This window comes from Amblyomma mixtum, chromosome 7, assembly GCF_055824585.1.
Source record: "Amblyomma mixtum isolate Tamu chromosome 7, ASM5582458v1, whole genome shotgun sequence".
NCBI lineage: Eukaryota > Metazoa > Arthropoda > Arachnida > Ixodida > Ixodidae > Amblyomma > Amblyomma mixtum.
In genome coordinates, this window is record NC_143018.1 from 114,957,944 (window position 1) to 115,102,122 (window position 144,179).

General features: G+C 47.6%; 1 protein-coding gene and 1 pseudogene across 1 annotated transcript; both read left to right on the forward strand.

Moving 5' to 3' along the window:
• The first annotated feature begins 15,540 nt into the window (after positions 1-15,540).
• LOC149337269 (putative sodium-dependent multivitamin transporter) lies at positions 15,541-79,950 on the forward strand. Its single transcript, XM_089554367.1, has 15 exons — positions 15,541-15,921; positions 20,306-20,371; positions 20,902-20,953; positions 26,405-26,472; positions 30,472-30,629; positions 45,732-45,872; positions 46,438-46,567; positions 49,372-49,460; positions 49,550-49,659; positions 63,074-63,141; positions 63,628-63,714; positions 65,609-65,826; positions 77,874-77,980; positions 78,411-78,505; positions 79,861-79,950. Exons 1-15 carry the CDS (start codon positions 15,541-15,543, stop codon positions 79,948-79,950), a joined length of 1,860 nt encoding a protein of 619 aa, XP_089410493.1.
• A 32,309-nt stretch (positions 79,951-112,259) lies between these two features.
• LOC149337270 (uncharacterized) lies at positions 112,260-116,264 on the forward strand (annotated as a pseudogene).
• The last annotated feature ends 27,915 nt before the right edge of the window (positions 116,265-144,179 follow it).

Sequence of the window (144,179 nt, forward strand, 5' to 3'; positions counted from 1 at the left end):
TTTGTTAGTTTGTTAGTCCGGTGACTGCCTCCTATATGAGCCTGTAGAGGCTTACAGTATTTCTAAATAAATAAAAATTATAACGCTCACAAAGACCCACTGAGAAAACTGATCTCTTCATCTCACAGCGACACAGATGGCTTGCTTATGCAGACATGGCCCCTCCTCTTGATGTAATATGGTTCTATTATTTCACCCTCTAATCTGTGTTTAGACCTTGCAATGAATTTAAAATTTTCAAAACCGGGACGGCATTTGCAGCTTTTGCATAGAATGGCCATGTTGCTGTCATAGCCATTTTTTATGGCAACCTTGCGCTGCCTCACTCTTTCAACCACCTGCCAGTCCTTGGTCATCCTCAGTCGTCCTAGTGAAAAAGAAGGATAGCTGTGATGTGTACACAGAATCGTCGGAGGATTTTTGGAAGACGGTGTGCCGACCGTGGTGCGTCGGAAAGCGGAGCGCCGCACGTGCCAGCCCCGGGTTGCACTTGTGCACGTGCGAATGGTGTGTGCGAGGCGGGCACGAGGAGCGGAGAGCTGACGGGTCACAAAACCGAGGTGTTAAGGAAGACAAAGCAGCGGAAGTTTGGTCATTCAAGCATGGAGGTGGCAGCGATCGGATGTTGGGTCCGTGCTGCAGGGAATTTCCCTTGGATCACCGACACAAGCCTCTTGCGTCCCTTTCAGATTTGGAAGTGGCAGCCGATGGATTGAGGGTTTGTGCTAGCGAGAGGCTTCCTTTGCTAGCCTGCATAAGTCTACGGCATTTACGGCATTTAGGGACGCCGTCGACGTGACTTGGCTATGGTGGTCCTGCTGCTGCTGCCAACATCTTGTAACGGCTGACAGGAGTTGATCAGCGTCTTCCCGTGTTCATCTCCACTCCTTACCAGCACGCTTCCTACGGCCGCTTCCTTCAACGCAACGCCATCGACGCGTAGCAATCGACGCGTAGCCTGCGTTCTTGCTGACAGCAAGGCATTCCCGCTGCACCTGGGGCGCTCTACATCCGGTGAACTCTTTCATTTATTCTGTAGTGTTGTACGTGTGTTGAGTGTGTGTCTTTCTTTGTGTTTTCGCTTTTTTTTATTAGCTCCCTTCCTTTAAATCATAAATACGGCTTCATTTTGTTTTGTTTTTTTTTGTTCGAACCTGCACGCGATAGCAGTCCTCTTCGGCAGTCGGGAATGCCTCACCCTTCCCGGACAATTTGGCGTCCGCATGAAAGGACGAAAGCGTGTTTTTTTTCTCCTTTCGTGGGTCCGTAAAAAGAAACGATGGCAACGCTAAAGGATTTTATTGAGTTTTGCAAAGAGTTGGGGCTCAGAGATGCTGAGCTGCATTTTTGGGGTGCCGCTGTGCAGGAGAAGCAACGTGCTGCACGTGCAGCTGAACGCGAGCACGCCAAGACCCAAGCAGAAGCCCAACGCGCTGCACGTGAAGGCGAACGCGAGCATGCAAACTCGCTAGCAGAGGCTGAAGACCGTAGATTGCAGCTCCAAATTAAGGCTCGCAGAGGCGGGGGGGGGGAGGGGGGGAGGTAATCAAGAACCTGCACTGGGGCCCTCAGCAGTGGTAAGCCCACGCAAATAGATCCCGCCTTTCGACGATTGCAGGAATAACTTCGATGCATACCTCAAATGTTTAGAGCGTGTCGCAGAAGGGCACAGCTGGCTTAAGGAAAAATGGGCTACAGCGCTCAGTATGTCTTTCACTGGCGAGGCTCTCCGTGTGCACGGTTGAGTGGTATGGTTCGGTGGTTTATTCGAGTTTAACGTCTCACAACGACTCTGACTATGAGGGACGCCGTAGTGAAGGGCTCCGCGAATTTCGACCACCTGGGTTCTTTTACATTCACTGACACCGCACAGTATACAGGCCTCTAGAATTTCGCCTCCATCGAAATTGTACCGCCACGGCCGGGACCGAACCCGCGTCTTTCGGGTCAGCAGCCGAGCACCGTAACCACTGAGCCACCACGGCGGCACCTTGGTCGACTGTCTCAAGCAGATTCAATAGATTATGATAAGGCAAAACTAGCCCTGCTCCAACATTTTCAGTTCACAGCAGAAGGTTATCGAGAATGTTTTCGTGAAAGGAAGCAGCTTGGCAAAGAAATAGGCAAGCAATACGTAGCACGATTGCTTAGTCCTTTTGACCCCGGGGCTAGATGTCTGGAACGGCCACAACATATAATGATTTACCTTACTTGGTGGTGGCCGAACAGTTGACGAGGAACTGCGATGGTCGTCTTGCGATTTTCGTTCGAGAAAAAGAATGCAAGACGCTGGACAAAATGGCTGAGGCAGCAGACAACTTTCTAGAGGTCCAGCAGCAAAGAAACTTGACTTCGTTCAAAGAATCGTTCGAGGCAGGCATTTCGAAAGAGAAAGATGTTCCACCAAATAGAGTCAAGAAGGTTCCTCGTTTGTAATCTGCAGAAACATAAGGCTGCCGACTCTCGCTAGCTCAAAGCCCAAGCAGCTAATTGCGTTTATTGCCGGAAAACAGGGCATGACGTAAGTTCCTGCTCAAGAAAGCACGAAAACCAGGAGCAGTCGACCTGTTGTGTTCAACCAGAGATCCTTGCGCCTGAAACGGCGTCCACAACCGCTGGTAGGCTTGAACCGGCTGGGGATAAGGTGGTGGTCGGACTTGTCCGAAAAAATCCTCCAGACGCACAGCACATGCCTGTCCTAGAGGGAGAGCGCCGAGGCACAACCGTGCGGGATTTACGGCGCATGGGGAGCAATACGGTGGTTGTGGAGAGGGCCCTAGTTCCTGACTCAGCTCCCACCGGCTCGAGATCTACTATGTTCCTTGTTGATGGCAGTACTCTGGACGTTCCCGAGGCAGAAGTCTATATCGCTTCCACTTATTTCACTGGCACCACACTGCTGAACTGCATGGAGACACCATTGTACGATGTCATAATTGGAAATATACAAGAGGTTCATGAGCTGTCAGATCGCGATATTAATTGAAAGAAATTGGAGGGCGTTGCTAATGTATGTCCTGGCATTGGCAATGACGACCTTGCCTGTGAAGATGGCGATGGTGAGGTCCCAAAATGGTGTTGGCTGGAAAGGAAGTCTCGGGACACAGTAGGAAAAATACTGCTTGAGCGTCGGTCCCATGCAGTTCACCAAGGAGGTGTTAGAAAAAAGGCAAAGAGAAGATGGCTCATTGAAGGCGTGTTGCTGAAAGTAGGAAAGGTGTTCCGTGGTAAGTGCGACATTCGCACTTGTATTCTGTTGAAAAAGGTTTGCTGTACCGTCTCTATCATCTCGCCTCTGGCAGAGAAGTTTCACAGGTGGTACTTCCAAAGTCTTGCAGATCGCAGGTGTTGAGGCTTGCCTATGATAACCTATTGGCGGGGCATCAGGGCATTAAAAGGACTGCAGATCGAGTTCTGGAAGAATTTCACTGGTCAGGAGCGCAGGAGGAGATTGACTGGTATGTCGGCTCGTGCGACACCTGCCAAAGGACGTGCCTGAAAGGCAAAGTAGAGAAAGCTCCATTGGGACGCAAGCCTCTTGTCGACACTCCATTGGATATTATCAGTCCGCTGTCGCCCACATCGGTGGAAGGGAATAGATATATTCTCACTCTCGTCGATTTTGCCACACGGTATTCCGACGCCGTGGCTCTGCCAAAGGTAGATTCAGCAAACGTGGCAGAAGGTTTAGTGGAGATGTTTTCACGAATACGTTTTCTGAGAGAGATCATCTGTGACCTGGGCACCCGTTTCAATTCGGAAATGATGAGAAATCTCGATGATCTCTTGGCGGAGAAATATCTCAGCATGAACCCTTACAATCCAATGTGCAAAGTGATGGTGGACAGGTTTAACGGCACAGTCAAACAGAGGCTTTGGAAGCTTAGTCAGGAGCGGCCTAAAACATCGCATCATTATATCGCTCCCCTTCTGTTAACATATAGATAGGTGCCGCAGGCTAGTCTGGGGTTTTTGTCCATTTGAATTGATATTCGGACGAAATGTGCGAGGACCGCTCGCAATCCTCGGAGAGCTCTGGACAAGGAAAGAGCTGGGTGGGGAGGGGTAGGTGGAAAACAGCTATTTAGGGCTATTTACAAGAGAGTGGGGACTGGCTTCAAGGGCCAGCCCCTTATAAATTCTAGGCAAGGTCTGTAGTCCGGGACCCCTGTGGATTCCGCGGCAGCTCGGACCCTAGCGACGAGGGCTCTTTGGCTCTCTAACGGAGAGCAGGCGAGCAGGGCAGCCTGCCAGCGCTCTCAGGTAGTTGAGAGAAAGGGGGTAAGCAGGGTTACAGGGGCATGTCCACACCATGTGGTACACGTCTGAGAACGCCTACCCACAATGCGGGCACTCCCCGGTAAAAGTCTAATTAAAATATTGCAGTACTGCCGGGCCTAGTACCGTGTTGGTATACAAGCGAAGGAGCCAGCGCTCCTCGCTTTAGGTTGGCGCTTTCGCGAGGGGATGAAAGCAGCTGAGCTGTTCTTGATAAAATTGAATAACTTGTTTGTACGCGATAGCAGAATTAGGTTCTCATACCTTAGGCGGCGAGTGTCGAGGTGATGCCCGATGATTGAGCGCGCGGGATGAAGAGTCTGCAGCCTCGTTTCCTTCTAGTCCCGCATGTTCCAGGGTCCACATGACGACGCGTGTATTCGGGCGTCCCGGTACTCGCATCTAAGTAAAATTTTGGCGGCGCGTTGGGATATGCGTCCTTGTTGAAGATTTCGACAGGCTTTCCAAGAATCGGTAATGGTAACCCGGTGTCTGGTTCTGCAGCGGCGAGTGCTATGGCGACCTTCTCCGCGTGTGTAATGTTGGGGGCACGCGAAGACACGAAGACGACATGTGGTTAAGTTCTTGCTCGAAGAGAAAGTCTCCAGCAAACTATAAGAGCGGCACATAAAAATTTGTTACGTTCCATAAAGTCTCAGAAGAGCTACTATGGCAAGAATAGCAAGACGCGGTATTTAAGGGTTGCAGGTCGTGGGCTTATTCTTTTGCCAAGCAGCCACAATAAACTCTTGATGCAGTGGAAAGGTCCATTCGTCGTTTTTTGGCAAAAATCATGCGTGCATTATTGGATCGACATGGGCCACGCGAAGAAGATATTGTACATCAATATGCTCAAACGGTACGACGAACATGCGTTCCAAGAGACCGTGCAGGTGTCATCTTTCGTCGTAATCAAAGGAGGTGACTCAGAAGAACAACTGCCTACCCTTAGCAAGGACTACGGTAAAGGAACTGAAACTGTCCAGATCTCCACGAAGCTCGACGACGACAAGCAACAGGAGATTCGGAGCTTACCTAACACCTATGCAGACATGTTTGGGATTCCCAAGACCAACCTAGTGGGGTGTCAATACAAGCTCTCGACTTCTGATGTCGTGAATACCCCGCAATATTACCTGTTGGCTTTTGCCGTGAAGGTCGTCGTCGAAAAGGAGATACATGAGATGATCAAATTAGGGATCATTGAGCGTTTATAGTCTCCATACAATTCCCACTCGTTCTCATTAAACACAAAGACAACACCTATCAGACTTGCATCGACTTTCAACGCATCAGTGATGTTCTTGTGTCTGATGCAGAGCCCAACCCAAGAAAAGATGTAATATTTATCGAGATTGTAACAAAGGATACAATTCGAAATTTGACCTTGCTAAAGGCTACTGGGAAAGTACCCTTCCAGGCAGCTTCGAGACCCAAAACAACGTTCTCTGCCGAATCAGATCCCTGTCAGTGTGTCTATATGCCCTTCGGCATTAAGACAGCATCGGCTATCTTTACGCACCTGATGCGCATTCTGTTACAAGGCTTAGACAATGTCGGTCATTACATAGACGATGTTCTCGTAGCGACCTCCACCTGCGAAGAATATCTTCGGACTTTAAACAGGCTATTTAAAAGGGTGCGAAAGGCCGGTCTTACGATGAAACCGCAGAAAAGTGAAGTCGGAGTCACTAACATCGCTTGCCTTGGACATCAGCTTTGAGAATGGACAATCCGGCCGTTCGAAACAGTAGTAGAAAAGCTTGTAAACGTGCCGCATCCCAAGACGAAGAATCAAATATGTTCCTTTTTGGGTTTGCCCAATACTACCGCGATTTCAACCCTCACAATGCCTACAATGTCTAATAGCTCTTGGAGATGACACGGAAGAATGAACGCACCTTGTCTCTTGGATACCACAGCGAGAAGCCGCTTTTGACGAGCTCTAAAGCACATTAAATTCCAGGCCCGTATTAAGAGCTCCAGTTCTCAGTAAGCAGTTTGTGGTTCGCACAGATGCTTCTGAGGTCAGCATAGGCGCCGTTCTCCTGCAGGAGCATGATGGAGTCCTCCACCCAGTATCGTATGCGAGCAGACAGTTTATTTTTAACAAAATGAAAACACTCGAACAACAGGGTTTTGCGTTGGAGCTTAACATTACAAAACATAGGGGGGCTCTGAAAACGTAGGCGCCGACTGCATGAGTCGTTTGTAAATTACCGGAAGGTGATGCTTAATGGTTTGGTTTATGGGGTTTAACGTCCCAAAGCGACTAAGGCTATGAGAGACGCCGTAGTGGAGGGCTCCGGTAATTTCGACCACCTGGGGTTCTTTAACGTGCACTGACATCGCACAGTACACGGGCCTCTAGAATTTCTCCTCCAAAGAAATTCCAGCCGCCGCGGCCGGGATCGAACCCGCGTCTTTCGGGTCAGCAGCCGAGCACCATAACCGCTGAGCCACCGCGGCGGCAAGGTGATGCTTAATGTACACTGCTACTATCCGGTGTTTGCAATGGTAGCCTGTGCAAATGCAGTGTGGTAGTGTTTGTAGATTGTTTTTCTTTCTACTTCCTTCGTGCTCTGGTTATGGATTGTTCCCTGTGTACATATTCACCTTTATGGTACAGATGTGTTTGAAGTTTGTTTCTGTTTCTGTGTGTGTTTCTGTTTGTTTGTTTCTCCTTCCCTCATACTTAAACAAATGTAGGTAGAAGTTTCTTTTTTTTCGGTTTTCTTTTTGTTACGAATTTTATATTTCTTTAGTCATTGTTTAGTTTTTATTGCAGTCATTCTCTTGTTGACATTTCATGGAATATTTCTATGCTATTTAGAACTGCCTTCATAGTAGATTTGTTTCATACATGCCTGTATTTATATTTATTTATATTCCTAACCACTGTACCAAGTCGCTTACCTTCTGTGAACTTCCATTTGTGTTCGTTTTCTTTCTTTTTTTTTCTTTTTTCTCTTTTTTTCTGAGAGCTGTGTACAATTACTTAGAACAATTTTCTCTTGCTGTATGCCATGCTGCCATGTAGAAAAGGGCCGTGGGCCTAGTCAAGCCCATAAAGAGGCTTTTTGTCCACGACCCTCAGCATTTTTGCGGTGCTGAAATAAAGATTTGATTTGATTTGATTTGATTTGATGTTTTGCATGGTTTTTATTTGCCGTTTTGACAGATGTACAATGTTTTACCCATGTTCGTTGTGTGTGCGTGTATATGTGCCTCCATGTGTAACTGTGTAAAGTGCCTTCGTTGACTTCCACGGCATGCAACTGGTCCGTTTACCGTATGAACATAAGCGTTTTGTGCACCAACGGTAGTTTGTCTGCGTGAAAAACACTTCCGAAGGGAGGGAGGCAGTTGTGAAGTGCACATGGAATCTTCGGGGGATTTTTGGAACGTTGGTGTGTCGACAGTGGCGTGTTAGACAGCAGAGCACCGCGCGTGCCAGCCCCACGTTGCGCATGTGCGCGTGCGAATAGTGTGTGCGATACGGGCACGAGGAGCGGTGAGCTGACATGTCAGAAAGCCGAGGTGTGAAGGAAGAAACAGCAACGGAAGTTTGGTCATTCAAGCGTGGGGGTGGCAGCCGTCGGTCTTTGGGTCCGTGGTTGGTAACAACTTTATTCATAGTCCTGCAGAGCTTTCGCCGACAGGGCCTCAGGTCTCCCACGTGGGGACGTCGAGGCGCTGCCTCGCCGTCGCCTCGCGGGCCTGCTGGACGGCCCAGAGTTGGTCCCCGAGGCTGGGGCTGCGCAAGGCAGCGGCCAACCGCGGCGGGAGGGTTCCGGAATTAGCACCGTGAAGGTTTTTCTTACAGTCCCAGAGCATGTGAGTTAAAGTGGCTACATTGGCGTTGCAGACCTTGCATATATTTGTCGGGTATGTACCGGGGTAAAGCCTGTGGTATAGTTCCGGGTTGGGGTACGTGAGCGTCTGCATTTGTCTGAGGGTAACCGCGTGCGCCCTGTCCAGCTTGTCGCTGGGCGGAGGGAAGGTTCGGCGGGCCAGGCAGAGGGCCTTGGTAATTTCGTTGTAGCTGGTAAAGCAGTCTTTGGTGCTATTCCACGGACGACGGTCTCCGGCGCGGTTCGCGAGCTCGCGCGCCTTGGCGTGTGCCGTCTCGTTGCGGTTGTGATACGTCCTCGATACTTCTCCCTTGTGCGCCGGGAACCATTGAATTCTGGTTTGGAATTCTACCTCCTGCTGGACTTGTCGGTTCCTCAGGACTTGGGCCGCTCTCTGTGAGATCCATCCTTTGGCGAAGTTTCTAACCGTCTGACGCGAGTCGCAGAGAACCACGGTGCACGTCGGATCCGTGAGGGCGAGTGCCACCGCCGCTTCCTCCGCCTCTTCTGCGCGTTCGCACGCTACACTTGACGTTATGCGCGTTTTGCCGCACGAATCGACGACCGCAACCGCGAATCGCGAGCGTTCTGCGTATTCCGCGGCGTCAACGAACCTTGTCCCCGTATCGTCTCCGTGGCTGCGCAGGAGAGCTCTGGCCCTGGCCACTCTTCTTCCCCGGTTGTGTTCCGGGTGGACGTTTCGTGGAATCGGATCGACTGTTAGCGTTTGTCTGATTGCGTTTGGAATGGCGACTTTCTGGCCTTGTTGTACGTGGTAACGGATGCCGAGACTTTCCATGATCTGGCGGCCTGCAGTCGTTCCCGTTAATCTTTCCGTGCTGCCGGGGAATTTCCTTGGATCACTGACGCAAGCGTCTTGCGTCTCTTTCAAGTTTTGAAGTAGCAGCCGATAGATTGGGGGTCTGTGCTGCTGAGAGGCTTGTTTGGATAACTTGCATGAACCTACGGCGTTTTGGGAGACCGTCGACGGGACTTGGCTACGGTTTTCCTGCTGCTGCTGCTGGCAAGTTCTTGGGGCGGCTGAGAGGAGTTAAGCAGCGTCTTCCCTAGTTCATCTCTGCTCATTACCACCTGGCTCTCTACCGCCGCTTCCTTCGACGCAACTCCAGCGACGCATCACAATTCATCAGCCCGCGTCCTTGTTGACAGCAAAGCATTCCAGCTTCACCTGGGGAGCTGTACATATGGAGAACGCTTTCTTTTAATCTGTAGTGTTGTACGCGTATTCAGTGTGTGTTTTTCTTGCTGTTTTTGTTTTTTTTATTGGCTCTTAGCTTTCCCGAAAATTGTAAATATGGCTTTGTTTTGTTTTATTTCATCTCTATGTATTCTTCTTCGCACCTGCACGCGATAGCCTTCCCCTTCGGCAGTCGGGGACGCGTTACCAATCCGCGACAGTGGCTCGATCCGGTTTTGCGTGGACTATTGCCAGCTTAACAAAAAACACACAAAGACGCCTACTCGCTATACCGTATTGACAGCGCCCTTGACTGCTTGCAAGGCGCCGAGTTCTTCTACTTTCTTGATCTCCGTTCCTGCTATTGGCAAGTCTGCATGTCAGAGTCCGAGAGTCGTAAAACGGCGTTCGTCACCACTGACAGCCTCTATACATTCTCCTTGATGCCATTCGTTCTCTGTAACGCTCCCGCCATGTTTAAACGGCTCATGGACGTCTTGCGCCGCCTCAAGTGGAACGTTTCTCTCTCCTATTTAGATGATGGCGTGTTTTCGCGTGATTTTCTGTCACATCTCACGCGCTTGCACCAGACATTGAGGTGCCTCACCAGTGCTGGCCTTCAACTTAACCTCAAGAAATGTATCTTTGGCGCCCGTCAACTGACAATACTTGGCCGCCTCGTCTCCAAAGGCGGCGTCCAACCTGATCCTGACAAACTCCGTGCTGTGGCTGACTTCCCTAAACCGACTTCTATAAAATAGGTGCGCAGATTTGTGGGTCTCTGCTCCTATTTTCGGCGCTTTCTCCCCAATTTCGCCTCTATCGTCGCGCACCGTTCAAAACTCCTGAATAGTCCCCCGACCTGCCTACTTGGGACTCGGCCTGCGATGAAGCTTTTGCTGCGCTCCGTCGTTGTCTAACTTCCCCACCCGTTCTTCACCACTCCGACCCTAATGCCCCTACTGAGGTGCACATCGACAGAAGCGGAATCAGCCTTTATCCCCACCTTCCCCCTTCCCCTACCCCTTCCCGAGAGGCATGGGAGACTGCCTTCCTCAAATGCTCCTCGCTTGAGTCCCAAAGGGCTCTGGTGAAATGGGCGAAAGACGGAGCCTCTTCATGCGGTGTCCCGGACTAGGGACGCCGACCATGCAGCGGGGCTCTCTGTGGCTCCCAAACTCTTATTTCATGAAATAAAAGTTTTCACCACCACCATCACCTCGGTGCTGTCCTTGCCCAGCGCAAGCCCGAATTTGCAGACTATGTCGTTGCGTATGCCAGCCGTGCTCTCACCAAAGCAGACTCGAACTACACCGCGACAGGAAAAGAGTGTCTCGCTTTAGTGTGGGCTCTCACAAAATTCCGCCCATACTTATATGGCCGCCCGTTGATCGCCTTTATTGATCACCACGCCTTGTGCTGGTTGGCTTCACTCAAAGATAACTCAGGACGCTTTGGCCGCTGGGCCCTCCGTCTTCAGGAATTCGGTATTAACGTAGTTTACTGGTCGGGCCGCAAGCACTCCGACGTACACCCCTTGTACTGCTCGCCACTCCCCTCCTGCGCGTTCTCCGCCAATATCTGATGTCCTTCCGTATGCTGAGAACGCTTCCCTTCCAGCGGGTACTGCTCGCGACGTCGCCTTCTTCCTTCTTCATTCTTTCGTCCTGTTAACAATAAAAGAGCGGGGGCTAGTTGGTGCTTCATACTGATCAATTCGCGCTAAAAGGCACATACACACGAAAACACAAACGGACGAAGCGCGTTTCGTCCGTTTGTGTTTTCGTGTGTATGTGCCCTTTAGCGCGAATTGATCAGTATTCTCCTCGAGAACTTCTCAGTGACTGCGGCCGTGTTTCTTGTCTGAAGTTGTACACGAGCTTCTCGATGCGTCCTACTCAGTCCACCGCAACAGTGCTGCTTACCACCCCCAAACCAAAGGCCTCATCGAACGATTAAACCGGACTCTCAGGGACATGATCTCCATGTACATTCGCTCCAACAGCTGTAATTGGGGCAGGTTCTTCCGTTCCTAACCTGTGCATACAAATGCGCATCTCAAGCGGCCACTAGAATTTGCCCATTCTTTCTTTTATTCGGGCGAGAGCCTTCCTGTCTGCTGGACACAGCCCTCCCCTAGAACCCTGGCACCTCGGAATACACTTCCCTTCCTGAAATCACCGCTATGCTGAGTAGTGCCGCCAGTTTGCTCGCTCCTTCACTGCAGAACATTACTGCCTCCGCTAAAATGAGTCTGATCAAGACACCCCCGCTGTCGACTTCTCCACTGCCTCATTGGCCTGGCTCTCTGTTCTTGCTGCGTCCAAATTTTCGGCCAAGCGTATCGGCCCTTACCGCATCATAGACCGCACGTCGCCTGTGAACTACTCGTACATCATCGAACCGGTGACACCTTCTTTGGACCATCGCCGCCGTGGCCACGACGTCGTTCACATCAGCCGCATGAGGCCATATTACAGCCCCTTCGTCATCTCCACGCCTTGAGTCGCCAGGATGGCTCCCTTTTTCCGCCGGGGCAGTTGGAATGAAGAAGACGACGAAGTGCTGGCGCCGCCCGTCGGATGCTCGTGCTGGAGAACTGCCGCTTGTGTTCCGCTCTCTCGCCCCGATGGTTCTTATGCTACTTGCGCTAGTGTCTTCATCGCCGGCGCTTTCAACGTGCCAATGAGCCACTCCTCAGCACAATTAAAGATCACGCATCTTTCTTAAACTTAGTTTATTGTGGTAGATTTAACAAGAGTAAAATTCATTGAAGCGTTTGGGTGAAAATGTGGGATATATGTTATAGAATAATTAACTGGACCAGCATTTGGCGGCATGCAGTTTTCACCTCTTCAAAGAAGCCCTTTGCGATAAGGCGATGTACCTCTGCAGATGTAAGCTCCATGAAACGCACTTGCGTTGTATAAAAGCCGTTCGGCACAACAAATATAGGCCCATGTAGAAAAACAGGTCCCGCCGACCATTGAAAGCAAGTGTTCCTAAATCATAAGCTTTAAAAGAAGAAAATAATCGCAACTCTTACCATCTGTGTGTCGGATGGGACAGCGGTGAATTGCGTGCATTCTGACCCATAAAAAATTCTGGGCAGCAGTGCGAACAAGTCTGGCGCTGCTGCAAAATTTAGTTGCAGACTTGACTATGACAATACTTGGGCTACAGTCACTCGCACAGAGGATAAACAGGTGCGCGGCTTATATTTTCCGCACCAGTCAAAAAAGAGATTTGTTATACTAACAGTTTTAGAAAAGAACAAAAATGTAGTGCAATGAACTACTGCGTCAGGGCATGGGTAGCATGTCTGTGCCCGCACTATATCTGTTTCTATTCAAGGCGGCAAGTGACGACTGGTGGTTGTGGCCACTTTGAATAGTACGCGTTAGCAAGGCACATCAGTAAGTATTGAACCTACGTATATACACGAGGTGTTCTTATAATGTATATTGGAAACATCAACTCTTTGTGCACCCACCCCTTTGTTGACTTTGCCTTCGTGCTTGTTTTTTCCGTGCTAGAATATTTCTCTCATCTGGCAAGGCAATCCGACCATCCACCACCAAAAAGACGATGCCTTTTTAGGCTACTTTTTCGCATAGCTGCGACCTTTCATCTGGCTTCCTAAGAGTAACTAGCTTCCAAATATCCGGCGCTCTATGTGTTTCAATTTCACTTAAACAGCATGTAATGTAAAGTGCGAGTGAAGCTCGCATTCATGCTGGTCCTATGTTTAAGTTGATACCTACTGCAGACGAGTTACATTAGTATATATACAGGAGCAGCCATTAGAAATGAGTTCAAACGAGCTGACAGGATCTCGGATTGTACGTATATTGCGTGATGCAAGTAACTCTCTTCAGCAGCCTTCAGCAAGCGGCTCATGGTACCCCACCTCTGGATCGCAGACCGAACTGGCAGCTTCCAACCGCAGTCCGCTCAGTCAGTACTCGTCTTGTTTGGTTTAGTTTACTGGGGTTCAACGTCCCAAAGAAACTCAGGCTATGAGAGACACCATAGTGAAGGGCTCCGGAAATTTCGACCACCTGGAGTTCTTTAACGTGCACTGACATCGCATAGTACACGGGCCTCAAGAATTTCGCCTTCATCGAAATTCAGCCGTCGCGGCCGGGATCGAACCCGCGTCTTTTGGGACAGCAGCCCAGCGCCGTAACCACTGAGCCACCGCGGCGGGCTACTACTCGTGTTGTGAACATAGGCTCGCTCCTTGGCGAGCCGTCTGGAAAGATGCCGACTTTGTTCCGCGTACGCTGTTCCGACTTTGTTCCGCGTACGTACCTGCGTTGCCTGTGTCGATAGCGTTTCTTTTAACTCCCTTTTGATGATGATGATGAGGTCCTCATGGTTAATTGTTTTAATGCACGTTTCATTGCTTTCTTCGTTTTTCGGCTAGCGTGGGTTTGACTGCCATGCTTATTACGTGGTATTTCTCGAATTTCAGTGCGCTTCCAACGAACACACGGCTCAGGAACTAACCGGTTGTCAAGAATTTAGAGCTGGTTCAGAGTTTTCAGCTGCAAGCGGTCGTATAACGCCGGGTCGATTTTGAGATGGTCCAGGACAGCATGTGGCGCAAGGCGATAGACTCGTAATGCATGTATGTATTAGTCGCAGACGATCGTTTTTTCGCCGCAAACGCTTCCTCGTCGCCCTCAGGCTATTCAAGCACTTCAGCAATTTAGGCGAGATAACACTTTCGTTCAGCTTTTGTGTAGAGACTCTCCATTATAAAGCTCTGCAGCCGCACAAACAGCTCTAATTTGGCGAATTTAAAAGTACGCGCAGATGGCCCGCTTCAGTCCGCTGCGTTCCTGCAATGACTCGACGTCCGGACATGCTCGCAGACGCTTAGTACATTCACACCTTGTCCTGCGGTCCATCCGACATCAGGTCCGCTCGTCTTAATCCACCATAAGCAGCAGATAAGGAACAGGAGGGAAAATTGTGTTCAGCGAGTTCTTTCTCGGTTTCCAGAAGTATACAATTTGTTTTGTTGTTTAATCTTTAGCATTGCAACTTGGTTTCATTAAGTATGTACGTTGCAATTATTTATCGATTTAATTGGGCTCCCGTATGCCTATATAAGGATTAAATCAATGATTTGCTGTTTTGGCTATCTTAAATACATACGACTTAACATACGAGACCCCTTCCTTAATGCATTAAATCATTAACACAATAAATTTAACAGCCGGATGTCACAGTCGCTGACTACGTGCCAAGAGGTCGACCCCACGACAAAGGCTTCTGCTTCATGTCTCAAGCTGTAATTGTTGCTGACCAACGCTTGAATTTCTTGAAGGCTCACTTTAGGAAGGTTCTTGATAATACGTTCCATTCTGATACCTTTTGAAGAACAATGAAAAGTTCTTATAATCAATACATTCTAGTTTATGTTCCTGGTGTTGGACTTTGGTATTTGTAACCTAAAATCAAAACATGTTCACTTGAAGTTTTGACCACTGTTCAGCGCCTACTAGTTTCATATGTTCATTGTTGAATAGTTTATATTAGTTTGGATTATTAAACAATTTCAAGAGGGAGGGGGGGGGGGGGGGGGCATTTGCCTCAGTGTTTTCGTACTGAGTGCCGAGCAACTAAATTCTCAATATCCAGCCAAAATTTGAACAGGTCTTACCGAAATGGACGCTGCAACACCGATAGCGTAGCCTGTTGTTTCTTATGGAGCGTGTTTCACTTATGATGTTCTGCAATTTGTGATATATGCTGTTTCAGTTGGAACAGCCCATTTTACGGCATATAATTGTAAGCAGTGAAGCCCATCAGAATACAGGTTAGACATGCTAAGCAGTAGGCTCATTACCTACCATCCAGTAAACTTTTAACTATTACTGCTAGTCTCCTTAAATAGTAAGAGACGTGTACTCCACAGTATATGTGCATATCGGTGTCTATATTTAAGAAACGTAGTTACCGTCAGCGCATCACCCTACAAATTTTGCCTGTTTCGACAATTTACTCACTCTAGAGAGGATGCTATAAATGCGAGCTTCAAAAAATCGAATTTATTTTGGTGCGATAGATTAAGGTGGAATTTTTCGGCTACCTCTGAGTTTGTCTTGCAGTATGCAAGCATGCAAACCTGGCTTCCCTTACAGAGCCCTTCACAGCCCAAAGTGGAGACGCGCTCGGAAACGCACAAGAGACTCGATGATGGCCCTGCACCTCGTCGACTATGCGGTCTTCTTTGTCTTCACGGCTTCAAGCGTAGCACTGGGACTTTACTACTCTTTGCGCAAGAGTGCCACCAGCAGGGGCAAGATTTGCGACAAAGAAGTTTCTTCTTCTGTGTCCCCTCAAGCACGGCAAGAGGAAGTGTTTCTGGGCAGCCGAAGCCTCCCCGCTTGGTCCCTCGCTGTGTCCATGCTGGCGTCGGGAGCCTCGGGAGTCGGCGTGGTGAGCCTGTCGGCCCATCAGTACGCCTATGGCATGCACTTCCTCTGGGACATCGTTGCCATAGCGATGACGACGCCATGCATCGTATTCTTCTTTCTGCCAGTACTCTACCGACTGAAGGTGACGTCAGTCTTCGAGGTACACATGTGCATCTCTTGGAAAACTGCGGATAGGCTCTAGAATCAGCAAAGTGGAGCTCTAAAAGCATGAAACTGAGAGCACTTTATTATGCATTAATATTGTACCTTTATGTTTTTTCACGCAGCGCTAGCCTCTGAGCAGAAATTGAATCAGTAAACGTTGTGATGCTTTTGCGTGAAATTGGAGAACTGCGCTATGCAGGATGACATGAAGCTCATTATGCCAACGAATGCTCGGATGTTTGATTTCGATGCTCTAGTAACGCTTCCGGGCGGATAGAGCAATGCGCCGAAACGACGAGTTCAGCGAATTACTTTTTTAAAGAAATATTGGCTACGGATTTGCGAAACGATGCTAGTTCGCAGTTGTGTTGTTCAATGAGCTGTTTTATGCCAGATCTTCCTCTGTCGCGAACGTATGCGTATTAGTTTAAATTCTGAAGCTTTGCCAATTCCTTAGTTTCGTTTGGTTGAGTGTTATGTCAGCGCACGTTAAGCGACCCTAGTTCGTCTAAATTAATCCAAAGGCTCGCACTACAGCATTACATGGCCGGGCTAGGAGGTTTATATCGCAAATCTAGATTTAGTAACTGATAATACGCTTACGTTTTCGCGCATAAGCTCTCTCTTTAACGTAATGTTTTTCACACAAATTGTGAAGGAGCTAGTTCACATGGAGAAATATTCATATGAAACAGTATGCAGGAATGTTACTAAAACAGGCTATATTACTGTACTTTGCATTGAACCTAGCACTTGTAAACAAATTCTCAGTTATAACACAAAGCGAGAAGAGTTGCGCGTAGAAAATAGCCGCCAACATTAAAGGGATCTCCAACTAACAAAACTTCACAATCGATATTAATGTTCTTCTCGCATAAGGCGCGATTCTTCGCAGAGGCTTGAACGGAGACAATAATTAGGTCCTACACAATTTTCTAATCCACTCACCTGATTGAAATTGTGAATAAAAGCTAAACAACTTAGGGTTTTCGCCTTCTTGCGATCACGGAAGTAACATTTGCGTAAGGAGTGCAGTTACGCAGGATATTAAGGCCACTTTCCGTCGGGAATGTGCGTCGCAGCGCCAACATAGTGTGCAGCGGCGTAAGCCATTTGAACACAAGAGCATCACGATATCGTCATATTAAAATATAGGTTATGAAGTCCGAACTGAGTGGCAAAGTTGTATTGGACAGCATCGGCTGTTATTTCGAGCTTGGTAAAGTTATAAATGTAAAGCTAACCCAAAGTGAAGCTAATGTTAATTATTGGAAGAATCAATAAATAGCGATGCACCAGCTATCTCGCGACCAAATCTGATACTGAAACATTGAAAAGAGCAAAAAATCATCTCGACTTGGTCTAGGGATCATTAAATATTTGACATATTTTTACTCATTCTTCGTTTTTAGACAGTTTTATAGACGGGCCTTAACTGCACATCTATATAGAGAATAAACTGCTATTTGGGGCGCGAAGTTTTGAACACAAGAAAATACCTAGGGCAGCCCATTCTTATGAAACCAAAGTTAAAAATAGTGCAGTAGAGACCAACCTTGTGGAAAAAAAGAGGTACTATCAGGTAAAACTACAACGCGGATAGCGAAAAGGGAAAAATTGAGGAGTGGGAATCACAATGCTAACGCAATATTTCATTTGGAAGGTCGAAGGCTGTCCTTTAAATGCATAAATCAATCGCTATTTCATTTGCTCTGCGAGAGCTCGTATGTTTGTGATTTTCTGTGGGCATTTTCATTCTCATGTTGAAGTTTAATTTTTTGCTGATAGTACACAGGATCATGCTGAGGGTTGAGAATGGTCTTCCACTGCACTCCGGTATGAAGTTGGTCCACTCCCTCACTTTTATTTTAACCAAATAGCCGCAGTTTTCACTCTCTTAGCCATAGAGCTGACACTACCGTAAAGAAAGTACCTTTTTGTGGCATGCGTAACTTTATGTATGTTGAGAAATAGGATGCCAACTGCTGCGTGTCATGTTAGCTGCAAATAACTGTCTAGATTGCCGATTTTGAAGTTAGAATGTAAACTGTCTTTTAAAGCGGCCCATTTGAGAAGCAAGCGGAAAAGAATGTGCTGGAAGGGTTCTTTTCAAGGCACACTTGAAAAAGCGTCAGCTGTGACAGATCAGCTCTTTTATAAACGTAAATAAATAATTATCTATAAATTCGCCGCAGCCTTTCCTGTGGTATTTTTTAGCGCGCTTTATTTTTGCATTTTGAAGCAAAATTATGAAGCTTGAATGCGCCATATAGTTTATTTTTCCTTATGTTTAATGCTGGGGTGATAGTCACGTGGAACAGAGTACGCCTGCTTCTTTCACTTGAAAAAGATACCCCCTGAGAAGGAACCAGTCAAATTTCTATTCTCTCAACGTACGTGCATATAGCCCCCCCCTCGTTCTTCCTTTTCTTCCCGCAAATATTTCTACAAAGCTTTTTTCTGAAGCGTTGCTTTCCACGCATGATTTTCAATGTTTGACTGGTATTCCTGCTTGAATTTCTCTGTTTCTAAGCCTTCAATTGTTTAGCGCACTTAAACGATATAAAAGTTGTCAGCATTGTTTTCTTAGAATCGTGCCTAGAATTTGATCCTTCAGGGACTGCTGCCTTTTTGTTAGTTTAAATCTGCTACCTACTTATGTAAAGCAAAATATTCCAACGAAATTGGAGGCGTGATGAAAGCCACTTTTTTTCACATATGTAAACTTACTATGTGAATTCTGCACGTATTTCTCGAAAGCTGCACAGCTCTACGGCACACATCCCGGTAAACAATACTCTGTGATTTTGTGTTAGTGCGAAAGCGAACAGAAACAGCGTCGGATGCAGCCGCCTTGCGCATTTTAAGGCAAAAAAGTGACTGTTACGCGCTTCCTACACCACAGTGCCAGTGTCTTGACGCTGCGTTGCAACCAAACAAAGGCGAAATCCAACGCATAGTTTTAGAGCGAAAAGCTCGACTCCTCCCATGCAGAGCCTGAAGGTCATCTGGCTCTTAGGTTTTACCTTTAACGGGAGCCATGCTGCACGTGGAAAATAGCGCGTGGCAGGAGCCTCGACCGTAATCTTCACCTAGGTCGCCATAGTTCCGCGCTTGGCGCGGTCCCGTCCGCTGCTGCGCTCGCTGCTGCTCGGCCAATCCTCCTCGCCAGCTGTGGTTTGTGATATGTCACGTGATTCGCTCTTGCGCTTGGCAGTCACGCCCGCCTTTACGGTGACCGCCGCTCTGGACGCAGGTTCTTTCACTTGTGGGACGTGATGCATCACGTGATTTACTCTTGCTGAAGTCTGGAAACAATCAATATGAACGAAAGCGAAACCGCGTCTAATTATGCTTAATGAAGGTTTCGCTCTGTATATCCTGGCTCAGGTGAATGAAGCAAAAGCCACTTTTTTGTCTAAGCTTTAGTAAAATCAAATGAATAACAGCAATGAAAACTACAGCCTAATACATTTTCGTACAGCCAGCGAGCATAATAGCAAATCAGTACCCAAAAGAGGTGGACTACAGCAAAGCCTGAAAAACAAAACAGAATGCAAGAGTGCATCGTATTATTAAACAAGGACCTACTCCCGGTAATTCTGAGACATCATATAAATGCCGCCATACTAAACCCCAGTTTGATTGGCGTTAGTTGTAGGAAGCTTTCTTATGAACTTCATGCGCAAACAGGAATTCTCTCAAGATCCTAAAAACTAAATATTAGAGTAAGCCACGAAACCAAACTATAATTAACGACTGGCATGGTTGCATAATGGAGCGCTGGGCCATCTGAGCGCAAGCTTAATGGTTTTGTCCGTGTGCTGCGAGAATAAAATGACTTCATGGACAAAAAAAAATACTTATGTTGAAGTTAGTTCAATGTTTAGGGCAAACAGCTTTAGTGGAATAGATTCGTAAAGGGGTTAGCACTGATGCAATAGCTCACGCCCAAACTCAGTCGTGCGCGTGCGGAGGAGCTGTAAATGGTACGACAAACTTCGTACATAGTTAAAAGTTTGTCTCGGTCCCGGCTTTGATCCTGCGATAGCCGTCTGTTCGCGCCAGTCGCTACCCCAACTCAGCTAACTGGGACAGCTAGTAGATGGTAGGGCGAGACTGAGTTGATCAACATCGACAAGTAAGAACAGTGTTAGTTCGTTGATTAGGGGAATCCCCCATTATGAAGTTGACTTATAATACGAGGACAGTCACTCAAAAACCTTCACTCAAGCACAACTAGAGGACAACATAGGAAGCCTAGAAGCTTTAGTGAAATCTACCTGGCTTTTCTCTGAAGCCATATGTAAGCGCTTAAGTGGAAGCTGATGAATAACTATACTTATGCACTTTCTCTCTCTGTTGAATTCCATATCCAGTACCTTCGGATGCGCTTCGGAAGCAGCGTGGGAGTGTCGGCCTGTGTGATCTATTTCTTCTCCAGTGTAAGTGGCCGGCATGCACGCGCTTAACGTTTGAAGACTCTTTAATGAAAATATAAAAACAAATCTAAAGAAGTGCGCACGTAGCGGTCCTTGCTTACCGTTCAAATGTCGCTGGTTTCAACTTGCATTTCACTGCCATAAAGGTGAGGTAAGTCTTATAGCACAAAACTTACCTATCAGGAACTCTCAGTTTCTTCATTTTCTCCAGCAGGGCCCATATGCGGCTTGAAGCATTTATAATTAATCTAAAAGTCTTTGTTTCGATGCTTTCAACTCTAGCGGTATACCTGCCCGTCTAGGGCTTCAAGTCCGATTATTCTTCAGAACCGAATAGTTAACTACCGACGTCATTAAGTTAGTGATATTGTCCGTATTTGTTAAATCTCCTTTTAATGGAGGAATTTCTGCTCGGACACTGACAACTTGAATGCTCTACTCGTCTAGCTTTCTTCAGGGTGATACTTATTTAGGATTTTTTCTTCTCACAGGATTACAAACATTTATTTTGGCCCTCTTTTTGCCATTTACAGCAAACATTAGGGGCAGTGAGCGTCTACAGTGCAGCAGTTGGTATGTCTACAAGTAAGTACCTTAATAGTGTGTATTTGAACACCAACAGCGGCGATTGATGGCCTAGCACTGGTGAGCATTTATTTCATCTGGACGAGCACAACGCGAATATCTACCGCGGTCTACGGCGTCTGCGGATTTGCACTGCGAAATGAGCTTCTATGCAAAAATCATGTTTTGTACCACTCTGTGGAGCGCTACGCATACACTAGTTCACGTTAAAAAAAAACGAAATGTTCTCAGCGCTCGATAAGGGTCTGGCATAGAGCGCAGGTGTAAAGGCACCCTGAAGTTTGGTACCACTATTCTGCTGAAAATTAGCATTGAACATATTCCTGTCATTTTGAATGTACGCTCTTTTTCGTCACTCCGCCTAATTTATTAAATTGTGTTGTACTTTTCAACGTCTGTAATATTATTTGCTTCAAAGATGCCGCAGCCGGAGGTCCATCAACAGTGGGCAACGAGTCATCAAAAAAACGAATGACGGCACAAGTCACACTCCGATATAAGATAACAAAACGCGATGTGCAATTTATCTTTCATGTGAACGCCACAATTATGAAGAGAGTAAATGGCACCGAAATGTTAGAAGCACACCATTGTTCCTGAGTAAGGGAAAGCACAGATGGAGTCAACCAGCTTTGCTTGGGACGCTTTCACCTTGGGTGTCATACGATAATAAGCAGATATAGAAGCTAACTACAGAGAGCTATCAATAGATGCGAACATAGTTATTTTAAACTTTTCGCCAGGTTCTGCGGTGATTACCGTCCCAAGCGACTCTTGCTATGAGGGGCGCCGTACTGGAGGACTCCGGATAATTTCAATCGCTTGGGGTGTTTACCCTGCATTGACATCGCACAGTACACGGGCCTGTAGCATTTCGCTACCATTGACATGCGATAGCCATGGCTGGGATCAAACCTGCGTCGTCCGTGTTGGCCGAGCAATATAGCCACAGGGGCACCACGGCGACGTCACATTTGAAAAGTATTTTTGTATCAAGCAGCTGCTTAGATATGACTATAAAGCTTGATTCACAATTGTGTATAACTGCGAGTTTATTTATTTTATTTATTTCTCTCAAAGACCTTCAGCGAAGGCATTATTACATAGGGCGAAACAATAACTTCTGCTCGTTTGGCCGAATGTACCCCAGGATATCAAAAATATAATGACACAACTAATAACAGATGAGCAAAAGCATGCACCAAAGGAGGACAATCGCGCTCCATGAATACGATGACACTAATGAAATGAGAGACACGTGCAAGAAAATTGTGCGCCATGTCACACATCAGATAAGAATTCACGGAATTCATTTTTCGTGCAACATTCAGTGACGCCGGCTGGCAGGCTGTTCCACTTATTGATCGTCCGTGGAAAGAACGAGGTTTTGTAAATATCTGTCCTACATTTAATCACTCGGATCTTCAACTGATGATCAAGTCACCTAAAAAAAAGTGAGGTTTAAGCAGGTACCGGTCATTGTCAATGCTCAACTTTGCCAAATAGAGGCGATGCATGATTTGCAATATGAAATGTTTCTCACAGTTAGCTAAAAATCCCCAACTAAGGTGGTTTTAAGAGACGTGACACTAGTTGAGAAGCAGTAATTATTGGACACAAATCTCGCAGCATTATTCTGGACGCGCTCGAGCATGTCAGCTAAGCAAGCAAACGGGGGGTCTTATACAGGGCCGGCATATTCAAGAATTCGTCATTTGTAAGTAAAAAAACAGGTGTTGTTTGACATTATACTGTGCTTTATAGAAATTTTGTTTTAAGAAATGAAGCATACTGCAGGCTCTGCCTCTGGACTCTTCCATGTTAGGTTAGATGTAAAACGAACGATGAGATACATATACTGCAGTAGGTTTTGCGGGGGAAAATTATGTAATGAGTAACTTTTTTGTGATGGCGAACTCTTTCGAGTGAAAGAGATAAATTGGCATTTTTCAGCGTTCAAAAACATTTGCCATTTTGCGCGCCACCACTGGATGGAATAAAAATTTAAGTTCTGACGCATCAGAGAAACTTTCCACAACATGGTAAACACCACAGGCTTCAGCATATAGCCTAACATTGCAGGCAAGATATAAAACAATATCATTGATATAAATCAGAAAAAAGGGAAGTCTAAGAACAGACCCCTGTGGTACACCGAAGGAAATATTTACATAATCTAGATGTGAAGAAACTAATAAAAACATGCTGTATGCGGCCCTGAAGATCCGAATGAAGCCAATCGATGACGGTGCAGTGCAGACCAAGACAACTTAAGCACTAATAGTAAATGAGGTACAGAGTGAAAGGCTTTTTTAAAATATAGAAATACGCAATCTATCTGAGAGCCAAGGGCGAAGGAAAAAAACAGATTATTACTAATCTCGAGCAATTGAGTAGTACAGGAAAACCTGACCTAAAGCGATGCTGAACTTGTGTCAAATCCTCATGAGAGTCAAGGTGCTTTATGACTGCGCTATATAATATGTGCTCCAACGTTTTACATCACACACTTGAGGAATCGCTCGATAATTAACAACAGAGCTTTTGGAACCACTTTTATGCATTGGTACCGCATTAGCATTTTTTCAGTCATTTGGAAGAGGCGCCAAGTTAAGAGATGCTCAGAACAAGATGACTAAGTAATTAGGGATTTCATTCGCTCATGACTTTAAAACAAAGTTAGCAGCACCATCAGGTACGCCGGCAGAAGATGAATTGATATCACTAAGCAATTTTAACACACCTTGGTGAGGAAAAACCACATCAGACATGGTTTCAGTGAGAGATTCACGAGTTAACAGAGGTTCTCGATCCACATTGGCACAAATGCAGACTGAAAAAAAAGCATTAAAGCAGCATGCCTTATCACCATCATTAGTAATAACTTCACCATCGAGGTCTCAACTCGTGATTCCGACTGGTTCAAGTCTATTTCCGTTGTGTTTCAAAAACATACACAATTCCTTGGGATTATTGCGCAGTGTTGATCGCATGTCATTAAAAGAGCTATCCTTAAGCGCTTAAATTTCAGTTCTTAGTGTGCTGCCTAAAGCACGAATCGACTGCAATACTGCAGGGCACAGTTTCTTTGTATGATTCTAGAAGGCGATGTTTCCCCTTCTAAGCCGTTTCGTCTGGCGCTTGATCCATGGTTTGTCGCTGCGGCGATTTCCAGAAAGACTTTTCGATGGCATATATTGATCAATTAGGATTCCAGTTTATTCTTCATTACTTCCCAAATCGAACTAAAATCTAAACTCCGGCTTATATTATTAAAGTCAGGAAGGAAAGACGCAAGTTCCTTCCTGATTGATGTATAGTCGCCCTTGTTAAAGAAGAAAACCTTTCGATGTCGACCTCTTGAAATTAAGGAAAATGCCAAACATTAGCGACAACACAACTGTGGTCACTTATTCCTGGTATGATCACAGTGTCACACACTACAGAAAGCCGGATGCAGAACAGTGAATCTAACACTGAAGATGAGTGGCTGAATGTTGTGCACGAGCAGCGGAGCGGGCAGTTGCCTCCTTTTTCGTCACTCTCTAAGCTCCACTACTATGTCATGTCTAAAAGCATAGAAGAACAATTTTTGTTGCCCAGTAGCTTATCAAATCGCAACTTGGAATGAAAACCCAGGTCACGCGCGTATTATGAAAGCCTGAAGCGTCTCTTTCTGACTGCGGACGTTAAGTCTTCGCGTATGGCCACCTTAGTGTCCTTCAGCTTAGTCGCGCACGAGGAGATATTGTCTTTGACTTTATAACTGCAAAATTTAACGACAATCGATCGGTGCTTGCCTTCGACAAAGCGACCTGTTCAATGAGCCCTTTCAATGCTTCCAGGCTCAACTTTTTCTTGAAGATGACACGAGAAGAATTCACGCACATTTTTTCCAGATTCAGACCAGCTGTCGGTTGTGGAGTAATTTAGAACAAGAATAAGCAAATTATTCCTACGGGACCTACTGCAAACATCTTCAAAACAGGCCTTAAGATGGGCAACGCCCCTGGTCAAGGTGTCGAGACACTATGATGAGTTCGAATCACCAGCCCTTGTGGCCAGCCGTGAGGAATGCATGTCGTTCTCGAGTGTAGAAATGCTGCCCAGTAAACTTTTCAAGGACGTACTTGTAGCCTCCTGCTGCTGTTTAAACCTATGCAGTTCCTGAGGGAACGTTGAATGGTGAAGTTCTAGTCGTTTTATTATGGCGTAAATGCCATTAATGGCTACGTTATCCGGATTCATCTCGTGTATATCAAAACCGGGACCGGGGTTGCTCTCAGCATCACCGCATAACAACAGTAAAATTTGATATAACAAACCATGACCATACTTCAACTTAGCAACAGGATATTTCGTAACACAAGGCAAGTTGTCGGGGCACGGCACCGCAGGAATACACCGATTAGGTCTACAACAGCATGCATCGGGAAACCGATAACTAGCCTGGGCGGAAAACAGTGGTAAGCGCAAGCCGATGCGATGTCGCGCCCCAGCTGGCCGGCTTGAAACTGGCGAATAAATATACGCCCCTCGGAGATATTGCTGCTAGTGCGTCCTTGTTGCCAGATCACCAGTGTGGTCGAAGCCAAACTGGGAGGCAGATGCGCAGGTAGTAAGCAGCAGCTTGTCGTCAGGGCATCGTCAGCACTAGTAGAACTTAAATTGAACTTGACAGGTGCATGCTTGGATGCTTTATCTTAGCGATGACATCCAAAGAAAAAAGGGCGTGGAACCGCATCTTGTCGAAAAACAGTGATAAGCCCATGACCCATGCGATGTCCCGCCCCCGAAACAATCACTTTAATCTTCGCCTGTGAAAAATATCAAACTTATATGATAATAAAAGCACAATCGACTACGCATCATGCCCCACACATCCTTTTTTTTTTCAACGAAACGGGCAACAAAGCTCCACAGAAGTTGCTGCGCCCAACCATCATCAAATTTCAAAACGTCCCCATTGACTTCTAATAACAATAAAGCGTGGAGACCCGACATATTTATGTAGTTATTAATATCGGACATGTCTGCCCCTGTTTGTATAGTTTTATTTAACCAGCTGGTTGATTTTAGGGAAACAAGTGGTGTTTTTAGGAGGGCTGTATATACTCGCAACGCTCGTCGTTATTATTAAATTTTTCAAATCCCAACCAACCAGTATTACCAATGGCCAACGAAAGACGCTCGTAAACACGAATCGCACGTGAGGCACCTTTCTCACTGTACTGTTTCCTGCATGTCACCTTTACTGGCTCCTGACTATTGCTGCCATGGCATCCACCATTCCAACCTTCCTGAATACGTGGCTCAAACAGAGTTTCGGCTAACGCATGATGTAGAGGCGTGCATCTAACATACGAAAGCAATGGACGAATAACGCCAGTGACACTTGTTGCCCGTTTAGAAGCTTTTTTTTAGGAAATTAATATTATTTTCTTTCTTTAGTGCTTGGAATTCCATTGCTTGCATCCACCCTGATGATCGGCGTTCTTGGAACTTCTTATACTGCTTTGGTACGTATTCGCGGCTGCTACTGTATCGCGACATCGACGACGCTGGGGACGTTTAGCATCTCCTCTTTAAATATGAATAGAATGAAAACAAGGCGGCTCCACCCCACGGTTTCTATTACACTCTACTGCATGTTGCGATTTTACGCTTATCTTCGTTCTAAGGACAAACACAGTTTTGGCTCGCTTTTTCCCCTGCAGTGGCAGTGGCATTTTCAGCATGATTGCGGCTCAGAGTTTCCCTGAGGCTACCTATAGGGCCCTCGAATTATTTCAATGCGATCACATTATAGCTGTTGCCACAAAAAACTGCGCGAAGACGAGGGACAAAAAGAGGCACAAAGACGCACACATAAAGCGCTGAACTTTGTGGGGTTCTAATTGGGGAGATAAATACGGTCTCCCCGTTTAACCGCGGCTGACTAAGTTCAAAAACCGCGTGGACCCCATCAGGTGGTCGCGTACGCTACCGAGCGCACTCCGACTCCGGCGGGCCTTGCTCTGAGGGAACAAAGGAACGACACACTGGCTGACACAGAAAAGGCATTCATTGCTAACGCAGCAACGCCAGCTAGAAGCAAAATACGCTGAAGAATCGAGGACGTCCGACTCACCAGCACGGTTACGAGGGAATGTTCGCCCATGGTAGGGCAGAGAAAAACTCCGAGGCCGGGCAGAAGGAGATGCGGGGTGAACGTTCCTGGGTGAAGGGAAAGTTAACCACATAGAACGATTTGAGGGTGCACTGCGGGAAAGCGAACCACAGGGGACGAGTGCGCCCCCACAACTTCACCGTGCTTTGTTTTGTCAGCAGAAAGATCCGGCATCCATATGACAATTACTTGGATTATTGTAGGAGGCAGGTCGCTTGACCTTGTGTCGTCTACGCATCTGGGGTGGCTGGTGGTTTGAACGAAATGACAAGTATTTGCGCGAAGTTTCACCAACTGCTTCAAGACAGAGGGTATTTCGAATTACCTACACCAAACATTGAGACACAAATGGTTATCAGGGCGAAAAATAAAAGTGCTGAACTGAAATTACCTACAAGCAGACATGTTAACGGAAAAGAGGTGCTGTTAGCACATAAACGACGGAAGCCAACAGCAAACGAAACGATGGAGCATAGAGGATGTTTTTTTTCAAATGTGGTTTTTTCAAATTTGAGAATAATAGTGCAATAAATTTTTTGCTTAAAGATAATTCATAAGGAAGCAGAAGAAAAAACAACCGGCAGCCGTCGGTGGGATCCTGACCATGGACCTTCAAATTTCGCGCACGGTGCAGTACCAATGAAGCTACGCTGACGGGTTTCCAATCTGCTTTCGGGAGTGCTTATGCGTAGTTTATGGTACCGCATATTCATATATTTCATTATACATGACATTGTACGAAGTCCAAAAAGGATCCGAGCGAAAGCGCAGCGCGTACGGTGTATTACTGATTGCAAAGGCATATAAAGAAACGTGTTAGGACTTCTACGATGGTAAAAGTATTTAAAGATGATTTCAATATACGCGAGGAAATGGGTTATTTTTATCTATATGGAAGAAAAGATGCAGGCGAAATCAGGAAAGTTTCTTAAAAGCAGTAAAAGTTTTTTGTAACAAATATTTTCGTGAGGGGCAGTGGCGTTACTATTCTGCAAAGTCTTTTGTCAACAAATTGAAAATAAAGCTTCTCCGTTAAACTAAAAATATTGATAGCAGGATTGTCCTTAAAGAATTAATAATGACAAAATATTATATTCACGTAAGAAAGGCATAACACAGAAAAAATGTCAACTGCTGCCAATGATGTGCATAACAAAATTTTCAATGTGCTGCATGAAGTGCAAATGAGAGTGATGCCCTCATGCGACAAAGCCGTAATCAAAGTCCGTGTGAAGAAATGCATAGTAAAGCAATGGCCTGCAGGTTGAAGAAAAAACAGAGAAGCTTTTATTAATACGCGGATTACAAATGCGGATTTTATCTTCAGCTGGCTGATACAGTGAGAAAAGTTTTGCTTAACATCTAGTTTAATATTAACGAATGTAGCGTTGTCAGCAGTGTAAATGAAAATACTTTTACGAAGAAGGCCGATAAAGGAGCAGCGGCGCGTACGGAGTAATCGCGCTACGTCCGTAGTCATGGCGCAGCTCTCATGCCAAGCCAGCCGCCATTAAAATCATTTTTTATCTGTCATCATGGGGAAAATCCGAATGTGCAGCCTGCTCTTGACCCGGCAGCGGATACGGGCGGTTGTAGTTTCGGAAACTAGGCTTTGTTCCGGTGCAACGCCAGCAGTGGGGATGGGACAGCCGGGACCCATACTCTGCGGATGCGAACCCCATGGCAGTGGCAGCGGCTCCCAGGCGACTGTGAGGGCCTGTCGCGCACGTGAGGTCCCATGTCTGAGTGGAGGCAGTCCTGGGTTTATACTTAGGTTGGACCCACGAAATCCTGAACGGAAGGCATGTCCAAAGTGAAAAGGTTTTCAAACACATGCTCCATCCTTCCGTGCGCGGGGACGTGCAAGTCTGGCTACCGACGAGCTGGTTTCTGGTTCCAGGAAAACCAGGTCCGTAACAGTGGTTATCAGTGGCCACGCTCCAATACGACGACTCGGGGAAGCGGCCTCACGGCTAGCCGCATGGATGTAGTGGCCATTGCAGGATACAGAGTAGGAGGGCGTACTACGACGTTGAAACGCCCACTGAAAATCGTCGATGTTGTGGAGTACCGGCGGAGTAGGCCCGGTTCATCTCACAATAAGCCATGTTCGTGGTTTATGGCCCGGTCAGCCCACCGTTGAACACACCCTCCTCAGTAGGAGAGGAGCAAGCTAGGGGAGAAAATAAGTGCATGGTTGGTTGGCTCGAAGCACAGGGTTGTCCCGCCCCCCGAAGGTGTTAGGCCATGGCGCCTAGGGCCGTTGGGCCGACAGGCTCACGACCTAAGCCTCTACTTGACGACTTCACGCATATTTCCGGTGTGTGAAAAGCAGCGAGAAGCACTTGACGGCTAATAGCTGGCAGGTCGAAAACAAACCCCGTCGAGGAGGGGCCCCAGGTAGCTGACCCCGAGATAGGTTATCCTGTCTCCGACGGTCAGAGCCCGTTACGTCTTGTGGGTAGGTGGGTGGGGCCGCACTTGTGGGTAGGTGGGTGGGGTCAGTGGGGCCACACTATTGGGTAATCTTGACCCCCTCCCTGCCCTGGCCAGGCAGGCCAGAAATGTAGTCGAGATAATTGAAGGATCAGATCAATTAACTCGCTGTTCCCATTCCCACCCTAATTCCCATAACTCATTTCCTGACAACCATTCATCCCATCCATTCTGCCCATCCTTTCCGCTACTTCCCAGGGAAGATCAGGGGAGTCTCCCCGAGCCCGCTCCCCCCGATGTTGGTGGCTATGCTAGCTTTCCCCGAATTTTTTCCCTTTTTTCCCACCTACGGGTGGAAAAATTATCATTACTCCTGGGCCTCTTCCATTTTCGAATTGGATTTTCTTTTTTCAAATTGGATTTTAGTTGCCCCAACCTAAGATATGTAATCTTGTCGTCCTTATATTTGGCTTCCCTCCAAGTATAGATATGACCATGCGATAATAAAGGGAAAAGATTTTTCAGTTTATGATGTTTTCTTTACAGATTTGATAATTCAGTGGTTATCATGGCCAATTCTGAGCGTGAAGTAGGGTGCCATTAATTGCACATTTAATTTACACACTTCTCAGAAGAGGGAATATTTGTGTCATCCGCACGTAATATGCAATAAGGAATATTAATAACATCAATTTAAAAATCGAAAGCCCGAGAATCAATATTTAGGGGAGACCTATGTCAGTTAGTTAAAATTCACAAAATGAACCTCCCCATGAACACAGTGCCTTCCTGTCAGGTAAATAACTTGATACCAAGGAGTGAATAGAGATTAAAACTTTAATGCCGACGTTTTTTTTTTGAACGAAGGGATGAATACAATTCCTGTGAAATCAGGAGACAATGGCTTTTACAGGGCGGCCTGCGAGGTGTCGTGTGGGCTGACTGCGTCCAGGGAGTGGTGCTGTTTGCGGCTCCGTTCATCATCATCGCCAAGATCATGTACGATGCGGCTCACCTGGAAGTCCCGCTAAGACCTCTAGGTGATTTCATCAGCCGGGACTACCTTTTAAGGTTAGTGTATGCTTGCAGTATTTTTTTATTTGGTATGTTTTAAGCAATCTCTTGGCGCCTCTACATTTTCAGTGAAAAGAAGCTTCGTTAATACTGACGACAGTAGTGGTGGCCTAATGGGTTCAGCATCCCCCTCGCATGCGGTAGTTGCGGGGCTCGATCCCCAGTGTCGCCAGGTACCCACCACTAATGCAATGAGTGCAAGCTTCCCCAGGCTCGGTTTGTTCAGAATGAAAAGCTTGAGAAACGGGTCTTCAACCCCATCTTCAGAAAACTAAATACTTTGCGCCATAGCGATCTTTGACCGCAGATGCCATTGCCATAAAAATTAATCTTCATCATCATCGCCAATAGCGTCAGCTTCGAAAACATAGTTGATTATCAAAGTAGTATGGTCAATTACGGAATGAGGTTAAACTGTTTCTCCAAGTAACTCACAAATGTTTGCCTGGCCTCGTGTCCTATTCTTACCTGTCTTCCTTCACCAGGTAGCAATACGCCTAAATATTGGACCCGTCATAACTTATCTGCTGGTTGTAAGAGCGAATTTGGCACAAATCTGAGGCCCTGCACTGAATGTGATATCAATTTTTCGCACCCGTTTTGGCTAGAGAATCTGATGTAAGACTCGAACTTCTGCTGAAAAATTCCCAAGTATGCACTTAATAAGAACGAGACAAAGTGTTCACATGCGGCATTCTTGTTTCGAACTTGCCAAGAGCAGAACCTGCACATAAAAGTTTTGAAACAAAAATACTAAAATGCAAAAAATTAGCACGGCATCCAGTGAAGGCTTGCCCTAACCCAAAGCGGAAATCATCAGTGGGCACTGCATAAGTGCGATACCAGGCAAGCAAAGGAAAGTCGGCGACCTTTGCGTTGGTGATGTCTCCAGCGGGTCACTGCGCACAGTACATTCCGGTCCCAAGCGCGTACTTATGTGTTCTTATTTATTTATGAAAAAAATTGGAGGCTTATCAAGGTTAAGCCCAGTGGATGCGAAGCATGTTAAGCAGCTGCCGATGGTGGCGCCGCCGCCGCGTCGCGCGCGACGGCGCGAACCGAAGCGTGGAGGCCTCCGCCGGGCGACATCCGACGGCGCGATATGAGGCCCCATCTGCAGCCGGTGTGACGTCATCACGTGACGTCACATCATGTGATCTCACTTCAAGGTGGAGGCGACCGACGGCGCAATATGAGGCCCCATCTGCAGCCGGTGTGACGTCATCACGTGACGTCACATCATGTGATCTCACTTCAAGGTGGAGGCGACCGACGGCGCGATATGAGGCCCCATCTGCAGCCGGTGTGACGTCATCACGTGACGTCATGTCACGTGACCTACTTGAAGGTCACTTGAAGGTCAATGGTGGCCACCGCCGGGAGGCGACCGACGGCGCGATATGAGGCCCCATCTGCAGCCGGTGTGACCTCATCACGTGACGTCATGTCACGTGACCCCACTTCAGGGTCAATGGTGGCCACCGCCGGGCGCCGCGCGAAGGCCCGGAACCTACGTTAATATTGTCATGGGCGCCGGTAGAACGTTCTATCCCTGGCGATCACACTGGGCGGAGCGCAGCCGGCCGACCCTAGCACCGAGCAGCAGAGGACGAAGTCCGGCGCGCGACAAAGGTCGAAGACAAACCGCACGGGGGCGCCGGTAGAGTGTGGCATTGCCCCTCCCCTCTGGAAAGGCATCGACTCGATGGCTGGGATTGAGGGGGAGCCACGTGAACGGAGTCCCAGGCACTCAACGTGGTGAGAGTTATTCTAGCGGGCATGGTATGGCTTGAGTCTTGCGACGTGCACAATTTCGGATGTCGGCGGGCGTCTTGTAGAACGAACACTCCCTTGCGGGCGCACTTCATACGTAACGTCGCTGAGTTTGCGGAGTACCTCGTAGGGGCCGAAATAACGGCGCAAAAGCTTCTCGGAGCGACCGCGCAGACGTATGGGGCTCCAAACCCACACTTGATCGCCAGGCTGGAAAATAACTTCGCGAGGACGAAGGTTATAGCGGTGAGCATCGACTTCTTGCCGCACGCAGGTTCGTTGCCGAGCCAGCCGGCGGGCAGCTTCTGCATGGCGAACGAATGCATCAGCGTCGGCAACGGATGGGTGCGCAATATCGGGCAACAACATCCTGTCCAACATAGTCACGACTTCACGACCGTGTACCAAACGAAATGGCGTGAACCCCGTCGTCTCTTGAAGGGCAGTGTTGTAGGCAAACGTGACGTACGGAAGTATTGCGTCCCAGTTCTTGTGGTCATCGTCGACGTACATAGAAACCATATCAGCAATAGTCTTATTGAGGCGCTCGGTTAGGCCGTTGGTTTGAGGATGGTAAGCTGTGGTCTTACGATGACTTGTGCCACTGAGCCGCATAACTTCCTGAGCCGCATAACTTGACACTCGCGGCAAGTGCGCACATAACGCTTGACAGCCGCAGAAAGCCTGGGCCAGTAATAACGGTGACGAACTCGTGCCATCGTTCGAGAAAATCCGAGGTGGCCGGAAGGAAGCTCGTCGTGGCACGCCTGCAAAACGTCAGTGCGGAGCGCCGTCGGGACCACGAGCAGGTAACCAGAGTCCGTCGGTCCGTAATTTTGTTTGTAGAGGACGCCATCCCGCAAGCAAAACGACGACAGGCCACGCGCGAATAGACGAGGTGGTAACGAGGCGGTGCCCTCGAGATAATCGATGAGTGGGCGCAATTCCGTGTCGTCTCTCTGTTGTTGAGCGAGGGCGGACGTGGTCAGAGCACCAATAAATAGAGGGTCATCTTCGAGGTCATCAGAGCTGGACGGAATAGGAGCACGGGACAAGCAGTCTGCATCGCTGTGTTTGTTGCCCGACTTGTAGACAACTGTAACGTCAAATTCTTGCAAGCGAAGGCTCCAACGAGCTAGCCGGCCCGAGGGGTCTTTAAGATTCGCGAGCCAACACAGTGAGTGGTGGTCACTCACGACCCGAAACGGGCGACCATACAAGTAGGGCCGGAACTTCGTTATCGCCCACACAACAGCTAGGCACTCCTTTTCAGTGGTTGAGTAATTTGCCTCGGACCGTGACAGCGTGCGGCTGCCGTAAGCAATCACGCGCTCAACACCATCTTGCCACTGGACGAGGACTGCACCGAGGCCAATGTTGCTGGCATCGGTGTGAAGTTCCGTGTCCGCCTCCTCGTCAAAATGGGCAAGAATGGGCGTTGTTTGTAGGCGTTCGCGGAGCTTTTTGAAGGCGTCCTGCTGTTCCTGTGCCCAGACGAAAGGCTGATCGTCTTTTGTCAGCCGTGTCAGAGGCTCAGCCAGCCTGGAGAAGTCTTGCACGAAGGGTCTGTAATATGCGCAGAGGCCAAGAAACCGGCGCACAGCTCGCTTATCAGTGGGAGTCGGGAACGCAGCTACAGCGGCCGTCTTGTCGGGGTCGGGGCTGACGCCCTCAGGTGTCACAACATGGCCCAAAAACTTCAGCCGTTGGTACGCGAAGTGGCATTTTTCGGGTTTTAGAGACAGACCGGCTGATCGGATTGCCGTCAATACTGCACTCAAGCGTTTGAGATGTTCTTCGTAGGTCGCAGCGAAAATAACCACATCATCAAGATAGACGAGACACGACTGCCATTTGAGGCCAACCAGGACAGTGTCCATCATTCTTTGAAAGGTGGCAGGAGCGGTACACAGGCCAAAGGGGAGCACCTTGAACTCGTACAAACCGTCGGGGGTTATGAACGCGGTCTTTTTACGGTCACGTTCATCGACTTCGATCTGCCAGTACCCACTGCGTAGATCAAGAGAGGAAAAGTACCGGGCATGACGCAGGCGGTCGAATGAGTCAATTCGGGGCAACGGATAAACGTCCTTTTTAGTAATCTTGTTGAGGCGACGATAGTCGACGCAGAATCGGAGAGTGCCATCCTTCTTGGCGACCAGCACAACGGGCGAAGCCCACGGGCTTGTTGACGGCTGGATAACCCCGTCGCGGAGCATTTCCTCAACCTGCCTCCGAATGACCTCCCGTTCTTTCGCAGACACTCGATAGGGGTGGTGTTGTATAGGCCTCTCGCCTTCATCAACTACAATGCGGTGTTTAGCGACCGATGTTTGCCGAACTTTAGAAGTGGTCGCAAAGCAGTCACGAAAAGAGTCGAGGATCATGTGGAGGCGGTGTTTCTGATCGGCGGTTAGGTCGGGGTTCACGTCAGTCAGAACGGGGGCGTCAGACGTCGATTCATGGGTATCGTTGAGGGCCAAGGCGCAGTGGGAGACTGAGTCACTAATTTCATCAAAATAGGCTATGGCTGTTGCTTGCGGCAAGTGGCGGTATTCGGCGCTAAAGTTGGTAACAAAAAGCTGCGTTCGCATTCCGCGGAGGGAAGTAACACCCCGCACAACGCAGACTTGTTGACTGAGCAGTAACGACAGGTTACCTTCCGCAATCCCGTGAGGCGTGCGTGGGTTGGAGCATTCCACCGTAATAAACAAACTGGAGCGTGGTGGTAGCGTGACATTGTCATCACACACGCGAAAAACAGGCCTGTCGGGCTCGCTGCTGCCGGCTATGGCACACTGAGGTGAGAACGTCACGACAAGTTCGCGGAGGTTGATGATCGCACCGTGTTCTCGAAGAAAATCAAACCCGAGGATGAGGTCCTTCGAGCAATGAGCCAACACAGCGAAGCAGGCAATGAAGGTTACACCGCGAATCTCCATTCTAGCGGTGCAGACACCAAGCGGTGTCACGAGATGGCCTCCAGCTGTCCGGATGTGCGTTCCAGGCCAAGGTGTCAGGACTTTCCTCAGGACAGTCGCCAGACCACGACTCATGACGGAGAAGTCGGCGCCGGTATCTACGAGAGCAGTCACGCGGCGGCCATCAACGATGATCGGGATTTCAGCCGAAGCTTGGTCACCTTCGGAAAAACGCTGTGTGGGGGAGGTCGGACTTGGGGATCGTTCTCGCGGTGGAGTTGGTGCGTCAAGCGGAGACGTCTCTGTTCGTCGAAAAGTCGTCGGACGTAGGGGTCGTTCACATTGTCCAATTGAAGCGTCAAGCGATGGCGTCTCTGGGCGTCGAAAGGTCGTAGCGGCGTGGGGTCGGAGGTCGGGTCGCATGCTAACGTCGGTGAGCGGAGGATGTTCGTCATTATGTCCAGTGACGGCGGCCCTACCTCCGGGGGTCGCCGTCCTCAGTTTTCCCGGCGCGGGCTGGAGGACTGCCGGACGTAGGACTGGCGGGCTGGTGAAGACAACCGTCGAGGCGACGGTGACCTGGACTGACGTTGGGCAGTGGGTGCAGGTGGGACGTTGGCCGCTAGGTACTGATCGATCTCGCGGGGTCGTTCACCATAGCGTGGCAGGGGTGTGTCTGGCGAAAAGCCACGCAGACCAATCCGGCGGTACGGGCAGTGACGACGGATGTGGCCTGCTTCGCCGCAGTGGAAGCACAAGGGCCTGTTGTTCGGCGTTCGCCACATGTTTGCCTTCGTGACGGGTGGGCGGTCGTCTGGCAGCGCTGCCGTATACGGGAATCGGCGGGACGGCGCGGTAGGGGCAGGAGAGTAGAACGCCGGTGGTGGTGGCGCAGAACTTCGCAATGCCTCGCTGTATGTCATCACATAGGGCGCTTGCGTTTGGGGAGGTGGAATGGGCTGCACCGTGCGGCGTATCTCGTCACGAACAGCATCTGAGATGGCGGTCACACTAGGAGGCTGCTCCACAGAGCGAAGCTTCTGCAGCTCTTCGCGAACGATGCTCCTGATGAGCTCTCGGAGGGAGGTGTTCTCATCCCCGGGCTTCGGCATGTGGCACTCCACAGCAGTGATGTTTGATGGACGGCCGTAGTGCGCAAACCGCTGTTGCAGGGCGCGCTCCATGCCTGCCGCTTCCTTTGCAAAATCGGCGACTGTAGCCGGAGGATCGCGCACGAGCCCAACGAACAATTGCTCCTTCACTCCCCGCATCAAATGGCGCACCTTCTTGGCTTCCGACATCGAAGGATCAGCGCGGTTGAAGAGCCGGGTCATGTCCTCCACGAACATCGCCACGCTCTCGTTTGGCTGCTGCGCTCTCGATTGCAAGGCCAATTCAGCACGCTCCCTCCGTTCGTTGCTGCTGAAGGTATCCAGCAACTGCCGCCGGAAATCTTGCCAGGTGTGGATGGCGGACTCGTGGTTTTCGAACCACGTCTTGGCGGCGTCCTGGAGAGCAAAGTAGACGTTCCGAAGCTTGCGGTCTTCGTCCCACAGATTAAATTCAGCGACCCTGTCATACCCGTCCAACCAGACCTCCACATCCTCAAACTTGTCACCATGAAACGACGCAGGCGTGCGAGGCGTATGAAGGAGTAGCGGTGGCGAACTCACAGATGGCTGGAAGGTCTGGCTGGCCACCGTAGAGGTCATCGTGCGAGATGGAGCGGTGAGGGTTTTGTACTCGGGGGCTAAGCCTTTCAAGCGGCGGCTTGACTTGTGGACAGGTGTCGTGTCCAGGGGGTGTGGCGGAGCGCTGGAGGTTCCTGGGACCTCTTCGTACATGGATCGTACCCAGCAGCTGCACCAAAATGTCACGGGCGCCGGTAGAACGTTCTATCCCTGGCGATCACACTGGGCGGAGCGCAGCCGGCCGACCCTAGCACCGAGCAGAAGAGGACGAAGTCCGGCGCGCGACAAAGGTCGAAGACAAACCGCACGGGGGCGCCGGTAGAGTGTGGCAATATGCTTCGCATAATAGAATTAGGTTTGGGTTCAGCTTCTATGCAGAAGGCACTCCTGTTTTAAACTACGGTGCACTAGAATGCTGAAATTTCGTATTTTCAGCTGGAATACCTTCCTTGAAGTACTGCCGACATGCCTTAAGGCTGCAGAGTGCACGAACTGGCTCGTCAGCCACGCCATCTCTTTTGAACTTAAAACTTCCTAACCTGGAAGTGAACTTTGCAGTTGGGAAAATACAAAAAAGACCGCGTTGTACTAGTCCGGAATTTCGAAATCAGCTGAATGCATATTGCAAATTACATGTTCCTAAATTTAGGATTCATAGTATTAATTGCAATAGAACGCGTAAACTTCCGCAGGTTAACACAGGGTTTTAAAATCTTACCCTCGTGAAATAGCAGTATCTGATCTCACGCTGCTGCATTTCTACACCCCCTTATGCGCTGGCGATTTGAACTGCAATCACAATATTGTGACGGCTTGACGTACAGGCCGACGGCGAGAACGGGTGAAGACAGCTAGGGAGCACAGAAAAACAGGGAGGTCCACCAGCAGCAACGGCGTCGTCGGCGCGCGGCAAACACTCCTCGTCTTTTTCTTCCACTCGCGACACTACCTCCCCCTATAAAGAAGCATCGTCCCGATGCTAACACGAAAACAAAGGCACAGGGCGGAAAACCGCACACGCGCACAAAAACTCCTGCTGGCCAGTGTAGAAGGAGGTGGCAAAATCAGTTCGGGGCAGACGATCATCGCGCGTAATACGGCTTAAGCCGCACTACGTGCAAAATTTCAGGGCGGGGTGAACGACGTGATGACGGTCGAGTGCCTTCGGGCAGCACCTCGTAGTTAAGTTCACCGATGCGGCGAAGAACTGTATACGGGCCAAAGTACCGCTTTATGAGTTTGTCGGAGAGACCTAGACGGCGTACTGGCGTCCACACCCAGACCTTGTCTCCAGGGTAAAAATGTACGTCGCGTCGACGGAGATCGTACCGACGAGCGTCGGCATGCTGGTGGTGTTGGATGCGGAGTCTAGCGAGTTGCCGAGCTTCTTCCGCGCGCTCGCATACTATTCGGGCACCATCGTCTACGTCGAAAGGCGCCTCGTGCGGTAGCATAGCGTCAAGCATCGTGGTGACCTGTCTGCCGTGGACCAGCTGGAACGGGGTCATACCGGTCGTCTCCTGGACAGCGGTATTATAAGCGAATGTAACGTAGGGCAGTACCGAGTCCCAACTGCGATGGGCGACATCCACGTACATGGCGATCATGTCGGCCATGGTCTTGTTCAGCCGCTCCGTCAGCCCATTCGTTTGCGGATGGTACGCAGTAGTTAGGCGGTGGCTGGTGCAGCTGAGACGGAGGATCTCCTGTGTGAGCTTGGCCAGAAACGCGGCACCACGGTCAGTGATCAAAACGGCAGGGGCACCGTGACGGAGCACAATGCACTCAATAAAAAATTTGGCTGCCTCAACAGCTGTCGCAGACGGAAGTGCTCGGGACTCCGCGTATCGCGTTAGGTAGTCCGTCGCTACAATAATGTACCTGTTGCCCGACTGCGACGTCGGAAATGGACCAAGAAAATCCATTCGGACGGTGTGGAACAGAACAAGCGGTGGTTCGAGTGGTTGGAGAAGACCAGCTGGTCGTATGGGTGGTGTTTTGCGCCTTTGACACTCTCGACAAGTTCTTACGTAGTGAAGCACGTACTTAAGAAGTGTCGGCCAGTAGTACCGTTCTCGAATACGTGAAAGCGTCCGTCTGTAGCCAAGGTGACCAGCTGTATGATCGTAGTGGCAAGCTTGGGCGACCTCGGAGCGCAGGTCCTCCGGCACAGCAAGGAGCCACGACCTCGGGCTGCTGTCGAAGTTCTGCTTGTACAATACGCCGTGCATTATCTTGAACGTCGGCAGCATTGGCTGGAAAACGCGAGGCACCGCAGCTTCGTGGCCTTCCAAGTGCGCCATCAGCTGACCAATCTGAGGATCACTGCGTTGCCGAGCAGCCATATCTGCCGTGTCCAATGCCCCAAGAAAGCCGTCCTCTTCGTCATTTTCGCCTCCCGGTGCCGGCTCCACAGGGGCTCGAGACAAGCAGTCAGGATCATGATGTTTGCGGCCGGACTTCTAGGTGATGGTGACGTCGTACTCCTGTAGCCGAAGGCTCCATCGAGCAAGGCGGCCTGCGGGATCCTTAATATTGGAGAGCCAGCACAGCGAATGGGGATCGGTGACGACACGAAAAGGGCGACCGTACAGATAGGGCCGGAATTTGGTGATGGCCCAGATGACAGCGAGGCACTCTTTTTCAGTTGTCGAGTAATTGCCCTCCGCCTGCGAAAGAGCTCGGCTGGCATACGCAATAACCCTCTCAGCGCCATCCTGGAATTGCACAAGCACTGCTCCTAGTCTTTTGTTGCTGGCGTCCGTGTGGAGTTCAGTGTCGGCGTCTTTAATTTTAATTGGCGGAATGCTGATTGTTGCTCCTCGTTCCACTCAAAGGCAACGCTATCCTTCGTAAGGCGGTAAAGTGGCGCCGCGATCTGGGCAAAGTTTTGAACGAAACGCCTGAAGTATGCGCAAAGACCGAGAAATCTTCTGACGGTCTTCTTGTCCGACGGTGGAGGGAAGGAAGCAACGGCAGCCGTTTTCTCGGGATCTGGCTTCACACCCACTTGGCTGACGATATGACCAAAGAACTTCAGTTCACTGTATGCGAAGCGGCACTTCGAGGGCTTGAGCGTAAGTCCGGCGTTCAGAAGAGCTTGAAGAACTGCTTCAAGACGCACCAGGTGGTCTCTGAAAGTGCTTGAGAAGATGAACAACGTCATCCAGATACACGAGACATGTCTGCCACTTCAGACCGGCTAGCACAGTATCCATGACTCGTTGAAATGTCGCGGGCGCTGTACACAGGCCAAACGGCGTCACCTTAAACTCGTAGAGGCCATCCGGGGTTATAAATGCGGTCTTCTCGCGGTCGCGCTCATCCACTTCAGGTAGTCTCTTCAAGGTAGTCTCTTCAAGTCGATGGTCGAAAAAAAGGGGGCATGACGAAGACGGTCGAGGGTGTCGTCGATGCGTGGGAGTGGATACACGTCCTTCTTGGTCACCTTATTGAGTCGCCGGTAGTCAACGCAAAATCGAAGGGTCCCGTCTTTTTTCTTGACCAGCACTAGAGGTGCGGACTACGGACTGTTGGATGGCTGGATGACGTCGTCGCGTATCATTTCGCGCACTTGCTCCTGGATGGTTTCCCTTTCCTTCAAGAAAACGCGGTACGGCGGTTGGCGAATCGGGTGCGTTGCGGTGTCGACAATAATTCGATGCTTGGCGACTGGCGTCTGTCGAACTCGGGATGTCGTCGCGAAACAGTCGCTGTACCGATGCAAAAGGGAGAGCAGTTCGCGTGTTTGGGAAGGCTCAAGTTTGGGATCGATATCCAGGGGCAACGTTGTAGGGTCTCGTGAGCTGGGCGCGGCCGCCTCCTTAGACAGCGCAACGGCTTCACGAACGTCGCTAAGCTCTTCCATTTGGGCTATTACTGACCCTTTCGTCAGTTGCTGCGGCTCGTTCCTGAAGTTGGTCACGAAGATGTTGGCTCGCCCTCGTTGAACATTTCGACCCCTCGCGCAACACCAATGCCGCGCGTAAGTAACATCTGGACACTGCCTTCCAGAACGCCTTCTCCACATGCTGTTGAATCGGCTCGGACCGGCAGGAAAACTGTCGACAACGGCGGCAAGTGGACATGGTCGCCATCAACTTTCATCGCAAAGCCTGTGGCCCGGGGCGGTACTGGCGATGAAGAACGTGCGCGGAGGGTCAACCTGTTCTGCCCTATGTCGATTACGGTGCCATATTCACGGAGAAAGTCCATGCCCAGAATAACATCTTTAGAGCAATTCTCCAATATTACGAAAGTGGCGGCGCACGTCTCACCGTGGATCTCGACGCGGGCAGTGTACTTGCCAACAGGGTTTACGATGTGGCCGCCCGCGGTACGTATGGGCGGTCCGTCCCACTGGGTGGTAACCTTGCGAAGACGCCGAGAGAAACTGCCGCTGAAGACCGAGTAATCAGCGCCGGTGTCCACAAGCGCCGTTACGTCGCGCCCGTCGATCAGAATGTTTACATTGCTAGAGGTTACAAAACGGTTTGCGTTTCCAAGGATACCATCGGTCGAGTCGGGACACACTAACGTAGACGGAGGTTCTTTGCTTCGTGCGACTCCGGCAACGCCACCTCCAGGCGTCGCCGTACTCAGTTTTCCCTAAGTGGTGAAAGGCTCTCACGGCGAGACCCGCGAGAAGGGGATGGTGGGCGGCGAGGTGGCGGCGACCGAGAGGTGCGAGGAGCAGCTGTAACCGGTGATGGAGAACGTCGAAGGTAGTCTTGTATGTCGCGGGGCTGCTCACCGTAGCGGGGACACGGATCGGCCCGGTGAAAACCCCTTAGGCCGAGTTCGCGGTATGGACAGGAGCGATACATGTGATCAGGCTCACCGCAGTGAAAACTCAGTGGGCGCCGGTCCGCAGTCCTCCAGATGTCGGTCTTCCTGCGTCTCGGTGGTCCCAGGCGTGCATCAGACGAGTGCAGGAACTCACGGCGTCGAAGGCCGGAATCGGGAGCGCTCTGGTCCTGGCGATGGGCGGGAGGAGGACGACGAACTGCAGCGGCGTAGCTCAGAGCTGGTGGGTCGGCTGCAGCTACAATTGGGACGTCTTCTGGCGCCAGCGCGTGTCGCAGTTCTTCGCGAACGGCCGACGCGATGGAGACAGAGGCGGGCTGCTCAGGAGTAGGGAAGAGCTTTTTCAGCTCCTCGCGGATGACGTCGCGAATTATTTCTCGAACATCGGCGAAACCAACTCCGCCCAGGTCAGACGAGGCAAGACTTGAGACGACAGGAAGGGCGATCAGTCTCTGAAAGTGACTGGTTCTTGTCGCCAATGCCTGCTCGATGTTGGTAGCTTCGGCGACGAATCCGGCCACTGTGGTCGGAGGATTGCGGATGAGGCCTCCAAAGATGTCATTCCGGACACCCCTCATCAACGCCCGTACCTTTTTCTCCTCAGTAGCCCGCGGGTCGGCGCGGGCACTCAGACGCAGCACGTCTTCGACGAAGCTCCGGACGCTTTCGGTAGGTCCCTGGATGCGAGCGTGGAGCAGATCTTCAGCTTGCTGTCGGCGGTGCTGGTTCGCGAACATGCGTACCAGTTCGCTCTTGCACGTCTCCCATGATGTTAACGAAGCCTCATGGTTCTCAAACCAATACTTCGCTGTGGCTTCCAGGGAGAAGTACAGGTTTTTGCAGCCATTGGTCTGGAGTCCACCCGTTATGTCGCGCTACTCTTTCATAGTTTTGGACCCAGTCTTCAACATCGTCAAGGCCATCGCCACGGAACGTCACGACAGATCTTGGAGTGAGAGGCACGTAGACGATCCTCGATGCAATCGCGGGGTCGGTTTGTTGTGACTGGGACGCCATGGTGACGTTGGCTCTCCTAGATGTCCGCGATCCCTCGGGCAAGAGTCCGAATTCCGGCGCTTGGCCTTCCTGGCGTCGGCTAGCGCGAGTCTCAGTTTCTGCCGAGGGCTCCTCCAAGAAAACTCGACGGCCAGGACTTAGAACGGGGCTCGAACTGCGAGGCGGGGTGCGCTGCATGAGATGCGTTACCCAGCACCTCCACCAAATGTCACGGCTTGACGTACAGGCCGGCGGCGAGAACGGTTGAAGACAGGGAGCACAGAAAAACAGCGAGGTCCACCAGCAGCAACGTCGTCGTCGGCGCGCGGCAAACACTCCTCGTCTTTTTCTTCCACTCGCGACAATATTTGTATCGTGCAGTTGTTTGGATTATTGACTAATGTTCCATTTGTAACGCTTGAGGTAAAATTTTACATCAAGAGTCTGGCGAAGCGTGTCGTATTGTGGAGATCCGGCCCAACTGGATTTTTTTCTCGCACACGGGGACGATTTGACATAGATAACTAGTTTCATCATTGCTGTTTCGATAAAATTAGAGGTTCTATATAATCATTTGGCATGCATGCAGTCAAAGGAGACTGTTTGAGCCCAAAAGAACGCATGGTTCATGAATAGTGTGCTTTCTAACGCACAACAGTAGTAATGAGAGACAGATGAAGTGCGGGAAAAATGCCGCGATAGCTAGGGAGAATGGGTAATCTGCTTCAACTTCGGCCTAAGAATTTAAACAGGAGTCTTCAACTCCGCTCTTCAGCTGCAAACAAATTACGTATTAGTGAAAAATCTTAGTGGCCATTTTGCAACGATATTCGACAAAAAACGGTCTCCTAGTTCAATGCAGAACTTTAAGGCATACTTAGGCAGCAGCAAGACTCCATCGGAGCTAATCACGTTGTAAGCGAAGGAAAAAAGCTGCATGTTTGACGCCTTCACACAGCGCACCTTGTGTAAAAAGTTTTGCTAATGCGCATGAGCATAGTAGCGTTACCTAAATCGAAAGCTTGAATCACGCATGCTTAAGAAAATTCCGGCCTCACTTCAATGGCTATGGGCTGCTTGTCTACTTATTTCCAAGCCTTCAGAGTAAAAGGAGTGTACGCGAGGAAATGTGGCCACGTCGCCGTCCTGTCCGAAGCAAAATATTTTAGGACCAAATGAAGAGAACTCTCACCGTAGCCATTGCGCGTTTCACTACTAGTGAGAAGCGTAGAATGTCTGTACTAACGTCCCGAAGTAGCAGACGGTGTACAAAGGGCGTTGTAGTGCGGGGCTGCGAATAAATTTATTCAACCTTGTGCTCAAAAAGTGCAATTAGAACGCAAAGCAGGGGGAGCCTTTGCGTTTTGCCTCCATCGAAATGCGGCATTCGTGGCCGGGTGCGCAAAAGTGCGCTGGTGACGGCCTGTCGGGTCCACCTCGGTGTAATCACGGTTATTTTTAGCGGCAAAACCTCCAAATTTTGTGTTTAAGGGCCGCAGGTAAGTGCACTATTATTGATGCAAACTGCCTTGGCGGTTATTATACGCTTCTCCTCGAAACTCCAGACAGGCGTCCTACAGTTAAGCGATCGGTCCTGTGCGGCTTGCGATGACTAATATCTCTGGGCGTTTAATTCCGCCAGATAATAATAATTAGCTTCCTTAACTAGTTAGTCTCGTCTGCACTGTTCTACCTGTGGTGCATGCGCGTTTTAAAAAAAAAAAACTTCCGGAAGTGTGCCAACCCAAAGTATTGTGATACCATCTTAGAGCACGTGGTCTTGCACAGGACCGTTTCAACCTGAGGCTCGATACATGTAGTTTTTGAAAGAGGATGCTCACTTCAAAGAAAACGCCAAAAAGTATCGCGAAGACCTTGGAGCAGCCGATGCAAGAAATAAAAACATGCAAAAAGTGCATCCCATTAAGCACGAAAATAAATCAATTATTGCAACACAGCGTCACAAAACACGAGCTTGCGAAAGTTTAATGCTCATCGTTAAACACAAAACTTTCTTTAGAAAACGCGCGGCACTTTGTACGACGGCGACAGGCGAGAACTTGTGCCAACTGTTACCCGCAAGAAAGAGAAAACTTTTCGAGTAAATTCTTCGGCATCGTGTTGTTTAAACATTGCATTCACGCTACTCGTTGATGTTCGACAGTATATCTCTGAAACGAACTTACACAACACTCTTTCAAGAAAAATAAATACTGCGAGGACGGTTGCCAATGTTTAACACTGTATCGAGCAAAAGATGTTGAAATTTTGGCGTCCCTCTTCATTCCACGGTTGCCAATCTCTGAGCTCTTCCAGTGTAAACCATACTACATTTGTGCATTCCTGCATTGTCGCAGTACCTTCTACGTTTTTCGGTAACCACACTGCGGATGGTTCCCACCATATCAATCTTCTAGTTAGGCACTGCGCTATTGGCATACTCTTTCTACTGTATCCGCCCTCCGGTGTTCCCCACCGTAACAACCTTTTGGTTACGCCCTTCGCTGTTGCTGAAAGCTCCTACCGTGTTAACCAAGTGGTTCCCGCGGCAACACCTCTTACGCTGATCCCATAGCCTGCAACTTCAACGCTTGCGACACTCGCCACAGTCGTTTACCACCCTTCTCATACTCGCTAAGCCTTTCTCCGGCCATGGTAAGCACCCTCTGCTTACGTATTTCACCTCTCGCTTCATGCCCTCGTACTTCCACGGTAAGCACCTCCTGCTGGTTTCCAACAGCCTCCCAGTTTTTATGCCGACTACTGCTATTATCACTGGTGAAACCCTGGAGCGGGCGCTTAACAGCGCTCTCCTTAAGAATACTTTCACTAATACGTTTCACTAGCTTAAGTTATGAAAGTCCGGTCACCGAATCTTTTTTTTTGTGTATTTTTGATCCCCGCTTCCGCAGACTAGACGCCGACTTGGGGGACGACGAGACAGTGTGGGCGCACGCCATCGCCACCGTGCCCTTCCACCTGGTGCGGGACGGCATGGACCAGATTGTCGTCCAGAGGTTTCTGGCGGCGAGAAATATCCACAGTGCACGAAGGTCAGCAATTGATTCACTCTTTGACAGACTAGTATAATAATTTATGTTTTGTATTTCTGCTAAAACAGACACTTGCCGTTATAGACGAAAGAACAGCACAAAAGCTGCACTTGAGCTCTGCCCTTTCAGTAGTTTTCAATATCAAATGAGTTTGTGAAGCATTGCTCCGGTTATCGAGCAATAAGGCCGACAATTTCAGCCTTGCAAACGAAGGCCGCCAAAAAAAGCTGTGTGATTTTTCCCCTCTCAAGCATTTGTCCGTCTTATGCTGCACTGAAACAATTTTCACATCATGGTAGCCATCCGTAAGAAAGAGGGCCCGTAACGACGTGCAGGAATGGAACAGAAGTTTCGTTCACAACGGTGCCGGAGGCTCGGCAGGATGCCTTTGGTATGTAAAGCAAAGAAAAAAAAAAGAACAGAGAGAGGTTTCATTACCACGATGTCCTGACGCCATGACGCAAGAAGTTCAGTGATCCAGGTTTTCGCGTGACTTCCATAGAGCCAAGCGACTATGCCCACTATTGCCACAGATATCTTAGCGTTCCCCACAAATTTTATGCAGGGTTGTTTGTGCGGGAGCAGCTATGACAATGTTCTTCATTTCGACAATATCACTGACGGCTTTGGCGCTGATCTACTGGTACCATGACTGCGACCCGATGTTGGCTGGCACTATCACACGCTTCGATCAGGTGAGATATCTGTATTCTGTTCGATGAAATACAATGCGATTAAAATGGCTTCGTAGCAATATTGTTATTTCGACTAAACTCTCACTCAAGTGTCTTGCTTGTACGATTGCTGTTTATTCCCTCAAGGGAGTGCGGTTACGCGCAAAGTACTAAAATACACTAAAATAAAGTACTAAAATAAAGTACTAAAACAAAATATTAATCTTATACACATATATTGAATAGTACTGCCTATGTCGTGGGAGAAACTTCCGTCAGGGATAAAGAAAACGGAATAGGTTCGCAGAGCAGTTTGATGGTCGCCGAGTACTGAAAAGACAATATTCACGGCTAAACAAGACTAATAGTGGAGCACTTTGAAAAATAAAAACAAAAAGCTGCAAACATCGCTTAGTAGTGACAAGCTGCTTATCAGAATGCCAAAAATGAAAATATAAAGAGACGTACGACTCATGTTGGCTGGATAGAAGGCATCTGAACAAAAAAGTAAAGACATTGTCGTCTCTTGTGTGAACAAACAGACAGGAGACGACATTGTGGCTGCAACGACAGTTGAGCTAAACTGCAGTCCGAAAGACGCCTTTTCGGAATTCTTCCAACAATGGCAGCACCGCTGGGAGAAGTGTGTGAAGTCCCAGGGAGACTACATTGATGGTGATTAGGTTTCCAACGCTCCAGTTTTGCCAGTTTCTTTCTTCGGCCAAAGGTCGGATACTGAGCCGCCGCGGTGGCTCAGTGGCTATGGGGCTCGGCTGCTGGCCCGAAAGACGTGGATTCGATCCCGGCCGCGGCGGCTGAATGTCTTTGGAGGAGAAATTCTAGAGACCCGTGTACTGTGCGATGTCAGTGCACGTTAAAGAACCCCAGGTGGTCGAAATTTCCGGAGCCCTCCACTACGGCGTCTCTCATAGCCTTAGTCGCTTTGGGACGTTAAACCCCATAAACCAAACCAAACCAAACCAAACCAAACTTTTCTAACAGACTTCGTAGGTAACCATTATGGTCACTACCGATGCAAAGGTCACATTTTGCTGTCTCGTACCAGAGCGTATAAGACCGTAGCCTACACTCACTACTATTGCTTTGGTAATTATGTAAGCAGATTGATAATATAAATTTAGCCCGTTCTAACACTATACGTGAATTGCAATTCGTCAGTTATCGTTTTTCCTCAAACCCGTCCATGCATTAGAGGAGCATTGCAGCTGCGTGTTCAAAACAACAAGGTTTGGTTTCGTCTATTCGGGTTAACGTGCCGAAGCAACTCAGGCTAGGAGGGACGCCGTAGTGAAGGGCTCCGGAAATTTCGACCACCTGGGGTTCTTTAACGTGCGCTAAGAGCGAACAACATGGTTGCGGGTACTACCGGCTGCTTGACATGTGAACTAAACCATTAACACCTACCGAAGGCTCATATTCCTACATCTACGTTTTCTTTGTCACCATAGCTATTTTCTCCCGGTACTACAAGAGGCGACAGTAGTTTCGGAAGAAATATTGACGCCAGCGCTCGTGACGAAATTGACGATATTGGCGTGACGTGACGTTGTATTGATCGGGATGATATTGACGAAAGCGCCAGTCAAGAAGAGGAAGAAGTGTGTTGTGGAAGTCTTGAGGAAGCCATTAAGCCTGAGGACATCATCATCATCTTGAGGACGCCCCACGTCCTAGACTACGCCGCTGTTGATCCTCGGCGGCTTAACACCAGCAAACAATATGTTTTAAAGCGTGTTTTTTCTGGCTTTATTGGCGTGGCAGTCACTTTTAAGACGGGGCCAAGAGACGGAAATAGTGAAGGTCTTGGAAAAAGTGAAAGCTCTTTGGAGTATCAGCAGTTCGCGAGAACAGCCATAGACAGGAACATGGGCAGCGACGCTGTCATTTAACTGTATGAGGACGAAACTTCTTAGGATCGGCTGCTGAGTCCTTTGCACGAAGGAGAGCAGGAGAGGTCAAAGGAGATGGGTAACTGTAGCAGGCGTGCTGGGGAGGGGAAAGAGCTAATTAACAGGGAGGCCTAATTAACAGGTTTAATTAATCGTGTTATAAGAGGAAGGGTAACTTGAGAGTGCTTTATTCCTTCCAAATACAGTATAGTTGAGCCGTAACCTTTGCTTCCGAACGAAAAAAAAAACCGTCGAAAGGCTTTAATATTCAGAACAAAACAAACAAGCGTACAGTAACTGCTTCTACCTCAAGGTATTTGACTTCCCCGAATGTCTGCTTCACAGACATGAATTGACGATATACTCTTATGCTAGAGATACACAAACACTGCCTCCAGAAGACTCAGCTTATGCCCACGGCGAACTAAAACAAGAGTAAAGGAATTAAAATGCTCATCCGAAGTATTTCTCAAGGCGTGATTTGAAAAACCCGTACACCTTTTTTTTGTCTTTTCAATAGGAGACGTGTTTCCCTGAACTCGTTTATAAGTACTTTGTTTTCGGTTTCTCGGCTACCATGTAAGCCACCAAACTCCCCTGCTCCTGCTGAGAACGTCCTTCACATTCGTGACAATGGTGCTGAATATTTTAATTCGGAAGGGCATCTTTGGCCTAAAGTGACATGACGAAATATGTTTTTCGTTTGCGCAAGAAGGAGTGAAAGACCTATTGCCTAAGCATTTCACCTCAACGAAGCGGACCATCAAGACCGGGAAAAGTTTGCGCAGAGTGGAAACCAGTTGATTTCCGGTGGCACTGGGGAACGATCCCCATACGCGGCGGATGCACAATCCAATAGGCAACTGCTTTGGTATCAGTGCTCACATTACATTCCTTCTTGGCTGGTTCTTGCAGGTGGTTCCTCTTTACATTGCACAAAACCTTGCAAATGTCATTGGTCTCCGGGGCTTGTTCCTTGCAGGACTACTGGGCGCCTCGTTCAGGTAGGATCGTTTGGAAGCATGTTGAATACTGGTCAGTGAAAGAAATAGGAATGAAATGAACCAAAACAGTGCTCTTTATTCCTTTCCAGCACTATTTCCTCCATTATCAATTCGCATGCTGCCATTTTCTATGTGGACATCGTGGCCCCCCATTTCAAGCTGAACGAACGCCAGGCGGGCAGTGTGACGCATTTCCTGGGTGAGCAGAGTTTAGCTGGCAGCTGCTGCGCGCAGCCGGTCGTAATGTGTCCGTGATCCTCCCTGCTCACAGGCGAAATCGCATGCCTTGGTCTGTACAATACATTTTATTTAAAAAAATAAATAAAATCTTAGGGCTCTTTGTCATATTCTGAAGGAATAATATGCGATAACATTTGGAAATAAGCTTGCCCTCAACATAATGCAAAGTATCCCTGAAAAGTTTGAAACTTTGCCAATCTCAGAAAATGGATTAGGTGGATTATTGGAGATAATGAATGAATTGATGTTGATTAACAAATTATAACATTGCGTAATGCCTACCAGTCTCTTATTCAGATTACTTTAGAAAGTTATAGTGGGTCTATATTAAAGAAAAAACTGAATAATCTCCCCCCTCCCCCCGTTAACTTTCAGCTAACTCTGTACACACATAGTTTTTTGAGTTTGTGTTTGTCTTCCTTTTTTTACCTGAAAGTGCATATTATGAAATATTTTTACTGTTAATTGTTATTTATTATTGTCTATCATTAACTATTTTCTACTTTCATAATGTTGCTCATCGTTTTTTTTTGTCCTTTCGGCCGCCGTTTTCATGATGCGTTAATCGGGGTGTAGGCCTTGTCCGGAGGCATGCTTGGTCTTCCTCCTTTATCCCCACCTCGAGGGAATATTGTGCATAATATGGCCAAATAAACATACTACTATTAGTGTGTGGAATAGTGTGGATCATTGGGTATATCGAGGTGGAAGAGTACGTCAAATTAGTACACTCCCAAAGGATAATTCAAGGAAGAAACTGGAACAATGAAGACCTCAGATTTTCAAATTTGTTGATGCTGATGATGTCCGTACCTCTTGAGAATCGGGGAATTTCTTTAAGTAGAAACGCGAGGGTTATTGGAGGACGACACGGAGATGCTGTTGCATCAAAAAGCACCGCTCGAAAGCAATAAATCCCCGACTCGGCTCCTTACTGGGTTTGTTGCCCCAGGGCTAAACTGTGCCTAAAGAGAGAGAGAGAGAGCGAGAAGAAACCTTTATTTTGCCGGACACTTATGAAGGGTTTGGTTACATTGCCATTTCCTAAAGAAAAATATCTTTTATTTGATTGCACGCACCCTCTATGTATTGCTGTGCCAATCTACTGTGATTTGCTGACAGCGTGGGTTAATAAAGGGTACAATAGCGGTGACCGCTCTTCTTTTTCGAGCAGTCGCTTCTGTCACCACAGACACGCTTCCTAATCCTGAAATGCAGCTCGGTGTAGCTCCCATTGCAGGGTACATAATTTTTTTTTCAAAGCAAATAACGGGAAGAATTTTATTTAAAGTCAAGAAGAGAATAGCTCCAGTGAGCAAGCGCTGAACAAGTCCTAAAGTCAATGCCGACAAACGGGGAGCGAAGGCATGGACGCCGAAAAAAAAACATCATTCAAAGCATAATCACTGAGGACAAGCCAAGTTATATTGGGTAATTCTAAAATTACACCACTTTGATTACGCCAATATAGCATCAAAAGCAGAATATTGCATCTTTCAAGCAGGTGTAGACAGACCGCAGTTCATACAGTGCAAATTACAGCACTATCCCCGTGAATCTCAAGAAGCAATCTGCGCCTGTCTTCAATCTGAGACGATAATTTAAAGGCGCATTGCTCCCAAATAACTCACAGCTAGACCTAGCACCTTAATTGAAAACATTCTGCCTTTGAACATGTGTACCTGGCAATAACTAATCTTTGAGGATAAGCATGTACCGTCCACAGCAGCAGCTGAGTGAGAACTTTTCAGGGCAGCGTTTACTGGCGATGATCTTCTGCTGTTTACATCGTGTGCCAATAATACCGATGCTATTTCGGGACGCTTCACATAAGCTCTTAATGATATATCAGTTTTGGCTATTCTTGGTTATATTTTTTTCTACCAAAGGTGATCTGAAATAAAAAAAGTTTTTCTTCTCTTTGTACGCTTTCTATTAGACCAGCAGAGCTTATTTTATTTCATTGCATATCCTGCTAATAACTTATGTCTAGATTAACAGAAGTATAAACTCGCGTTTTTACTCAGATACTTTCTATACTTGGCTCTGCTGTTCTCAGCATCATTTCTAGCCTTTATCTCTGTTGTGTATTTCAGCCCCGTAGGGTTATGCTATATATGGTAGGCTATACTACCATAGTCGACGCAACGTTCAGTCCATGCGGACGATATCTGTATCTGGGCAGCCGGAGTTACGTGGCCACAAGTTTGAGCGAGACTTCAAAAGGCGTCAAGTATTCTTGCGGCCTACTTTCACCTGCAAGGCCTACAGATTTCAACCGAAAACTGGTCGTGCTTTGCCTTTACACGGAACAAGAAGTCTCAATATAGCGTATGCATAAAAGGCACAAAGATATGCTACGTAAAGAGCCATCGGTTTCTGGGAGTAATCATCGACCGAAATCTGTAATGGACCTCCCCTAATTCGTACATGAAAAAGAGACTGACACCGATTTTCATGTTGTCGCTTTTCTTGGGGGAAAGCCGTGGGCAGTGTCAGTGCGGTCGATGAGGCAGCTATACAACGCCGTATTCATGGGATTTGTTCGCTACAGGCTCCATGCACTTAGAAGCATTCGAAAAACAAACACACGTACAAAGTCTGCAGAACGTTCAAGTTCAAGCTCCCCAGACTTGCCTAGGATTGCCGAAATGTGCCTCTACGGCGCATCTGTATTCATCGCCCAGGAGCATCCAGTCCCTACCTGAGCATCCAATCCCTACCAATCCCTAACAGTTGATGCACTGAGAGCACATTTCAGACAGATATCCCGGGTTCGCTCTCACCATCTTGCTAGTCTTCCTGTTAACAGGCCGCGAACATCGTCTATGAACACCGCACCATTCTGCCGTTCAAGTTTACACCAGCCTCTAGACCATCATCGCCACTTTGGAGCTTCCATAATCCCTGTGTGCTTGTTTCAATACCTGGCATCAGGAAGAAGACCGACTTATTGCAGATAGAACTAAAACAAGACACTCTGAATATTTCCATGAGCACCAGGCAAACCGGGTGCATGTCTACCCTTCAGTGAACTGTATCAGTTCTTTAGGCTCCGTGGTCTCTTCTCGGCGCTCTGTCTCGTCTTTCTTTCTTCTCCTGTGTGTGTGTGTGTGCGTATGGTTTGGCGCCTTTGAATTTAATTATGAATAACTACCAACTAGCCCAACAAGAAGTTCTACAATTTCTTAATCGGTACGGCTGATAGCCCTACATGGGCCATCTGCGGGTATGACGAGAGTATATCCCACATTCTTTGTGACTGCCCTCGCTCAGCCGTTCGCTAGAGCGTCTAAATCCATGGCCACTGACGTAAACGAAGATTCTCGGCCGCTGGCCGCGGCGATCGTCGGCGGTGAAGGCCTCCAAGGCACTGCTGCGCTTCTTGTGAACTTCTGGCCTGCATACTAGGTTGTGACTTTAACCAAAGTTAACCTTTCATGGTGACTTCAATTTTCTGCTACTCTCTTTTCTTTTTCCTTTTTTTATCCCCTCCCCCCAGTTCTCCCCGTGTAGGTCAGCAAACTGATAATTCTTCCGGTCAACCTCTCTACCTTTCCTCTTCTTCCTTCTCCTCTTTCCTGGTGCCTTTCTTTCTGAAGCATATGAGTAAACACCTCAGTGAATACCTTTCCTAGCATTGCCTACCCTGTGTATATTGTTACCTCTCTAAATTGTTTCTTTGTTGAATACTTTATTGATTTTACTATTTTATTGATTGTTAGTTATATCAATGACCTTTGCCTAGGCCGCCAATCAATCGCTGTTGTGCTACCCTTGAGATGCTTATGAAGCCAACGCCATCAGAAATTCAAAGATTGCTTAAGTATTCCTCCTTAATGCTTAGGCGTGCTTACCCCACAGTATGGCTCAAAATACTTCATGGCCTGCTTGCCATCATAGGAACGAGAATATTGTGCCTTCCGGCCTCTCTACCATTTATGCTTGGATTTCTTGCTTGTATTGCAGTACTAGGATCACCGATCTATTAATCAACACATATTATAGTGAATATGTCAGTTTTGTGCGCACACATGTATCGCAACCACCAACGCATTCAATACTGATACCTGAACATACGCGCTACACGTTTCCTGTAGAAGAGCCAAGATGTCTTACTAATAAGAAGAGCAGCTCATTTCTCTCTGATACAGCTTGGTCAAATGTTTAGGGAAATCCCCCAAGGTGGAGTATATTTGTAATAAGGAAGTAATTACTCACTGACGTCCACCTGAGCGCAGCCAAGCTGTACAGCTGTACAGCTTTCCTTTGTAGCGGAATGGCTGCTCTCAGGTGGACGTCAATGAGTAATTACTCCCTGATTACAAATCTACTCCACCTTGGGGGATTCCCGTAAACATTTGACCAACACAGTTCCCACTTCGAGTCATAGATCAATTCGCTCTCGCCCTACCATAAGCTTGCAGTCCCGGTTAGCACAGTTGGTAGAGTGACTGCTGCGGTGAAGCGGTGGTCGCAAGTTCGAACACCGGGCCAGGACGAATTTTTCTTTCACTACGAAGTTTGTGAGAAAGCTGTACAGCTTTCCTTTGTAGCCGTATGGCTGCGCTCGGGTGGGCGTCAATGAGTAATTACTCCCTTATTACTCTCTTATATAGCGATAAAAATCAAATGACGACTATAGATTAGTAGCACGAATGATTCGACGTTAGCTCCTATTGATCAGGAAATATTGCAGCCGTATAAGAGCTCATATACTGAGAATCTGACGTGCTTTCGGGCGAAATGAAAGATTCGGGAGGTTCTAGGTTTGAGTTTCTATGCTGGTAGGTTCGAGATGCATTTTTCAAGATGCGCGCATCTCTGAGCCCCCACCTGCAGGGTGCTCCAAGGTGCCCTGATGGTTACACTGATCACACCACCTAATCCATATACTTGAGAGACTTTCTAAGAACAGATAACTCTGTCACCCTGTGTCACTTGTGATTTTCGTGGCACAGAGGCTTGCAATTCAAACAGCAATCTTTTTCACGCCCCACCGTGTCATGATTTTATGCGGCACATCTCTAAATACTTGGTTCCAACTAGGCGTACTTGTTTATTGTTTGGACGTGATTTTATTTACAGTGGTGTGCTTAACACATCGAGAAAAACAAAGATTTTCATTTTAGACGTGCAGATGCCTTAAGCTGAGCGCTTGTGATTACCAGCCCTGAAGCACGGCATTAACCCATATTTTTCTGCGGTTTCATATTATGCTCAGCGTTTCCAACGCCAATCTCAAACATCAACAAAGTTTAGCGGGAAAAAAGGCCAAATGAAGAGTAGTTTTGTGCAATGTTATAAGTCGCAGCATTTTTCCGCTAACTAAGCGTTTTTTTGGTAAAACCACAACATATTCTTCGCAACCATCTACATATGAAGTGGTGTACAAGCTAAGCTTGATTGAAGCAACGGGGACCAAATAGGACCCGTGACGCGTCCTTGACGCGCAGCGATGCCCAGAAACACGAAGCTTGGGAGAGAAGACAAGCGAACCGATAGCAGGTTATTTGGTATTATTCGAGAAAAGGGTTGCTTTATCAGTATTTGTAACATTCTTGTTTCAAAAATAAGGAACGAAACTTAGGCGTACTGTGAAGAAGAAGATGGACCCCTTCGCTGGACGCCGATAAAGAAGAAGCGGTTGTGGGACGTGGGTATGTGCCATAGAGTTTCTTACTATTACCTAGAGGGAAAGCTGGCAAGCCGTCTATGGGAGTTTGCATGGAGACCCCACGTGATCACCTCAGCCACCATGGGCGCTCAAAGCATCATGGGGCGGTGAGCTACTTGTTGCGGAACTGCAACTTTTGGCCAAAAAATAATAGAAAAATAAAGCTGTTTGATAACTACAAACGTCCTAACATTCAATATCTGGTCTAATGATTGCAACAAACGAGCAGAAAAGCATTTAAGTGCAAACTTTGCCGAAAATAAGAGACGACTCGCCCTCCTATTGGCCAAGTAAAGAACGCTATAAAAACTAATATTTCGTTCTCAACAGGCGCGCTTTTAAAAGGAAATATGTTTTCAGAAAAAATGTTGTTGCTTAAACACTATAAGAGGTTTTTAATGGCATTTCAGAAAAGTGAAACCTTTTATTGGCGTCGTGTGTCGTCGCGTTTTCACTACTATGGGTTTTGCACACTGCGTTCGCGCGAAAGTTGTCTGCGCGCACACGAACTAGTGCACTGTACACGAACAGCGTTTTTGGAATGAAACATCTTAGTAATACCACTCTGTGTTCCCGAAAAACTACGACTGTGCCGCAACAAGTAGCTCACCGCCCCATGATGCTTTGAGCGTCCATGTTGGCTGAAGTGCAGCGCCGCCAGCTTTCCCTCTAGGTAGTAGTAAGAAACTCTATGGTATGTGCCATTTTTGTATGGTGAAGAAGAAGAATAATTGCCATCTCCGCCTTCCCGATTACACCCCTATTTATTTGGCCGAATTTCTAGCAGTAGTCTTAGCGTTGCGCAAATTAAACAGCTCCTTGTCTTCTGTCATAATTATGACAGATTCATTGTCGTTGTTTTCCTCCCTCACTGCGTCTACATCTCAGGCACTTCGGTTACTCAAATGCTTGGTTCCACCCCACGTGTGTTCATTACGTTTGGTCTGGGTGCCTGGGCACAGAGGAATCCATTTGAATGAGGTTGCCGATACCCTGGCGAAGGCATCTCTTCAAGGCCCAGTCGTATCTGTGCTTCCACCCAGCGCATATATTACGGCGGCCAGGTTTCGCAGGTATCTGCTCTTGAAAGAATTCGCAGCATCAGCTCTGACCTCCTCTCCCGAATTCTGGCATCTCCTTTACCCGTGGTGCAGTAAAGGATGGCGATCACGCAAGCTTGAGGTTTCCTTCACGCGTCTACGTTGTCGCGTGCCTCACTTAAACTTCTACCTTTATAGATCTGGTCTGGCGGTCTCCCCATTGTGCCCGTTCTGCGGAGAACCCGAAACGATAGATCATTTCTTGTTGACCTGCCGCCGTTTCTCCTCTTTACGGAGCCGCCTTCTGGAGCTTCCTTTACGACAGCTTGGTCTAAGTCTGTCTGCCGGGGTTGCTCTGTCTCTTGGGGCTTCCTCCCTTGGGCACAGCAACTGGAATGTGCTCTCCGCCATGCAAAACTTCCTTACAGACACTAAACGGCTGCCGTCTGAAGCTCTGCTCTTTCTCATGATCAATATTCCTCTGGAACGAAAGCTTTCTGAAACGTGGAATATTTAGCCCCGTTCTCTATTTCAGTCACCGATCTCACAGCATTTGTTTAGCCTATTTCAATTACACATCTGAGATCCTTTCATTTATTTCCTAATTGCTAATATTATCATAATTATTTTATTTTTCCCAACCATTATTTTCTTGTTTAACATTTTGTGCACCTATCAGTTGCCGCCTGTGTCTTGGCCAATCCCCTGCAGTGGGTACGCGCCATTACATAGAGGACAACAACAACAACAGCCATCGAGCAGATCGTGTTGGTCTTGGTCGCCCCGCTCCATCGCCGGCCTCGACGCCGTCCCCGAAGTCCTTCTTCTACATTTGGTGGAGGTGCTGCCTGGTCTCCTTGCCTCACGTATGCCAAGACGAGCTCGTATGGCTGAAGACGGACAACCCCCAGCCGCCCCGATGACCCAGCCGGTTGGCTGCTCTGGCTCCTTACGCCAGCGCGACCCTACGCTCTTTAGCGGCACCGACGACACAGACTGCGACGACTGGCTCGCTTCATACGAGCGAGTGAGTTCCTACAATAAGTGGGACGACGTCACTAAGTTAACAAATGTCATCTTTTATTTGACCGGAGTTGCCAACTTGTGGTATCGAAACCACGAAGCCGATATCACGACGTGGGATACATTCAAGGCTAACCTTACCACCGTGTTTGGTCGTCCTGCTGTACGCAAGCTCCGCGCCGAACAACGCCTGCACGATCGATCACAGCGGCTCGGCGAAACATTCACAAGTTACACTGAAGATGTGTTCCATCTCTGCAGTCGCGTCAACGCACAGATATCCGAAAAAGACAAGATCAAGCACATCCTGAAGGGCATCGAACATGACGCCTTTCAAATGTTAACGTCCCGGGATTTGACTACTGTTGCCCTAGTAGTCAACCTTTGCCAGAGCTACGATGAGTTGCGCAAGCAGCGCCTCATCACTCCACCACCTTCCGGCCCTGTGGAACCACTTTCTGGTCTCTCCTCTACATCTGGGAGCTCCACGCTGCTGCAGCAGCTCAAAGACTTCATCCGGGAGGAAGTTGCTCGCCAGATATCTTTACTTCCGACGAACTGCGAGCTGTCCGAAAATTTGGCGCCCCTTCGAAAGGTCATTGCCGACCGCGTGGCAGAGGCCTTTCCCTCTGTCGCTCCACGAGCTCCCATGCCTCAGCACGCACCAGCCGTTGAGCCCCTCGGATACGCCGACGTCCCTGCCGCTTCACCAATGACGCCCGCTCCTGTCGCACCACTGACGTACGCTGCCGTCGCTGCCCGACCACGGCTAGCTAGCTACCCTTTGGTCTACGCTACGCCTCCAGGACCTGTACAGGAATTTCTTCCGGCGCCACAGCCTTTTATTCCACCTCCTCCGCAGCGCCGCAATCCATGGCGAACAAGTTACAACCGTCCCATCTGTTATTCCTGTGGGTTTGCTGGCCATGTTGCCCGGTACTGCAGAAATCGCACTCACGACGATTTTGTACCGCGCCGAATGTCAGCTTCCTGGCAGCCGCCCCGAAATCAGTACGCAGCCGCCGATCCATCTGCAAGTTCCGACGCGAATGACCGTGGCTCCTTTTCTCCTCGCCGCTCAACCTCGCCGCGTCGCCGCTCCCTATCTCCGCTGCGACGGCGTCCCAATCTTGCGCAAGAGGAAAACTGATTGCCGCAGTTCCTGAGGCGAGAACTGCGCAACGAGCGAACTGTAAAAGGCCTCACGTATCTCCCGCGAATCTGCTTGAAGTTTCTGTTGAAGGCGTTATAGTACTGGCTCTGGTCGATACCGGCGCTGCTGTTTCTGCCATGGCTGCAAGTATTTGCCGTTCATTGCGCAAAGTAACGACACCTATTTCAGGATTCTCACTTTGCACGGCAAGTGCCCAGCCTGTCAACCATATAGCGGTGTGCACAGCACGAGTCGTCATTAAGGAAGTTGTGTACGCCATAGAGTTGGTCGTTTTGCCTTCCTGCTCTCATGATCTTATCTTGGGCTGGGATTTCCTGTCCCGCAATAATGCGGTGATCAACTGTGCTCGTGCCGAACTGGAGTTTTTTGGGCTTGACGTACCGTTGCCGAACGTTCCTCCTCCGAAAGTCGTTGCCGAAGATATTGACCTCCCTGCGTGCTCTTTCGTCCTTGTGCCCACCGCTTGTGCTTTTTCCCGCAGTACCGATGTCCTTTTCACACCCTCGGCCATCTTTCTAAACCGCAAAAGTCTTCTCCTGCCTTATGCCGTACTCTCTATATCAGCTGGCCTCACCGCACTCTGGATTTCTAATCCTTTCTCCTATCCCGTCTCCCTGCGTCGTGGCGAATGCCTCGGCACCGTACAGCTAATTGATTTCATTCTCACCGCTGACGCAACCACCGCTTCGCAGCCTGGTGACTTGGCTGCACTCACACCACCTGTTCTTGCACCGGACCAGTCGTCTCCTGACGTTTTCCTCCGCTCCATCGACGCCGATCTTCCTGGCCCTCAACGCACTGAACTTCTCGCACTGCTTCATCAATTCCGTTCTTCATTCGACTTTCACCAGCCTGCTTTGAGCTGCAAATCAACTGTCGCCCACCACATTGACACCGGTTCTCATGCTCCTCTGCGTCAGCGCCCCTATCGTGTCTCTGCCACCGAGCGCCGAGTTATTGAAGCCCAAGTTGACACTATGCTTCAGAATGGCATGATCGAGCCTTCTAACAGTCCGTGGGCCTCTCCTGTAGTCCTCGTGAAGAAGAAAGACGGTTCTATTCGCTTCTGCGTTGACTACCGTCGCCTAAATAAAATCACGCGGAAAGATGTGTACCCTCTACCGCGTATAGATGATGCATTGGACTGTTTGCAAGGCGCTGAACTCTTTTCTTCGCTCGATTTATGCTCCGGTTACTGGCAGCTACCCATGGCTGCGGAAGATCACCCTAAAACCGCATTCGTCACCCCCGATGGCCTCTTTGAATTTACAGTCATGCCTTTCGGTCTGTGTAATGCTCCTGCTACATTCGAGCGTATGATGGACACTATTCTGCGTGGCCTGAAGTGGAAGACGTGCCTGTGTTACCTTGACGACATCGTGGTGTTCTCGCCGGACTTTGCGACCCACCTCTCTCGCCTGAAGCAGGTCTTGACATGTCTTGCGAATGCCGGTCTGCAGCTCAACTTGAAGAAGTGCCGTTTCGCTGCTCGTGAGCTTACTATTTTAGGTCACGTTGTGTCCAAGGAGGGTATCCGCCCTGATACCGCCAAACTTCGAGCTGTGACTGCCTTCCCGAAACCTACTACCATTAAGCAACTCAGAAGCTTCTTGGGTTTGTGCTCATACTTTCGGCGTTTTATACGGAGCTTTGCATCCATTGTCGCGCCGCTGACTCAGCTCCTTGGCCATAACTCAGACTTTTCCCTGTGGTCACCAGCATGCGACGCTGCCTACAATACCTTGCGCCGCCTCCTCACAGCTCCGCCCATCCTGAGCCATTTTGACCCCCAGGCGCCCACCGAAGTGCACGCAGACGCCAGTGGTGTCGGCCTCGGCGCTGTGCTTGCTCAGCGCCCCTGTGGATTCGGCGAATACGTGGTCGCTTATGCCAGCCGTACTCTCACGAAAGCCGAAACTAACTACTCAGTAACGGAAAAGGAGTGCTTGGCCGTTGTCTGGGCACTCACAAAGTTTCGACCTTACCTTTACGGCCGTCCTTTCGATGTATCACTGACCATCATGCCCTCTGCTGGCTTTCATCGCTCAAAGATCCCTCCGGCCAGTTGGCACGATGGGCTCTTCGTCTCTAAGAATATAATATCCGTGTCGTTTACCGATCTGGTCGCAAGCATTCAGACGCCGACGCTTTGTCTCGCTCGCCGCTTCCAGCCGACCTTGCCCCCGTAGCGTTTACGCTCGACGTCAGCGACATGCCCGCCGAACAACGAAAGGACCCATGGATCGCCTCTCTTATTGACTACCTCTCCAACCATTCGCAAGTTACCCCTTCACGCGCCGTTTACGAGATTCGGGATCACCTCCTTTACCGGCGCAACTACAATTCAACTGGACGGAAATGGCTCCTCGTGATCCCGCGCCATCTACGGACCGAATTATGTACAGCTGTCCACGCCGATCCGCAGTGCGGTCACGCCGGAGTTTTCAAGACGTACACTCGAATTCGTCTTCGCTACTATTGGCGCGGTATGTACAACTCTGTTCTTCGGTACGTCCGATCGTGCCTGGCTTGCCAACGCCGCAAACCTGCCTCTCACCGTTCGGCTGGTGAGTTACAGCCTCTCATATGTCCGCTTAGACCCTTCGACCGCATTGGCATTGACTTCTACGGCCCTCTTCCGTACACAGCTTCTGGCAATCGCTGGGTCATTGTCGCGGTCGACCATCTCACGAGATATGCCGAAACTACCACGCTCCCAGCTGCCACAGCCCGTGATGTGGCCGGATTCTTATTGACGCACTTCATTCTCCGTCACGGTGCTCCTCGCGAATTGCTCAGCGACAGAGGCCGTGCTTTCTTATCTGACGTCGTTCAAGCCCTGCTCGCTCAGTGCAAAGTCATTCACCGCACTTGCACCGCCTACCATCCGCAAACAAACGGTCTTACTGAACGATTTAATCGCACCCTCGGTGGCATGTTCGCGAAGTACGTTGGATCCGATCACACCGATTGGGACATTGTGCTGCGTTATGTCACCTATGCATACAACACTGCTACGCTATCCACCACGGGTTTCTCTCCGTTCTTTTTGCTTCACGGTCGGCATCCATCTGCTCCCCTTGATACAGTGCTCCCCTACAAACCTGATGCCTCTGAATGTACCACCGTTACCGAAGCTGCACGGCACGCCGAAGAATGCCGCCAGTTTGCCCGATCGTTCACGACCGACTCTCAATGGCGCCAAAAACATCACCATGACACCACTCAGAAGAATGCACTACACTTCGAGCCCGGCTCGCTCGTATGGCTATGGGTTCCATCCAGCAGTCCCGGCCTCTCAACAAAACTGCTCTCCAAGTGCCATGGACCCTACCGTGTCGTCGAGCGCACTTCGCCAGTCAATTACATTGTTGAGCCTCTTACACCACCTTCAGATCTTCGGCGCCGTGGCCGTGAAACTGTACATGTGCAGCGCCTTAAGCCGTTTTACGACCCCATCGTATCTTCGTCCCCTTAAGTCGCCAGGATGGCTCCTTTTTCTCTGGGGGGCATTGTGAAGAAGAAGATGGACCCCTTCGCTGGACGCCGATAAAGAAGAAGAGGTTGTGGGATTGCCATCGCGCAGATCGTGTTGGTCTTGGTCGCCGCGCTCCATCGCCGACCTCGACGCCGTCCCCGAAGTCCTTCTTCTACAGTACATACATCTCAATCACATTTCCGTTTAAAACGCTCATCTGAGTAATCTCGAACATGTCCGCACTATCCGGGACTCTCAATCGAAAAATGTGAAATTCACTTCAACTTATAAAAAGAATCATGTCAGGTGTATATTCCACGAAAACAGTAACTTCACTGATCTGTTAACTTCATGGCTGAAATAGAATTTATATTAGTTCCCCATGCCGAGAAAGTAATGACATTTAGTTTCTGCGCAGAAATTTGCAAAGAGAAGTAATCATTTCAACACCTATCTTAAATGACATCCCGCAGAACGAAGGTGACGCACCAGGCAAACCATGGACCATAATTGAGCTCACAAACTTTTTTGGCGAAGATTTTGCCCTCAAACTACACCTACCGGTCTTTTTGTTTTCATCTACCTACTTTGTCTCATTTCTCTTTTGCCGCCATTTAATAATCCTTAAAGTTATGAACCATTTACGCAGGCAAAAGTATTACTTGAACATACCAACGTGAGTAGACTGGGAATCTCTTCTAACATATGATTGTAATTAGGCGTCGGAAGTATATTTCTTCGACAATGTTTAATGCACAAATGCATGCCCGCGGCTTCGTCTTCTTGAAATATATTGCCTTTTTCAACGAACAAATTATGGTCGCATTATTATTATACTGTAGCTTGGGTAATCTGCGCCTGCAGTATATTCAGTAAGTAAAGGTTGCTAATTATAAGTAAACCCAAAAATAAACAAACAGGCAGCAAGAATTGTCCTTTGCCATATTTTTCAATTTGTATCTGAATTTCCTTCATGCACAGAGATTACCAGCGGTGCGCTAATGACGGGCTTCGCTGTCCTGGTACCTCATCTGGGATCGGCGGCCAGGGTAAGGGTGAAAGCCGCGCACACTAGAGAAACAGTTAATCCTACGTCAACTTCGCTTTACTGAAAAAAACATTACGATCCTAGGGGGTTGTAGCGTTAATCAAAGGGACCAAAATACTCAGAAGATAACCGTAATGCGAGTAATCTATAGAATGTTACGCATTCTGTTGGTGATTCACTTCGCTTGCGAAATAAGTTGCGTCATCCAGGCTTTTATTTTCTCTGACGCACTCGTCAATTCCTCTGTCAACCTGCGCTTCAACCTTGACACTAGGCATTCTTCGACGACTCTAACAGAAATTTTAAAAACTGTAGTTCACTGGAGTAATTTGCGTTTCATCTTGGGCTGAAGAGAAGTATGGTAAATGCATCAGCTTCCGTACTTAGCTCTTCGAATAGGCACTGAGGAGTATCGCAAATAATTTTATTATGACGGAGCAGCAACGTGTGTTACACTACCTAACCAAAGTCGTTTTCTTTCGGACAGGTACTGATGGCCCTCTACAGCGCTGCGGCCGGGCCATTCGCCGGCATGGTGGCCGTGGCCATCTGTCTCCCCTGGGCGAACACCAGGGTGCGCCACTTAAGCGAACAGCATAAAAACGCGGAAGATTTACTAAACATACAACAGGAGATTGAACTTATGCACAAGCGACACCCAATTCAATGGTTTGCTAAAATAACTTCTTAAGGACTAGCAAGAAGGTTGAATTTGCACAGCCTTTTGAACCCTAGTGGAGCCCGCGCTAAATTTTATATATTTGATTTATCTACCTCGGTCAAGGCCAGGTAACTGAGCCATTTCGTTTTTTAATTTTCTTAGAATGAGACGCAGTACGCAAGCACGTGCTTGCAACACCATGCACCGGATCTATTATATCAAGTTTATTTTTATTCTTCATTGCTTGTGTGTTTTATGTTCTTCATTTAGCAGTTTTTGGTTGCAAAAAAGGTTGTCAGTTTTCACGTCCCCTCCTTGAACTATTGTTGAGCAAAACGCTACCCTAGAAGTCCTGGGAAACAAGCAAAACAGTTGGCCTTTCGAAATGCACCACGTCTTGCCGATATGGCGAAACCCAGCGGCGTTAAGTTCATGCCCCAGCTTTTACCTTTTCATTTTGATGAAGATGGAAAACCTTGTCAGATTCTTGCGATACACAGTTGCTTTCATAGCCACGTTTTCAATCCCGAAGTTGAAGCATCGTGGCTACTCTTTACCCTATTGACTAATGAGGGGAATACCCTGCTATTTCGCAGAAAAGCAGCTTTGATGACTTTTTTCTGCTCATTCTGTGTTTATGAAAGAAGTATTTTGTTTGTTACGCGTAGCTCAGCTCTTACTTACTAAGAATTAAGCTGTAAGAATATCTTCCTCCTTTAGCATTTGAGTGGGCCAACATTACAGCATTATCTCCAGCACAAAGCAATCACGCTAATGCATGCACCTTAATGCAAAAGCTGCGTCGCATGCAGTAGTTTAATACGTAATTGTTATCATGAGAAATAAAAAAAGTAATGTATGGAACTATTTAAAACTATTCAAAAGATAAACATGGCCTAGAATAGCCTCTCATGCTTACCTACAATATTGATGCCTTCATAGCTGATCATCGAATGCACGCATTGGATTGTGAAAGCAAATTTTTCTCCGCAGTGGTGTAGTGTATAAAAATTAAGCAAACTGCTATTATTCTCTTATTATAGCTATAAGGTGATTGCATGAGAGATCAAACTGCCTCAATATTCGAATTTGTTTTTTGTGGTATGCGAAAATCGTTCAGTAAGCCAATAGGGAACTTCTTCTAGTGAAAAATTGTATTTCGGGAGAAATAATGAACGACGTTCCGGCAGAGGAAGTTTCTCGCAAACCACTCTTCGTAACTTTGCAATTACGCACACTTCCACATACCCAAGCCGTCATGAATGCATTCCGTATGAGGAAAGTGAAGACGAGAATGAGTATGCCAAGCTTTTTTGCGCCGTTGTTAGGTAGGGGCCACAAGGCAAGTATATGCTGCTCGTCGATAGCACAGCTTCCAAGCGGCTGCCTTCAACTTTCATTGCCAATGTGTTTTGCCTCTTGAACCCAGCTTTTCGAGTCTTTTATAGAGCAAAAACACATTACCCTCTTGGATGCGAAATCTTAAAACACGAGAAATTCTGATGTACGGCAGTCCTTCCACTGAATTGCACTGAGCCATCGAAAGTATGAGTGAGCGCTGTGATTTCGTACTGGTGTGGTTCTAAACGCTGAGCATTTACGCCCAAGGTCGCAACATGTCTTTCCCGTTCGCTTTGCTGGCGAATGGGTAAAAAGTATGAGAATGCCGAAATGTCAGCGATTTTATGCGCACTTCTTTTCTGCATCGTGATGTCATGTTACGTCAATGACTGCATTCTTCTGACGTCGCTGCTTAAAAGTCGTTTGGCACACAAGAAATGCCAAAAAGTGTGGTACTTCCTCGCAGGGCACCGCAGTAGCAACGTCACTTGTCTTCGCACTTGTCCTCTGGCAGACCGTGGGCAGAACATTGTCCGCAGTGGAGCCACTCAGGATGAACACCACGCTCCTCCGATGCGCCCACAACACAACCGAAGCGTACTCAATCCCTAACGACGTTGGCGCATCTGACCAGGCCTGCGCCAACAATGGGACTTGTTCCACGCCTGTACCGTATGAAGTGTAGTGAGTACACCAGCAGTGTTTGCAAAAGTCACCCTCTTTGTGCTTACAAAGAGCTGAACAGGAACAAACACCGATGCTAATGAAAGCGAATTCCCTTACGCTTAAAAGAAGGCCACTTTTCTGATAGCCTCTCAGAACTTTGAAGATGCCGGACAGTGAGTTAAAAAAAAACGGGTCTGGATTGAAATGGAGAAAGAAGGTATTTTCTCCATTTTTCTACCATGATTTTTTCAGTGTTCATAGGTCATCGTATCCTGTAATGTACGAAACAGGTGTATGTTTGGAAAACTATCACAGAAATCGCTTTCACCAGAGAAAAGTTTCATGCACCAATCAGCCAGGTGGAGTGCCAACGAGACAGTGACAATTCATGCAACAAAGGCTATGCTTTTTCACAACGCTTGACACACATAACTAAACTCTTATGGCCAAGGTTGAATCCCATATAACGCACATAAAGTGACACCTTGCGCATCTGTGAGATGATGAGAAAAATTCAGGGGGCACTTTGACTGACTAAAGTGCGTAGAGGCGAAAGCGTTTTCCGAACCACTTTCGCTGCTTCTGTGGCACTGATGGCGTCACATATAATTGAGACTAATTACTAAGTGATGACAAATCACTAATTAATGGTTAATTACTGACTACTCATGAACGACTGCATACTAATTAACTGCTAATTAATGACGCTTAAGCTTCGCCTTTAGAAGTGGAACGCGACAGCGAGTTGTATCGCTGCCACGGAGTCCACGGAACGCCACCATCCGTTCGGCGCGATGCCTTGCCCTTTAAACGCAACGCTTTTTGAGGAAAGGAAATGGCGCAGTAATTCTCTGTCATATCGGTGTTCACCTGAACCGCACCGTAGAGGAAGGGAGGAAGTGGGAGTGAAAGAAGACAAAGAGGGCCCGTAATGCAGAAAATGAAAATTGTATTTCAGGAAAGAAGATTACGCAGTAACTGTCACCTATATCTCGGAACACCCCGTCAAAATTCAGGGGGGGGGGTACTTTTTTGACCTAAAGTGTGGTCACTGAAGTGCGGTTAAGATGTTAAGCTGACCTAAATTGTGGTCACTGATGTGTGGTTAAGATGCTAAGCTTCGCCTTCAAGCGTGGAACGCGACAGCATCTTGCAACACTGCCAGGGAGTCCATAGTACGCCATTGCCCATTCGGTTCTACGCCTCGCTCGTCGGTAAATAGGTTTTTGAGGAAAGGAAATATATCTGTCTCTCATATCTCGGTGGACACCTAAACCTCGCCGGAAGGGAAGGGAGGAGGATGGTTGTGAGCACAGACAACATATTCACTAGACGCGCCTTTGTCCATTCCAAACCATCGAGCTGGCATGGCGGAGTAGATAGCATGCTTGTCTCGCACGCCGAAGACCGGGGTTCGATTCCCGAGCTCGACCAATTTCCTACTCGGTTTTATTTATTTATATGGCCTGACTAGAGAAGTTAATTAGGCTAATTGGGTAATTAAGCAATTAACTAAGCTCAGCCCCACTTACTTGGAGCATCACTATACGATCCCTTCTATTGGTTGCATGGTTACTAGCCAAAGTACAATTGGCCCCGTTTGAAATTCGCGCACTGTTACGTCACAACCATTTCGACCAATTGAAAAGCGTGACATTCCTGTCGACAACTGCTGCTTACAACGATGAGACATATTAAAGGCTTTCGCCTTAATATACCAAACCAGGTGGTGCAAACGGTACGAAACTTTTAAAGGCGGAAGCCTTTAATGTCTCATCGTTGTAAGCAGCAGATGTCGACAGAAATGTCACGCTTTTCAATTGGTCGAAACGGTCGTGACGTCACAGTGCGCGAGTTTCAAACGGGGCCAATTGTACTTTGGCTAGTAACCATGCAACCAATTGAAGGGATCGTACAGTGATTCTCCAAGTAAGTGGGAGTGAGCTTAGTTAATTGCCTAATTACCCAATTGACCTAATTAACATTTCTAGTCAGGCCATATAAATAAATAAAACCGAGTAGGAAATTGGTCGAGCTCGGGAATCGAACCCCGGTCTTCGGCGTGCGAGACGAGCATGCTATCCACTTCGCCATGCAAGCTCAATGGTTTGGAGTGAACAAAGGCTCGTCTAGTGAATGCGGTGTCTTCGCGCACTCCCGTCCTCCTCCCTTCCCTTCCGTCCCTTCCGGCGAGGTGTAGGTGTCCACCGAGATATGAGAGACAGATACATTTCCTTTCCTCAGAAACCAATTTACCGACCATTTAGAACCGAATGGGCGATGGCGTTCTATGGACTCCCTGGCAGCGTTGCAAGACGCTGTCGCGTTCAACACTCAGAGGCGAAGCTTAACATCTTAATTACACATCAGTGACCACACTTTAGGTCAAAAAATTACGAGGAACTTTAGCGGCTAAAGTGGTGAAAGGCGAAAGCCTGAGTGCTGCATTCTGCTACGCGATTGTTCACTGCACATTTTGTTGGTGCATTAATTAACTGCCAATTAATGACGCTTAAGCTTCGCCTTTAGGAGTGGAACGCAACAGCGTTTTGTAGCGCTGCCACGGAGTCCACGGAACGCCACCATCCGTTCGGCGCGATGCGTTGCCCTTTGAACGCAACGCTTTTTAATGAAAGGAAATGGGGCTGTAATTCTCTGTCATCTTGGTGGACACCTGAGTCGCACCGTACAGGAAGGGAGGAAGTGGGAGTGAAAGAAGAGGGGCCGTAATGAAGAAAATGAAAATTGTATTTCAGGAAAGGAAATTACGCAGTAACTGTCGCACATATCTCAGTAGACACTAGTCGAAAATTGTATTTGTGGAAAGAAGTTGCGCAGTAACTGCCTCACATATTTCGTTGGACACCCGTCAAAATTCGCGCGCGGTGCCGTCACGACAATTTCGACCAATCTGAAACGCGGACAAATGCGTCTTGCTGATCGGTAAATTGGTTTTTGAGGAAAGGAAATGTATCTGTCTCTCGTATCTCGGTGGACACCTATAACTCGCCGTAACGGGAAAGGAGGAAGATGGGAGTGAACGAAGACACCGTATTCACTAGACGCACCTTTGTTCATTCCAAACAATTGAGCTGGCATGGCGGAGTGGTAGCGTGCTCGACTAGCACTCCGGAGACCGGGGTTCGATTCCCAAGCTCGGCCAATTTTCTACTCGGTTTTTATTTATCTGGTGTGACAAGAAAGGTTAATTAGACTAATTTGTTAAGTAAGCAATTAACTAAACTCTGTCAAACTTATTTGGAGCATCACTATACGATCCCTTTAATTGGTTGCATGGTTAGTAGCCAAGGTACAATTGGCCCGTTTGAAATTCGCGCACTCTGACGTCACGACCGTTTCGACCAATTGAAAAGCGTGACATTTCTGTCGACAGCTCCTGCTTACAACGATGAGGCATTAAAGGCTTCCGCCTTAAAAAGTGCCCTCCTGAATTTTCACGGGTGTCCACCGAGATATGTGAGACAGTTACTGCGCAATTTCCTTTCCTCAAATAAAATTTTAATTTTCTTCATTGCGAGCCCTCTTTGTTTTCTTTCACTCCCACTTCTCCCTTTCCTCTACGGTGAGTTCAGGTGTCCACCGAGGTGACAGAGAATTACTGCGCCATTTCCTTTCCTCAAAAAGCGTTGCGTTCAAAGGTGAAGGCATTCACCATTAATTAGTGATTTGAAATCACTTAGTAATTTGTACTCAATTATATGTGACGCCACCAGTGCCACAGAAGCAGCGAAAGTGGTGCGGAAAACGCTTCCGCCTCTACGCACTTTAGACAGTCAAAGTGACCCCTGAATTTTCTCAGCAACCTTTACCAGTGTATTCTCGAAGCGTCACGTGTTTCGAGGTTATGTTGGCGGAGGAAATATTTCACTCACGCGTTTAGGAGCGAGAGATTCGCTTTACAGGTCATCTACTCAGGCAGTCCGTCGGCTGGTGCTACCCGCTTGGTGCTCGACCTGTGAGCTGGTCAGATGCGCCTCTCACCCCTCGATCAACGGCTGACAAATGCAAACTAATTACTGGTTTACCTCACAAGCCCAGATCATACGATTAAATTTAAAGTATAGAAGCACCTGAAATTTTTTTATACCTGGCATCCTCCTCCTAACGAGCAGAAGTGGCAACCAAGGCTCCGCGTGTACAGAAGCACGGGGAATAAAAAGTCAGATTGCCCCAGCTCCTCCCGCACAGCTGGACTTTTACGTAACAGGCTTTTCTTTCCTAAGGAGTCTCAATAAATATAAGCTTTGGAGACTATGAACGTTGTTTGGTAGTTCGAAATTTTTATCCAATTAGTTTTTTGTAAGCGTTATCTTGCCCAGCCAAAAATTCCTACCGGGTTGGCAGGGTTTTTAGGAAACACTGCTTAGCACAAGAACGCGGAATAAGATCCCGGCTTTTGATGCGCCTTCTCGCCACCCCCTGGCAGCATCTCCCACGGCGTTTGAGGACGCAGAAATAAATACCGCGCACGCCGGACACGCTTCAGCGAAGGCCAAGTGCAAAGGGCACCAGTATGGCATCCGATTTCAGTGCACGCTAAACAACTTCAGGTTGTCAAAAGTAATTCTTGCCTCTGCTATGTCACGCTCCTTTCTCTCTTCTTTTTATCACTCTCTCCTTCTTACATTCGCCCACGGCGTGTTTGACGCACGTGTTTGAAAGTAGATAACTGCTATTTCCTTTGGCCATAACCAAGTCACGGGAACACGAACAGAAAAAGGCGCCCGAGTGCTGTTCATACTAGAGACACGCGTTCTGTGGGATTACTGGATAACGCCTATCGTCATAAAATATGCCTGGATCTGTATTCTTCACTGCAGAATACTGGTTGCGTTCTTACCTGAAGTGATTTTACCCGAAGGTCTCTTTTGTGGCTAAAAGTTTCTTGTTTTGAAATGCATAACTAGCTCAGGTGGTTGAATAATAAAGCGGGACTGTGTTGCATGCGCTGCATTAAGACTATTTCCAACTACTGATCAGCGCAAGGTGTAAATAAGGCTCAAGTGTCCACTGGGTAAACTCACCTAAATGTCTGTAAGTTCGTTGCCACCCTACTTGCGCTTCCCCCTTTTCCAGAAAACAATCACATATGGAAGTCTTGTTCTACTAACACGACACAGCCTCCACCAACAACATGCGAAATTTCTTTGGGTGTCGACATAGTACACGGACTCACAGGGAGTGTTAACAAGGCGTCATATTCCAAGCCGAACAAAATTTATCCATCGCATCTGTTCTATCGCGGCCAAGGAAAGCCACGAACGCACGCAGCCAGTACTGAAACGAAAGTGGTCTTTATTCACAGATGCCTCTTCTTATATAGCGCTTGTCAAGACAGTCGTACGTCTGGGTCGTGCACCTGAACTGATATCAGATATCACATTCTTCCCTTTTCAGTGATAAAGAAGTCATTATAATTTCTACTTTAGTTGGGCGTGTAGTTTTCTGCAGCGTATCTCTCGGGAGGGTTTCGCTCCCGGGTGCTTCGTCGCAGTAATGGGACTATTGACTGGTTGCCTGCAAGGTTAGTATCCTCATATGCTGTGAGGCTGGAACCGGCCTTGTTAAGTTCACAATTCTCTCTTACTGCAACTGGTGGTGGATCTCTTGGTGGTCTTGCTGATAGGGTCTTTGGGGTCTCCTCGTCACCGCACGCCCTTAGCTCTCGTGAGGGTACCCGAGCTGGATCTCTTCTTCGAGAAGAGAGGTTTTGCACCTCGCTTCCATGCTTCGGGAATCTGGAAAGGGCCTCTGAAGATGAGATGTTTTGAAAAAGGCGTTTCGGGACTTCTGAGCTTTCTAGACCAATCGCTTCTGTCCACACAGTAGTTTTTCTTGAGCCCTAATTATTTATTTGCCTGTGCTAACAACTTGCTCGACAGTACCTTCTTCCCATGACGCAGGCTCACCTCGTGTGTTCTTCACGTAGACTCCATCACCGACGGAGAAGGATTTTTCGGATCGTCTTTGTCCAGTACGTCGCTCCGTGTCTCGTGTCAGATCTTCCGGGATGTCTCCTGCAAAACTTGGTTCCAGAAGGGTCAGTGGAACTCAGGGCAGACGCTTAAGGAAAACTTCAGCAGGTGTCCGCGAAGTCATCGAGTGCGGGGTGTTTTTATAAAAAAAAAAGAAATTGTTTCAAAATGTTCTTGTATTGTACACTTCACTGCAGCATTTTCATCTCTCAGAACCTCTTTTAAGAGGGCTTCCTTGGTCGTTCTTGCAAGCCTTTCTGCGGTACCATTTGAAGCAGCATGATGCGAAGGTGTTCTTGTGTGTTTGACACTCTTCTGAGCCCTCGAAATTCATCCGAAAAGAATTGTGGGCCATTGTCAGTATCGACTTCTTCAGAGAAGCCGTAGGCTGCGAACACAGTCCAGCTTTTTTAGAGTTCTGGCCGTTGTCGTTGATCTCATAGCGATCACTTCGATCTACTTGGAGAACATGTCTCCCAAAACCTAGTAGGTTTACACCGTCTTTTACAGCATAGTCCGTGTGAACCCATTCCCAAACTTTTGTTGCATACCTCCAAGGTTGCAAAGGCCCGGCCGACTTTGCTGGACTCTGACAAACTTGACAATTCTAAACAGTTTCTTTTACTTCTTTGTCGAGGGAAGCCATGAGACGTATGACCTTGCCTGCATCTTCATACAAGTCATCCCTGGGTGAGCTTCATGCAGCAACGAGAGTTAATGAGCAAGCAAGGTTCACGGCACGATCGCACTGTTGCTCCCAGCAAAGCAGCCTTGTTCTGGAGACAAAAAATTGGCGATGATTACATTACTTCCTAATGCGAAATTTTAGCGCAGCTCATCAGCAGTTTCTGCTTGCTTAGAATTGGAGACAGCCATCATTTCGAACCTCCGCTGTGAACGCCATGCCTACGTGCGCCGCTTCGAAGGACCCTTTCATCGCTTCCGGCTCAATCATGTGGCTCACTGGTGCTAAGAGTAAGAAATCATCCATGTAACGAAAACACTTAGCAAACCCTCATAAGTCCTTGTTCGAGTGCTCTGTCTCCCAGATCCAAAACCACGTGTGAAATGATTGGCGCAATACACGAGCCTATAAAGCCCCTTTTGCCCTGAGTGTAAAGCACACCTTCATCTTCAACAGACACACTTCTAAAATACACCTGAAACAAGTCAATGAACACGGCTACTGAAGTCCCACAAGTATTCTGAAACCGGACGAGATCATATTTTTCGGTGCTGGCCTCAACCGTTTTTTGCACCGCACTATGGGGATATTTACAATACATACCCACTGCGTCAACTTAGATTGACGTCAGAGGATGCGCCGTCTTCAAAAATTTAATAACCTCAGAAGAGTCACTTATCTTGAACGGGTCGTCAATGGGAAGAACACCAAGATGTGTCTGCAAGAAGAATGCCAGCTCCCTTTGCCAGGAGCCTTTGTCCTCAACTATGGCCCTCATAGGATTGCCTTCTTTGTGCGTTTTTACTGTAAAAAGGGCCCTAAGTTAGAGCATACGGCTGGCCTGTCAGCGACGGCAAGTTTTTCCATAACATGCCACTCTATCCCACATACTCTGGGCTTGCCCTCGACACTCCCCTCCTCGAGGCTTGCAGTTCTCGAATTCAGACCAGTGGGAGGTCGCATTACTCAGGTCCAACTCGGACACACAGATCAGGGTTGTGACAGGAGCCCTAGAGGTCTCCCAATGCCACGGGCTCATGGCCACTGGATGGGGCTATAACCCCACAGTTTCTGCTACAGTTTGTCAGCGGAAATACAGTTTATCCTCCTCCTCCATTCCATGCGACAAGCATGCATTTGCCCCTTCAAGACGTCTCTTCATCTTCCCAAGTGTTTTCTCTACGTATATGATTTCTTACTCTCAGCACCAGTGAGCCACATGACAGCCGGAGGCGGTGATAAGGTCTTTCGAAGCGGCGCACGTAGGCATGGCTTTCAAGGCGGAGGTTCGAAAGCATGGCTGTCTCCAATTTTTAGACACTTGCATAAACCTGGTAGATGATCAGACGTACTGGTCTTATATGATTAGATGCAAGAGGCCATTCCTAAAGTTCTATTCAGGCCATTCCAAGGTTGTTAAAAGAGGCTTCACACAGGCATAATTACTGCAAGGTACAAGAAAGCTTGGAGAGACAGGCTGACAGGCTTTCGAACGTTGCTTCCGAGCACATGTTGTAAGATCGGTAGCGGAGGATTGTCGGAATAGGTTTAAGAGAAAGCAACCACGGGCCAAAGGGTGTGAACATTTAACGGTTAGGCCAGTCGTCATCCCATATGTGCATAAGATATCGGACCGCCTCAAAAAGATGGCAAGCAGGCACAGCGTTAAGCTGTTATTCTCTGCCCCGAAGAAAACTGAAGTCGTTGTGTCAGAAGGTCGACATGATCGAAGAGCAGAGCAGACGCAGTTCGTGTGCCCAACAACATAAGGAACCATTTGTGCGCTGCCGAATAGATATTATCTATAGCATTCCTCTCTCGTGGGGTGCAAGCTATATTGGGCAGACCGGCCGCTGTTTGAACATCAGATTGCAGGAGCACTCGAAAAACCTGGGCAGCATTAGCGGCCCAGGTGCAGATCACTGCTAAGTGATCACTGCTAAGCACATGTGCTAGTCACGCGCTCAGACAGAGTCAGCAGATACATAATTGAGGCTTTCCTTATAGCTAATTGTAGCGAAGGTTGGTTCAGCACGCATTCAATACTGCTATCGGCCAGGGAGATTGCTTTTTTTCGAAGACAGCTTATGCTGTTTACTCAAGATAACAATCAGACGCATGCTCCTTGATGGCTTCCTTTTTTCTTTATATATCTCATTTTGCACATTAAAATTCACATGATAGTTGCGCTTCGTCCAGTCCTGTATCGTCTTCCGTCTTCTTTTTTTTTTATACTCAGCGCATTTCTGTAACAGACCTAAAATGAAACACCAACTAACCCCACTTGTAGCATTGTTAGCGGTTTATCCATTCGTTTCTGTGAGGTCAGATACTTTTTCTTCCAGGTATAAAAATCAATGCTTAGCGGCTTTCCTGCACTATTACAGGTTTCCAAAATATTTTGTATACCTATGAAGAGTGGTGTCCAGATGACTAGCTGTTTCGACACTGCCGACTTCGCTAAAATCTCTGACCATGTCTACATTTGTACACATTGAAACTTACCGTCGGGTGTAGAAAGATACTGGCACCTACTGGTAAATAACATGTTCGACTACAGCAGTTCCCTCATTCGAGAATCCGCCACCATTATGAAGGCAGAATTAATGTTTCAGCTCAAGTCGTAATGTATAGAAAAGCCTTCACCAGGGCACCCGTCGCAGATAAAAACTTTATTCCAGTGTGTAATTGGGGTGTTGGACACGCTAGGTAAGAACTCCACGCCGTCTGAAAAGATGATGGGACAATTCAGAGCTAAATTCCTTGCATCTGGCACACATTAGAAAAGACAAAAGAAAGATGTTACTCGCGAAATAAGGCTCGTATGAACTTCCTTTCATATGGACTTATCTCCGTTATATTAATTTCAGTAAAGGCTTAAGATTTGATTATACCTCAGCGCTCTCGAAGCACACAGTGCCACGCATGTTGCAACACCTGGGTTGAATAGCTACGCTGCGTGCGTCAGAATTCTGCTCTACAGTGCAGCAATATGTGACAAAAGGTGGCGCAGCGTGCTTCTAGGAACACGCCCATAAGTGAATGGAAACTCTCCTAGTGTTCTTCGGTCAGGATGGCGGCTCATGCACAGACATGTCTTCTTTGCTTGATTTACCATCATCATTTGTGCGGAGTCCAACTTTTGTCTTTCGGTTTTGGCCGCCTCCAACACAAGCGAAGTTGTTTTATTTCTACGTTGCCACTCTGTACTTTGTTTTTTTTTTTTTGCCTTGACGCTGTTGCACAGCGAGAATGTAAGCACGTTTCACGGCAGCCTTTTGCAGGGCCTCAATTTTCTTAAATTCATCGTTCCTACTTCCTTTCCTGTCGCCAGAGATTTACAAAATATCTTTTTCACTCTATGAATTACAAATACCACTGCGCCAAATAAGCTACATTTATGCTGAGATACTCCTTGCGCAGTTTGTCACTCAATACCGATTTGATGCGGTAGAAAATTTTGAAATTATGAAAACTACTCTAATTTTGGCCTTCAGGGACTTTCCTGCGCCTTTCATGCATTTTACTTATATTTAGGTTGCATCATTCACTTGCGCAGACGGTCGTTTTAACATCCGCTACGCTGTTTTGAACTCTTTTCGGTTTGGTTTGGTTTGGTTTATGGGGTTTAACGTCCCAAAGCGACTCAGGCTATGAGAGACGCCGTAGTGAAGGGCTCCAGAAATTTCGACCACCTGGTGTTCTTTAACGTGCACTGACATCGCACAGTACACAGTCAATCACATGCTTTAGTCACCTCTTCTACCGTTTTTGATGGCATTTTTTATATCTCTGATATTACGAGAAAGAGCAGCTGCACAACATGGCTATTCGCGGCATTTTAGGCACTGTGGGGACCGGATCCTCTTCGAATTCCCCGCAAAAAAAGCAACTTGCATTAAAAATGTACAGATGCTTATGCAATGTTACGGCAAGCACATATGTGAAGTACAAAAACAAAAAATCTGCTATCCCTACAAAATCAGAAGCAATAACTAAGCCAAACGAAGGAGACCAGGCACATCGCGAGCAATCTTTAACCAGTGATCTCACCGGTTTAACTGATAGTGCTGTGTGTAGGCTGTTCAGATACCATTCTCAGGAGGAAGAAATGCACGGTCCGGGCTGACATGGTGGTATTCAGTAATACCAAAATACCAACAGGGACGTCAGCGAAACTTGCGGGGCCCTTTCAGATAGGGAATTCTGCTATTTTGACAATCGGCTGCACTCTGCTAGTGTTCAGCTTATTGTTTTATTGCCAGCGCGTTAATTTGTTCCCACGTGGCTTTGACGTGTGCAGTTTTGAGGTGGTGACCGTATATATAATCCTTTTTTTTTAATGAAGTTCAGTTGCGACTCAGAGCTAGTGGTGTCTTTCTACTTCTTTTTTGTGTTATGTCAGAGTGTGCGCTATTTTTGTCATGATGGTATTCAGAAGCATTGCTGTCGCTTGGAGCTGGGCTACTGCACGCGGCGCTGCTGAATCTGCCCGAACCTTTCCGCATGCGAACAGTAAAGATGATATAACCTTTGAAGAAGACAAGACAGACCATGTGCGATCTCCGGCTAATATTCTCGCCGTGACCCGTCACACAGTTCCGAAAGAGTAGCCCCGTAACCCCCTTTCTTCTCTTCCTAACCTTCTCTGTGGAGAGACGAGACCAGTTATTATTGCGAAAGCAATACTAGTCCCGTTACTAAAACAGCCGACGGCATTCATGTGTGCGTAGATTTGCACATGCAGCTGGTACAGATGATCCCAGCAATGGCGAGAAAAAAAGAGTGACATCATCAAGCGGCCGCATGACGCAGACAGCAAGTCGACCACCACCAGTTCGGACGATCCTCTACATGTCGTTTGCATATTTATACGCACGCCACTGGTTGACCTCCATGTGGCGCCGTTTTTTCACCATCTTCCCTACCGAAAGTGTGACGCAAACATTTGTTGTACAGCGTTGCGGGTGTTGTCACACGTGCGCGTGTTTGTGTGTGGGTAGTGTGTGTATGTATGGGTGGGTAATAATAGACCCAGGGACAGCAATACTTTCACATTCCCACACGTAAGCGCTCTTAGGAATCATTTTTCGTACCTCGACCGTACCTCTCTGCCTTTCTCCAAATAAACCTACCGCCTCTTTTCCCTGTTGGCTGCTTCCTTGATAGCCTGTGGTCTGTGGCATGCGTCGTGAACAGCATTGTGTGCAGTGTTCTCCCACCCAAGCTTTCCCTTTCTGGCTCTGGCATTCAAGCCGTAAAAAGGGCGCTGTTAATAAGGACCTTTGTTCCAGCAAAAAAAATAATGAGCGGAGAATAAAACGTTCCTAATCCGATGTCAGAGATTCAACTGCTTGCTTCTACAATGAAGTTTTTCTGCGCAGCGGTGAGAAGGATGTATTCCCGCTGTACCAGCTATCCTCGTACTGGTGCTCACTCATGGCCATGGCAGCCACCGTGGCACTCAGTCTCGTGCTGAGCCTTATCTTCGGTGAGCATGACGTCACACATTCATTCTCTGCAGCTTCCTGTGCTGACGCGCTTTAGGCTGTTGAGATCTTTAAAAAGAGCCTGCTTTATGAACGACCCACTTCCGATATGAAATATTGAGTCGTATTTCGTATGTCTTGGTGTGCAGCAGTACAGGGGTATGCGGAATTGACATCGTGTGGAGATTTTTTTGAGAAGGATCTGTAGTGTGTGAGTCAATAGCATCATGCGCAGATTTACTGCGGGTTTTTTATTACAGCGATAATGATCTCTAAAGGGTTCGAAATACGCCAGTTCGTTATTTAATTTTAAGCTTACGCAATGTCCACAGGTTTAAAACGCGGAGGGTGGTTTCTTTGTATTGAATAAAAAATGCGGATTTTTTAACAAAATCGTTTCGCTCATTCTTTTTTTGTGTCACCATCTCTCAGGAACAAAGCAAAGACTCGAAGGAAACCTGCGGCTTTTCAGTCCTGTTTTCATGCGCCTTTGGGTATGGCTTGGCCTCATCCCTGACAATACCAAGGTGGGCCACATTTACGCTTCGCAGCAGCAAGGGCCCAAGTCCCCGGATGTCGTAAAGCTAAGCCAGTGTTCCTGGTTGAGATCTGCTGCCAGGAAGTGTGATGGAGACAATCATATGGGGTGTTTGATTATGAAAAAATTGCATTTCATGGTAGCACAACTGGTTTTTGAATGCGCGGCGTACTTTTGAGGGATAATTCCTATTAGTACTAATGCGAAGGGTAAGAAAAATTATGCGGAGAAAGACGTTGCATGCAGACGCTCTTCATCTAAAACACGAAGATAAGTTCTTTTGTAGATGCACTTTGTAGACATGTACTTAGTTTCTGAGAATATTGAATGGCCCACCTGACATCACAAACTGTAACACACAACACCTTCTCAGCCTAGTTTTCTTATCTGTCCTTCTATGAACCTTTCCTGTAAGGGCAACAAAGGTAGCAAAAAATGCGATTAACTAGCAAATCAAGATTGTTAATACAGATTTTGCAGCGGCACTAATCTGCGCTTGTGTAATGTGTGAAACTTGCAAAGGCAGCTAAAAACATGCCAGCATATATGTGAGTGGCGTTCTCACACTAAATCCTCCGTATCGTTCGTCGATACCATAATGCCGAACGGGCAGTAGCTCATGTGCGGAGGGCTGCAGCGGTGGGTTGCAGCATTTCATGAACAAAACGCGCACGTGCATTAAATAAATTTGCAAGAATACCAGAGATGAGTGTAGTAAGCCTGGGAAGTAAAATTATGTTTGCTCTTTGAAAACTGAAATGTTCAGTTATACCGGTGCCTTTATTTTCGCATAGAAAGGAAGCGTCCACCAGGTGAGTAGGTCGCAGTGAAGTAAAAGATGATTACTATCGATTTCCCAAAGAATTCTCACTCACGATCCCTCAGATGAAGTAAACGTTCTTTTCCTAGTACGATTATCACAAAATTAAAGCCAGCACCTTGCTAAAGTCGGTAATGGACCACCTCCCGAACTGAAGAATGTGTCCATTCGCCAAGAGTGTTTTATTTTACACGTATGAATGCGAGAACTCTTACAGGACTCATAATTTTGCAGGTGAGAAGCATAATCGACACCACGTAGAGCAAAATGTTCCATTCAGTGGCCAGTACAAAATGGCTCGAAAGGTGCCTTTTCCTTTGAAAGCACAAAAATAATCAGCATAACAGATTCCTGGCTTCATAGGATTATTGCGGTGTGACTGTAAAATACTAGAAAATTAGAGCGGACGGAGATACACAGAGGCACGTATTAAACTTCTCGTACCTACCCGTATTTTTGTTATGTTTCACCTCACTTAACATTCGATGTGAGCATTCTCTCCGTAATGTTAAATTTTTCTGCAGGAGGCGTTGGATGCCGCCATGCCTGAATTCAGCAATGACTACACCGAGGAAGAATCTTCGATCTTAAAACTGAAAGAATTACATTGCTGAAACCCTTTGGCATTCAGTAAACATTCAGAGTTTGTACTGACAAGCGCAATGGCATGGATTACAAGCATGAACTACTTTTATATTTGCATCGTGCAGTTGTAGAAATATGTGTATTGCTAACAAGAAAGAACATTCACTGCTCAAATTTGAAAGCCAAGATTGCAGTTTGCCAGTATCGCTCAGGTCGAATGCACAGACTGTGAATGCTTTGTTAACGAACACAAGTCCAGAAAATCTGGACATGCGCTTCTAGTTTGCACGGTTACAGAGCGTGCCGCACACGCTGAGCATACTAAATAAACGTGGGTATTTCGAATCATAGTTCCAGTCCATTAACAATGTCGGTCGGAAGCCAGTCTGCGCTCCAGGGTCGAGGCCTTATACAGCGAATTCAGAGACAACCCTAGCGTACTCTACAGGGACGCCGCCAAGTACAAATACAAGCGCAAGACGGTCGCTGTAGCAACGCACGAAGGCGGGAGCAATTAGCGAGCGCAATGACAGCCAGCCTAACCACAGAATCCGCTGAAGAAGAAGCCATCGTTGTGAAAAACGCGCGCGAAAACGCAACAGGAGAAAATTATGTCTTAATCACTGACTCCAAACAAGTTTGCAGGAACTACATGAGAGGAATAATCGACAAGGCAACAATACGGATAATAAAAAAGCCAATAAGAAGCACAACCATCGACACACACAAAATCATGTGGGTTTCGGAACACGGGGGAATGAGACGCAGTTAGGTAGCGGAAGAGTTAGCTCGAGGATACGTCAACCAAGAAGACTCAGTAATCTGCACCACAGGCACTTTAAACCCTCTGACATCCTAAATCACTCTTAAGCCTCTGACATCCTAGATCATTACCGGAGCCAGCGGGAAAGCTACTCAGAGCTAGTAGATAGGAGAAGGCTGTAGACAGGCACCTACCAACGTTTAATAAACTGCACAAGATGGGCCCTACATAACAAACAGACGAATCTCCGCGATGCAAGGACTAACCGACATTCGTGCGCGTAACATCGACCTGCCCGCAGGCAGAGTTAGGTCCGAGAATAGAAAACCCAGATGTGATGCAGTGGGAGCACCTGATCGCCAGCGAGTAATAAGATGTAAAGAGGTTCGTCCTACGTCAAGCCACGACAGCAGCAACCAGGTGTGGCATCCTCGACCAAGGGTGAACCACAGCGCCTAGCGGCCCGTAACGACTGCGAAAACCTCTAAAAATGTGAAAATAAATGTTCTCTATCTCCTTGTCCATAGTGCGTGTGAGCACAGAAAGCATTTCACTGGTCAGGTTTTGCCGCTAAGAATAAAACTTGTCACGAAGTTTATCACCATCTTCGCGTCCAATCCCTCATGACTCCGTGGTGTTATAAAAATTAGAAGTTAAAAATATCCCGATTGATTGACGCGCTGTTCGCAAGTGGCGGTCAAAAGATAGTTGGTGATGGTGAAAAAAAGATGGCCATGTGCCGCAAAGGATAAAAACTAGAATGGCTGTTTTGAAAAAGTCAGAGGTTCTTTGTCGCCAGGCTAAAATTGTGAAAGACCACGTTAGCGCCGAAGTGCATTTATCCTGCGTCAACAGCCAAAATCACGACGGGATGTAACAGGAAACACACGCCCCCGGTGACTATCAACTAAATTTATGCAATACATTGTACACGCATGTATAAGGTGGGTCAACGGCTTCCTGCTACTGCCATGAAGCTCGGCAGCAGCTGTCGATAAATCCGGCCGCGATTAAGTCCTCTGGAGGGGATGTCAGACTAGCGTCAGACATCGCCGACGCAGACCTGTCGACGACAGCGACTGGTAGCCGGCCAGTCGCAAGACTGTCTGTGGAAAGCCAAGATATCATGCTAGGCTGACAAAGATACTTACACGACCTATGACCAGTGTTTTTTGTAACGTGGCATGCACTCCGCCGGCGACAAAACAAGCCTGGCGGCTGTCGGCGACCGCGGCTTCGCGACATCGGCCGCCCAGCTTGAACGCACAGCAAACACGAACCCGATTTTGCATATGTCATCCATGGAGAGTAAGTTTCAGTGCTCCAATAAAAAAAAATGCTGTAGTAAAAATTAAGAGTGGTTACGTGTGAGAAGGCTAAAGCAATACAGTGCTGAGTCTTGCAACACTGCTGAATCACTCTTAGTCATGAGTCACGGCTACGAGCCGTAGCTATACACACTTTGTACAAGCCATATAATCTTACATTCCCTTACTTGTAAAGTACTGAGACAGGCTACGTTCTTGCAGCGATGTATGAGACTACCAACACACACGCACGCGCGCACGACACCGCCTGGAACGCTCTACGACGAATGGTTGCTTCCGAATGGCGGTACGAAAGTGTGGCAAGGCATACAATTTAAGGCGCATATGTCATCGGTTAGAACACCCGTCGCAAGCTAGTCTCCAACTTGACTACCTTATGTAAGCTATATGCAATGGGAGATCGTACGACACCACCCGGAATGCTGTACAATGAACGGCTGGACCACAATTTTGGCGCGATAAGGATAACTGGCGCGGCATGGAGATGGGCAAGCGGTGGTATATATAGACGATCGACATGTATAGAATTTTCTGAAGTGGCGCTCCTCGGCTTGTTCTGTGTGTTGAAGGTCCGCTTGAGGATGTCACTGAATTTTTCTTGCCCATCACTGGGATTTTCTGTGCCATCTGCCAGTAAACAAACACACACCGTCGGCTTTTCTCGTATTAGGACTAATGCTTTAGCATTAAAAAGAAGTCAAGTTGTTGCACGGCACAAAATATCCATTGTCGACATTTGTAAGAAGTTGTATTCGAAGAGATATGCAAGGCATTCGAAGGCCGCAAATTTTAGGAGACAAAGCTCTGTAAAAAAAAAAAAGGAGCGACTCGGTACCTCGAAGCATATCTCAAGTGGAAAAGCATTGCAGAAAGCAGGAAAGCGGCGTTGAAGAAGCGACGAAAAGGCGATAATCAACTGTATCTGAAAATAAAAAAGGAAAGCTACCTGTATCGCCCTCTATCCTTCCCTATTTTTTCGTCAAAGAAGGGGAGAGCTGCAAGATCTTCCTCCACTTCAAAAGTGTGCTCATAGTCTGAAAATATTTCAGCTGCGAGAAAACTATGTGATGGGCTGCTTCATAGGGCAACTTTTAAGCTACGTGACGCATACCGCGAGGAATGTTTGCGATATATGTCAATGTATGTAAAGACTTGCGTGCACAAAGAGAGAACAGCCAACAAGCAGCCTTGCGTCGGGGCCTGTAAAAGATGACGCTTTACGTCACTGCACTGCATGGCGAGATCAAAATTATGAGATGCAAGCTCCCAGCAATCTTGAAAGAAGGCTCTGTCTACAGTTAGCGGTAAACGCCTATTGCCGTCGCGATTTGACAGTTCTGAAGGGGAACTTATCTGCAGAGAGCGTTATCTAGAGCTCTGAAGGGCATGAGGCAGCCTGTCCTCCCTGGTGCGGTGTATTCATCGTTAAAAGAAAGCACGCCAGAAAGGCTGGGTAATGCTATTGAGAAGTGTAAATATGGCTGTCAGATGATATATTCATTTTCTGAAATGCGATTTTCGAGATGCCAGTAGGCGCTTAACTAGCAATAACGGAACAAAACAATTCCGCCTGGGTGTTGTGGGTAAAGTTTTAGACTCTCTATCTGCATGTCCCTGTTCCGACTCCGCGCGAGAGTAAATATTTCTTTTACTATTCGTAATTAATTTTTGGGCTTAAAAATCTTCACCCCTACCCTCGTTTATCTGCGAGTGACTTTTTGAACGCTGCCGTTCCGACGAAGCCTTCAGCACACAGTCAGGGTTCATATTCATGATTATTCGGTAGTCGGTTCCTGCATTGCGGTATTTATTTAAAAGAATGAAAATAAAACATCCGGGACCAACAATTTAGCATAGAAATAAATAATAATAAAATGAAATTATACACGAAATGAACTACAGTGACAAAAGAAAGACAGTGAGAACAAGAGAGGGCCGAGTCCGTGGGAGGTTTCCAATGTTGTCTACTTAGTGTAACACCGGAGTTGACAGACCGCAGGCCGACAGCCGTCTTGCGAGCCACACGACGCCGACGGACGGCAAATGTTTCAAGTCGGCGCAGTAAGTAGACGCAGATATCCCGACGACACCACATTGATGGACCGAAAAGGAGTCGTGCTAGACTAGTGTGAGAGCTCCTTAACGGAACCTTCTGTGCCCCTACCAGCTGGGCTTCCCTGAGGGGCACAAGTGTCCATCCACAGGGCGCACGTCGGAGTTGCACACACTACTTACAATCTTGCTGTGGGAAAAACCAGACTGCCATGAAGGGGACTGCGTGATGCGCGCCATGATGCCTCGGATTTACCACAAAGTGTCCTGTTCGACGTAGGACAAAGGCGCGAGCCGGCGCATGAATCACCTTTTCATCGTCATCATCATCAGCCTGACTACACCCACTTCAGGGCAAAGGCCTCTCCTATGTCTCTCCAATTAACCTTGTCCTTTGTCAGTTGCCGCCACTGTATCCCCGGAAACTTCTTAATCTCATCCGCCCACCTAAATTTCTGCCGTCCCCTGCTACGTTTATTATTTATTTATTTATTTATTTATTTATTATTCCTCAAAGGTCCAGAAGGACATTACATGAGGGGTGGGCTGACAAAATTCTATTATTTTGGACACAGATGATCTTCGATGGCGGATTTGAAAAGGACTGGATTGATGACGGCCGCCACCTCGGATGGAAGGCCCTTCCAGTCGTTGGCTATTCTAAGAAACAAAGACTGCTGATATGTTACAGTACGAGATTTCTCGGGGTAGACAGCGTTTGTATGGGAGTTACGGGATATCCGATGAGCGTGTGTGATACGGGGGGATCGTGTTTAAAGGAAGACTGAGCTGGGATTTTAAGGCAGAAACGCTAGTGTGATAAGAGTAGTCAGACCAAATAAATCTGACAGCACGGTTCTGGACATATTCGAGCATAGTGATAAGGTTAGCATTGAAAGGATCATACGCTGCACATGCGAACTCAAGTTTAGGACGTATAAAAGTGAAGTAAGCAAGAAGTTTTATGGAACGGTGAGCTAATGATAAGTTACGCCGTAAGTACCCGAGAACTTGGTTTGCTGAATTAGTAACATGATGAATGTGATGGGACCAGGTTAAATCTTTACTTAAGTGTATGCCAAGGTACTTGTAGGAGTCAACTGATATGATAGGAATAGCCTTAATAATGTAAGTATTATCCTGGTGGTTGCGACGGCGATGGAAAGAAAGAAGGGACGTTTTAGTACTATTTAGTGGCATAAGCCGCGGCACCAATCCTCGATACGAACAAGATCTTCTTGAAGGATGGTGATGTCAGTGTGATCAATAATTGGGCGGTAGAGAACACAATCATCAGCAAATAATCGAACATTAGACCTGGTGTTAGACGGTAAATCAATTATGTAGATTAGAAATAGAAGTGGTCCTAATACGGTGCCCTGGGGAACGCCAGACAAGACAGAAGAGAGAGATGACAAGTGTGAATTAGCGTGGACGAATTGATAGCGGTCAGTTAAGAAAGCTCGAATCCAATCCAGAACCGAGGGATGCAGACTTAGGCGTGAGAGCTTATTTGTTAGGCGCATATGGGGGACTTTATCAAATGCTTTTTCAAAATCTAGGAATATGGAATCCGTGGGAATGTTACGATCGAGGCATGCACGTATATCATGAAGAAAGAGAACAAGTTGGGTTTCACAGGAGAGGCCTTTCTCTTGGAATCCACTCCGTTACCTTTAAGGACCAGCGGTTAGCTTGCATTCGCATTACATGCCCTGCCCAAGCCCATTTCTTCTTCTTGATTTCAACTAAGATGCCATTAACCCGTGTTTGTTTCCTCACCCACTCCGCCCTCTTCCGATCTCTCAACGATACACCTATCATTTTCCTTTCCATTGCTCGCTGCGTTGTTCTTAACTTAAGCTGAACCCTCTTTGTTAGCCTCCACATTTCTGCCCCATAGGTGATATTGCTAAGCATAGGATATTTCTAAGCTACCATTCATGATCTGAGAGAACCTGTCATATGCGCTGCACCCCATTCTTATTCTTCTGGTTATTTGGGCTTGGCGAAGCGAAATCAACCTTGATGATGACCAGACCTGTCCCTTTTGTTGTTCAGGTGCTTGTGCTTGGCGGTATCCTTGCTGGCCCTGCTGGTTGGGCACCGCCGCTGCTTCTCTTGGATTCAGCACCTTCACCGCAGCTATCTTCCTGCATGCCCGGATCATTCTACCAGTTTCATCGCTATCTTCCCGCCAATTTCAGCGAGTCGCTCCGATCAGTGACGTCATCCTCGGCGCAAGCTATAAAGTCTGTCCCCCGCCACCCGGACTTCAGTGGGCTTGGCGAAGCGAAATCAACCTTGATGATGACCAGACCTGTCCCTTTTGTTGTTCAGGTGCTTGTGCTTGGCGGTATCCTTGCTGGCCCTGCTGGTTCGGCACCGCTGCCGATTCTCCTGGATTCAGCACCTTCACCGCAGCTATCTTCCTGCATGCCTGGATCTTTCTACCAGTTTCATCGCTATCTTCTCGCCAATTTCAGCGAGTCGCTCCGATCAGTGACGTCATCCTCGGCGCAAGCTATAAAGTCTGTCCCCCGCCACCCGGACTTCAGTGTGCTTGGCGAAGCGAAATCAACCTTGATGATGACCAGACCTGTCCCTTTTGTTGTTGAGGTGCTTGTGCTTGGCGGTATCCTTGCTGACCCTGCTGGTTCGGCACCGCTGCCGATTCTCCTGGATTCAGCACCTTCACCGCAGCTATCTTCCTGCATGCCCGGATCTTTCTACCAGTTTCATCGCTATCTTCTCGCCAATTTCAGCGAGTCGCTCCGATCAGTGACGTCATCCTCGGCGCAAGCTATAAAGTCTGTCCCCCGCCACCCGGACTTCAGTGGGCTTGGCGAAGCGAAATCAACCTTGATGATGACCAGACCTGTCCCTTTTGTTGTTCAGGTGCTTGTGCTTGGCGGTATCCTTGCTGGCCCTCCTGGTTCGGTACCGCCGCCGATTCTCCTGGATTCAGCACCTTCACCGCAGCTATCTTCATGCATGCCCGGATCATTCTACCAGTTTCATCGCTATCTTCCCGCCAATTTCAGCGAGTCGCTCCGATCAGTGACGTCATCCTCGGCGCAAGCTATAAAGTCTGTCCCCCGCCACCCGGACTTCAGTGGGCTTGGCGAAGCGAAATCAACCTTGATGATGACCAGACCTGTCCCTTTTGTTGTTCAGGTGCTTGTGCTTGGCGGTATCCTTGCTGGCCCTCCTGGTTCGGTACCGCCGCCGATTCTCCTGGATTCAGCACCTTCACCGCAGCTATCTTCCTGCATGCCCGGATCATTCTACCAGTTTCATCGCTATCTTTCCGCCAATTTCAGCGAGTCGCTCCGATCAGTGACGTCATCCTCGGCGCAAGCTATAAAGTCTGTCTCCCGCCACCCGGACTTCAGTGGGCTTGGCGAAGCGAAATCAACCTTGATGATGACCGGACCTCTCCCTTTTGTTGTTCAGGTGCTTGTGCTTGGCGGTATCCTTGCTGGCCCTGCTGGTTCGGCACCGCCGCCGATTCTCCTGGATTCAGCACCTTCACCGCAGCTATCTTCCTGCATGCCCGGATCATTCTACCAGTTTCATCGCTATCTTCCCGCCAATTTCAGCGAGTCGCTCCGATCAGTGACGTCATCCTCGGCGCAAGCTATAAAGTCTGTCTCCCGCCACCCGGACTTCAGTGGGCTTGGCGAAGCGAAATCAACCTTGATGATGACCGGACCTCTCGCTTTTGTTGTTCAGGTGCTTGTGCTTGGCGGTATCCATGCTGGCCCTGCTGGTTCGGCACCGCCGCCGATTCTCCTGGATTCAGCACCTTCACCGCAGCTATCTTCCTGCATGCCCGGATCATTCTACCAGTTTCATCGCTATCTTCCCGCCAATTTCAGCGAGTCGCTCCGATCAGTGACGTCATCCTCGGCGCAAGCTATAAAGTCTGTCTCCCGCCACCCGGACTTCAGTGGGCTTGGCGAAGCGAAATCAACCTTGATGATGACCGGACCTCTCCCTTTTGTTGTTCAGGTGCTTGTGCTTGGCGGTATCCTTGCTGGCCCTGCTGGTTCGGCACCGCCGCCGATTCTCCTGGATTCAGCACCTTCACCGCAGCTATCTTCCTGCATGCCCGGATCATTCTACCAGTTTCATCGCTATCTTCCCGCCAATTTCAGCGAGTCGCTCCGATCAGTGACGTCATCCTCGGCGCAAGCTATAAAGTCTGTCTCCCGCCACCCGGACTTCAGTGGGCTTGGCGAAGCGAAATCAACCTTGATGATGACCGGACCTCTCCCTTTTGTTGTTCAGGTGCTTGTGCTTGGCGGTATCCTTGCTGGCCCTGCTGGTTCGGCACCGCCGCCGATTCTCCTGGATTCAGCACCTTCACCGCAGCTATCTTCCTGCATGCCCGGATCATTCTACCAGTTTCATCGCTATCTTCCCGCCAATTTCAGCGAGCCGCTCCGATCAGTGACGTCATCCTCGGCGCAAGCTATAAAGTCTGTCTCCCGCCACCCGGACTTCAGTGGGCTTGGCGAAGCGAAATCAACCTTGATGATGACCGGACCTCTCCCTTTTGTTGTTCAGGTGCTTGTGCTTGGCGGTATCCTTGCTGGACCTGCTGGTTCGGCACCGCCGCCGATTCTCCTGGATTCAGCACCTTCACCGCAGCTATCTTCCTGCATGCCCGGATCATTCTACCAGTTTCATCGCTATCTTCCCGCCAATTTCAGCGAGTCGCTCCGATCAGTGACGTCATCCTCGGCGCAAGCTATAAAGTCTGTCTCCCGCCACCCGGACTTCAGTGGGCTTGGCGAAGCGAAATCAACCTTGATGATGACCGGACCTCTCCCTTTTGTTGTTCAGGTGCTTGTGCTTGGCGGTATCCTTGCTGGCCCTGCTGGTTCGGCACCGCCGCCGATTCTCCTGGATTCAGCACCTTCACCGCAGCTATCTTCCTGCATGCCCGGATCATTCTAACAGTTTCATCGCTATCTTCCCGCCAATTTCAGCGAGTCGCTCCGATCAGTGACGTCATCCTCGGCGCAAGCTATAAAGTCTGTCTCCCGCCACCCGGACTTCAGTGGGCTTGGCGAAGCGAAATCAACCTTGATGATGACCGGACCTCTCCCTTTTGTTGTTCAGGTGCTTGTGCTTGGCGGTATTCTTGCTGGCCCTGCTGGTTCGGCACCGCCGCCGATTCTCCTGGATTCAGCACCTTCACCGCAGCTATCTTCCTGCATGCCCGGATCATTCTACCAGTTTCATCGCTATCTTCCCGCCAAATTCAGCGAGTCGCTCCGATCAGTGACGTCATCCTCGGCGCAAGCTATAAAGTCTGTCTCCCGCCACCCGGACTTCAGTGGGCTTGGCGAAGCGAAATCAACCTTGATGATGACCGGACCTCTCCCTTTTGTTGTTCAGGTGCTTGTGCTTGGCGGTATCCTTGCTGGCCCTGCTGGTTCGGCACCGCCGCCGATTCTCCTGGATTCAGCACCTTCACCGCAGCTATCTTCCTGCATGCCCGGATCATTCTACCAGTTTCATCGCTATCTTCCCGCCAATTTCAGCGAGTCGCTCCGATCAGTGACGTCATCCTCGGCGCAAGCTATAAAGTCTGTCCCCCGCCACCCGGACTTCAGTGGGCTTGGCGAAGCGAAATCAACCTTGATGATGACCAGACCTGTCCCTTTTGTTGTTCAGGTGCTTGTGCTTGGCGGTATCCTTGCTGGCCCTCCTGGTTCGGTACCGCCGCCGATTCTCCTGGATTCAGCACCTTCACCGCAGCTATCTTCCTGCATGCCCGGATCATTCTACCAGTTTCATCGCTATCTTCCCGCCAATTTCAGCGAGTCGCTCCGATCAGTGACGTCATCCTCGGCGCAAGCTATAAAGTCTGTCTCCCGCCACCCGGACTTCAGTGGGCTTGGCGAAGCGAAATCAACCTTGATGATGACCGGACCTCTCCCTTTTGTTGTTCAGGTGCTTGTGCTTGGCGGTATCCTTGCTGGCCCTGCTGGTTCGGCACCGCCGCCGATTCTCCTGGATTCAGCACCTTCACCGCAGCTATCTTCCTGCATGCCCGGATCATTCTACCAGTTTCATCGCTATCTTCCCGCCAATTTCAGCGAGGCGCTCCGATCAGTGACGTCATCCTCGGCGCAAGCTATAAAGTCTGTCTCCCGCCACCCGGACTTCAGTGGGCTTGGCGAAGCGAAATCAACCTTGATGATGACCGGACCTCTCCCTTTTGTTGTTCAGGTGCTTGTGCTTGGCGGTATCCTTGCTGGCCCTGCTGGTTCGGCACCGCCGCCGATTCTCCTGGATTCAGCACCTTCACCGCAGCTATCTTCCTGCATGCCCGGATCATTCTACCAGTTTCATCGCTATCTTCCCGCCAATTTCAGCGAGTCGCTCCGATCAGTGACGTCATCCTCGGCGGGCTATAAAGTCTGTCCCCCGCCACCCGGACTTCAGTGGGCTTGGCGAAGCGAAATCAACCTTGATGATGACCAGACCTGTCCCTTTTGTTGTTCAGGTTAGTTATGCCTATTCCGTTAAAGCTAGTAACAGATACCTTGTTATTTTGCCAAGCCCACACGCCCTTTTATGTATTATGCATGACTGCTTCCTTGTCTGCAAAATGTTGCTTTGTGGAGACGTTGAATCAAATCCTGGACCAAACACTGGTGATATGCTTAGAAGTATTGTTGAAGCACAGACAGAAATCCTCAAGGGTATTGGCGAATTGAAATTGTAGCTGTCTGTTTATGATAAAACTATAAATGCCCTCAATGCTAAAGTTTCACAGATAGATCAGCTTGTGCAGTCCATGAACTGCGCAACATCCAAAATTGATGGTCTAGATGGTTCTTTGCGTGAACTTCAGTGTTATGTAAAGCAACAATCTGAAAAAATTGTTGACGTTGAAGACCGCAGTCGCCGGTCCAATCTGGTGGTTTATGGCCTACCGGAACCAGAAAATGAATCGGTATCTCAGCTTAAGAGTAAAGTAATCAGTGACGTATTTGACAAAATGCTTGATGTGAAGTGCAAATCTGTTGGCCGAATTCACAGACTTGGTTGAAAAGGCGCAAATCGACCTGTGATTTTGTATCTTCAGGATTACAATGAAAAACAGGCTGTACTCATGAATGGAAAAAAGCTAAAGAACACCAACATTTTTATTGAAAATGACTATTCTCGCTGTACACTTCGTAGGCGGAGATTGCTGTGGCAAAGCGCCAAGGGCGATAAGGACAACGGGGAGCATGTTTTCTTGACAAATGATAAATTGCGAATCGAGAATGATACGTTTGTGTGGGACGATGTTAAAAATGCGCGAGTAAAAATTTCGCCCACATCTGCTTCACCGGTGAGCGCATGACAAAGCCCGAGGTCTGCACCGCAGTACCTGAGACTACTCAACATTAACGCAAGAAGTATCGTTAACAAGACTGCTGAAGTTGAAAGTATACTGTTATTTCACGATCCCCATGTGACTGTAGTGACTGAAACGTGGCTTCACGAAGAGATAAGTGACCAGGATTTGGTTCCAAATTCTTATAGTATTTACAGGCGAGACAGGCCTTCCCGTCGTGGCGGCGTTGCCGTTATTCTAAGTTCCGGTGTTCAAGCGTCTCTGCTAGAACAAGTCGTTGACCATGAAAGTCTTTGCCTACGAATAAACTACAATGGACACTCATTTATATTATTTGCAGTATACCGTCCGCCCTCTGCGTCCATAGATTTCCTGAACAAAATGCATGACCACCTCATTAAATATTGCAAAAGTAAGAGTTGCATAATAATAGCCGGAGACTTCAACCTACCAGACATTGTTTGGCCCGACATATCATCAAATTCTCTCCATGAAAGTATCCTCTCTGATATCATGCTGGCTTGTGACCTTACCCAAGCTGTTAATATTCCAACCAGAGTGCAGGGAACATCTGCATCTGTTTTAGACCTTATCTTTCATAACAGATCTCTCGACGATGTTAATGTTGCAGTTGACGACGGAATATCAGATCATAAGCTTGTAGTTTTCACATACAGAATACACGCATCTAATAACTCGTCTGCTCGAAACAGAAGCACAGTTAAAGATTTTAGTAGGGCTAACGATCAGTCAGTTCTTGATTACCTCGAAATGTCCTTAGAAACATTCACAGGAAATGATGTCAATAATCTATGGAATAAATTCAAATCTGCTTGCCATTTCTGTATTCAACACTTCATTCCGAGCAAAACTAAGAATGTGCGTTGTAAAAACCCATGGATCAGCCGCGAAATAATTCATTTATTACGCAGAATAAAAAGGCTCAGAAAGAACACGAAGAACAACCCTGCGCTTCGAAACTTAAGACCTTTACTTGGAGAAAAACTTCGCTCTAGTAAGCAGTTTTATTATTCTTCCACATTACCGCAGTTCACCAAGAGCGATCCTGCCAAATTCTGGCGCCACCTTACCTCTGATACACGCAAATCCATCGATCACATCAAGACCGGCAAAAAAACTGTTCGCGATAAGCCGCAGATAGCCACAGAATTTAATCTTTTCTTTCAGTCAGTTTTTTAGATTCCCGCCCCCGACCCTCTTGTTTTCACGGCACGAGCAGTGTCAGCCCGGAATTTATATCCTATGAGGACATCTTTTCTATGCTCCTAAATCTGAATCCTAAATCATCGAGCGGCCCTGATGGTATTCCAAACGCCTTCTTGCGCCGTTACGCTGAATCGCTTGCCCGGTTTCTTGTTGTCATTTTTCGTTTGTCTTTTTCTAGTGCCGATGTCCCGTCGGACTGGAGGCTCGCACGTGTCGTGCCTGTATTTAAGAAAGGTGACCGCTCTCAGTTAACCAACTACCGACCGATATCTCTCATCAGCACTTCATGCAAACTCATGGAACATATTATTTGCAACTACATCACTGATTTCCTCGATAGTAAAAACATACTCTCTCCTTTCCAGCACGGTTTCCGCAAAGGCCGGTCGACAACCACACAACTAGATTCCACAATTCATTCGTTTTCCTCCGTTCTCGATAGTTCCGGTCAGATTGACGTTATATTCCTGGACTTCAGCAAGGCATTCGATAAGGTTACTCATTCCGGTCTGCTATTCAAACTTGACGAGCTGGGTTTACCACGAACTGTAGTTGACTGGGTATCGTCATATCTTGATAAGCGCCAGCAATTTGTTGATTTCGAAGGGCACCATTCCGACGTCCTCTCTGTCAATTCTGGTGTCCCGCAAGGGCAGCGTCCTCGGCCCTCTTCTTTTCTTAATTTATGTGAATGACTTAACCTCCGTCATACATGAAAGCGTCAGTATTCGATTATTTGCGGATGACTGCTTGCTCTTCAAGGCTGTTAAAAATAGCAATGATCAGGCTGTGCTTAATGATATCTTAATGCTGTTTCCAGTTGGTGTGATCGCTGGGATATGAAGCTGAATCCAGATAAAACTGTTTTCATGCGTATCACAAACAAAAAGTCTCCTCTTGCTCACCAGTACACTATCAAGCAGATCCCCATAACTGAAACTGACTGTTTTAAATATTTGGGCGTAACGATTACAGAACATTTAAGCTGGTCCGCTCATGTTAACAATATCTGCTCCTCGGCACGCCGCAAACTCCGGCAGCTAAGACACAGGCTCAAATACTGCCCCTCCCATGTAAAGCTTCTGGCCTACAACACTCTGATCAAATCTAGATTGCTGTACGCATGCGAGGTTTGGGACCCTTTCACTAAAAAAGACATTAGAAAACTTGAACAGATTCAAAGATCAGCAGTTCGCTTCATTTATAACCGGTACCGTCGACATGACTCCCCATCTGAATTAATGAGAATCAACAACATCAAACCTTTAGTGTACTGGAGAAAGCTAGCAAGAATTAAATTCCTCTTTATGCTCTACCATTCTCAGTTCCGTCTTGACCCTTCATTGTATATGAAACCTTCAACAACTAGAGTAACAAGGCATTGTCATCCGCATAAATTATCTCCTTTGTTTGCCCGAACCAATAACTTTAAATATTCTTTCTTTCTTCGAACTATAGAAGATTGCAACAACCTACCCCCTCCTGTGTTTGTATCCGAAAATGTGCTTTCCGCCATTGAACAAGTACTTGACCGTTAAATATTGTCTGTTGTTTGTTGCGACTTGTTTTATTTTCATGCTCTACTACATCCCTTCTACTGAATTCTGCTGTTGGCGTCGTCTTCTTCTGGTCGTCGGAGTTCTCTGTATGTTTATCCCACTCCTGCTTGGGCCTTAACAGCCTGCAGTATTGTATAAATAAATAAAATAAAATAAATAAATAAATAAATTTCCCTCTCATGATCCGGATCTGCGGTCACTACCTGCCCTAAGTAGACATATTCTCTTACTACTTCCAGCACCTCGCTACCAATTGCGATCTGCTGTTCCCTTGCTAGGCTGTTGAACATCACTTTGGTTTTCTACATGTTAATTCTTAGCCCCACCGTTCTGCTCTGCCTGTCTAACTGATTGATCGTGCTTTGCAGTTCTTGTCCTGAGTGGCTGAGCAAGGCAATGTCATCAGCGAATCGCAAATTACTCAGGTATTCTCCATTAACTCTTATCCCCAACTGTTCCCATTCCAGTCCCCGGAATACCTCCTGTAAGCAGGCATTGAAGAGCATTGGCGAGATCATGTCTCCCTGCCTGACACCTTTCCGTATTGGAATTTTATTGCTGACTTTATGGAGAACTATCGTAGCGGAGAAATCGTTATAAATATCTTCCTATATTTTCACATACCACTCTTCCACAACATGATTCCGCAATGCCTGCATGACAGCTGAGGTTTCCACTGAGTGAAATGCTTTCTCGTAATCAATGAAGGCTACATATAGGGGTTGGTTATATTCTGCGCATTTCTCTATCACCTCATTGATAGTGCGAATGTGGTCTATTGTCGAGTATCCTTTACGAAAGCCTGCCTGATCATTTGGTTGGCTAAAGTTCAAGGTTGTCCTGACTATGTTAGCGATTACCTTAGTAAATACCTTGTAGGCAATGGACAATAAGCTGATTGGTCTGTAATTCTTCAAGTCCTTGACGACTCCTTTCTTATGAATTAAGATAATGTTAGCGTTCTTCCAAGCTTCTGGTACTCTCGAGGTCACAAGGCATTGCGTATACAGGGTAGCTAGTTTTTGTAGCAGAATCTCTCCTCCGTCCTTCAACAAATCTGCTGTTACCTGATCCTCACCAGCTGCTTTCCCTCTTTGCATTGCTTCTAAGGCTTTCTTTAATCTCCTTTTATGGGAGCGTATCGGAGTAAAACAAATCCCCGCAAAGAACACATAATCCCGGATATCCTCTGCCTACAAGACTCGATTACACCATCGAACTCCGCTGGCGCTAAATAAACGCTCCTATTCTTGTGGGCCTTTGAGCGCACCGGCGTCGACATCAGCATGCGGCTTCCCTCCCAACTTACTCTCCCAATAACTACGCCACAGAGCCATCCTACTTTCAAATAAAGTCTCTCAATGGGATCATTTGCTTTTCAGTCGAGGAGTGTCCGGGACTGCTTGCGGACTCGGATCCGGTAGTCGTTTTTCTCGGGCAGCCGAAAAGCTCCGCCCACCACTCAGAAAGCTGCCTCCATCGCCATAGGAGCTCGTTCATTTTTCGGCTATTGCAGTCCGCGGGCTACTTGGGGCTGCCGGGAAGGCAGCAAACGACAGCTGCGCGCCGCGCTGCCAACCATATTGAGTTAGACTCTGTGTGCATTTTGGGAACTTTTCGTGTTCCTGGAGGACAATATTGTGCGTTAAGTCTTCACATGAGCTCCGTAGCTGCTCTCTGAGCCATCGTAAGACTTTCTCCTTGCATCTTCATTCTATTTTCTTGAAATGCACCACACACAGACGCGCGTTGGGAGCTGCCAGCGCGTATTGTTTGCTCGTGTCGTCAAGAGGTTCTTGTTCGCTTGTTTTGTGGCACGTTGTGGGCGCACTTACCTGAAAGCATCGCAAGTGAACCACTCGTATACTGGAGCAGCTATAGCGCTTGTTGTCAACATTTTTGCGAAAGCTTTCGTCTATCTGCCTATCCGCACTGAGTTGGGCTACTTTTTGTGAACTTCGCCGCAAGCAGTAGCGGCGAGCATATCCCCGAAGCTACGTTTTGTAACGTCCTTATGCTAAGCTGACAGTGTAGTCTTCAAATCGACTCAATATCATGATCGATCGCACGGCGTTGCTTCGGCGTCGTGGAGGCCATGGGTTGCGTCGTCTGCTAGTACATGTCAGCGTCCTGGTTTGGTAACCAAGGGGAAGCCCGGCTCTGGCGGCGAGTCCGCAAGCTGCCTCTGACAATTAGGTCATGTGACCGGGACGCTGATTCCTGTCAGAACAGAAGCCGAGAACTTGTAGCAAGTAGTCCGGGACTGGAAATCAAATGCGCCCAATGTTCACCCGCAGGGGCGTGCAGCCGCCTGTGGCACTTGGCCTGCCGCTACGCCTGTCAGCGTCACGTTCGGGGAGCGCACTACGCGGGATGTTTCCGGTGCCGAAGAGCAAAACCAGACGCTGCTGCATCACCCTTTCCCTACGGTTGCTGCGCTGCTACTGCCAGCATGTACACCATGGAGTTTTTCCAGAAACTGCAGCGCCAGCCGGACGCGCATCGCCTTAGCTTTGCCTCCTTCTCGTTCTTGTGGGGCCATGGCCGAATTTGTCTCCACGTGGTCACGCGTGCGACTCGCTGTTTTAGTCCTCACAAGCGTGAGGGGATGTGCACCGCACCATCCCGGATTGTGGCCAATAGTATTTAAAGTGATAGATAAAAAAGACTGTGAAAAGGGGCATGGCCTCCGGGGGCGTATATCATTTGGTATTGAAGCCGGAGCATCGCGCCGTGGAACAGATAGAGAGCACCCGAGCAGGCAGCAACGCAGAAGCTTCGATAGAGGGCGCCGCAGCAAAGCTAACGCAGGGGCAGGCATATGGTTGGTTTATGGGGTTTTAACGTCGGTTGTAGCAGAGCATAAATAAAACCTACGCGCTGACCTGCCAGATTTCTCCGTAGTGTCGATAAGATAGGTCAATTGTGCAAGCAGCAGTGCTATGGATAAAGCGGAAAAATGCTATGTGGTACTACCTCACGCTTGTAACAGGGCGCGATGCGTAATTAGGAGGTAAGAGTGCATAATCTTCAACAAGTAAAATGTGGTCAAGGATCGTTATAGCACTACAAGCACTCGCAAATCAAGTCGAAACGCAACACACAAGGATATTCATGCAGTAAGCTTCACCCGACGCTCTGCGGAGACACGGGTTCGTTGCAAGGCGCTGGTTCGAAATGCGCTATCTTGTCGATGCCATCGTCGCACTTCTGGTATGGCAGCCTTCGTAGGAGAATCTGGGCTGCGCCGACGGCTCACCTCTGCCTCATCGACGTTTGGCAGCAGCCGAGGAGAGCCTCAGGCGTGTGTGTGATCCCACGGCACTTGCAAGAATGAATTAGGGGCGCGAAGATTGGGATTTGTGACAACAGATCAAAGGCGTCTCAGAGGTCACATAAGTATGTCACAGTTATGAGAACCAGTCAGGGTCGTCTGGGAAAGAGTTTGCGAGTGGTCACCGTGATCTTCTTGGAGCACCAGCGCTGAACAAGAATTCAGCTATATCAGTAGTGCTGTAAGAGATTGTTTTGTAAACGCAATCGCTACCAGACTTCCGGGCAAAATATGATACGCTTTGTGTATGGCTACCTCAATTCTTCAGAGAAATCTATATTCTACTCCAAATATCCTGTTTTAAAAGATCTCCTTTACCCACTCTCAAAGGTTTATCAAGTATTAAGCCATTTATTTTATTTTACCTTGAAGAATTCACGGCAGTGATGCCGCCGCAGAGGATTCAGCGCTTCCTCACTGCGCATTTGCCGGGTGTTTCAAAGTACCACTCGTTGTCATACACGCTTCAGAAGGCATTCACCCCGGAGAAGTCACTGCAGAGTTACCATAATTCATGCATGGCATAAATGCTTAGCAGAAAAAGGAAAGTTTTAGAAATTGGCTTCAGTTGAACAAATATGATCGTTAATAACATTAATCTCTTATCCTTTCTTTGGTATAAGGGGAGAAGGAGTCGTCTCAAGCATTCTAGTAAAATTTCTCTTGTGAACATTCATTCTGTCCAACATACCATGATTTGCGTGCACATTAAGAAGTTGACACGCATATTTTTAAGTTCTCGTGCATACTATTTTATTTTTGGGAAAATATATATGTGAAGCAAAGATATCAGCCACATAAACTTTACGAAGGATGAAAGAGAGCTCAAAATTGAAAATAAAGAGGCGCTGTGAAACCACTCAGTGCAAACGCTATCGTAAAATAGCAATTGTCGATTTTATCGAAGGGAAAAGTAATTGCGACATTTAAGCAATACAGTTCAGGTGAAGCACATGAATACGAACAACTAAATTCTTTTTTGACAGTCAGTCTCTTCTTTTACACGCGAAGCTATAGGACCGCTTTAGCTCGGAAATTACTGATATTCAGGAATTGGCATTGTAGTGAAATAAGATTCAGGATAAGCCCGAGAATCAGATATCAACGATGATTTCCAAATGAAAAATAACAGCCTCTTTGTTCTGATTACGCTGGACATGTCGCATTCCATGCTTTTATCACTTAGGTTAAACACAAAAAAATATGCAGAAAGAAACAATTTGCTGGCTGAATGCGAAAATCCCAGAAGGCTTAAGAAGTCTGTTTTGCTGCAGTCGTCTGCATGAAGTGTTATATGCGTGATTACTTTTGTTTCAGCCAACCATTGGCATACACGTCATTCCTTTCTTCGTCCTATAATGATAGAGGACATTCGCAGTTTTCAGATAAGTTCGTTGTGAATAAAAAAAACAACTTCCTTCTCCAGTTCTGCACCGCAGTGACTTTAGAAATATTTCATCTAATGGTCTTCTGTTCCTAATCTAATAAGGCCGCTAACAAATAAATAACATTCAGAAACTATAAAAATGACTGCGCCTCATTTGGTCCGAAAGAAACTGCCTATACAAAAATTCCATAAAGTGCACAATTTCTTGATAAGGGCGTGTATATAGCCCCTTAAGTCGTGAGTCTGCGATGTCCAGGGTGGTTACAGGCAAGTCTGTTCAGGCACCATGGCGCTGCCGTTGGGGCAGTTATATGCGTTCCCGAACTCCGGCAGTTCGCGCAGCGGCAGGTTGCAGCGCGCGTTGAGCGGCAGGGAACGCGTCACGTGGCGAGGGAGGACGATGCCGCACAGGTGGAAGCAGTAGGCGGCGAAGAAGAGCCGCTCCCTGTCGTGCACGCGCCCCGAGGCGCCGATGCCCAGGGGAGCGGCCTCCTTCTCTGAGCTACCACCGACGCCGGACGAGGACTGGTTCTGCGCACTCTTACGAAAGGCGGCGTACGCCATTCTGAGGCCGACGGCGTGCGCCAGTACCTGCACAAACATAATGAATCACTGATAGTTCTACAGGCACAAGGAGGATTCCTTTTTAAACACCTTGGAGGCTCGATTCGAGATCCTATCCGAAAGTCTGAAATCATGTGCGAATTTCGTTTGCTAACATTTTAGGCATTTTTTTCATTGCTCCTGTTTATTGCTTATTGTTGTGGTATAAGATGTTTTGTATTGATTTGTTACTTTGTTGTTTAATGTGTGCACTACATATGTTGAAGATTTAATGTTAATGTTTATTGCACTTGCCTGCATCAGTATTCATTTATCCTCTCTCCTTTAATAACACTTCGGCCGCGGAAGGTATTGATGAATAAATAAATCAACTCATGCTATGCCTTTCAACGTATTCAGGGCTAGGCGTTGCAAATTAAGCAAGAAATACAGATACAGAACGGTGCAAGGTACACTGCACTCGCTGCTTTGGTGCATCTATGCATTCAAGGTGCGGCGTTCAATGTCGATTACAAGCGGAGTGATAACTATTGCGGTATTTCTAACAGAATTTATCGAAAAAAGTAACGTATCAGTAAAAATCTTCTGCCAGCCATTCCATGGACGTGGTCACGCATTCTGGAGCCGCTAAGACGCGTGAGAACACGGCAGTGTCTTTGCATTTCGGTCTACCTCATAAATCAGAGGATCCCATCGGTAGTGGTCCTGTTCCGTGCACTCATTAAAAAGGGCATAAATTCAGCCATTAAATCAACATCAAATTTTTGCAATTGAAAGCGGCTGCCACGACGCAGGCGCACCTTAAAAGAAAGGACAGCCTACCACCTTTTTGGCAATAACTTGTAGACATGCTGGCTCCACGCGGCATCGACAAAATCCTCTTTCTTTGCGTAAAATAACCCAGTGGTCTCAAAATCGTGGCTCAGTCCTGCAGTTTTTAAAAATGCTTCGTGCAGGATGAACATTCGCCCTCTTAACTATAGGCGCAAGCGAGCCATCTCTAACCCTGTCTCCTACACACGCAGTACCACAGCAATATCTTCGCGTCCTCGAAAAGTAAGGTGAGCGTTAAGGTTAATTAAGCCGGCACTGCTTGCAGCATCTTGCACTAGACCAAATTAGGTGCAGCCCATAAAAGTGAAAATCTCTAGGATTCCACCAGAAAAAATTACCTCGTCACTTATCAACGATTCTCACTATATGATAGAGCACCCAAGATCGCCGTCGAACTATGTAGGCTTGTGTAAACGCTGAACTCGACTATCTGTTTTAGGGTACGTGCAGAGAGCAACCCTGTTCTCATGCGAGTACTACGGGAGAACGCTGAGCCGTAGCCTTATTTTGTACGCTGCTGTTTTGGGCAGCGGCAATGAAAGTGTGCACTTCGATTCATAAGAGCACATTGAAATCTCACGGGTCACCAAACTCTATTGGACCTAGTCAACTACCTCCGCTTCATTGCACAGAATAACAAATTACCCAAAAACGATACACGGAGAACTAAAGCATAAAGCTACAACTTAATTCATGCGTTGTTAAAAATCTCTCGAGTGGAATATGCAACTTTAAAGTAAGAATCTAGAAAAATGTTATGTTGATATGATCTTCTCCGCAATGTAATCCAACGTATGTCCATAGACATGCGCAGGAGATTACGGCCGGTGCAACAGCGGCGCTCACCTCGGAAGCGTCTTTGTCGGTGACGTTGATTCCTTCGTAAGAAGCCTGCTTCAGGCCCATGCAGTGCAGCTGTTCAAGATACGTCGCTTCGCTCTTCTCCGAGTACCACGTCCGCCCGTAGCGAACGCCCAGAAGATCGTAGACGCCGGTGACGGAGTCCAAGTGGCGAGCAAGAAGGGAGCCAACGATGGAACCGAGAGCAGCGTGGTTGACCACATCGGAATGCGGTGCGTTATCCCCAGTGGAAATCGGTGGGAAGAGAAGCGCCGGGGACGCAAGCAACTCATGTCGCATGGAGTCTAGTACTGCCGTTGGTGCCACGTCCAAGAACTGCGGTGCAGATGTATACTACTTTGAGCAGTTATTGACTGCAGTCAGTTCGAGGTCTGCTGAGTACAGTTTCATCATCACCATAATCAGCCTGATTGCGCCCACTGATGCATTAACGACGACCGATAGGAAGCGACCACACGAAGGGACGAGAAGAGCGCTGACTGGCCAATGCTTTTCTGTTACAAGTACCCCGATAGGTTCACTGATGCGGCACGCCTTGCAATACAGTATTGACTGGTTATTGATCGTTTATTTTAAGCGGCAAATAAAACAAAAACATCAGCTTGAGAGTATTTCTTGCTTTGTAGTGTCATCTGCTTAAAAATTAGGCGCCCGTGCCTAGCCGCTTCCGCACGCACAGTTCAGCGACAGGGCATTGCCACTAAAAGACGGAAGCTTGGTACAATATTTTATGCCATGCGCTTCTTGTGTACAATAGCCAAATGTTGTATCATTGAACTGTTGAGCATAATCATAGCTTTAATTTAACAGCTAGCACTCACGCCGTCCATTCTTTTTTTTTATTACTTATCCAGCATATAAAGGGTGTTTCACCTGAGACTTTACAAAATTTCACAAACGGCTTTTTACTGGAGCTCTTTTTTCGGCATAGCATTGCCAGCGTTTTAGTACATCAGATTACAGCTAAGACATGTTAACTACCAAGCTGGTTATTTGTTATTAAACAGTCAACTTTTTAACTATTACTGTCAGGCTCCTTAATTATTGCGAAGCGCATACCCAACTCTAAGTAATATCTATATCAGTTTTAGAATTTGGAAAACGCGGTTACCCTTTATGCTGTGGCCAAATAAATTTTAGTTACATCGCGCAAAAATGCATGCGCCTTCGAGAAGCTTGCAGGATATGAATCCTTCGCAGTGCACGTAACTCACCGATGTAGCCAATTTCGTGGGTAGAAGCACCGAGGGCGACCGCGTTTTGAAATTTCTAAAAGGTGTATATAACATTGGTTACGGCGAGTTACGCGCCGCTCAATAATTCAGTAGCCTAAGAGTAACAGTTAAAAGTTAACTATTCAGTACTAGTTAACCAGCCTGCAAGTTAGCACGTCTTAGCTGTTTTCAGATGTACTGTACCGGTGATAATGCTATGCCGAAAACAGCGTTTTCTAACTCAAAAGCCTTCATTTAGAACTTGTGTAGAGCCTTGATGAAACACCCTGCATAAGAGAATACGCAGTAAATCCCGAAGATGAGTTGTAACCAATCGGTGTTTGCCGGCACTGCTTGTTAGACTAGAAATTACGGAACTTTCAGGACACTTTAGACGTAACTGTTGTGCAAAAAGCACGGCTCAGTGGTTAGCGCGCTCAGTTACTGCGGCGGAGTTCAATCCCGGCCGAGGTGGCCGCGTTTCGATGGAGCCAAAACGCTAAGGCGCCCGCGTGCTGTGCGATATTAGTGCACTTTGAAGTTCCGCAGGGGGTAAAAATTATTTCGAAGCCCTCCACTACGGCACCTCTTTCTCTTTCTTCTTCAACTCGCAGCTTCTTCCATTTCCTATCGCCGCGGTTCGGGTGACCAGCGAGATGTCAGGCAACTCCTCAGTCATTTTCTTTCTTCAAAATTCAAAACTGATTTTTTTTTCACCAGGAGCTCACGCGCGGACGAAGGTCACACTGGAAACACTCTTGACTAATTTGTTGCAACAAGAGGTGGTTAAATAAATAGCCGGGTTGCATATGCGTGGAGTGAGCATATAGACACGTGTCACAAACAGTACTAGGTCGGACACACGCTTGAAAACCTAAAGTGTCTAAAGTATGAAACAAATCCAGCCAGAAGCCTATTCGTAAACGTTTCTTTTAGTACTTTCGATATTGGTTTCGTCATTTTTAAGTTTTTATACAGCGTTCAGGTGCTCTAATAGCAAAAAAAAAACTTGCTTCAACACACTGCTGCGGCAGGCCAGAGGGCGCTGAAAATAAAAAGCGTGCCGTGTGCAGCACAGGCAGCTGCCGAGTGAGGATAATTGAGGAGGAAAGCGCAGCCCCGATGAGTGTGTCGCTACTTTGAAATTATCAAGGGGATTTGGTCTACGCAAAGCCATGGCGCCTTCAACGCTTTTATCGGTGAACCAGTCAGCGAGAAGTGATGGTGAGGGGGAGGTAAGTAGGAGTAGGCCCGAAATGGCCGCGATGCCGCAGTAAAGCGGACGCGGCACCTTCTGCATTCGCTCCGCGGGCCACCGGTTGAGAAGAGGAGGGGGGGGCATCGGACGGTAGATGCTTGCCTGTTCGATCCTTACAACCTCGTCCTCGACCAAATGCTGAGCGCTGCGGAACCTGGGTACTTTACTTAGCAGTTAAGCCGTTGCTGAGAAAAAAATATCATGATCTCATTCAGGCAGTGTCACACACGGAATGCAAATTTTACATCCTGCTGTACAAGTACATATATACCCACCATCAGGGCTAAGAGAAATTTTCAGGGAGGCTGAGAACAACTACATGTAAATTTCGTTGCCAGTAAAAATTGACTGCGCTGTTCTTTCCGGCTACCGTGGAGTTTATTCGGCAGCAAATACGCATCGCTGGCTGTTAAATTTCTAGAAACGGAACATGTCTTTCCAGCCATTCGAATAAAACTTAGTGTGGCCGAAACAGAAACGGGCTCTGATCGCCAGAAGGAAACGGGTGTTGGTTATCCTTACCTCAGACATCGGCGCGCAAAAACTTTCTTCATGTCACCGCAGCTTGCTTTCGAGAGTCAACGCTGGCTGCATAGCCTGAGTTTTTTTCTCTTCTACTTCTAGCTTATAAATGCTCTGTTTTCTTTGAAAGTGGCATATTTGCTATTCAGGCGAGGAAGGGCTACTACTACAGTCCAGCTTCAGTTTGCCATCATTCTCTCCACAAGCTCAACTGCTGAATTCTATACTGCCGCGCATATACTGACCGGTTCAGGCTCTCGCGCCACTTTGGACGAGGAGTCGCTGTCCATCAGTTCCGCACTGCGAGAACGCAGATCGCGGGCCCTCTGTTCCAGCAGCCAGGTGGTGAACGACGAGGAATCGCCGAAGGGCTCCAGGTGCCTATGGCGGCGCCGCACATCGGCGCTCTGGAACAGCGTGGGCAGAGGGCCCAGCACGATGCGGAGCCGCCGCAGACGCCCGTTGGCACGATCCTGTGTCTCGGCATCCATCCACGAGTAGTGCGTCATTGCTGACTCCAGGATGGCGCGAACCACCGCGTCAGGGGATTTATACCTGAGCCGGCGAGCCGCCAAAGCACGAATAAAGAACGAATCCGGTTACATCGAGAAACTGAGGGAAATAAAAAAGAAACGTCTAATAAAGATTTCTCTCCCTTATAAGTCGTTTAGTTAGTAGCACGTGCAAAAATGTTGTCTTCTAAGAATGTGGTTACTGTTTATGAGGGTTTAACGTCCCAAAGCAAATAGAACATAGCCATGCATGAGCATTAGTGTGCATGCTTATGCACATGCATAAGCATGCTATAACGCGCCCTAATAAATTGAATTTAGATTTATATTTTTCCCAACATTTGAGCGGTTCTTTATATGGAAAAGAATTCCGAATGAAGGCCGTGTACGAGGTCTTTTTCTTCGCTATGCGCGCACGTCCCTACCCGAGCCGCTGTTTTCTTGTTTCGCCAAGGTGGCACAGTTTACACGGCGTTTGCTGAAGAAGTGCTATACTCCTGCACGTTTCTTTCGAAACTCTCGTTTGTTGCGACAGGCTTCAATCGGCGTCCATAAGCGCCTCCGGAAGCTTGCGCAAAGGCACATGAATACGTTAGCTACATACCCCACGGTAACGTATCCACAGCGTCAGTATTGAGGTCTTGCTGCTAAAATCTTCTGCATCTCTCTCAAGGCGTGGTCCTCATAAGGGCAATGGCCTCGCCAATTTAGCATAAATACGCTGTGTCCTACGCTGGCCACGGCTACCCCCATGAACACTGCTATATTTGAATGTTTAAGGTTGAAACGGGAGTGCCTCTCGCTTCAATCTCGTGCGATAGGTGGGGACTAGGTCACTCATAAAGCTTATTCCCATCCCGAGCACCTGTGTTACACATGTCCGTATTTTTATGCTTGCTTACATATATCGGAACATGCGTTTGTGTGCTTAACATAATGAAAAAAAATCCCCACTCCTATGGAAAACTGCGCCGAAGAACGCTGGTGGCATCTGAGCAATCTGGGAACACGGTGAGTAGGGCAGGCAAGGTGTAAGAAAATGGACTCTGAAAGAGGCACATTGTGTGGGACTGATTTTTTATTCCGGTCCATTAAGAACAAACAACATAAAACCGACAGATAAGCTATGGCGGGACGTGAAGGTCGGTAATGCATTTGGCAAGCCCAACAGGACAGGCAATTCTGCGGATGTGTTTAGCTTGTCATGTTATAAATCAAAGGAACGATACTTACAAAAAAAGACTCTGACGAGGACGAGCGCAACTTCCATAATGTCCTAGCCGCATCAACTGGTCTGATCTGCCACCCTTGAGAACATTGTTTAGTTTACAGTAATTCCACAAAGCACTCATGACTCTACAATGCAGACGCGTCGCACGCATATACGTATTCTAGGACCTCGGCTACCGTCAGCCTCTGCGAAGCTGTTGGCGGCGAAATGAAGTACCTAAGGGTCTAGGGCGGGCGACTTGGTTCGAAATAACGGCATCACCGTAAGGAAAAAGCGTACCGCGTTCCAGAGGCAAATTTACAAGGCAAAAAAAAACGGAAGTGCAGAATAAAATATGCGAGTTATTAATACCCCATCCGAAGTCAAGGAAAGAAATTGAAATTTGGCCGGCCGTGTAGTGCCTGAAAAAGATGAGGAGATATCGTTTGCAATAACAGAGTAGATAATAGGGTTCAGCCGGTGAACACACAGAGAGGAACAGAGAAGAAAATGGGCACACGAGTGACCCACTTGTAATCTTTGAAGCTTATTGTAGTCGTGGACGCCAATATAACACAACCAGGTTAGTATCCTCAAGTAGAAAGCCGACAGCCTATGGGCAGACTTGTTGGGACACGGTGCTCGCTGCTGGCGCAAGAGACGAAAAGTGTAAGCTCATTTTAGAGGCCCTTAGCCTAAGGTGGACTCATCCTGGCTGATAATGATTATGTCAGGAAGGAATGCGCAGAAGCTGCACGCTGTGTGACCGCATCATAGTAGAATGCCCTCGAGTGTCCGAAGGTGGGGCACCTCTGCTCGAGACGTTGCTGGTAGAAGAGATGCTCCCAGGCGCGCGGCATCACACCGATGGACTCCCTGGCGCAGGCGTCAGCGCGCACGTAGAACGCCGCGCGTTGGTCGATGCCGTAGACGTCCGCCAGGTTGCCAGAGGAGACCGGCAAAACGCTCTCGATGACCAGGTAGCGGACCAAGCGGAACAGCGCGGCTGGCTTCGCAGCGGCCACGAACTTGGAAAATGCGGCGATGACTGTCGGCGTAGAGGTCACCATTTCATCGTCTGGCCGGAAGTACTGCACCAATTCGGAAGCGACATCCACACGGAAGTGCAAGCTGTTATCCGCTTGCCACCAACAAAGCAGGTGTCCTTTGTCCGCCCCCCAGTCATTCTCATACTTCCTTTACCGACGATACAGACTCTGGAATCGTTTCATCAAACTGCTGAATTGTTTGTTGTTTGCCTTCAGGACCCAGAGTGTTTTGGCCGGTGGCGCTGAAGCTCTGAGCTGTCAAAATGCTACTAAGGTGCTTACATCAGCGCCAGTTAAGACATCACAAAGCCGGCCGTAATCGAAGTAAGATCACCACCTTAACTGTTGTGAAATTACGTACCGTAAGGGACAAAAGTCTCCGGACCACGTGTTCCTGAAACGAAGCTTATAGCTCTACTATCAGAAAGCGGCTGGAGACCACACTTGTGGAGCTGAAAGAACAAAAATTGTTTTACCTCCGCAAGTGCGGTCTCCAGCCGCCGGCTAATAGCAGAGCTATCGGCTTCATTAGAGGAACGCATGGTGCGGAGACTTTTGTCCCCTTCTGTACAGATAATGGGAGACCAAAAATTCGAAAGAGAAAATAAATGGTCCTTAAAAATGTCGTCGAACGATTTACCGAAGCAAGGCCTGCAAAGCCCGCAATGACAGGATGTCCTTATTGACAGTTCACCGTTTAGCATGGCTGACCCTAAATTGTACTATTTTTCCGTCCTGTCTGCAACCTGCGGAGAAACGGGCAGGCATTCATCAAGCTCAGTGGCAAACCATTTTATAGGTGGGAAAGTTTAATGGCATTTTTGTGACCTAAATTGTGACCGTTTTATAAACGTTTTCTAAACCGAACAGGAAGGTACCGCTGCTGCTCATAAAACCTTAAGGCCAAGTTGTATTTTGTCCTTGCTCCTTCAGAGCTCCAAACGTTCATAGGACCCCTTAGCGGCAAGCTAGACACACCCTGGCGAACTTAATTGATCGGCTGCTTTTGATAAACATTCTCTTTATTTCGGTTCGTTAAGGGAGCACGAAGTACTATTATTTCCATATTCTTCTGTCGCTTTCAATCGTTGGCCACCTCTGGCCTCACAATACGGTGTTACGATGACCTTTGCGCCAAAACGCGTATTCTATGAGTCTCCACTCTGTGAACACCCCTCAATTCTGAGGGCTGATAATGGCGTGTACACATTCTCAAAGAATCAACGAACGGTATCCGCCACCATATTCGACCTCGTTTGCTGCATAGAAGCTCTCACCGGGTTGAACCCCAACAACCTTCTGGTTAGCGTTGCCAATAATTTAGTATCATAAGTATTGATCCCTCCAGTCTTGTGATACTAAAGTTGATACGGTGATCATTAATGCAATAGCAAGTACGTTTCAACTGAGTTGAAGAGCTAAGATGAATCAATTGTCGTCAAACAATTGTCACACCCACCTTCCAACTTGCAAAACAGTGATTGTGGACTGAACTGGTCACGAGCTGTTCTGAACACTTGCAGAATACCGTCCCAGAAAGCATTCTGAGAGCATCGGCAAAAATGAAACAAGAAATAAAACAAAACTCTGGCATCACCCATAGTGGATTTCTTTTGTCTCACACACTACGTTACGCTGAACGTGCTCCCGTAGCTCCCTGCTCAAGAACAGTGTCGAGAGGGGATGTCTAGGTCACAGAGTTTGTACCTTCAGCAAAAGGTACTGCGGTACTCCTTTTAGGTTTAGTTTAGTGGAGTTCCTCCATAGGAAACGGCCGTATGATGCCTTTTCCGCCTTTTCTAATTTGAAGTCCTAGTGATGTGTAGTGAAAGCTTGCTCTTCTTGGTGTGTGCACTTACAGTGTAGTGCGTATATTAATGTTTTCAGACACATTAACCCTTTGTGTGAAATATTCCGCATCCATACAAAATTTATCGGCTGGTACACACCGCTGCTACCTGACCCATTGTCCTTCTTGATCTGTGAATTGCTATTTTAGGGCAAAAATATTTATTTTCGATGAAAACAAAAAAATATGGCGCTGAAAGGGTTGTGTATATATAGCATCTTGTGCTGGAATGCGCTGGGAATCAAGGCACCACTCACGTCTTCCTTTTTCGACCCGTGCAGAGCTGCGTTCGTCATCTTAAGAAACGGCGTTGGTTCCACGAACGACAGGAGCTCCTCCTGAACCTGCGAAAATTTGATGTACGCCAGGCCGCCTTCCCAGTGCGGCGCCACGTTCAGGTGTGATATCAGCGCCCTCAAGTGCCTCATCGTGCTCAGCGCTGATCGCCTGAAGCGGCTGACGCCGGTGCTGTTGTGTCCGACCAGCCGCAGGGACTCTTCGATTGCCGAGAGAGTCCGCTCACCGGCACCCGCCGGGAACCGCGGCATCCTGAACTCCAGGCCCAGCGCCAGTCGGTTGTCGGCAGTCTCCTTCAGCGACGGGCAGAGGCTGGCGTGGAGCAGGACGGGCACCCCGTACTTGAGGGACAGCCGGAGCACGATGCCCAACGTGTCCTGGTGCGAGTGGGTGGGCGCTCTCTGGGTCCAGTGGATTCCGGAGGATCGCAAGAGCAGGCGCAGTGGTACCAAGCTGTCGTAGTTGCGCCTGCAGAAAACGAAGATGAGAGAAGTGCGATTAAAGCAACCGATATTTCTGAGTCTAGTGTATTTGCGGAAAAATGTTTGAGTGGGACCCCAGCGTGCATGATTGGGGCGCGCCGCTGGGCTTTGCAAAGGTTGATATCAGGCTGGAGGAAGACTTAATAGTCCTGAAGAAAGTGCACGGGAAGAAATCCTCAAAATCCTTGCATGCGCGCGTACGCAGTTCCTGTAGTGTTCTACCTGCGCGGAAATGCCACTGTACCATATGGCTGCGTGAGTCCAAATGCTCGCATTCACGGCTTTAAAACAATGCTTCGCATCAGGTGTTTCTTGGAGCTCATCGATTTAATTCTTTTTCAGGTGACCTGGACATCCTTCCTTTAGCTTTTCGGTGCAGAGAAAAAATAGCCATCGTCTTTACTGGCGTCAGAGTGAACAGTTTCATTTATTTAACATGTTGGAAGCAATACCGTACAGAACTCACGTTGAGCACAGCACAACACAATTGCAAAGAAATATTGCGATACGATATATACAGCGAATTTGGTCTCTACAATACAAGTACTCTTGAAAAGTATCGCTTCAAATTACCTCGTTTTAATATCCTCTGCATGTCAAAAATCATTACAAGTCTTAATGAATAGAAAGGTATTTAAAGTGTTATCAGTAGGAATCGTTTGGAGCACGACTTATTCATTACAGTGCACGTAACTTCACTGCGTCATGCATTGGCACCGGGAGTCTCAGTTTTTCTGTATTGCTAGTCTAATAATAGCTAAGCTCGGAAGATCTGTTCATAAGTGAAACATTGACCTATGATGGTGACTAGAGCAACAAGAAAAACTCAATTAAGCGTTCCATGAAATAACCCGCGTTTGAAGTTGTGGAGAAGAAGTGGTGCACAGACATAACTATATCTTCCTGATACCACTACAGCCGAAGCAGAGATGCAAAACACGAGCGTATGACGTCTGCTGCCAGCTGCCGCCACTGCGTTTCAACAGCAGAGGCTGCGTTTCGACACTGAAAATCCAGAAAAACTACTACTAAAAATGTGCTTGCACGTCAAATAAACAGAAGTAACAACTAACGTAGAGAGTTTCGAAATATATAATTACATGAATCAGTGGGGTCACGACTGCCCAGGAGCAATAATACTTTTCTTGCATCTATTGGAGTCCAGCAATAGCAGCTGCACCTGCTTCCCTACTTTTCTGCAGAACAATAGATGTGTTGATAACAAAAAAAATTAATTTAGGCGTTAGATCACCTGCCCTGTCTGTGCTTTTTTTTTTCTTTTGTCAGCAGTGGGAATGTTTTTCTCACTGACAGTTACGTGACATTGTCGCGAAAGTAATGACGCCTCGTCCATGCCCTTCAATTCTCCTTCTCACTCACTCACACTCTACTCTTACTAGTTTGCTGACAGCCCTCTCGGTTCCATTTTGCTCGCTCCATCTGTCACCTGGAGTTTGAAATCATATTTGCTAGCGCTTAGTAAACACACGGAACAAGAACACAAATACACAGGAGAGACGCTAGTCTCCAACTGCCGTTTATTCGAAAAACAATCAATATATGACATCTCAAAAATAGCTGAACTCACACATGCGCAGTTGCAACACCACGCCTCAGGAACATGATTTCTTTTTTTGACAGATTAACAGATGGGGTGCTGACGCATTTTGAACCTTCACTATCAATGCAGATAGCTTCAAAAATTTCACGTTCCGCTTGTGTTTCCATTGTACCTAGAATGATTGTTTCTAGAAAGATTGGTGTGCAAGGTACAGGGTCAGGGTCGCCAGGGTACCGTACGATAAAACAGCGTTTGCAGTGCGCAGCGAGATCCCCCCCCCCCCCCCCCCGCCAATATGGATTCCGTTGCCAAGCGGTGCTCTCTCAGTCGTTCATTTATGCATCTTCCTGATTGCCCAATATACGCCTTGCCACAAGTGAGCGGTATTTTGTAGACAACAGCGACTTTGCATCGAACGAACATCTTTTGAAGGTACGTAGTGCCCACTGGCTTTCTTTCCTCGCCGTTCACGAGCGGGCACAAAGCGCACAAGTTTCCTCGGGTCAGTCAATACAAGATCGACGCCACACTTCTTCGCCACCTTTTTTAGACGGTGCGACATATTCTGCACATACGGCATAGCCACAAGTTGAGTGCGTGGTTGCAATCTTCACGGTTTTGTTGCCTCTGAGATCTCATTTCCTTTAGCAGCTTTTCTGCAACAGATGTCAGAGTTTCATCCGAAAACCCTGCGTCCTCTAGGCGAACCTTTTGCAGTGTCACACTTTCAGTGATGCAATGCTCGCACGACTTATGGAGAGCAGCGCGGAAGGCATTCATGAAGATGCATAATCAGGAAGATGCATAAATTAACGACTGAGAGAGCACCGCTTGGCAACGGAATCCATATCGGCGGGGGGGAATCTCGCTGCGCACTTCAAACGCTGTTTTATTGAACGGTACCCTGGCGACCCTGACCCTGTACCTTGCACACCAATCTTTCCAGAAACAATAATTCTAGGTACGATGAAAACTCAAGCGGAACGTGAAATTTTTGAAGCTATGTGCATTGATAGTGAAGGTTCAAAATGCGTCAGAACCCCGTCTGTTAATCTCGGTGGCTCGGTGGCTGTGCCACTACACTGCCAGCTAACCCTACAGTTTTCGCCATGCAGGTGACCATCGCCGCAGTCACTTGCATGTTGCCCGCTCTGCTGACTTCGCACTGGCGTGTGCCATCGAGGCATGCGCCGGAGTGGAAACAAAGCGAACTGGACATCGGCATCATGACTGTCATCGCCGCTGCAACACGTGCGCAAGCACCAACAGTGGATGCCAGGGAACTCGACCGACATTTGGCGTCCCAAGCGGCAGGGACAGCAATCAATCAGCAGCATATAAAAGGACAGCGACCTTCAGCAGCACTCTGTGGGCTCGGTGGCTGTGCCACTACACTGCCCGCTAACCCTATGGTTTTCGCCATGCAGGTTAATAAAACAGAATACCTTTCTAAAAAATCTAGCAATTACGCTTTGATACAGCTACCGAGCTCTCAGATGTGCCTAGCCATTGTAACTGAATGTGTATCCGTGATTCGATCATTGCTGTTGTTGTCGGGGGACATTGAAACCAACCCCGGACCTAACGATAATGCCGCCGTACTAAGTGAACTACAAAAATTAAATGCCGGTCAGGACACTCTAATCGCGGAAATACAAGATCTGAAGCACCAACTCCTAGCTACAGACAAGAAAATACTTGATCTGATCCAAAGGATGGCTCAAGTAGAGAGTCAGCACGAAAACCTAAAGGCTCTGCAAACAGGAATTGACAGCGTCAAAGGTGAAACAGTACAAACTAACCAGCTCATATGCAGTTTAAAAACCCGCATTGATGATTTAGAAAACCGATCCCGAAGAAACAACCTGATATTTTACGGCATACGCGACACAAGCCCATCTGAAACCTCTGCGCAATCGGAACAACTAATAATTGATGAATGCAATACCCTTTTAAATATAAATTTAGACACAAAAGAAATCGAACGTGCTCATTGCATCGGCCGCCATTCTGACAGCACAGACCGTCCAATCATAGTAAAGCTCAAATGCCACAAAACTAAAAAGCTCATCTTGGGTAATGGACCTAAGTTGAAGGGTACTGATATTAGTATCGGCGAAGATTTTTCACGGCCTGTGAGAACTGCTCGCAAACACCTTGTTGCGTTTGCAAAAAAGAAAAAAGTAGCTTTCGCCCTTCCTTTCAAAACCCTTTTCATTGGCCCGAAGCGCTATTACTACGATGCATCATCAGAAACAGTCAAAGAAATATCATAGCTATCATCTCGCGATACCAGGGTGAGAAACTGTTCCCATCCTACGCCCCAGCACAAGCTTTCATTTTCCGTTATCTTCACCAACATTCGTAGCTTTGTTCCGAAACGCGATACCGTATTCAACCTCATGCAATCATCTGATAGTAACCTGCTCATCCTAACAGAAACCTGGTTGACCAACGATGTTAGCGACCATGAAATACAGACAGACTTTCCCGGTTTTGACATTTATCGCAAAGATCGTAAATAAACACGAAAGGGGGGGGGGGGTTTAATAGCAGCAAGCCAGCAGTTGTCATATACGCCAATCAACCTTGTCTCAGATCTGGAAATTCTTTGGCTTCTCATTCGAGCCTCGCCCCAAACAGTATTGCTGGGTGTCTGCTACCGCCCTCCAAACAGCAATGCTGATTTCTGCACAAAATTAAAAAAAATTCTGTGTGACGTTGCTACATCACACCCTAATGCACATATCCTACTATTCGGTGACTTTAACTTTCCAAATATTGATTGGCGTACCCAAACGGCTGGTAACACTGAATCAAATTATTTTCTTGACGTATGTTTTAATTCTAACCTTACGAAACTCATTTCGGAGCCGACACGTGTAGCAGAAAACTCCGTCACTATTCTAGACCTGATACTAACAAACCACCCGGAAAGCCTAACGTCTATTTGTTTCCTACCAGAGATCAGTGATCACAAGGTAATCCATGCCACATTTTCCTTTGCTCCCACACCACGTGTCACTCACAAAAAAACTATCGCCCTGTACGATAAAGGGAACTATGAGGCCATAAATAATGAACTAACTGCCTTCCTTCCATCCTTTGAAGCATCATTTCATAACAGATCTCCGGAAGACAACTGGACTATATTTAAAACTAAGGTACACGAACTAACAAAACAATTCATTCCGAAATCCACTTTTCATGAAAATCGCCACAAACCATGGTTCACAAGGTCCATAAAACGAATCGAAAATAAGAAAAAAAGACTTTTCCGCGCAGCCAAACTTAGACCGAGCACTTCAGCATGGAATAAATACTACGCGGCCGAAAAAGATTATCTAGCAGCTATCCGCGACGCAAAGCACTCTTTTTTCCAAAATGATTTGCCTAACATCCTACGTCACAGCCCAGAAAAATTTTGGAAGATAATAAACCCCCAACAGCCCCGTGAAGTTATTCTCACTAACGAATGTGATGAAATAATCACAGATGCTGACAGTGCAGACATGTTTAATCACGCATTTGCATCTGTATTTAGCAAGGATATCGGCCTACTTTCCGCGTCTACCCTTCGCAGAAACATAACGAATAACATGCCGGCCACAACGTTCTCGGTTGATGGTGTCGCTTCCAAAATTCAAAACATTAAACTCTCATCATCAGCCGGCATCGACGAAATCAACTCGAAAGTGTTAAAAAATACCAAACATACCTCTGCAAAATTTTTGTGCCTCATATTTTCGCAGTCATTGTCTACAGGTATTTTGCCTCACGACTGGAAGGTGGGAAAGGTCGTTCCCGTCTACAAATCAGGTAATAAAAATTCCCCTTTGAATTATCGTCCCATCTCACTAACCAGCGCGCCGTGCAAGATCATGGAACATGTCATATACTCGCAAATCATGAACTTCTTACATACTAGCAACTTCTTTCACTCTTCAAAACATGGATTTAGGAAAGGATTTTCATGTGGAACACAGTTGGCACTTTTTCTACATGACCTGCATGCAAATCTTGACTGTAACATCCAGACTGACGCTGTATTTTTAGATTACGCTAAAGCATTCGATAAAGTATCCCAACGACGCTTGCTGCTAAAACTTTCCCTCTTAAATTTACACCCACATGTCTTAAGATGGTTAGAAGAGTTTCTTACTAATCGTACTCAATCCGTGCTCATAAACAGCCAGTCGTCTAGCCCCCTACCCGTAACCTTAGGCGTCCCACAAGGGTCCGTCCTTGGTCCTCTTCTTTTCTTAATATACATTAACGATTTACCCTTGCATGTGTCTTCCTCAATCCGCTTAATTCCTGACTGCGTTATTTATCGTACAGTAACTAACATCTCCGACAAAAACGCTCTTCAGACTGACCTTAACAGTGTACAAGAATGGTGCGACCAGTGGTTAATGACTCTTAACCCTAACAAATGTAAGCTCATGTCATTCACCCGAAGTCTTAGACCTTGCCGTTCTGCTTACACGATAGACAACCTACCAATAGAATCTGTGCAAACATTTAAGTACCTAGGCGTCACACTATCAACTAACCTATCCTGGAATGCGCATATTGTGAACATTTCATCGGCCAACAAAAAACTAGGTTTCCTCAAACGCCACATACGCCATGCACCAAAAGACTTAAAATTACTAGCATATCAGTCACTGATAAGACCTAAACTTGAATGCGGATCAGCCATCTGGGATCCCCATCAAAATTATCTGAAGGCTAACCTTGAACAAGTTCAAAATCGCGCTGTTAGATTCATTCATTCCGCATACTCATACGACATCAGTGTATCGTCTTTAAAAGCTGAAATTAACTTGTCAGTTCTTTCCCATCGTCGGCGCATTGCTAGTCTCTGCCTTTTTCATAAATTCTTCAACATTTCATTGCACGAAGCACCCTACATCGTACGCCGCATGCACATATCCCAGCGCACTGGTCATCCGCTTCAAGCTGTTCGTCTACGCTCCCGTACCACTGCATTCTCGGCCTCGTGTTTTGCCCGAGCAACATCCGACTGGAACGGCCTTTCCCATCAAGTCGCATCTATTACCTGTCCATCAAGATTCCACCAAGAGTTAACGCAGCTGATGTTAGATTAAACCAAACCTCATGTTATATCTGTAGCCCCACCCCTTATGTAATACCCCTGAATAGGGGTCTTTAAGGAAATAAACTGAACTGAACTGAACTGAAAAAAAAAAATAAATCATGTTCCTGAGGCGTGGTGTTGCAACTGCGCATGTGTGAGTTCAGCTATTTTTGAGATGTCATACATTGATTGTTTTTCGAATAAACGGCAGTTGAAGACTAGCGTCTGTCCTGTGTATTTGTGTTCTTGTCCCGTGTGTTTACTAAGCGCTAGCAAATATGATTTCAAACGCTTTCCAACTAGCCCAAGTTTCCGACTTAATAAGTGTCACCTGGATTGTCTTTATGCTATCAGTAAATGAGCCACTGGTGTGGTAAGTACGGCCCCACGCGTCACCTAAGGATGGGCATGTACACCCCGCCTACACACCGGCCCTCCCATTCAAGTCGCATGCCTGGTTGCTGCATCAGCCTACTCCAACACTATCAGAAAAAGACTTTCATTAGACTTTCCCATGGCGCCCAAGCGATTGTAAGAACACACGCGCAATACACGTCTCACACCCATACAAAACGTTGGTAATCACTCCGTGTAGCCTCAGCATTTTGCACCTACGCAGCAATCCTGCAAGTCAGCTTAACCGCAGGAGGATGTGTAGAGTGTTTTTTCTCCGTCAACACGTGTCCTTCCCTGTCCGTGAAAAGGGCCCTGCATCACTGATTCTTTCCCCTGTGTAAGGAGCTTGCATGCTTTGGCAGGCATTCTTTTTGCGTGCGCACCTGTACTCTTCGACGCATTTGCGGAAGGCGACGATGACGTTGCGCCCCACTTCGTCACCGGCTTCGACGGGGTGCTCGTCCAACACGTGGTCGCGGAACACCGACAGCTTCGACTCCAGCAGCGCCAAGAAGCTGGACCGACTCGGGTACAGATCTGGGAATTTGCTGCACACGTAGCTGCATCGGGATAACAAAATATAGAGAAATAATGGCAAACTTTGTACTGAAATGAAACTAGGTTTATTGATTCTGCACACAGGATGAGTAGCGTGAAACAGCTCAAGGTTTCACAGTGTGCACGTCTGCATCGTGAGGCCATAAATCTAGCATGCAGAATGATACAGTTAAATCAGCACGTTCAGTCAATCCAGAATGGTATAAGGGTAGTTATTTGCAAGGTATAAACAATGTAGGCGAAAAAAAAATGAGATAGAACTGGTATATACCGGAGGACGACTTTCAGTAGTATTTAGAAATTAATAAGCGATGCCAGGGCACATTTCTTTGAGAGAAAAGTGTTAGTGTTAGCTGAAACTGGGAACGCAATTTTCCTTAAGCAGACCTTGAAATGATTTTTTGGGGGATATTCTAGCGCAACAGATCTATAGAGACGGTATTTATGTGCATTCCAGTAAGATTTGAGAGCCCTGCGTGGACCGTATGATTCAGAAATAATTTTTTAAAATCGGTGCTCGCAGTCCCTCGAAATCGATTAGGGCGACACACCTCACCACGCGTTCCCTACCCCTGGTGTCATGGGCTGAAGGTGCGAGCTTGAGGGCTGTCTGTTCTGCCCACTGACGACATCGGGGAGGGGAACGTGCGGTGAGGTGTGTCGCTCTAATCGATTGCAAACTGTTGCCAGCAGCGACTTTTAAAATTTATTTTTATACTTTACGGTCCATGCAGAGCTTTGAAGTTTGACTCGGATACGCACAAAGACTATCTCTGTGGTTCTGTTGCACAAGAATATGCCCAACCAAATCATTGCAAAGTCCCTTTAATTATTACAAACCAGCAGCAGTAAACAAATCTCTTTTGTATGAAGCCTCTTTGGTCATGAACCTTCACTTAGTCATAGTAGTTTACTACTGATACGTTTAAGGATGCTTGATACCAGAATTATAGCGAAATATTTTATGTGCAAATAACTTCGTAGTTTGAGGAGGAAAGTCATGAAACGTTTGAACAGTGTTTTTACTGTCGAAATTCATTAGCTAAACCCGCTTATGGCGCACTAGAAGCCTCAATGCCTAATGAGGAAACGTGAACGATTGCGTACCTGACTCTGAAGCAAAATATCGCGCGTTACACGTCATTCCAGTTCGCCAAATACAGGAGAAATTTCTCTAAGGCTAAACAAGCGAACTGGTGATATAATATAAGGATAACACTAAGAATACACGTACGATAGGAGAGGAAGCACAGATGTCAATGTCTTTCCCGCTGTTCCCCGCGGGAAAGACTTACGTTACCTACTTACTTTCCTCTCACGAAGATCTTACTTTCCTCTCACGCACAGGTTTCGCTCACGTATTTATACTGTTCTGTCTCTCTAGTGTGTTTAACGTGCACTTTCACTAAACCTATATTAAGTAACTTTAAAACCGATTTGCGACTTGCAGTTATATCTAAAATCAGTTCCATACGTATGGTTACTACGTTACGTAGAAAGCACCAGCAACTAGGACGGCCAGCCGGTCGCGATCACTGTCGCGGTAGTTTTAAACTTCTTTTCTTCGGGATAATATGCAACTGAAGAATTTATAGTGGCCACCACCCAGCATTTTTGCACTTTAATCAAGCTTGCCTAACAGCAAATATTCTACAGGAGTAGACTAATAAAAGCTAATCCCTATATATCTTTTTTATGGTAATCATCGAAATTCTTATGACTGTGACGTCCTTGTTAATTCCCCAAATCCCTATTTGCAATAGAACATTCCCAATAATCCAGACCAGTCATGAGCCTCCAAAGTATGTATCTACGTTTGCAAAGGCACTCGCGTTTTTGATGATAGGAGATGTGGCCACAAACGCCAGGAATGAACAATGTTATAAAGCATGTCACGCTGTCGCGAATTCTACAGGCACACACGCGACTTCGCTTGCTTTTTTCGATTTTTAACATTTGATGAACTGTACAACGAAAACTGCTATCTGCTTAACATTGTCGGCACAGCTGAAGCCTTATAAACAGCGTGCCGGTAGTAATAGCTCCGCAAGCGCGACCACGGCTACAGTTGGGTTCGAAGCACTGACTCATATTGTAAACAATGAGTGGTTTGCAGAGCCTGTTGTGCTCGTAGCCAAATCCTAGTCAAATCTTTTAGCCATATCTCGTTGAGTTTTAACTGAAGGTTAATAGTTGCAACGTGTTTACCTTGTTGATAATCTCTTTCCTAGTGTGACAGTTGCGCATCGAAGCAGTGCAACGCAGGCTCCTTCAATTGCGCGGGGGTGGGTAAGGCTGCATCCATATTTTTCTGCCTCTTCCAATGCTCTCTAAACCATTCAATCTTCCGGAGTTTAGAGGTCGAATGCTAGGCAAGACATTTCTCTCTTCGCGCACTCCGTAACCTAATAAGGGCTGCAAGGGCAGAATCAGGGCGCGCCATGCGCACACCCTAAGTGTGCAAATGCCCCACTAGCCTAAGCAGCCAAAATGTATGAATCTCTTGCATCTACCTTAGCCGTGGGAGCTCTATCAGAAACTTATAGAAGCTCGATAAGAGCGTTTGAAACTACCGTAAATATATATTTGCCCCAAAGTGAAACTGCGGGCTCCCATCCTGGCTGCGGGCTCCCATTCTCTCTCTGTACCTGTGGAAGTCGCTGCAGGGGTCTCCCTCTTGTGGGTCGGAAGCGGTCAGCGTCATCTCGCGGCCGTAATCGAAGCAGCGCGGGTCGTGCCAGGAGCAGCCCGGCTCCAGAGCCATGATTGCAATAGGCGCAGACAGTGACAGACCCGTGAATATTATGGTAGCCAGAACCACGACGGTCTGGTTCATCGGCGACAGCAACTCCTCCGGCTCGATGATGGCGCCTCCCAGCTGAGCATAATTCCGGCCTCCGACTCCCGTCGCCTGAGTATGTGCCGCCTCGGCTGCATTGAATGTGGAGCATGAGCTCGAGCATCAGTTGTAATCGTGGCGCCATGAGACAGAGTAATATTGATCGCTCCAAGGCAAAGGCCGCTGTCATTGACCCCAGCTTTGTCCTCTTCCTCTCTTGAACCAGCCTCGGCCCCTTTATTGTCGATGTCTTTCTTACCGCGTACCATTTTCAGACTGCGTAACCCTCAGTTACGGTTTTTCTTTTCGTGGAATCCCAGTAGAGGCTTTAATTAGGCGACTTTCCCAATATCCTTCCGGGTTCTGTAGCTATTCACCGAATTTTTGCCAAAACAGGTTTGGTCTCCGCTTATCAAATAATAAACAAACACTAGGTCTAGTAACGTGTATTAGATCGTCCCGATGGCGTTTTGAAGTCTGGGTGAAGTCTCATAACGCTATGAGATTAGTCGTTAGGCCGCCACTACATTTCAGGAGGAATGTACAGTGACGGGATTGGGTACAGTAAAAGTCGAGCGTTATGAAAACATAGCACAATGTGTAACAGCACGAGGGATGTTGATTACCTTCTTCAACGGGATTCTTACATTTGATGCTCCTGCCTGAAACGACCATATAAAAGCAGAATTGTGTCCACGAGAGCACCAGTGCAGCTGATTGATCAGTCATAGAGATAATATCATAGTCCTTAAAAAGTAGCGACTAAGGCTACGCACAAAATGCACACCAGGAGTAAATGAAAAAAAAAACAAGTGCAAGAGGTTTGAGACAAAAAGAGAAACAGGAAGTTCATGGCGGATGTCAACGTCCCTGGTCTCCTTCTCTCCTTTCAGTGTTGCGCTAAGATCTATACTCTCTAGGTCCAACTCGTTCGTCAGCTTTTACTTGGGGACGCTATCTTTTTAACGGGCAGCCGCTTCTTTAATCTGCATTGAGCCCAGGCCGAATTTTAGAACCACGAATTATAAAGTAATGCTGTCTGGTTGAGAAAATCACAGAACGTACTGCGTAGAAGGTAATGTAATAAGCAACGTTAATTAATACATTTTACCATGTTATACGTAACACTGCCACATCAACAATCGCACAATGATGCTGCAGGTAGTAAAATTAGGCGAAGGCAAAAAATAGCGAGCATCATTATGATGCTACTCTTCAATACGAGTTCGAAGGGAAAAAGTGCACCCGCATAATTTTGTCACAGAAATAAATTTTTTACAGGACAGAAGCTCTCACTCATCGGGTTTAGCCTTCGTTCTCTTAATTCTATTCAGAATCAGTCTAAGCCTCCGTTGCCAATCCGCCACACCCAAATTGGTCCCGTAGCATAGTCTTTCAGCTTCTCGAGCCTAGTGCCGCTGACACTAAGCAGGCTCAGCTTCTGATGACAGAGCCTTCGCTCTTATTCTGATTTTCAGGTGCTCCCGTGCAGACGTTGGATCAGAATTTGTTGAGTGACTTCTCGTAGGGAAAGCTGAACCAGACAAGCAGAAACGCATTTCGTGGTGCATGCAAACGGCCACTACTGCGCATGCGCCGTTACCAAGGCAACCAGTAGCATGGTAATCATGGCGCCACTCGAGCTGCCAATCATAAGAGACGAAAATTGGGCTCTAGGTCTGAATCGAACCCGGGCAACTGGCGTGCGAGACGGGGACGCTGTCACTCTGCCACGAACTTCGACGATTGAAGCTGAATAAAGGTGCGTATAGTCAATGCACAGTTCTTAAAAGATATCTTCGAGATGTTTATTAATAAGGCACACATGAGATGCAGAAACCAAGCAAGTACCAAACCTCACCCGTTTCCAGTAAATTTCCTGCGTGCTTGGCGTGCAGTAGAAGCGCCATCATGAGGCACCCACAGAAAAACCCTCTCGCAATGTACGGCGCTGGCTCAGGAGAAGAATGCCTCGCGAAGAAGACACCGCCAAGCTGCTGAATGACAACGACGGCGTGTCACTACCAAAATGTGAGTAGTCGAAACTGCTTTCGCTACATATATACTGGCCTAGCGGAGCTAAACAACTGCGATTTTTTTCGTCCCTCCCTCAAACGTTACATCAGCTTTTGTCGAGTGGCCTTTTTTCGCCCCTCCCTCGCAGCGCTTGCGCTTGCGTCGGCTCGCTGTCCTTTATATTAGACCAATTTTCTCACTTATCTTCGGTTCTCAAGCAAGATTTGATAAAAGGAGGAGGGTAGCTAAGAGTCCCCCTGAAAAGGCAAGAACATCATCCTGTTGCTTAATTAACGATAGAGATTTCAGCATTATTCCAAGTATTTGAAGTTCAGAAGATACGTAAGGTCTCAAAGTATGATCATAGCCCCGGGAAAGATTAGGTTAGACGGTTCGGAGTTTTGTTCTCATAGCTGAACAGATAGCGATTCATAAGCGGGAATTTCTCGTTGTTCTTTTTTTAATAAAGCGCTTTAAGTTTCGTCTAAACCTGAGACGTGCTGTCATTTTAAACTGTAATATTCTTATATCCTTCCGCCCATACCAGTGTCGCCGAGAAGCTTCTTTTTCTATAGAATAACCCTTACCACGTGGTGCGCATGCGATCTTCGTCAATTAATAAACACCTCTGTGTGCTGGTCATCGTCCATGCTTCCCGCCACTGGTATCGTCCATGTCCGCTGCCTTAAACGCTACCCTGATGCTCATACGTCGTCCGCTAAGTGCCGAGACGGCGCCTCAAAAGCCAAGTTGTTAACCAAAGGTCAGACAACGATGATGATCTCAGTGCGCTTCATGAGTATAAGCGAGACGGAGGTGATGACGATGCTGTTTGATTTTAATGGTTGCTGGCGGCAATGTCAAATGACGCTATTCTTGTCCGTAGTAGATATCAGTACCTATTATTCTTTCCACGACAGTACCTTTGTTAGCTGTTCCATGCAATTTTTGTGCTTGCTCTGATGTTTATACGATTATTAGGAGTTATTTCAAAAAGATTTGCATCGCGGCATAGTGTGATGAAAATATGCATTTTTCGATGTTCATTAAATACCTTCTTATTTACACTTCCTCGGCTTCTCATTGTACTACAACGTATTCAGTGTTTCTATTTTATTTCTGTCTTTTTTTCTCAACAACTAAAGGACAAACTTCCTGGTTCGAGTTATTTACAGAACTTGAAAAGTTGAATTTCATTTAATGTAGTCTTCAACACGAGGTTCACTGCTTGCTGAGTAGGACAATTATAGGTGCGCATATAATTGCACTTTTTTTTGCTCCTGTGATACACCACATACTCCTGTGATACACCACCGCAGAAAGATAAGACACCCGGCATAATCGTGCGCTTCACACGACAGGCGATCAGGGAATCGTGGTTGAGTAAGAAGAACAACCTAAAAGACAGTAAGCCAAAAATCTTCATCCAAGAAAACCTAACCAGGCACAACCGCGAACTGCTTCTAGCAACAAAAAATTGGGCGAAAGAGGCTGAGTTCAAATATGTATGGTACACCCATGGAAAGGTTCTTGTGCGGATGATGGATGGGGCAAACGCAATTCATATTAAATGCCTCAAGGATCTTGATCGCCTTAAGCCAGAATGAAGTATGCACTGAATGCTATACTTAAGTGAAAAGGGCAAAGATGTATGAGCACAACTTTTACTCGGCAGATGAGCTGAACATTACGGTTTCTAATTTTAGGTCTTCCACACTGAAATGTGTACACCTAAATGCAAGATCTGTCCGCAACAAAACTTTTTCTTTGGAAGAATTCTTCAGTAAATTTTCTTTTAGTTTTTCTGTTATTATGTTCAGCGAAACATGGAGCACGAACGAGAGTGACGTTTTCAGAATGAAGGGCTACAATACGTACTATGTCAACCGCCCTTGTGGTCGCGGAGGTGGCATTGCAATCCTCACTTTGGAACAAATGGACTGTGAACTGCTTGATTCATTTAGCATAGTGACTCCAGACTATGAAGTGTTAACTTTAATTGCAGATAAGGTAATATATTCGGTCTGTTATCGACCACCAAATGGTCATATTTCATCATTTTTTGATTTTTATGAAGGCTTTCTTTCATTTGTTGTAGAGAACAAGTATAAGCTGATCGCCGCGGGTGATTATAATATTGATATGGGCGTTAACACTCCTATTAGTACAAATTTTAGCAACCTTCTTATTTCATATGGGTTTGACAACGTTATTAATGTACCCACCAGAATAACAACTGAATGTGAGTCAGTGCTAGACATATTTATAACAAACCTTTCATCGCAAGATATAAAAGCTGGTGCCCTATCGTGTTCCATCAGTGATCATCTTCCCGTGTTCCTTTGTTTACGAGTTGCCCGCACTCTAAACTGTTCGTCGGCTGACAGTCTTTACCAGCCAGTAACTGATTCGGCTCTCAATGCGTTTAGAAGTGAGCTGCTGCAAATAGACTGGCGCGAAGTTCTGAATATACATGATGCTAACAACGCCTACAATGTTTTTTTAGATACCTTCAAAAGATTGTACAATGCTCATTTTCCTGTTAAGCGACGCAAAAAGAGTAGAAAAATTCGAAAGCCATGGGTTACACATGAACTGTACCAAGAAATGAGAGCAAAAGATAAGCTCTACAGACAGTTTTTAAACACCCGCAACGCTGATGATTTGACCGTCTTTAAAAGGTATCGGAACCAGCTAACGAAAAAGCTGCGCACTGCACGTAAAGAGTACTTCTCGCGTTTTTTGGACGACAAAAATGTGCCGAGTGAGTTGCTTTGGGACAAATTAAACACGCTACTGCGTCGCGATAACCAACGTAGCTGCATTTCTAAACTAACAATTAATGGCAAAGTTTTGCATGAGGAGGAACTGGCTGATGCTTTCAATAAATTTCTTACAAGTATGAGTACTCCACGCAGTTCCTCAAATGCATGTCGGTATATCAGCACGCGGAATGAAAAATCAATATTTCTACAGCCAGTGAACGAACAGGAAGTAATTTCAACAATAAAAAATTTAAAAAACAGCACCAGTAGGGATATCGACGAAATTCAAATAAAACCAGTAAAGTATGTCGCAGATGTCATAGCACCAGTTCTAACGCATATCTTTAATAAATGTCTGACGACATCGACATTTCCGGTGAAAATGCAAACTGCAAAAGTAGTAATGCTTTTTAAAAAGGGAAGCCGAAATGAATTGGGCAATTACCGTCCGGTGTCTATCTTACCTATATTTTCTAAGCCTCTTGAAAAAATAATTCACTGTAGGCTTGTAAGTTTTGCTGACCACTGCGAATTAATAACAAAACACCAGTTTGGCTTTAGAAAGAATATGTCTACTGAATTAGCTCTGCTTCACCAGAAAGAGTATATTTTAACGCAGTTTGAAAGCAAGGCAATAGTAGTCGGCCTATTTGTCGATTTTTCCAAGGCATTCGACTTGGTGAACCATGATGTTCTGCTGCAGAAGTTGGACTTTTACGGTATACGAGGGTGTGGATTACAGTTATTACAATCATATTTATCCCATCGATGTCAAGTAGTCCAAATAAACAACTCGCGATCACCAGTCCTGCCACTGCTTTGTGGTGTCCCACAGGGCAGCATATTGGGCCCCTTGCTATTTAACCTGTATATTAATGACATTGTTAACATTAACCGGAACGCCAAATTTATTATATATGCAGATGATACTAGCATATTTTTTTCTGGTAATCACATCGATAAACTCATCACTGATTGTAATGACACCATAGTCCAACTGCAGCAATGGTCCTCATCCAATTACATGAAGATTAACGAAAATAAAACAAAAGCAGTTGTCTTCCGGCCGAAAAATAAACCTGTTCCTCCTCATGCTGATATTGTTTTAAACTCTCATCCTGTTGACATTGTTGACCATTTCAAATGTCTTGGTGTGATATTCACTGCCAATATGTCCTGGGAATCTCATGTGAATTTTGTATTAGTGAAACTTGCTCGAATAACCGGTGTAGTTGGTCGTCTCCGATATATGCTTTCTACTAAAACAAAAATATTGGTCTATAATTCTCTTTTCTGTTCACACGTCAACTACTGCCAGCTTGTGTGGGGCACAACTACATTCTCTAACACACAAAAAATATTCCATATGCAAAAACGATATCTACGTCACGTGTACAATGCTGGCTACAATGCAACTACTGCAGAATTTTTTCACAGTGCTCATGTTATCACAGCCCACAAGCTATACCGTTACCGTTTGAGTGCTCGGTTTAAATATGAAGTGAAAAAAAATATTCACAGCCTGGATGCCTTGGCACATTTAGAAGGAAATGCTAAATGTTATCAGACTAGACATGGAGAAAACTGGAAGGTTGCTGTACCACGCTTGAATTCTGGTATGGAGCGATTGTGTTATTCTTTGCCATCTTTGTTAAACTACTATCAGTCACTGAATTTTGATTTATTTAGTTGTTCCACTCTTAAACTTAGAGACATGTTTGCCGATTGACTAACCTGATTTTATCTATTCTGATGTTTGTTTTACCTAGCTCAGGACTTTTTTCCTTTGTTCTGCACTGATGAAGTGTCTTGATTTGTTTATTGTTTTTTTCATTATCTGGTGCTGTCTACACGCTGCCTTACATTTGGGGCTGCGGACTCGTCAAGTTGCCAAGTGGCAGCTTTTTTTCCGTAGCCCTCCATCTGTAGCACCGATGGAAATAAAGATTTGATTTGATTTGATCTTGTTAATCTCTTAAAGTAGATCCGCTTAAAACATATTACGCTGCACATTTCAAGAAAGCGCAGTTTTCTCACCATGTTTGAAAAACTATGCGACAAAACAGCGTGATCCTGCCCCTGCCCCTGTGTGTGTACGTATATATATACACACACACAGATAAACGGCGTAGGTGCGAAAGGCACGCATTGCATAGATAGCATAGATGGCACTATCAACACCAACGTGCGATAAAAACGAAACCAAAGTGCTCTTGTGCCACAGATCAACATGTGTCACATCATCACAACGAGATGTAAAGAGTGCTAACACTGACACCCTTTTTCTTCCCGATAAAATACGCCTCCATAATCTCTCGAGTGCGCTGATCACAATGCCGGTACAGAACAACTGCATCTGAAAAAAGCTTTGCCCATTTTTTTAATCTCCTTGTTTCACTCTGCAAAGATAGGAAAAAAAGATATGATTTTTAGACGCCTCATGATGAGACACGTGTTTTATCTGCGGCGCAAGTGTACTTCGGTTCGTAGCCTCCGCGGTGGCTCAGTTGTTATGGTGCTCGGCTGCTGACCCGAAACACGCGGGTTCGATCCCGGCCGCGGCGGCTGAATTTCTTTGGAGGAGAAATTCTAGAGGCCCGTGTACTGTGCGATGTCAGTGCACGTAAAAGAACCCCAGGTGGTAGAAATTTCCGGAGCCCTCCACTACGGCGTCTCTCATAGCCTTAGCCGCTTTGGGACGTTAAACCCCATAAACCAAACCAACATCGGTTTGTTTTTTATTGCATGTTAGAGTTGATGGTGCCCTCTATACTATATATGCACTGCATGCATTTAGCACGTACGCCGTTTATCGATATGTATATAATGCGTTCCTCTGCAAAAAAATTTAGCTGCGAGACAGCGCTTGATTTTTCGCCCTTCCCGCGCCTTTCATCCTTCCGAGCTGACTTTTCCGCCAAAATGAGTTTCGAACACCTTAAATGGCATAATGCGTACTAAAAACACAAGTACATTGGTGTTCTCACAGTTTGCCTACTTCGACTGCAGTCGCCCCGCTCAGTACGCGATCTCACGACCTTTCTGTTGAGCAGCTGAACACCGCATCTAATTAGCCACCGCTGGGCGTGATTTATTCAGAACACGTGATGTGGTTCTACCATGCATGTGACTGCACTTTCGTTCAGTCCCCAAAAGGAAAGAAAGGATACGCTACCTGCGGAACCACCTGGAGCTTCCATTGGGAGAGCAGTCTTTAAGGAATGCGCTGTAGTCGGCCAGTGCTGAACCAAGGTGTACGTGTGGCGCAACACCTGCTAGCGAGAGCCAAGCAATGGTGCATGCACAGCCCTGCGCGAAAACAGTGAAACAGAGCAATGAACTAAACTGCGCAATGGTTCACCGTGAATAATTGAAAAACCGGCCACTGCTGGATCATTCTTTCCCTTATCAGTGATAAGCTTTGCTTTATTTGCTCCAGAAATCCAACAACAATGTGCTCGTTAAGAAACCCGACAGTATTTTAAAGAGTTTAATAAATGACATGCCTGCAGAAAACTTCACAAATGACAATTATGTCACTCCTCTGGCGTGAAATCCCCACACAAGCGTCCAAATTTGCTTTGGTAATTTGCCCTCTACTGCAGAGCAGACACTGCTACAGCGGACAGGCTGTACGCGCGTCCGCACGCTGCTTTGCACATTTAATCTTCTAGATTATATAGTCTAGAAATACTGGAATTTTGTAAGAGAAGAAAAAAACTTAACGCAATATTGCAGTAGTCCTTAAGATATTTTGAGCGTAGCGTGAATTTCAGATATATTGAGGAAGTGAACTTCTAAGACATTTAAACTACCCCTAAGAGTAAAATGCTCATCATTGCCGATCAAAATGCACTGCATGAATGCTCTTCACTCGTGTAGATAGGCTCGGAGTAATACCTGCCCGGTTGTAGCGCCCTCATTCCTGCTTAAAGCAGGGATGCTTCTCCCTGCTTAAAGCAGGAACACTGAAGCCACAAAGGACGAGTGTCCGTTTCGAGTGAGCAACGATGCGCGAGGCCCGCACATTCAGACTAGTGATCGTCCGTTCCGATGGTAAACGGCGAGGGCTCAACTACCGGCACCTATAGACGCCTATGTATATGTCGGTTAACAGTTCGACTGCCGGTTCTTTGACGAATCAAGTTGCCTCCAGCACTTTTGAACAGATCTTGCTGCTATTCGAATGTAGTGGGCAATGCACTTATGCGACCACAGAGGAGCAGCAGCAAGAAAAACTATTAAAGGGAAGCTGTGCGAGCTTAATGTGGGATCCTCCTTCCAGTGCTTCACTGACTTAATCTGCACAGCGGACCTGTTGGCCGAGAGCCCGTTGGTTCTTCAGGTTATGGCTGGTAAGCAGCGCCTCCCACCACTCAAAAGACGCGTTTTCCGTCTGCATATTGGCCGCACACCCCTATGAAATGTGGAAGAGTGAAGGGCGTGCCTGGCACCAGGGACATGTAACGCTGTATAATGTTGGGTGTACGAGATGTAGCTTCAAATGTGTGTATCTGCCGGAAAGAGAAGCGGCCGGTAAACGGCGCAAAAAATCCTTTACTCGATCAAAGCATTTTAACTTTTTTTTCACGAACCCGCTAATGTGTGCTGCATGAAACGCATAAGTCGCTGAGGTATACCCCATCTATCGCAGTCGCTTTTGGCGCAAGTGGTTGCGGTGCACGTTGAGGCCCCAACGCCTATCTGCAAATGCTTTTATAAAAATTACGAGGAACTTTAGCGGCTAAAGTGCTGAAAGGCGGAAGCCTGAGTGCTGCATTCTGCTACGTGATTGTTCACTGCACATTTTGTTGGTGCATTAATTAACTGCCAATTAATGACGCTTAAGCTTCGCCTTTACAAGTGGAACGCGACAGCGTGTTGTAGCGCTGCCACGGAGTCCAAGGAACGCCACCACCCGTTCGGGGCGATGCGTTGCCCTTTGAACGCAACGCTTTTTTGAGGAAAGGAAATGGGGCTGTAATTCTCTGTCATCTCGGTGGACACCTGAGCCGCACCGGACAGGAAGGGAGGAAGTGTGATTGAAAGAAGAAAGAGGGCCCGTAATGAAGAAAATGAAAATTGTATTTGAGGAAAGGAAATTACGCATTAAGTGTCTCACATATTAGAGTAGACACTAGTCGAAAATTGTATTTGAGGAAAGGAAGTTGCGCAGTAACTGTCTCTCATATTTCGGTGGACACCCGTCAAAATTCGCGCGCGGTGACGTCACGACAATTTGGACCAATCTGAAACGCGGACAATTACGCCTTGCTCGTCGGGAAATTGGTTTCCGAGGAAAGGAAATATATCTGTCTCTCATATCTCAGTGGACACCTAAACCTCACCGCAACGGGAAGGGAGGAAGATGGGAGTGAACGAAGACATCGTATTCACTAGACGCACCTTTGTTCATTCCAAACCATCGTGCTGGCATGGCGGAGTGGAAGCGTGCTCGACTCGCACTCCGGAGACCGGGGTTCGATTCCCAAGCTCGGCAAATTTCTTACTTGGTTTTATTTATTTATCTGGTCGGACTAGAAAGGTTAAGTAGACTAATTACTTCAGTAAGCAATTAACTAAACCCAAACTTACTTGGAGCATGACTATACGACCCCTTAATTGGTTGCATGGTTAGTAGCCAAAGTACAATTGGCCCCGATTGAAATTCGCGCACTGTGACGTGACGACCGTTTCGACCAACTGAAAAGCGTGACATTCTCTGTCGACAACTCCTGCTTACAACGATGAGGCATTAAAGGCTTCCGCCTTAAAATATATTAAGGCGAAAGCCTTTAATGTCTCATCGTTGTAAGCAGCAGTTGTCGACAGAGAATGTCACGCTTTTCAGTTGGTCTAAACGGTCGTGACGTCACAGTGCGCCAATTTCAAACGGGGCCAATTGTACTTTGGCTAGTAATCATGCAACCAATTGAAGGGACCATATAGTGATGCTTCAAGTAAGAGGGAAAGAGCTTAGTTAATTGCTTAATTACCCAATTAGCCTAATTAACTTATCTAGTCAGGCCACATAAATAAATAAAGCCTAGTAAGAAACTGGTCGAGCTCGGGAATCGAACCCCGGTCTTCGGAGTGCGAGGCGAGCATGCTATCCACTCCGCCATGCCAGCTCATTGGTTTGGAATGAACAAAGGCACGTCTAGTGAATACGGTGTCTTCGCTCACTGCCATCCTCCTCCCTTCCCTTCCGGCGAGGTTTAGGTGTCCACCGAGATATGAGAGAGAAATACATTTCCTTTCCTCAAAAACCAATTTACCGACGAGCGAGGCGTAGAACCGAATGGGCGATGGCGTTCTATGGACTCCCTGGCAGCGTTGCAAGACGCTCTCGCGTTCCACTCTTAAGGCCCGTTCACACTTGCGAGTCGCAGAGGTCGCGCGACTGTTTTGGTCGAAAAGCGACGGTCGCAAACGGTCGCCCTGGTCGAAAAGCGACAGTCGCGGGCCAGTCGCTCGGTGCTCGATTTTTCAGCCTCGCGACTGCGAGTCGCAAACCTCTGAACCAATCAGCGAGCGAGCCAAGCTTCCGGCAACGACACCGCTCGCGGGCGCGCCGGGCGACGACCTGCGCTACTCCCAGTGGGCTGCCGTAGTCGTCGCTAAGCCTAGCCGGTTTCATATCGATGTCGCAACTGAGGGCGCTTCGGATCCTGGCCAGCGCTAGTAATTAAGATGCTGCTTTCGTCACCACTTTATTGTGGACCTTGTATCATAATAATATCAAGACATGCTCGACTTCCGCGACGCCTTCAGCAGCGGAGCTAGCAGACAACAGTCGAGCCGCATGGAGCAGCAGCAGCTAAGCGGCTCTGGGAAGAAATTTGCTTTTGTCGCTGTTATCCCTTCTACCAGCAACTCGGTACTGGCCAGCGATCTTCAAAAATGATTCATTTCTTACATTCCTGTACCCAAGGGCTTGGTATGAACGCGAACAAGCAATATTTGCGCATTTTTGTGACGCCGCGGCGGCCGGCATACTGCAGGCTGGTAGGCCGGCCCTACAGAGAAGCGCGCCTCTGTCATCGTGACGCTTGTACGACCTCGGTGCACATCAAAACCGTCACGACAACCTAATCTTCGCTCGGGTAGTTGTATTACATTGCGAATAGCAGTTTAGACTATCGAGCGCGAGTACAGGAGGCGCGGCCAAAACAGGCGAAACTCTCGAAAGCGCGCGAACAACGTCATTCCCGAGAGTTTTCGCTTCAAACGAGAATCTAACGAGAAGGCGACCCGCTGGTCGCGCTTGCAAGTGTGAACAACGGTGTTGTCGAGCTGCTGCTTGGTCGCAAGCGACTGCGAGTCGCACGCCCTTTGCGACTCGCAAGTGTGAATGAGCCTTTAGAGGCGAAGCTTAACATCTTAACCACACATCAGTGACCACACTTTAGGTAAAAAAAAGTGCACCCCCCCCCCCTGAATTTTGACGGGTGTCCACCGAGATATGTGAGACAGCTACTGCGTAATTTTCTTTCCTCAAATACAATTTTCATTTTCTTCATTACGGGCCATCTTCGTCTTTCTTCTTTCACTCCCACTTCCTCCGTTCCTCTACGGTGCGGTTCAGGTGTCCACCGAGACGACAGAGATTTACTGCGCCATTTCCTTTCCTCAAAAACCGTTGCGTTGAAACGGCAAGGCATCGCGCCGAACGGGTGGTGGCGTTCCGTGGACTCCCTGGCAGCGCTACAACACGCTGTCGCGTTCCACTCCTAAAGGCGAAGCTTAAGCTTAAGCTTAATTTGCAGTTAATTAGTATTCAGGCATTAATCAGTAATTAACCATTAATTAGTGATTTGTCATCACTTAGTAATTAGTACTCAATTACATGTGACGCCACCAGTGCCACAGAAGCACTGAAAGTGGTGCGGAAAACGCTTTCGCCTCTACGCACTTTAGACAGTCAAAGTGCCCCCTGAATTTTTTGACCGATAGCGGGCCCGAGCGAGCGGACGCGTTTAGTTTTAGCTTCGCTAGTTTCTGGTAGGTGTGCTCTGCTCATTTCTAGGACCCACCAAGGCTCTCAGCGGATCCTGGAAGGTACATGGACCCTAACCCCTACCATCTTTTGGATGAGCCCAATGATCTCTGTGAAATACCCGGTGAAATTGGCTCTGGTCGCCACGTCGCTGCGGGAGCCTCGCCGGCACTCCACGTTCCTCTCTCCCCAACAGCCATGCAGGAGCCCGTGGATAGAGATCATTAACCCGTTGGACTATCATCCTGGTGAGTGGGAAGCTGTGCTCCGTGGTTATCGAAATCGGACCCCAGGTTCGAATTCAACCCCCAAAAAACCCCCATCTCCCTCGGATGAACCTAAGCCAAACGCCAGCAACGCCGCCGCGCCACCGGACGCTGGATGAGGAAACTCCAGATCTACGCTGAAGGAGACGCCGCAAATGCTATGCATGACGCGCGCGGTCGCACAAACAAGTAAGCAACTCGGCGCGCTGCCGGAGGGACCGATCAGAGTCGCCTATCACCAGCGAGACGCCCTCTTCCAGGGGAAGGTCCCAGCCACAAGTATCCTGCAGGCACTTCACTCAATACACCGCTGCTCAGTGATGGGCGGACTGTAAATTGGAGTTCATCCCGCCAACACCATCTTCACAGCAGCGACTTTAGCGGAGGCACCAGCTCTCGCTTTGGTGAAAAAAATTCAGGGGGCACTTAGACTGTCTAAAGTGGGTAGAGGCGGAAGCGTTTAGCGCACCACCTTCGCTGTTTCTGTGGCACCGGTGGCGTCACATATAATTGAGTACTAATTACTAAGTGATGACAAATCACTAATTAATGGTTAATTACTCATTAATGCCTGAATACTAATTAACTGCTAATTAATGACGCTTAAGCTTCGCCTTTAGGAGTGGAACGCGACAGCGCGTTGTAGCGCTGCCAGGGAGTCCACGGAACACCACCCGTTCAGCGCGATGCCTTGCCCTTTGAACGCAACGCTTTTTGAGGAAAGGAAATGGCGCAGTAATTCTCTGTCATCTGGGTGGACACCTGAACCGCACCGTAGAGGAAGGGAGGAAGTGGGAGTGAAAGAAGATAGATAAAGAGGAGCCGTAATGAAGAAAATGAAAATTGTATTTGAGGAAAGGAAATTACGCAGTGACTGTCTCACAAAATTCAGGGGAAGGAAGGAAGGAAGGAAAAACTTTATTTTACTCTAGTCCTTTTTCCTGCGGTTTGGGAGCATCTTCAGAGACGTTTTCTCCTTGATTTTACCCCCAGGAGTCTTCTCTGTCGAAGTCGTCCGCCTCTAATCAGTGGTCGGTTGCCCTCAGTCCAGGGCTCCGCTGGCCACTGCCGCCCGTTGAGCTCGCTGTACCAGACCTTCTTGGTCTTCACAGCGGTCGCTGGACAGCAGAGTCTCCCACTGCTCCGCACTCGGGTTTTGTATTTTGGGGACCACGTCTATCTTTTGGCAGGCCCATGTGATGTGATAGAGAGTAGGTTTTCCGTCGCACCAGGGACATTTGTCCGCGTATATGGTAGGGTGCATTTTGTTTAGTATATGTAGGTTTGGGAAAGAGCCTGTTAGTAATTGTCTCCAAGTGACAGCTTCCTCTCTGCTGAGAGATTTGTGCGGTGGGGGATACCGCAATCTTCTGCCTCTGTAGTTTTGTAGTATGGCCGAGTAATCCCTGGGTGCTGGCGCGAGTTCCGCGGGCTCATCGGATGCTCGGAAAGTAATGTATCCTCGAGCTATCCTGTCGGCCTCTTGGTTCCCTGCCACCCCCGTGTGCCCCGGTACCCACACAATTTTGTGTGGGATCTTGTCGCTTTGTTCTTCCTGGTTTTTAATTCTGTCGCTCGCTGCGAGGAGTATACGGAGCGCGTGACGACCTATCCTGCCATTCATGTAATTTCGGCAGGCTGTTTGAGAGTCGGTGAGTATTGTTAGCGACCGCCCGGTTCTATAGCCCTCCGCCACCGCTAGAGCAACGGCTACTTCCTCGGACTCTGCAGCTGTGCAGCCTCGGAGAGACGCGCTGGTCATTTCGCGTAAAGACGAATCGACCACCGCCGCCACAGCGATTTTGGTGTCTCCTCCTCTCCAAGACGCGTCTGCATACACGGTCGTGGCTTGAGGAGCCTATGTTCTTTCGATGAAGTCGGCCCTCGCTTCTCTTCTGCCTCGATGGAGGTTGGGATCCATGTTTTTTGGTATTGGCGCTACCTTGAGGGTCTTGCGAAGCTCGTCGGGGATCGTTGCCGTCCTCGTCATTTCTCGCATCTGCTCGCGGTATCCGAGCCTCTGCAGGAGCGCTCTTCCAGTCGTTGTCTGCAACAGCCTGAGTTTTTGCGACTCAAGCTGCGCCTCTCGTAGCTCCTCAAAGGTGTTATGTAATCCCAGGGCCATGAGTTTTTCGGTTGACGTGTTGCGCGGAAGTCGGAGCGCTGTCTTATACGCTTTGCGTAGCAGGGCATCCGCTTGTTGTATTTCGTTTTTGTTGAGGCACTGGTAGGGTAGGCTGTACGTGATTCTACTAACTACAAGGCTTCTGACTAGTTTGAGTGTGTCCTCTTCACGCATGCCATGTCGCCTGTTGGTGATGCGGGTGATCATGCGTGAGACTTGTAGTGTTGTTGCTTTGAGCAGGGTAAAAGTGTGAGTACTGCGCTGGTTGGATTGAACCCACATGCCTAAAATTCTTATTGTTGTCTTTTCGGGTATGGGTGTCCCGTCAAGGTAGACGTTGAGTTTTAGGTCCTCGTTGGTTGGGACGGTCCGGTTTTGCTTGCCTCTCCAGACTCTCAGCAGTTCCGATTTCTCGGTCGAGCATGCGAGTCCTCTTTCTGCGAGGTATTGCTCTACACAAGAGGCCGCTTGCTGTAGCCTTTCTTCCTTCTCTCCGAGACAACCCGTGTTTTTCCAGACTGTTATATCGTCAGCATACATTGCATGCCTGATGCCTTCGATGTTCTCTAGTTTTCGAGCTAGGCCTATCATAGCTATGTTGAAAAGTAAGGGGGAGATAACTGACCCTTGGGGTGTTCCCTTATTTGGAGTGCGAATTTTGTCCGATCGAAGGTCTCCTATGCCGATGGTGGCAGTTCTGTCGGACAGGAAGGCTTTGACGAAGCCGTGGATTCTGCGCCCGCAATCCAGCTTGTCTAGGCCCGTAAGGATCGCTTCGTGGCTGACGTTATCGAATGCCCCTTTGATGTCCAGGGCCATTATGACATTTTCTCCCGTCCGAGGTACGTTTCGCAGGACATCTTCTTGTATTTGGAGGAGAACGTCCTGCGTCGAGAGCTTCGCTCTGAAGCCGAACATGGTATGTGGTACACAGTCGTTGTCTTCCATGTAATTTTGCAGTCTTAAAGTTACCACCCGTTCGTAAAGTTTGCCAAGGCACGACGTGAGTGATATGGGCCTGAGGTTTTCAATTTGTAGCTTTTTACCAGGTTTAGGTATCATTATTACTTCGGCGTGTTTCCAATCTTCGGGAACCGTCTCCGCCTCCCAATGTTTGTTAAGAAAGCTGACGAGCTCTTGTATGAGGTCGTCGCTCAGGTTGCGGATTAGGGCGTTGTCGATTCTGTCCGCTCCGGCTGCCGTGTTTCTGGTGGTGTTTCTTATGGCCGCGTAAACCTCTTCCACAGTTATGGGGCGGTCGAGTTTCTCGTTTTCGGCTCCTCGATACGTTCCTTGGTATCGCGGGGGGTTGTGATCGCCGAAACATTTTTCTCGTGCCTTCTCCAGTAGGGTGATGTCTGATCCCTCGAAGGAGTGGATGAACCTGTGGATGGCTTTATTGTTTTCTGATTTTATTTTGGTCGGATCGATTAGTGCTCTTAAGAGATTCCAGGTTCTGGCCGTGCCTAGAGTTCCCCTAAGCGAGTCGCTGAGTTGTTCCCAATTTTGTTTCGCGAGTTGCATCGCATATTCTTCCGCCTTTGCCGTAATTTCTGCTATCTTTAGTTTTAGTTTCCTGTTGTGTTTTTGCTTCCGCCATCTTTTGGTGAGACTGCGTCTCGCTTCCCATAGTCTGAGGAGGTGGGCGTCTACTTCAGGCGTTGCTGTCGTTCTCCTTAGACTTTTTGTGCATCGTTGTCGCGTTTCTCTCAGCATGCCGCTCCATTCCTCCAGTGATTGGATACCGCCTTCAGATTTTTTGCAAGCCCCGCGAAACGCGTTCCAGTCAGTGATTTTCGCCTGTCCAATCTGGCGTCTTATGGTGTCGGATGCTATTCGTGTCCGGAGGATAAAGTGATCGCTGCCTAGATTTTCCATCAGGTTTTCCCACTGTGACTCCCTGCTCTTCCTTACGAAGGTGAGGTCCGGGCATGTGTCCGTGCTCACGCTATTTCCGATTCTCGTGGGGGTCGCAGGATCTGTGATTAGACTGCAGCCAAAGTACTCCGCTACTTCCACTAATGTTCTTCCCTTGATGTCTTGTTTCTGGTATCCCCAACTCCTGTCCATGGCGTTGAAATCTCCTACGATGATGAGTGCATTTTTTTTGGCCAGCTTGTGCGCTCCATAGAACAGTTCGAAGAGTTTGGCTTTTCTTTGTCTCGGCGGGCTGTACACGTTAAGTAAGAACGTGCTGCTTCCCTGTCGCTTTTTCGGAATAATTTCAACAAGCGCGTGCTCGATGTCGGTGTCGGCGATGGTATCGTGCCTGATGGCGGTAATGGTTTTGCTGACTAGGACGGCCGCTTTACCTTCGTTTTGACTCTCGTAAACCTCGTACCCTTGTAAGGTCGGCTTGATTCCAGTCTCTTGGAGCGCAATTACATCAGGAGGTGTCAGTTGTGTGTTTATATATTGTTTTAAAAGGGCCTGCTTTTTGCGGTAGCCTCTGCAGTTCCATTGCCAAATATCTAAGTGTTCTTGTTCTTGCCGATACGTATTGATCATGTTTACGCGTCACTGCTGTTGCCTTGTTCGCTTGCGAAAGCTGTTAGCGCTGGACGGTTGTACGCTTTTTCCCTAATGTTTTCGGTATGTTTTTGTTTTCGAAAAGCGCTTCTGATCTCTGCGATCTGCCCTTGGAATTGTACTTGCATCTGTTGCATTTGCGATTGGATTTGCTGCATGATATCCTGCATCATCTGCTGCATCATCTGTTGCATTCGTGTTTCAAGGTCTCCTTCATTCGATGCCTGTGGTTGTTGTTTTGGAAGGGCTCTAGTCGTGTCGAGTTCCCGCTGTTGGTCCTTTAGTGTTTTTGTGAGTTCCTCAACTTTGCGTTCGAGCTCGTTTTGTTTGATTCGAGCGAGTTCTAGCTCGCGTCTGAGCGCATCGCTGTTCGCGTCCTTCGGTTCTGTGACGCGACTGTCTTTGTTGTTTGTGTTGTCTATGTTACTACCCTTTCCTACCGAGTGCGAAGCAGTGGTAGAAGCCCAGCTCACCTTGCTGCCGCTTGTCTGGGAAACCTTCTTCTTTTTCTTTTTCTCTTGCTTCTCCCCCTCCTGTGGGCCGGCTGGTGGTAGAGGCGGGAAGGAGTTGGACCTCGATCGGCTCCTCGATGTCTCTCCCTCTAAGCTGAGCCATCGCTTGGGTGGTCGCCCGCGTTGGTCGCTCCGTCCTCTTTCTCCTGTGGGTTTTGGCCTGGCTTTTTTCAATCTCTCTCGGCACTCCTTGGATCCGGTCCGGTGTGCCTCGCCACAGATTATGCACTTGGGCGTGCACTCGTGGTCGGCGGGCGGGTTTGAAACTCCACACAGTCCGCACACAATAACGCTCGGTGTGGGGCACACGTCGGAACGGTGTCCTTGCTGGAAGCAGACGTAACACACTTGCCTAGTGGGGCGGTACTGGTAGCATGGTACTTCACCTCCGTAATAAATGACGAATTTCGGCAAGACTGGGCCGTCGAACGTGAGCACTGCCGTCTTGGATTTTCCGAGCATCCTTGCCTGAAGTATGGTCACTCCTTGAGTTCTGACCCGTAGGTGTGCTTTAAGTTCTTCGGGAGGGGTACCTGGCTCTACACCGTGGATCACGCCGCGCAGGACGTCTTCCGGTGCTGCCACGTAAGCGTTTACATCATAAGGCTTTCCGTCGAATTTGAGACGGGTAATGTGCCGCACTAGCTGAGCCGTTTGCTCGTGCGGAGTGCTAACGATAACGATATTGGATCCGGTGCGAAGCCTTACAAGTAGGTCCTCGTCCTTACATTGCTGGCCGCACGCCATGACAATTGCGCGCGCTACTTGGTGGGTGGTGAGGGACTTCACCATGAGTCCTTTCTTGGGTCGAATGATGATCTTGTAGTCGCTTCTGGGGAGTGGCGGCATTCTTCGCCTAGGCCTGCTCTGCTCCCTTGATCCATACTTGTTGCAGCCGGTCGCATCACCCGGTAATTTTCCGTCTTGAGGATTGGCGTCCGGGCCGGTTCCCGTGCCTTTGCGTTCCTTTCGCCTTTGAAGTTTTCTCTGGCGCTTGGATTGTACAAGCTCCCAGCTGGCATCGTTGTTGTACCCGGCTGGCTTCGACGAGGAGTCGGACGGGATCTCGTCCTCACTTCCCAAGTCGGCGTCTCCGAAGTCGTCTTCATCCATCACTTGGAATTCGTTGAGAAGGACGTTTGACGATTGTGCTGGCACATCGTTGTGTTGGCTGGGCCCCGCCATATGGTCCGTCTTTGAAACGGCGTCGATGCTAGGCGTCGGCGTCGTCGACAAGGTTAGCGGCCCATGCTCTCACGATGTCGAGCTGGGTGGCCCGTTAGGGTTAGCGGGCCGGCGCCCGCTTTATAACTTTCAAGTCCGGTAGAAAGCCGAAAACTGGTCCTACCTCTTGAAATTTCTATCCTGGGGATCCAGCACTTGATATCTTTCCGTTCCGAATAAAATCCGGTGGCGAGAATGATTTGGTCCGGTGGAATTTGCTCAAAATGTGCGGAACCGATGCGACGCGCGTCCGCTTGCTTGAACCGCCATGTAGCGTCCCAAAAATTCAGGGGGACACTTTTTTTACCTAAAGTGTGGCCACTGATGCCCCTAAGAGTGGAACGCGACAGCGTCTTGCAACGCTGCCAAGGAGATAGAACGCCATCGCCCATTCGGCTCTACGTCTCGCTCGTCAGTAAATTAGTTTTTGAGGAAAGGAAATGTATCTGTCTCTCATTTGTCGGTGGACACCTAAACCTCGCGGGAAGAGAATGGAGGAGGATGAGAGTGAGTGAAGACACCGTATTCACTAGACGCGCTTTTGTTCATTCCAAACCATCGAGCTGGCATGGCGGAGTGGATAGCATGCTCGTCTCCCACGCCGAAGACCGGGGTTCGATTCCTGAGCTCGACCAATTTCTTAATCGGTTTTATTTATTTATATGGCCTGACTAGTAAAGCTAATCAGGCTAATTGGGTAATTAAGCAAGTAACTAAGCTCAGTCGCACTTAATTGGAGCATCACTACACGATCCCTTCAATTGGTTGCATGGTTACTAGCCAAAGTACAGTTGGCCCCGTTTGAAATTCGCGCACTGTGACGTCACGACCGTTTCCACCAATTGAAAAGCGTGACATTTTCTGTCGACAACTGCTGCTTACAACGATGAGACATTAAAGGCTTCCGCCTTAATACAGAAGATCAATTTAGATGGAAAGCGAAGCCCAGTAGCAGCGTACATCCCCGCACCTCCAGCTGCAGTTAATGGTGTGATTTCCCGAGCTTAGTAGAATGAAACAGCAGAGCAAATCCGAAATGACATTACCGATACCCGGAGGCTAACATTATAGCCGCCTGACGCATGGAAAAAACAGCTTAATAGCCTAATAAGCTTTGCCTCTGGTGCCCTGCCTCACACCATCACATATATGTGTGTGGTACACCGCTGCACCAAGTACGAGGGTAGCCCTCATGCTTGTACGAACCGCAGGAAACCTGGTCCCAGGTATGATGTATGCCCTCTCCCAAAACCTGGACCCTTCCGCGGTGTGGCGAGACGCACAGCACTCAGGAGGCCCCATTGCACACGGACGTGCATTCATTGTCGTGGGAACCGCCTTACTGATACAGGCTGGTGCAAACCCAGAACCCCTCTACCTCGAAGACAAGCCGCGCCGAAATTGAAGCAAGCAGTGCCCACGCCAAATGACTTTCCACCGCTACTGCCTCATCAAGATCGCTAGTGACTCTTGACCAAACCAACAAGTACACCCCAAATCTCCCTGCAGGAGGGCGAGATAGCTCTCCTGCGGCGGCCGCTAATGTTATCCCTTCTACCGTTTCTCCACTCACTCCTTCACCAACATCCTAAACCTCGTCACTAACACCCCAACCCCCCACACTCTCTCCACAAAAGAAACGCAGACCAGACAACAGACTATAAATTCGAAATCTGCCCAACAGCTCGAAGTCTGTATTGTGGCTCAGACTCAAAATAAGATTTAAGCCGCAATCGCTAAGAAACGATTATCAGTCAGGTAACCACCGCAATTCCAGAACAAATTCCGCAAATACTAATGGAATGTCTTCACAGATCCCTACCTGCAACCCCATAGCTCCTCGCACCTTTCGCCTCCCCACCCTCCAGCAGGGCCCAGTTGACGGGTGATAATCTCCAATTAAGCACCCTACAACGGAAGTGCGGGGTGCTTCGCCGCAAAAGAGACCCCCTGCAGCAGTTCCTCTCTGCTTCATGCACGTTTCCTGATGCAGTAGCACTCCAGGATGCTGGCACAAATTTATCGCTGCCAGGATACACTCTGGTACCCTATGACATCACTCCAAACCCCCGGGTTACCACATGTGTTGACCATTTTAATACCATACACTTTTCATATAGTAACCTCTCCGGGAGCTCACACATTCCTAGAATTAATCCCACCACTCACAGATTTCATCCCCTCTTCGTATTAAATTTACCTCCTTCCGAACAACCGGTCTGACATTCAGTTTCTCTCATTAAAGGCGCCTCCACCACAGCAAACAAGGATCCCCTCATTATAATAGGGGGCTTCAACCGCGTACATGTAGACTGGAAATACACACGCACCAACAAGAGAGAAGCGGAATTGTGCAACACCCCTCAGATGCACGGCCCATCTACATATATTGAACTGAGCTCACCCACAACAATCGTCAAGGGTGTCTCCGCCGACACTAGCCCATATCTTGCTTTCGGTCGCAACCTTCCGATACTGGCCTGGAGGAACAGAAATGAGGCTACGGGCAGTGATCATTAGATTAAACTATAGAGCTTGACCGCCAGAAAAAGATGAAAACTACCGCGTATGGACTAGCTGGGACAATCTTCTAAAGCGCAAAGAGGCGAAAACATTGGAAACCCCCTCTAACATCCACATATGCATCACATGGCTGAAACAAGATATCCAGGCATTCACGCAAACGTTAGACGCCACTCCTGAGACCCCCGCAGCAGATTGTCGCTTAGCGCACCTACTCCAAGCATATAACAGTATCCTCGCATGCTGAAAAACCCAGAAACAGATTCGGAAACTTAAGCTAAAATTGGCTCAACTACAAAAACAAATGGAAGAGCACAGTGAGGCACTCAGTGAATGTCAATGAGATCAATTATGTGACGGATTACAAGGTAATCACTCCTCTGCCAGGCCCTCGCATCTTCGACTGCATATGATAGACCCTCTAAAGCTAAAAGCAAACCCCGTCTTCCCCTCAAAAGACTTACCGATCAGAATCGACATAATCATCAAGCACTGTTACGCCAACTTCAATCAACTTGTACCATTGTGGGCCAATCTGTATCATATCCTGACTATGCAAGCCCCAGTCAACCCCCCGTCGACACCCCCGCTATAGAGGCTGAAGTCAGAGCAGCCCTCATCAAACTCCGAAACTCAACGACTGCTGAGGACCAAATCCTAAATGTCATGCTCAGAAATCGAGATGATCGTTGAGTTTTCCTTCTCACCGACAACTTCAATGAGTTCTGGGTAAACAGCAGAGCTACCTGCTGAATGGAAATAATTTTCATCTCTAAACTTAATAAGCACATTAATGCCCAAAATCTCCGTCCCATTTCGCCTGGGCAACTGCATGAGCATGTCATGCTTGCCCGCCTCGAGCAACACATGGAATCTAATGGACTATCTCCCCATATTATGGTACGGTTTCCAGCCCACCTGTTGGAACAGGACATCTTGCTGCAGATTTCACACGCTATCCTGAATGACATATCACATCGCACCACAGCAGTCCTGGTAGTCGACGGCACCAATGTCTTTCACAAAGTTACACAGATCGCCATCCTGCAGAGAATCCAAGAGCTGCAGTTAGGGCCTGAGACCTATAACAAAATCTGGGCCTTCCTAAACAGCCGCACTGCCTCCCTGCATATAGATGACATACAGATATCCTGACCCTGAAAGCAATAAAACAGTCCACTTACACGGCCATCCATCACCTTAGAAGGGTTTCACATTCACGAGGCGGTCTAAACGAAATAGACAATCTCAAAGTGCTTTTGTGCTTAGTCGCATTCTTTACTCCTCTCCTGTGCGTATAAGGATAAAAAACTGCTCTAATCCCATGGCTACTAACGCAGCGCTGTCTACCAAAGAGCACCAGCACGGACAGGATATTGGAGCTAGGAATGCGCAACACTATACCACAACTTTTAGATGCATATCGCCACACTGAGTACCTTAGTCGGATTGGCACAGAAACAGGACGGCGTATACTGGGCTCTCTCGGGATTCGCATACCCGCAAGACGCTACAGATTTAATCTCTCTCCGTCGCGCCTTGCACTCCCCGCTTATCCTCAAACCCCTTCCTAAGAATGTCCACCCTGAATACCATCAATCCCGCCTCGTCGCGCGAGCCAAAGCTCACCATAAAGCATATGGCAGTTCAGAGAATGTGCGCTGGGTGCACGCCGCGAGTGGTCCAGACAATTGAGTAGCTGCGGCTTACCATCTATTAACAATCGCACGCGCCCACTTCATAGAGCCTCCCTGTACCAAGGTAGAAGCAGAGGAATCAGCTATAGCATTACCCATCGCGCAAACCAATGCGGCTTATATAGTTAGTTATTCCAAAACAGCCATTCTTAGCTTCTCCTTCTGATGCGTCCATCGCCCCGCTTGGCAGATATTGGGAACGTTCAGCCTAAATTCTGATAGCTGCATTGAGCTCGTGTGGATGCTGGCTCACGCTGGCAACCACAGACTTATTTTCCGAGGAAAGGGCGACCCCAGCCGGGATTTGTCGAAGCAGCAGGTTTGGTAACAGCGGCAGCGCGAGAGCACGCGCCTAAATCTCCCTCTCGTAGAATACAGGTTTGTTAGTTTTTGTCTTTGTAAATGTTGGCGTTATTTACTTTATTTGGCGCTGATGTTTGTTGCAAATGATTACGTGATTTTTTTAATACTCCTTT

Bases quoted from the DNA above. Each gene is read 5' to 3' on its own strand.
- LOC149337269 (XM_089554367.1), top strand. From the start codon at position 15,541: ATGGCCCTGCACCTCGTCGACTATGCGGTCTTCTTTGTCTTCACGGCT. The intron at 26,473-30,471 runs GTACGTATTCGC...TGGCTTTTACAG, and splicing joins GAACTTCTTATACTGCTTTG to GGCGGCCTGCGAGGTGTCGT. The intron at 65,827-77,873 runs GTGAGTACACCA...TTTTCTGCGCAG, and splicing joins CCTGTACCGTATGAAGTGTA to CGGTGAGAAGGATGTATTCC.